A 117,016-nucleotide genomic window follows, 5' to 3' on the forward strand; every position below is an offset into this window, starting at 1 on the left:
CTCACATTTTGTTCACAAAAAGAAAGATGGACCATTAATGTTTGTTTGTTGTTTAACGCCGCACGTGTGTCGCTACAAGTGTAGCAATATCTTAAGAGGGGCGGTGTGGTAGTCTAGTGGTTAGCGCGATCGACATAATAGTAATTGAGTCTGGGACAAGCAGACCAGTGGTTGATAGCACGAACAGCAATCACGCACACTCAACTTGGTCGCACGTCGTTACCACTCGATTACTGGTATCATCGCCCTTAGTAATTATATATAGACGTTCCCAACAGTATGGTCGTATGGAAGGTCAGAGTTCGGGGTTTCCCAGTGTATTGGTACATACAAATATCTTGCATACATATTTGTATGTGGAAGAATGATATGTGTAATACATTTCTTAAAATGTCCAGGTTTCTCTATTGACTTCTAGATATCCATGAATGGTGATAGATACAGACATGAAGTGATAGGGTGAATTCCCGTCCACAGACGGAACACTGCGTTGAGTATTACAATACCATCACTAGGTGAGTGAGTGAGTTGGGTTTAACGCCGCTTTTAACAGTGGTACAATTATATCACGGCGTGTCAGCTTAATGTGGGAGGAAAGCCCGCAATGATGTAGGTTTCAGACGTTTACCACTTCGGTGAAACCCACGAGCACGGATATGGTGCTGACAAACCTAGAAACATAATCGGGGCGAATCGGGATTCGAAACCACAATCATAGGTTTCTGGTGTGCCCAAGGGACGCAACTCTGCACAGCGAATCGACTGGGCCACCCGTGCCCCCTATTCAAATAGAAGACTTAGTGTTAAGTCAGTCGGTAAACACATTCCACACGGGGACAAAACGAATTGTTGTGAGCATTTTACATTTCACGGATCGTCTTCTTACTTTATCACTAGGGACACGGAACTGCCATATCTGTAGCAGGAACTCAACAGTCCGATGGTCGCATTTCATTGTCTGTGGGGAGTAGCACAATGATGCAGTGTCCGTTAATATTGCTAGCAGACATTATTTGCATGCATTTATGACATAAATTTCCAGGAACCAATCTCTAGGACCTACTCTATAAATAACGTTGACTTGTTGGCATGCCTCCGAGATAACACACACAAACATGGGCCAAATTTCAGGTCATATAATTCAAACTGGTTAATTACTGGTTTTTACTGTGTACGTGTATTTATTTTGGTTCAGAGAGGTATGAATCGATAAATTGATGTTAGCGTCTATGGTGTCAAATACACTCACAAACTGAATCCTTAGATAAGTGCGATAAGCTAAAATTATGGATTGGAGAAAACACGCTCACGAGGTTTCGGTAGACAGAGCATGCCCTGGGGAGAGGGAAAAACCAAGGGGGCGAAGCCCCGCGGTTTTTCCCGACCCCCAGGGCATGCTATGTCTACCAAAACCGAGGGAAAGTGTTTTTCCATACTTATAAACCGTCTAAATTGATTAAATGTTATAACGAGCATCTATAAATGAGGCGATTCATTATAGCGCTTCCTTGAAGACGTGATATCATAACATGCTCGTGAAATTCGCTGACTTTCCAGGCGGTCAAGAGCCCTTGGATGTGTCAGCAACAAAACACAACTAAAATACTTACTTTTAAATGAAAGTGAAATCTTCGGTCTCTAAATGTTTGTGTTGCAATATTCCACTTCTTTTAAACTTTTCAAAACGAAAATTCGCAAATTTAAAAGGTGTCTTTTGCTTTACAAGATTTACGACTTTAAACAATCCAACTGTTACGCAGAGGTAGTTGTGACGTAACGGCTAGCAGTTACTTCACGTGCAAATTGTGGAGCATTGATAAGCACTTGTTTAAAAGCACGTGTTTTGAAACCTCGCTGTCCTTTCAGCAGAGACTCTGAAGTGGAAAGATGAGCGACGACGACTTTCATTTTGTTACCCAGTCTTCATTCACTGTACACATGACATTCAATTTTAATTGAATTAAAATTTTGAATTGCTACTTGTAGTCATTTTTTCAGTTACTTGGTTAAACCTGGGATTTGAGGTTTTACATTCAAAGTAAAACCTCCAGAACGAAAATAAAACCTCATAATAGGTTTTACTTTGAAAGTAAAACCTCTTAACAGGTTTTACTTTGAAAGTAAAACCTCACAATAGGTTTTAATGCCTATAGAAAGAACTCTCTTACTTAATAGAGATCCCAATGAATAGGTTTATAAATTTTGAGAATGCTAAGCTAAAATATTTTGAGGATGCTAAGCTAAAATTATGTTTGAGGATGCTAAGCTAAAATTATATTTTGAGGATGCCAAGCTAAAATTATGTTTTGAGAAAGCAAAAATACCAAGCTACAATTTTAAATCCAACTGTCCAGTGTCAGATCAAATTACACGTTATAATTGTTTTAAGTTGAAGAAACATCGACAATAGGCGATTAATGTGCTGGGACATTGTTCTTTATGCAGAAATATGCAGATACATGGCAGATAGAGAAAGTGTGTAGCACAGCTACTTCGTAAGCCAGAATGAAAAGGGTACCTTTTAAAAAGAGTACGCAAGCCTTGCAAGGTTTAGTTCTACACCGCGCGTATCTATGGTTATTAGATGGGGTCGACTGCCACATCTATTTGTCTTGTATCTATGATTTTGTATCAGCAGAGTTTCCCCCTATTTTATGTAGCGTTGTGAGCATTCACCTTGTGTATGGAGTTAAGCGCAAAACAAATGCTCTTCTTCTTCTTCTTATTATTATTATTATCATTATAGGGTCAAAAGACGCTAATTGTTCGTATACTTTGACCAATAGGAAAACCATGTAGGTTTTCGCGTAAGCATACTTGTTACGCGTATAACTCATGTTTTACCACAGACCTATAAGTGTACATATAATTATTTGAAAAAAGATACCGGCGAAAGAAAAAAAATACGTACTTTCCTCTTAATGTTTTATTCAGCTGTAATGCGGTCGTCAAAGCATCTGTTTCAGTCAGAGGTGGTTATTGGGATTTGACACCTCTGAATGACCAGTCAGCATCGAATATTTCCCATACTGTATACTGATTAATTATTTATTGTTAGCTATAGTTCATTGACTGGGACTTTTATTTCATTAAAGTTACTGTAACAAGGTCTCAATCTCAATGTGTTGTTCAATTCCTTCTGACGCCATCTTATTGAGGATCTTTCTTAAAAAATGGTTTATCATGAAGGACAATCTCGTTTTGGTTCTTTGAAAGGGGTGAACATTTAAATGTATATAACACGTAGAGTTAAACTCAGTTTGTATATAGAGCTATCATGCATAACTTGTCGACAATGTTGATGCTGAAGAACCACAAGACCTAGACGTCAAGCGAGCGGGGGACTTTGAGAAATGTGCCTTCAAAATGTTAGAAACAGAAAACACTGAAAGACTATTTTAAGTAGATGAAGCAAGTTGTCAAGACAGTAGCACTTGCATTTACAGGAGGAAACGTGTGTCGTTGATGTGATAAATTCAGTAAGTAATGTCTCTATTGTTATGTATATAAATGGAAAAAAAATATAAAATTTTGCACTGTCATTAATTATAAATTAAGGAATGAATGAATAAACAACATAACAATATAAATATTTCGTTTTTAATGATTTTATTACAAGGTACACACGGTTATTATCTATCGTGAAGACGTCCGATTTTCGATCACAAATCACTTAATTTCGTTAATCCGACATACTCGTTAATCCGACACAATCATGTGCAACCAACGATGTCGGATTAACGAGACTTGACTGTATATAGGTTACAGACGCTGATGTGTATATATATATATGATCAAAGCACACTTTGTTGCAGACTAAACAACACGTGGTACCAGCTGAAATCAGCTTTCTGGTTAAGACTACAATATAACGATAATATATTTGTATATATCAGCTATACACATATACATCTAGACAGGTATTCATTTGTTATAGGTACCGTTAACATATCTAGTATCTAGGCCAGTGCGCAGCTATGTCTATTTATAGACTAGCGTGGGCTTTGTGCGTCGTGTCTACTGAATTAATTGACCAAATTAACTCTACGTTTTTTGATATTTTCGTCAGTGCCATAGTTAAATATGCACTCTTGTGAACATCAATGGTTACTGCGCTTCACTTCCTTCTGGAAAACCAAGCTGATGATTGAGAGAAAAAACCAATCACATGGCGATGAATGAATTACACTCCATCATGTGATCCGTTTCCGACACTTACACATCACGGGGATAAAGTCATAGAATGGGTTTCCATGAGGTTATCAATGCGGAGTACACCCCCATCACCTAATTGTCCGGCTCAATTACCAGATCACCTAATCACCACGTAGCCTAGATCACCTTTTATCTGTGCAGAAACTCATTATGAGGTTTCTCGACACCACTTAAAGCTAATTGAACTAAGAATCTCCTTGTACTGTTACAAGCTGCACCTATCAACCCCATGCATGAGACAGCGCTAGCTGGAACTATATCTGGCAAAACGCATCTTTGTAAATAGTCAGTGCGTGAACACATTCCACGTGCACATGGGGACAAAACAAATTGTTGTGAGCATTTTACATTTCACGGATCGTCGTGTCTATTTACACAAGCACACAATTCTTAACAAAACCTGCTCAAAACTACCCTGCCTTATTGTTTAGTCCTCTTACTAAGTAAAAACACGGGTGACAATAGACGGTTATATTTTGGTCTTCTTGTTTTGACGTAATGAAAAAAACTTGATGAAGGTTGGCAATGTTACCTCATGATTATGGATAATTTATTTAAAGAACAATTAGTCATTAACTTTGCTGTTTGTAACTTGTAATGTGTAATAATAACGCGGTAATGTTATCATTGACATGAAAAAATATCTGATAACGGTATGTTTATTACACAGGTATATGCACAGGACGTATCGTCTCAGGATATGTACTCTGGTGAAATCAATAACAATAGGTTGTGGCACACCCGTACAAAAGAAGTGGCAGATAAATCACATACTTGTGCGAGACAGTAATTTTCTAATTATCCACCCGATATCGATAACTCTCTGTGGGGGTGGATGACAGTGTATTAAGTATATATGCCCCTCACTCCCATTGGCCAGAGAAGTAATCACTATATATAGACTGCATATATCGATGAAATGCTGTTTGTGTAACGCTGGTATGTATATAGAGATAACTTCACGGATATACTTATGTACATCTTAAGTATACCACATATCATTGCACACGGGGACATATGAGCAGAGTCAGGTACATAGGGTTAAGATCTATGACAATTCGAAGAGACGGCGACGGTGGATACATACTCCTCATAAGATGTAAATAAACATCCATTTTTTTCATATGATCATAGTTAATAAACCATAGACACCCGAGCACGGGTGTGGTGCAGACAAACCTAGAAACATAATCGGGGCGAACGGGATTCGAACCCACAAGGTTTCTGGCGCGTCCAAGGGACGCAACTCTGCACAGCGATTTGCTGCGGCCTAGACGACTTAGCGCCCCAATTTTACATAAGAGATATATAGGTATTTTTTTGAGAATCGTCGGAAAAGTAAAATAAATGTTCCGATATTATGAGGTAACGTTACCAATCTTCATCATTAAAGTTTTTCCATCAGAAAAGGAAGACCAAAATAAAATATTTTATTATCAACCGTATTTCTACTTAGTAAGAAGACTAAGCGGTTAGTTTTGAACAGTTTTTGCGAAGAAATGTATCCAAAGACATAAAGTAATACGACGATCCGTGAAATGTAAAATGCTCACAACAATTTGTTTTGTCCCCGTGTGGAATGTGTTTACCCACTGACTAGTTACACTTCTATTTGAATATATGTGTTGTGCAAATATAGTTCCAGCTGGTGCTGTGTCATCATGGGGTTGATAACACGAAACTCTTAGTTCAATTAGCTTTGGTTTTGAGAAATATTATAATATGTAACCACACCGAAGACCTGGGTTCGATTCGAAACATTGGTATACCCATTCTCGTTGTCACATGGCTGATATATTACTGAAGCGGGGTGACGTATAACAATTCTCTCTCACTTTTAAATAACTCATGATAGACGTAAAACCCACTTGAAGCATGATTCGTAAGAATAGGTGTAAACACATGATAATCCATACTTCAGTCACGACTAGCCTTTCTGACACATAAATTACTTCCATGCATATGGTCATATGCTATAGGTCTACATATTATTATTGAGTAACTAGTTATGAACTATTAAATAACACGAAAGATTTTTTTTTTTATTGACCTTTTAGAAATCCAAGAATTCAGCCTCATACTGTTTGTCAGTTATTTTATCTATACAACTTCCAATGAGATTTTGTATGGTTAAAACGTGCTTTATTACATGATTCTTGCCAACGGGAAAAGAACCAGATGGAAGTAGATATACACACATGACCCAAACAATGGTATTCCTTGTAATATTGTAAAACTCGCTGGTGCATTTGAATTAGAGCAACAGATGAAAGCGCCTGCAAGCGCTAGGAAGGTATAAGTTTGTGTATTTTTAGCTATGACATAAAATGTAAGTATACAGCCTACGTCTATAAATTGTGCTTTAGAAAGTCAGGTGCTGTGCACATATAAGTTCATGAATAAATTACATTGCACGTCTCGTTGATCTCGCGTATGAATGATTAATGTATATTACATTCACGTGCTGGGATAGTATCGAAAAAAATACATAGCTCAGAAAATGCTTGAAAGAATCATTTAAAAAAAATATGTTTGCCACAAACAAATACATTGTTGCAAGAAGCTTAATTGTTTTATTTAGGCTCATAGTTTAAAAATTATAATATATCTGGTTTGCAGTAGATGGCCCTTCAAAAGTCCGGTAAATGTACAGACAGGGGGACAACAACCGTTTTTTCCTGACCAGCTATTTTTAGCTCCATGACAAGTACAGCAGGTTCGGTGTCTGGATTGTCAATGTATTAGCATGATGTGTAATGAAAGTTCCGGATAATTCACTCAGGATATTTCCAAAGAGATGTATACTTTTTGTAAATATAATTGTATAATTTTAAACACACTTATGTATGTGTCATATTCTGTATGATAAAGATAAGATACAATATCTGAGACATTGCTTGTCAATTACCTTGGAAACAACACTCACCGTAGAACAATAAAAAATGTTTGAAATCTACACATAAAGGCGGACAGCATGAAGACGATTTGCAGCGGCACGGCATGCATTTGAACATATTATACTTTAACTGAGAGTTTTCCAGCATGTCTATAAAGCAGAAATTTAAGACGGCAACAATATACACACACAGTACAATATTTCTGCATATCAATAGAATATGCACACTGCAGGACCACAAACATGGACATGATCATAACTAAAAATATATTAAAATAAAACAAAGGTGCTGATGCGGTTTATAGAATCACAAAATAATTATGCGAAAAGAAATATAACAAAAGGCTAATACACATAAAAACATAAACGAAAGCTGTGCAGACAATTTACATACAAGGGTATAAACCCAAAATGATTTATCAAATTAGACGATCCATTTAAAGTGACACAAATACTGAAACTGAATAGAAAAGTACAGATTTTTGCGATAAGAAAAGATGAAAAACATCAACATAATATTCAAGAATTTTAGCGTGAGAAAGAAACCAGGTTATGAAAATAATCAAAATAGTATAGTAATATAAAATAACATGTTTAATCGATGAACTAACTATGTTCATCTTCAATCTCTATCGATATCCGGATTTGTTTTCTGAAGTCCCTAAATTTTCAGTATCAAAACATCCACACAGTCAACAAGGAATATAGAAAATGTTGTCACTGTATCATACATAAGTTGGGACTTCCCCTTCTATTTATACTCATTATTGGTTTTCCCCCGTTTATTTATACAATGCAATCACGTGTTTCCGGCGTTATGCGCATTGCTCCGACGCGAGTATATATTGAGGTTACTGGTGGTATCATTACTTGGGCGCTGTTTCACCGCAGTATATAACCCGGTTTTGTGGTTATGGGAGATTTGCGCGAAAGAGTAGAGGCTGATGGGGCACCAGCTATTCAACCTCAAGTTACCCAGACTGCTCGATATGAACCCACAATTGAACCAGCAAACGACGCGGACAAACTCCGACAAAGGCTGAACACGTATGCACGATGGACAAGTCAGAAGAGCGCATTGCAGCTGGCAACTTCAGGATTTATATACACAGGTATTATACACAACTATATGCAAATATATATACATACTACTTCCGACACAAATTATCTTTGCTGGACTTAATTTATTTTTTATATTAATAGTTGTTATGCTATCAGCAGCTGATCAGTTGTGATCTGGATTTTTTTATGATTATTATGCATTGCACTATTTGAGGATGCGTTGAGAATTTGGATATATCTTGACTAGGTATCACGGACAAGGTCGAGTGTCAGTCTTGTGGTATTCGGCTGTACAACTGGCAAGATGACGAGGATCCTCTCCAAGCACACAAGAAATATGCCCCGGATTGTGAATTCATGACCAAGAATTTCCCCCAGATAAAAGCACCCCCGAAACCAACGAAGATCCTCACAGTGAAGTACTCCCATTACTCTGATTATGAAACGCGCCTGAGGAGTTTCGACTCGTGGCCACTGAAGTGTGTCGCCCAAAAACCCGAGATGATGGCCAGGTCAGGGTTTTTCTACATAGGGTCAGCTGACCGGGCAAGGTGTTTTCACTGTGGTGTGACATTGAGAGACTGGGATACGGACGACTACCCACCATGTGCACACAAGCAGTGGTCTGAGAACTGCCCTTATGTTCAGCAACTTGATGTGGATGGAATGAAAAAAGAAATTGAAGAGTGGGAAAGGACTGACAAATTGAGAATTCAGTTTGAAAATTCAACTTTTATCGATGTTAATTCCAGCAAACTTAACAATGTGAATGTTGGTTGCTACGGTGCTGGTGACATCACAGTTGACGGTGTTACAAGTGGTGCAGCGGCCAATCCCCAAGTCCACTCCCAAGTTTCAGATCCTTCTAATGACGATTTCGGAAATAGCCCCGCGATCCAGGCGGTCGTGGAAATGGGTTATTCTCATGACATGATCAGGCAAGCCATAGCCATTAGAAGGAAAAATGGAAATGGGGATTTTCCCGATGCGGTTACACTCTTTCAAGCAATCATGGACGTTGAAGACGGAAGGTGAAATCTTCATGAAACACACCACGGTAAGCACCAATGATAGCAAGGCTAGTTTCCGCGTGACTAAATACATATCTAGGTGTCTGTCACCGCTATCGACTTCAGCAGGCAAGTGTGTCAGCGTATGCGATATCCGTTGTGACTCACACATTTTGAACTCATAATGTTATACCACGGTGGTAAAGGTTAGATAATGAAATTGCTTGTGCTCTATAAAATGTTTCACAGTCTTACGGAATATTAATGTGCTTGGTGTTTATGGAGGAAGTTAGATAGATCTATCTGTTCAACATATTAAGGTCACAAATTTTGTAATTGTTCAGACATCCTGATTTCAAGCAGATACATTCTCCTTACCTGTACAGTTTGTTGTAATCTACACTGACGAGAAGCAGGATATTGTCTTTGCTTTGGTTAATAAACATTTCGTAAATTAAATATCTTTTATTTACGCCAATTAAATTATTAGTGAAGCAAATAAACATAATATTGTCTTTTCTAATGTTTCAGTTCCCATTAACCAGGACCATTCCACAAACCCACGTGGACCGTGCGAGATGGTCCTCCCAGAGGTTGGTCCAGGTGGCTGAAGACAAAGGGCCACACACACACGGAATTTAAACTTGAACACTGTTCAATAACTGAAAACTTATTATATGTAGTTCAAGTTCACATTTGGTATCGTTCTTATGGCTGTGCATTGCACTGTTAATTATTATAGATTGGCGCTTACATTCGTCACATTTAATAGAAAACATCTAATGGGTTATCCCGAATAAACATTCAGTCATTGAATAGCTTTGTGGGAGGGAGTTAGAAAATAACTTGAGAGTTAAACAATACCAACAGTTCTATGACCAGTGTTAAATTGGTTGTTTGATAGAAGCTATTCATATGAGTTAACTGTTTGTTTAGTGACGCGGGTTTGTCATAGAGACAGTTTAACTGATCTCACAAACCAAGACCTGACTGACGACTTAGCTCAGTCGACCCACACATACAGTAAACTACGTTTATAACGAACACGCTTATAACGAACTGTTCTTTTGGTCCCATCCATTTGCTGTATATATGTTGTAAATATGCTTATAACGAACTAAATTTAGTGGTCCCTTTGAGTTCGTTATAACCGTAGTTTACTGTACTTGACTCCATGGACAGCTACACACATTTGTCCACAAAATGGTCATTTGGCCTCTGTACACCTTATCAGTATTGTTAACCACGGTGCTTTCACGCATAGCGATAAATACAACAAAGTTGCAGTCATCTGCATAACATGTACACATGTATATTTGTAGAATATCAAATATATACTGTGAAACCTCGTTAATCCGGATCGTACCGTCCCCAGTAAAATCATCACGATCAAAGACTCGTAAGTGGGTTGGAGCGTCCTACTGAACTAAATATAGACGTTTCCGACAGTCATCTCACGGAATAAATGGTTTCCAGATTAAAGGGTACGGTATCACAGTTCGCTTAATCTCCGTATAACTGGAGCTTAAACTAGTACACAAGAAAAAAGGTTATTATTTGTGTATAAAGTCTGTGTGTAATTTCATGAGGGTGGTTCGGGATTGGGGACAATTACAGGTAGATTCTGTGTAATTATACATTGAGGTCCGACGTTTGTGTTCTTTTGGGGTTTTTTTCTTACGGATTTGGGGCCCAAAATTCAGGGTGAAGTGTTTGTTTTTAAGATTATCTTGTCAACAGGCTTATATATATAGATGTTTAATAAATTTAAAACTACTTTCCAGAGTGACTTTGATGAAATCTATGATATAATCATGGGGGAAATCGTGTATGAAAGGAGTTTAACAGCTTTTTAGCAATACCGATGTGAAGAACGCCTAGCCATTGTTACACTTTTTTCGTTATATGAAAAATATGGATTAAGAATCCGGCTAAAGTGACCGACCATTTCGTACTCAGGGGGGCAGCTGAGATTTTGTATATTGCGTAAATTGAAAAAATATTAACCTAAATAATAAAGCGAAAAAACATTTTTTGTGGCCATCAATTTTTATTTTTTAAGTCTGAACCATAATCATTTTTTCAAGAATTTTCTGGGACAAATCAAATGGCCGGTCCTAAAATAAGTAACATTACAAACAACGGTATTCTCATCGTTGTTGAATTGCATCTATTGTTGATCAAGGGATTACTAAAGTATTACTATTTGTAAACTGGCTTCTCACCCCCGTGATGAATATCATAGATTTCACATTTCCCCGATGTGGATTTTTATTTTATCCTTAATTAGAAAACATGTTCAGTACACATTTTCATTTGTTGTAATTTATATTGATTGATATGTACAGCTTAAAATAAAAAATTCAAATTCTATGGTGTCATTATGTTGAGGACGGCGGTTTGGTAACTCGTCGCACGTTCTGATTTAGGTGATGCCGGTGATTGTCTTCAGCTGGATTCATCGTCAGCATTAGGGTGGTCGGGTAGCCTAGTGGTTAAAGCGTTCGCTCGTCACGCCGAAGACCCGGGTTCGATTCCCGACATGGGTACAATGTGTGAAGCCAATTTCTGGTGTACCCAGCCGTGATATTGCTGGATTATTGCTTAAAGCGGCGTAAAACTATACTCACTCACTCTTCAACATAACCGTAGGACAGTGTCACACGTTCAGTTTTGTCTCTTCAATGTCCAATGTTGACACGAAGGCAAACATCATTTCAGAGATGACATGCATCAACCTCGTCAGCGAGCCTGACCACCCGATCCCGTTAATCGCCTCTTGCGACAATCATGGGTTGCAGAAGCAAATTCCGACCCTGATTTTCACAGGTCTCCAACAACACAGGCGACTAGCGGGACCGGGTGGTCAGGCTCACTGACTTGGTTGATGCATGTCATTGCACCCAAACTGCATAGATCGATGCCGGTGATGTCATTCACTGGATTGTCTGGACCAAACTCTATTATTTACAGACCTAGCTGTAATATTACTGAGTGTGGCGTTACATTTTTTTTAAATAATGTAAGTGTTTATGCAGAGCAGTCTGATTTATATTTTACAACATTAGGTGATTAGGCGCAAAGTAAACATAATGTATTTATGTTTTTGCGGAAAAACAATGTGTTTCATTTCCGACAGAATTTGAGACGTGACGTTTCCAGTAGTAACACGAGAGTTTGATAATCGATATTTGGTTCAAAGGACATGTGGCAATAGATTCCCCGTATGATGATCTTAGCTCTAAGAGTGTCGGTACAATCTGTATTTTCACCGCCGTTCCACACAGCCATCTAAGCGATACGACCGTGGAAAGTCACTGTTGAAGTATCGTCTTAATGCTAATATCGTTTTGTTGAAGAATATCGTTTCTTCAAAGAAATTATTTCTTTCAGTGTTGGGCATGATTATACGTTTGACAAAAAGTCATTACTGGTTTCAACCTGTTTCTGTTGCGTTTTGGAATTACAAGTTTATTGTCTGTTTTTTTGCTATAAGTTTATGACTCAAATTTGGCTATTATGAGTCTGATGTAGACCTTTGTTTAAGGTAAAGGTGTATATCCCTAATGTTAATTTGTTACTGTTGCATAGTGAAAAAGATAGCTTCCCCTCATTTTGCGACCACCTAATGTCTAGAATAAGTAAAGCAACCATGCGTATCGATTGAGAGAACACAAGCAGACAACATGGGTCGTCTCAATTATATATTAACTTTAGACTTCCAAAGAACTATTATATCATATACAGCTACCATCTTATATACTGGAAAATGCCATTAAATATAATTTCAAATATTTGTGCTCATCATATTCATATCAATTCTATAATTTTACGATCATCGCATGGTTCGAAGAACGATTATGCGCAAGGTCGTGACTCGACATTCACAAGTGCATTTGACGTTTCAGTGTTTATATACATGTCAGTATTTATATAATATCAACGATTACTTAGTACGTGGCCACTGCCATTTTAAATTTAGTCCATTCATTCACATCTTCAGTAAGCCTGGGTTGAGTGTACCACTAACTGCTGTGAGCTTTTGACATGACCCACGTGCTTGTATAAACACAGTAACTAGTATCCCCTTGCAGTGTGGTGGCCAAGTTAGGATAAATCTGATTGGTTAAGCCCGTGCCCCGGTCTACAATTATTACATTCAATATTATAAGTAGCACGAAGTCTTCATGAATTCAAAGCATTCCTCGTGTCCATTAAGATACCTCGGATTGGATTCTCTCGGCGTTAGCTTTCCTCTATCTTCATCACGACGGGGCGGTCGGGTAGCCTAGCGGTTAACGCGTTCGCTCGTCAGGCCGGAGACCCGGGTTCGATTCCTCACATGGGTACAATGTGTGAAGCCCATTTCTGGTGCGTGATATTGCTGGAATATTGCTAAAAGCGGCGTAAAACTATACTCACTCATTCACTCTTCATCACGAATGGCTGTGGATATGAAAGTGGCTACAACTGTTAAATATTGTTGGGAGTTGAAATGTTTGGAATGAAGCCGGGTACAAGTTGACTCATTTCAGATGTTGGGCATTTAACTTGGACTTCTTCAATGTCTCCGGCTGACGGGTTGATGAAGGCTCAACGTTTCATTGACTTCACTCGACTCGGTAGAATTTTGTCAAGGTGTGATGCTGCCATTGTGCCATACTTCCTGTCAACGGAGATTTTATTCCGTGGTATTGATATTCCATCTGCAGAGGACTTGTATGACCAAAGGTAATATTGTGTCGTTCTTTATATGTATATGAGGCACGGGTGGCCCAGTCGTTTAAGGCGCTGCAATTCGCTGTGCAGAGTTGCGTCCCTTGGGCACGCCAGAAACCTGTAATTGTAGGTTCGAATCTCGGTTCGTTACTATTGTTTCTAGGTTTGTCAGCACCATACCCGTGTTTGTGGATTTTTCCCAGTGGTAAATGTCTGAAACCTGCATCACTTGGGGCTTACCGCCCACAATTAAGCTGATACGCCGTGATATAAATGGAATACTGTTCAAAGCGGCGTTAAACCTAACTCGCTCACATACATGAAAACCGCGAACCCAGTCGTCTGTTCGCTGTAACTCATGAACGTGTGTGGACCCATTTAACCTACAATGGGTTTAAGTGTACAGTAGACGTATGTGATCACATGACACTACCATTATGAAAACTGGTTTAAGGTCTCTATAAACGTGTGTTCGATTCCCCGATTCTACCTCATTATGAGTCTAGGATAATTGAAAACATTTTTCCTTGTGAAAGTTAACTTGAATAAGAAATGAATAATCATATTTGCCCCCCTCCCAATTGCGTGGATCGATGCTCATGTTGTCCGTCACTGGATTGTCTGGTCCAGACTCGATTATGTACAGACCGCCGTCATATAGCTGTAATATTGCGGCGTTAAACAACAAACAAACAAGCAAAAGAAGAAAACAATCATTCTAAGAACCAACTACGTCAGACTCAACCCCCAACTATTTTATATTGCTACAATCAATGGCCCCTCACTTGATGAACTTATGCGCATGACACGGCATCTGATGTGGATCTATTTTTAGAATTCTCGGCTTTTCCAGTCTGATCACGGAAAGTTACCGGTCACAGTGACCTGGCTTATATTACCAAGGGCGTTTTGTGACCTACTCAACCGGCTGTGCATTATATAAGAGACCTTATACCGACATACAGTATATGTTGCGGTATATGGTCCCTGGTTATATAAAATTGACCGTAGAAGATTGTTGTGAGACTGTCACGTCATTGTGTTAAATATATATACATTGATCCTAGGTGTGGTCACGTGTTAAGTCACAAAGATGGTATTGACATTTCACCCACCCTTTACGTTTCAACTACACGTTCAGTGGCCCATCCCACATCATTCATGGGCTTGGCTCAAACTGTAAACAACATGTTTTCGAATTACCGTCGGTATGCAAAGGTACACACATTACTAAAACTAACAAACTAACTTTTGTCCGAGAAATAAAGTTTTTTAAAATTTAAAATATGTATCTTTAAAATAAAAACTAAAATCCAAACTGAACTCAGCCTGAACATGCTTAATTTCAGAACTGAGGCAATCTAGACTTGCCAAATCATTCTTGACTGGATTCGCTTACAAATGTATTCTCTATAGGGCCAGGGGGACATACAACAGTAAACTACGTTTATAACGAACACGCTTATAACGAACTGACCGATATAACGAACTTATTTTTTAGTCCCGACTATTTGTTGTATAAATGTTGTTTATATGCTTATAACGAACTACGGTTATTACGAACTAAAAATAGTGGTCCCTTCGAGTTCGTTATATGGTACATATAGCTTGAAGCTTAACCGATGTCATGATTTGTTGTGGATATAAGTTTTGGTCTTATATGAGCGCATTTTAAAACCAAATAAAACACCGAGGACTTATTCATAATCGTTTCTCCTTTGTTTCTCCTGAGTGAGAATCGTGTAACGCCGCTTTGAACAATATTTCAGTTATATGACGGTACCTCAGCTTGATGTGGGAGGAAAGCCCGAAGTGATGCAAGTCTAAGAAAAATAATCAGGGCAAACTCAGGGAACTCGAACCCGCCAGCACAGTTTCTGTATGCCTCTGAGAGGCAACTCTGTACAGCGAAAAAAATCGGACGACTAACTAACCACATTTACTGGGAATATGGTACAAACCGGCAATATATAGGAACACGAATTTTTCAACCATCGATTAGGGGAAAACGTAAGAATGTAAGATTGAACATAGAGTATCTCAACTTGTTTACCGAACTGCTGGAGAGGGATTTCTTCGCCCAGACTTGTCAACTCTGTTCCATTACAGCTGAATGCACGTACCATTGACAAAAAACACATATATCGGCGTGAGGCGTTTATGGAGGATGGAGCACTACAAGCAACACCCACCCTGGAAGTACATGTACCGGCAACCATCGTCAGGAACAACAATCAACGCCACTAGCACCAACTCCAGTCAAGCTAAGTAATTTACCCCCGTATCTGCTACCATATTCCAGTGTAAATGTTTCCTGCATTAAATTTGTTTGATGGATTCCAATCTGGTTTTCGCCTAGTTTATCAGGGACTCCGCCTGTAGCGATCTGCGGGTCACTTGTCGGTGTGGGAACCTCAGTCACAATCCATAGCCGAGTCCAAGCTGGACAAAGAGACCTTGCATTCGTCACCGTTCGCCCCTTTCCGTAACCCGCAAGAAGACTCGTCCCCCTATCGATGAATGACAAACCAATCAGAATACGCGCACGATTTCAAGTTCTTCGTCAAAGAATCCCTCAGAAATAATTTTTGATTTTACATACATCTTGCATCTAAAGATATACCCAAGACACATTTACATGTGTTCAATCGTACTGTATAATTCCGCATGTCCCAATGTGCTTTAAATTGCATCTGAAATATATATAATATATGGGGAAATATATGTTAACCATTAGACAACGAGTTGACAATTGTTTTAGGTATTCCCGTTTGCGCTAAGACGGAACCCGTTTAGAAAAATTGCCATGAGAGGGGCACGAGTCGCTATTCGGCTTGTCCCGGAATAACACGAGTTGGTCACGAATGAGAGACCTTGTTAGGTGGGATTGCTCGGCCCTACTACGACCCACCCTTCGAATATTTGCAAGTGTCGCCGATTGGCTTGGTCCTAAAGAAGCAAAACATCACATCCGCCGATAGGCACCTTGTGGATAACTGTAGGTTAATCCACCATCTGCATTACGTTTCTGGGTCTCGAGATCGATACGATAGCTATGCAGGTCCGCTTATCACAAGAAATAAACGGCGACGTTACCATGGAACTCGGGGGCTTGACTGAAGCAGGTATAAATAAGTACACAAAGCACCAGTTGCAGTCAACGATGGGTAAATCCAACGTTACAAGCAGCGCTATACCGATGGGTCGTGCATTCTACCGCAGACCTATTGACGAGATGTGCAAGGTAAAATCGCTGCATCTTCGAATCCACGGTTGGTACAACAGGACCTATGTGGTTAACATTCCTGTCGGGTTTCAAAGGTATGTGACCGCCTCCGCGCTCTCGTGGTAGAGCGTCCGCCCGGAGAGCGGAAGGTCCGGGGTTCGATCCCCAGCCGCGTCATACCAAAAGACGTTAAAAGATGGTACTTGTTGTTACCCTGTCTGGCGCTCGGCATTAAGGGGCTAAAACAAGGACTGGTCGCTCGGAGTCAGCATGCTGTGTCTGAGTGGGGTATTCATGTTAAACTGCGGCATGGTATCTCAGTGTGCTAGCACTATATAAATCGGCATCAGTCCAGACTAGTACAAGCAGCCACACACACACACACGTGCATGCACGTCGCTATATAAGTGCAATAATCTTGGACGCGACGTTAAACCCCATTTCACCTCACCTCACCTCAAAGGTATGTCAGTGTTTCAGGAAAGTGAGTGGGACGACAATAAAACCCTGCAGCTATGCACGGATGCTGCTTGCAGTGCAGGCTTTGGTGCATATTTTCAAGGACACTGGGTCTCAGGCAAGTGGTCCCGTCATTGAGTTGAGGACGGTACCACTCGGGATATGACATTACTGGAGCTATTTCCAAATTGCGTTGTCTATTCGAATGTTGGGTAAGTCTTTGGCTAACATAAACGTCTTCATCTTCCCGAGGCAAGGGAGTTGTGCTGGCAATTCAAATTGCCCATTTAACTACCTTTGCTAAACTACCCACAAGTCCTGCCTCACCTAGACCTGAACCAAATATTTTCCCACCTATTTAGTTGTGTCCTTTCAGGCCGGTTCGAAGAGGGTGTGTTTCAAATAAAGCTGGAATATTGTTGACTGCCGCGTTAAACAACGAACAAACAAACACAAAATCTTCTGATGGCGTGAACTATATTTGATTGTGTGTCTGATCAGAATAGAAATGATAGATAAATCTAACGTGGATGTTACAACTGAATTATTTTCAATGTTTCAAACATCTATACGTTTTTTCATCTCATGACTCTCACAGGAAATATTATTTGTCTTCATTCTCACTTTTTATGCGAAAAGGTCGCGATATAATGTCCATACCGTTCACACCCAGGGCTCCGCTTCCAACCGGGAACACGTACACCCTGTCACCATTGGCACGACAGGTCGGGCGATTGGGTAGCCTAGCGGTTACAGCCTTCGCCCGTCACGCCGAAGACCCGGGTTTCGATTCCCAAAATGGGTACAATGGGTGAAGCAGTGATAATACTGAATAAAACTTTCATCTACGTAATAATACTTCATCTACGTAAAGGAAACTTTCATCTACGTAAATAATACTTTCATCAACGTAAATGAAACTTTCATCTACGTAAATGATACTTTCATCTGCGTAGAAGATGAAAAGTCAAACAAATCGGTCATTATTAATTAAGCCAGGGATTATATACTGACCCGGAACTAGTGTCGCTTACTTGAAAAAATAATGTAAAAGTACCTTCTATGTAGATGTGATTAGTGTCTTCTACGTAGATGAAATTATCCTCTACGTACATTATACTGTCATCTACGTAGACGATACCTTTTTAGACTGTGGCACTAATACGTATTCATAGATATTTCTAAAGTGGAACCGGCGAAGCTGTCTCCAATATAAATTGGCTCATTTTATTCTCAAAGTTCAGGAGTATTGGACACGCGAAACAAATGCTAAAAAGCATGAAAAGGTACACTCTTGTATTCTTGTATTTGTTATAATGTTCTCTAAATGTCGTTCACAGAGAGTAAAGGTGAATAGTATCAAGGAAGGACTTTCTTTATATTAACAGAAAGTATTTGAGACAAGTGGAATTAATTTCAAATTCTATGGTGTCATTATGTTGAGGACGGCGGTTTGGTAACTCGTCGCACGTTCTGATTTAGGTGATGCCGGTGATTGTCTTCAGCTGGATTCATCGTCAGCATTAGGGCGGTCGGGTAGCCTAGCGGTTACAGCCTTCGCCCGTCACGCCGAAGACCCGGGTTTCGATTCCCAAAATGGGTACAATGGGTGAAGCAGTGATAATACTGGACAATTGCTAAAAGCGGCGTAAAATCATACTCCCTCACTCACTGACACGACAGGTAAGTTATACGATAGCGGTTTCATCAATAGCTGCTGTTATCTATCAATCATTCCATATCATGATAACGGTGTGTATACGTGTACTGGTCGCAAAGGCTTGTTAAGTAGTAATCAATTGTTGGTTCGTCGAGATAAGCGTCGAATATGCATGGTACTTTAAATTTATATATATCTATGTCTTGTTTATCATATAATAGATAGGGTTTATCTTGCAATAGATAGTGTTACACGTGTAGTGAAATATTAATAAACATGACGTCCTGAGCCGATTAGAATGAAAATGGAGTCACCTGATAGGAACTACTTTTAGTAAACTTTTTACATCAGTGTATTGCATAAACTATTGCGTAACATTCACAAGAAGGTTTGGATAAGGGCTTTGCTTTATACTGTCCTGTCAACGCTCATGATTGAAAAAATCTTTGGTATAATAATTTTTCATTAATGGGTAGGTCACCTTTAGCAGTGTATTCATACACGGTTTCTCATGTACTTCAGTACATAACGCCATCTTAAACATTGATTATCATATAATAACGAGAGTATTACCCGCGTTTGTTCCTGCTTCATAAGTATTACATCAAGCAAATAACAAAATATGTAATATGCTCGCATACTTGTTCCTGATACGTATTCTTTATGCTACGGAAAGATTTAGTAAGTATTTTATATATGGTATGCAGTTCACGATTCTGGTGCGCCCTATGTATCAACGTATGATAATCACGTGTCATATGTCGACCCTTATCAGGCAGGTTATAGTTACAACTCAGTTTCATGTTTGTTCAAAGGGCAGGGGACACTATGTGGAGATATTTATAGAAGCGTATTAGTGCCACAGTCTAAATTATTTTTATCATCTACGTAAATGATACTTTCATCAACGTAAATGAAACTTTCATCTACGTTAATAATATTTTCATCGACGTAAATGAAACTTTCATCTACGTAAATAATACTTTCATCAACGTAAATGAAACTTTCTTCTACGTAAATAATACTTTCATCAACGTAAATGAAACTTTCATCTACGTAAATAATACTTTCGTCAACGTAAATGAAACTTTCATCTACGTAAATAATACTTTCATCAACGTAAATGAAACTTTCATCTACGTAAATAATACTTTCATCAACGTAAATGAAACTTTCATCTGCGTAGAAGATGAAAAGTCAAACAAATCGGTCATTATTAATTAAACCAGGGATTATATACTGACCCGGAACTATTTCGCTTACTTGAAAGAATAGTGTAAAAGTTCCTTCTATGTAGATGTGATTAGTGTCTTCTACGTAGATGAAATTATCCTCTACGTACATTATACTGTCATCTACGTAGACGATACTTTTTTTAGACTGTGGCACTAATACGTATTCATAGATATTTCTAAAGTGGAACCGGCGAAGCTGTCTTCGATATAAATTGGCTCATTTAATTCTCAAAGTTCAGGAGTATCCGTGACACGCGAAACAAATGCTAAAAAGCATGAAAAGGTACACTCTTGTATTCTTGTATTTGTTATAATGTTCTCTAAAGGTCGTTCACAGAGAGTAAAGGTGAATAGTATCAAGGAAGGACTTTCTTTATATTAACAGAAGGTATTTTAGACAAGTGGAATTAATACCATCTGGAGTCGCAAAACCTCAAAGTGAGTGAGTGAGTTGGGTGTAACGCCGCTTTTAACAATATTACAGTTATATCACGGCGTGTGGGCTTAATGTGGGAGGAAAGCCCGAAGTGATGCAGGTCTCAGACGTTTACCACTTCGGTGAAATCCACGAACACAGGTATGGTGCTGACAAACCTAGAAACCCACAATCATAGGTTTCTGGCGTGCCCAAGGGACGCAACTCTGCACAGCGAACCGCGACGCCTCAGACGACTGGGCCACCCGCGCTCTCCTTATAATGAAACAAGGAGACTTCAGTCCACCAGCGGAAATATCGACCAGTTCAAGTCAATGGATCGTTTAAGAAATACGATCGTGTGTGGGGGGTGCAGCATGAGTTGGAGATATAGGGCTTATTCAAAACTTAACGGTTGAGGGTCTACTTGTAACCACATGTCGCATTCAGTGGGTATTCCCACAAGCAATATGTGTCAAGGTCATGTTGTGTTGACGTGGAATAAGCAGTTGTCTGCACAGCGCATTGCGGCGCCTTAGACAACAGGGCCACCCGTGCCCCCTCAAAACCTCAAAGGATTTCCTTGAATTGCTGCAGTCTCAGAAAAGAACCAAGTTCAATTCTGTCAAAACGTTTGATCTTTCTACTTCCTAAACTTCTATCCCACAAAACAAACTTAAAGAAAAACTTTATTCCTTGATCCATGGGGCATTTATAACTAAAAAACGCGGTGACCATAGATAAAGTGACGTATCTATATTCAGAGGTTCAGGACAATTTGTGACAAATGAAAGCAAATGTCATCTGAAGGTAACTGAGAAAACAATATGTGAAATGCTGGACTGATAACATCTGTGTAAATTTTCGGGGTAAGACATTGAGGCAAGACGTAAGCATCCACATATGCACCAACTGTTCTCCCCTTCCTGCTGATATGTTTCTTTGTAGAGGGGAATGTCCGAGTAACTCTCCATTCCTTAAAAATAATGGATCAGAGGCCCATTATTTTTAAGGAATGGAGAGTTACGAGGATATTCCCCTACTTAAAACTCATCCCTACTTTAACACTTTGACAAAATATTCTGTAGTTGAAAATATTTGAAAAATTCAAATGCTGCTTCAAGATAATGTACAGTTGACAAGAAACTCTCCATTCCTGAAAAATAATGGAGCGTTCAAACAATAGAATGACGTCACAGATGTGTTTTAAATGCAATTGAGTACTAGAAAAAAATGAGTACTAGATAATGGAAGTAACTACTTTTTTCGTTTATTTTAGTTTCTTTTCAAACTTTCAAACACGATTTCAAACTTAGCCCTTACATGCCTACATGGTTAGAGGTTACTTGTGCTTTGTTCTGTTAGTAAAGTCCAGGTAAGGAAGTTACTCAACAAACTAAGTCACTTGCTTGATAACGGTGTTAGAACCTACACCGAAACGTCGCTTCTAATTGTAATAAAGAAGTTGTTCATCGATGAATCTTATCCTTACTTATCTTTTCAAAATTTGCTGCGAAAGCTAGATTATAAATATTAATGAAACGGGATGTTTACCATTGAATATTACACACAGACAGACAAAAAAAACATTCTACATATCTTACATATTATATTCAGTTATTAATTCCTTCAGCAAATAAAACGTACAGCGTACCTACGAAACCAATTTAATCTTGTAGTAACCAAATTTATAAGGACTACAAAAATCCGTCATTCATGATAGCAGTTTATATGTGGAGTCAACTTTAATCAGTTGTAAAAGGAGCATGTTGATGAGAAAGTAAATATTCTACATACAAGGCTCAACATGTGAAGATCTTAATTTACAGCAAGATCGGGTGGTCAGGATCGCTGCTTTGGTTGTTGCATGTCATCGTATCCCAATTGCGTGGATCGATGTTCATGATATCAATCACTGGATTGTCTGGTCCAGATTCGATTATTTACAGACCACCGTCATATAGCTGGAATATTGCTGAGTGTGACGTTAACTAACCCCCCCCCCCCCCAAAAAAAAAAGAAGTAAGAAAAGAAAAAAATACCTCGCCTGTATACATACTGGATGCTTGTCGTTTCTACTTTTACCAGGAGTGAGTGAGATGCTTTTAACGCCGCTTTGAACAATATCTCAGTTATATGACGGCATATCAGCTTGGTGATAAACACAGTTTCTGTATGCCTCCGAGGGGCAACTCTGTACAGCGACTCAATTTGACGACAAACAAACCCACCCCAACCACATGTACTGGGAATGTTGTATAAACCGGCAATAGAAACACGAATTTTCCAAAACGCGATGACCCTCGAATTACCGAAAGTATGTAAGACTGAACAAAGCGTATCATAACTTGAGATCGGGTGTTGAATTAGTTCTTTTCAAAACCAACCATGCACGCCAAGTCTGGCGCTTTTTGTGTACATAGATACTGGTCAGTCCTCTACAAGGAAGTAAATTTGAATTTCTTAACCCACTATAACGTAGTAAGGACCTACAAGACTCAACATGTCGACTTATTCAAATTCAAATTTTTCAGAAAATCATATATGCAATTCGACTCTGAAAGTGTTTTACGTCATTTCCTCAAATGTGATTACATTGATCTCGTCGATTTAATTGTTTTTAATTTGGCATACAATTTGATCTTAATAGTATTCTTTAAACTCAGACGAGAGTGTCATACACTTCCTTTTTGAAGCTGTACAAAATATATTCAGTCGACTAACGGATTTACAACTACTTCATGTCTTACTCAATATTTAAGTTTGATGTGAATAATACGGTTGATTGCATCTATTAACATGTTGATCATTCTGTACTTTTGTAAAGGAAGGGATCAAGTAAGGGCAATCATTCCACATCATGAATACGCTGTATATACGTGTACTGTTCGCAAAGGTTGTTAAGATAAGAGTAAAGTATGCATGCTACTTTGAATTAACACCTCTTATCTGAGGGACTTGAGGTGAACCGTATTTCTTTGCATGTGTTATCATTATAACCTTTAGATTGGCATATATTGTTTATCATCATGTAAATAGAGGTTATCACGCGAGTGTGTTTGGGGATGGTAAATATCCTGCATTAGGAATAAACATTGTATTTAGCGAGCCTTGGCGAGTGTTTATGTGTTTATGTCCCTAGTTGACTTACTTGACCTTCGATATATGCATCTCTATCCGAATATGACCCCAACGGATATCGTTTATATCCGTTGGCTTTATCCTGCCGAGAAACCTACCCATTATATGATAATAGATAGTATTAGCCATGTGATAAAACATGCCACAAACATCAGATAAATATGCTAACTGGTCTGCTAGCAGGAAAGTTTGCTTTTAGTAAACTCGTTTTTTCAACTTGGTCAAAAAACTAATGCGTTACGTTCAAAATAAGTATGGGTAAGGGATTTGTGGTGTGTGCTGTTCTGTCACGTGGATAAAACATCTTTACCACTCTAGGTTATCTTTTCAGGGGTTCGCTAGTATTGTATTCATACGCAAAAGAAGTAAGAAAAACTGATACCTTTCCTAAGAAATAATTATTATGGTTATATGTATAGTTCATATTTTAATCTATTGGAAAGATGTGAAGATTCTCAACACTGAAAACATGCACCTTATTACTGTTGTCCCCTGCTTCCGCGCATATGTCCCTAACATTGTCACGTATACGTAGATACTCGCCTGCATGTACACCCTTTGCATCAATATTATCCCATTGATATCCTTTGTTTGAGGCTTTTTTCCTTTGATGTTTTCGAGCAGTTATGTTATAAGTATTTAACTGTCTTTTTGGTGTATCCAAGTGCATTCTGCGCGCGTGAGGCTTCCGAATGGATTATCTATCGATCCGCAATGAAGTAACTGAGTAACGCACGGTGGGGAAAGCATTAGTTATCAAACTAACGGCTCAAGAAAATCAAAGGAAACGCCACTCGCAAAGTTTTGAATACACGCGGGGAAAAAGTACAGGATTGGTCAACGCCAAACTGGTTAAAAGTCCGGTTTGAACTCGCCTTACAACAGACCACTGCTTATTCCACGTCAACACAACATGACCTTGACACATATTGCTTGTGGGAATACCCACTGAATGCGACATGTGGTTACAAGTAGACCCTCAACCGTTAAGTTTTGAATAAGCCCTATATCTCCAACTCATCATCCACCTCCCAAACACGATCGTATTTCTTAAACGATGCATTGACTTGAACTGGTCGATATTTCTGCTGGTGGACTGAAGTCTCCTAGTTTCATTATAAGGAGAGCGCGGGTGGCCCAGTCGTCTGAGGCGTCGCGGTTCGCTGTGCAGAGTTGCGTCCCTTGGGTACGCCAGAAACCTATGATTGTGGGTTCGAATCCCGGTTCACCCAGATTATGTTTTTAGGTTGGACATTGTCAGCACCATACCTGTGCTCGTGAGTTTCACCGAAGTGGTAAACGTCTGAGACCTGCATCACTTCGAGCTTTCCTTCCACACCAACATGACACGCCGTGAAATAACTGTTCTTGTCTAATATCTGGCGTTTACCTTTATATTTGACGTTGTGTTAAGGATTATTGCACTTGTATAACGCTGCACGTGTGTGTGGCTGCTTGTGCTTGTCCGGACTAATACCGGTTTAATAGTGCTAGTCCTCACAGTATACTGACTCCAAGCTGAACAGTCCTTATTCATCCCATAATGCTAAGCGCCAGACAGGGTAACAACAAGTAGCATCTTTATCTTTTAACGTCTTTTGGTATGACGCGATCGGGGATCGAACTCACGACCTTCTACTCCACAAATGTGTTTTTTATTTTAACATGATACACACACGTAAAAACCACTTGTTGAAAACGCAACATTGTTCAATGGACTGACAAGATGAACATGTAGCAGCATGAATAAAAAAAAGTCACGTAAACTTTATTTTCCCCTCCATGTTACTGAACGTTAAATATGAATAAACCCATGGTGGGTTTGGTGAGTCTACCTATGGTACACATGTGGTGGACATTTCCAAATTTGACGCCTCAGTGACAAAAAATTATGTCCGATGCAATTCCCTATTTTGACTTGTACTATCTGTTCCCGTGTTTTTTTAGGTGAACAGTTGACATGCCTTTGCAGGTGTACTGTGACGGGTGCCACCGATGGGGCAGGATACGCTCACCTTGTCGCGAACACCTGGTATCATTACTATTTGATAGTGATTCATAGACACATGCTCACGATATAATCGGAATAGTACAATCGACTCTGCTTTCTGGAGAGATTTCTATTTGATATGGAAAGGGTTTTGGCACTTTATTTATTTGAATAGCTGGATCAGTGCTTACTACGCTCTACTAAATGGTTTTTGTTCAACTATACATCGTTTTCATTTAATAGAAATATTTTGCCATTTGGCCCATTGAAGATATGTTTGGCGTTCTTCCAGTGTTGGACATTAGTCCAGATGTAACAGTTATACCTGTATGTACTTTCAACGTCACCTAACGCAATCATTCTCAATCAACCACATACCTATTCAGCCATATGAATTACACATGCCCATTTGTCTGTACCAATATGTTCTATATAAAGCAGGTGTTCATGTGTATAGACAATGGAATAGGGTGTGAATTCTCATAGCATTCGATTAAACATTGATCATACGAGGGCGGTTCTTCCAATGGTACTCTTTGATTCACGGATCAGTTACATTTCAGAACGAAATGACTTGAATGCCCATTGGGGCAATGCATTGAATTTGTCTCTTTGCAGTCGTTGGGTATTGTAATGTGACATTCAAATGAAAACCATTCTAGCAGAAACTGACGCAATGTTCAAAAATAGTTTTCAATGCATAATGCTACAACAGGTGTTATATGGCAGTGTATTTTATTGTTTAACAATGTTTGTGTTGAGATTTGGTAGACGCTCATTGCATTGTGTTTGGACAGTGATTAGTCGTCAGGAGTGTAGTACTATTTAATGTAAGCAGTCGTCAGGAAGTTACTATATAGTGATGTGTCACGCGCTGGGAAGGAGCTTGGGTGGTGTGGTGTGTAGACTTCCGGTTCGGTATACCGCGGACGGTGATAGTATGTTATAGAAACATGCGGTATGTTCAAGTGCCTCTAGACTGGTGAGGGCACTATGTAGAGATGTCCAGTAGCTTATCTATCCTGTATATATAGTGGGACAAGAGCGTGTTTACGCATATCTCTATATCGCATCGGAACCAGCTTTCGTTTGTGGATCACTCATCTCCTCTGAATCCCTGCCAAGACCCGTCTCGGAAGCTTGACCGCTGTCGGAATATATATTATTATCACTGACATTTGCTATCACCACTGTATGTTTGTATTTGATACTGACCACTACCATCATATTATACTACATATTGCCATTGAATATTATTCCACCACTCTATAGTGTACTGCCTTTGTAATTGCTGTGCAGTAATTTGTGTTGATTTGTGAACCTTGTTAAATTTGTAATACATTTGTTGATTGTATACAACTTTTGGGTTTTACACTAAGTTCTTTTACGTACAAATTTCGTAACATGTTGTTTCAATTCGGTAATTACACGTTACACAGACATATGACTCGACTGAAAGACTTTGTTCATCCTTTTCTTCTTTGACAAGATTAATATAATTACATTCACAAATAGGTATTCTCTTTCAGGCAAATATTTGTACAAGTATTACTTGTCCCCAACAAGTGCAACTGCACCCACCCCCCACCCCGGCTGGCTACGGCACTGTTCTATATAGTAGGGTTTTTCATTAGATAGGCACAAGCCACGACAAACATATTGTACAATGGCAACCATCAGAGCGTGTGGAATCTGTTGGCTGAACATCGTCTGCCACTTGTTCACTATAACCGTCGGAGACTCCGTACTCACTACAATACCCTGCATACTCCTTCTTCAGGGATATGATGACCGTGTGTGTGTGTTTGCATGCATGTGTGTGTGTGTGTGCGTGTGTGCGTGTGTGTGTGGTATTATAGTGCGAGCTCACATGCCGCAGTATAACACGAATACCCCGCCCAGACACAGTATACTGACTCCAAGCCTACCAGTCCTTCTTTTATCCCTTTAATGCCGAGCGCCAGGCAGGGTAACAACAAGTTACGTCTTTTGGTATGACGCAAACAGTGATCAAAGCACCGACATTCCGCGATCTGGGCAGACGCTCTATCAAGTTGACAACGGAGGCGGTTTGATCCAGTTCTGACTATGGGCTAGGGTTTATGTGAGATCGAACAATATCTCCTTGGAGATATTGCTTTCCAGATCACTCTTTACACTTGGTAAAGTGTAAAATCAACTGAAAATAAAACATGTCATACAATCAACTTCATGAGTGGTATAGCTTCTTCTGTTCCTCTGTTTACTGTTGACTTGGTTGATGCATGTCATCGATCCCAATTGCGTGGATCGATGCTCATGATATCAATCACTGGATTGTCTGGTCCAGACTCGATTATTTACAGACCGCCGTCATATAGCTGGAATATTGCTGAGTGCGGCGTTAAACAACAAACCAACCAACCGTCGTATGGTTTTAGTGAGGCGTATTGTTGTGAGGTGTAAGGCAACGCTAACTATTCATGCAAATTGTGTGAGTGCCGGGTGCTACCGGTAGAGCAGGACAAGATTTGCCTTTTCGCGAAAACCCGGTGTCATCACTGATTTTTAGTGATCCATTCATACAAAGTTCCCCACTATTCTGCCTCTTGCTCCCAGTAGAGTCTGTTTCGTCGGATAATCGAGACGGTGTTGACGTTCATATATACTGTGTCTGTGTGAGGTATCGATGTTAAACTGCGGCATGGTATCTCAGGTGGCTGGCACTTTGAAACCGGCATTAGTCCGGATTAGCACGTGCCCGTCGCTATATAAATGAAATAATCTTGAACGCGATGTTGTGTTTGCTGTTCAACTACATACAACTACATTCGATTATTTATAGACCGCCGTCATATAGCTGGAATATTGCTGAGTGCAGCGTTAAACAACAAACCAACCAACTACCAACCTCGGCGGGATACGACCTTCACGCTGCGTCCTGTACTTGGAGATTGTGGACGTCACCTTTATTTGTACTTGGTTTATCTGTACATTATTATGATAAAATTGTACCAAGTTCGTTGTAGATCCTGGAGGTATGTGCGTTATGCATGTGCCTGATTTCAATATACATTATACATCTTTTCCATATTTGACTTAATGCCTAATTATATTTACTTTATTTAAATATGTTTAAATTCAAAATTGGGGATATACACAATGATATGCATTTTATCATAAACAAGTTTACATTCGAAACATGTTTAAAATCTAAATTCTAAACATGTTTTACTTCTAAGCATGGTTGGAATATGGGGATGTTTTAGATTTTTAGGTGGTGTTTAGGCTGTGAGACGATAGTTTGTTTTCATACGTTTAGACCCAAAACGTGTCCAGACAGAAGACACCAAATATGTATTCCGTTTAGGATTTAAATACATTCCTGCACATGCTTAGATCTAAACATGTCTTGTATGTGTTTACATTCTAAACAAATTTCGTGCAGTGTATGTTGACGAAACACATATTTATTAACTTCTTGATATATATCAGACGGAAAGGGATTTTCATGATGCAAAAAATAGCTGCTCCATGTGATGTGCGTGTGAAATGTTCGTGGATATATTTATAGCTTCATGATCCGCGTTATAAATGTCACGAGAGTTCTAATCAGAAATAGATTAGGTTGTCAAACCGGGTAACGAGGCCTTGGTGAAACCATGTTTTGCCTTATTGACTACCAACACGGACACTTTATCTAGAATACAGACGTAAACATTGCATGGTAACCAATATGCAACGAAAGTCTGTGTTGTGCAAGATAATATTTATACAAAGACAGTGCAGAGTAATTCATTAGCACGTTGCAGAGTGACAGTCTCTTCAATCTTCATTCTGCCTCTGAATCAGTTAACAATGTCATATCTTGAACATGTGTCGTTAACGTTTCAAATGTATAACGATCTGCGCAAACCTTTTAAAAGTATAACGATCTGCGCACGTTCAGCTTCCCAAATTCGGATGTTGGCTGCATAACTCTCCAACAAGGAACAATGCTATGTGACCAACATTAGGCGAGCTCCTGCCTTGTTTTCTCAAATAAATCAAATTATGATTCATAACAATATACCATGGAAAGTCCAAAGAGAATAATGTCAGGATAAATCCCTAAATATCGATATATTATTTGGTTTCGTGTTTTTATAGTATTACCGGATATACATTTACCCCGACGCGAAATAGATGTAGCCTAAATGCATGAAAATAGGTAACATGATCATTAACGTTCAAAACGATGGCTAATGCACAGGTACGTTTGATTTTCATCGACTCTGTTCGTGGCGGCAAGCATCTTTACTACAGTGGTCATAAGTATCGTATTAACAAGAAGACTGATGAGAAGACTTATTGGAAATACATGCATGATATATGATATGTTATACTATACTTGTTATATACTGACTTTGTTGCCCAGATTAAATAGTGTCCTCATTTCATTGGTGTTTTCTTTGTAATTAACAAGTACCGGGAAGGCGATCATCTGCCATAATAAGAATTTTTGTGATTACCGGGAAGGCGAACGTAATTTCTAACTCTGAGGGATTGATTTTCGCCTTCCCGGCCCATAACCAGTATGTCAATGGGTATTTTGCGACTGGCATCCGGAATATTTAACCATATAGCTTCGATTCTTACCCGGATTGTAACTACGTGGTTAAAACTCAATGATGACGTTTATCGCTAGAAAAATGAATATTTCTTAAAAAACGCACTTCGCAATTGTCTGAAAGTAATATTCCTTATCAGCTGAATGGCTTATTTTTACTCAATAAGTATTGATTGATCCTCGCGATATTACGTCATTCAGAGAGGGTGACGCATTGCACGGTTGTTTTCTTGTATGAAAAGGACATAAAACGCGACAGGGACATTAATGATGATACCATGAAAATAAGAATCGAAGACTTGATGACTAAGTTACGATTCTGGCCATTTACGACCACACGATGTAAGATATGAAAATATGTGACAAAACCCCGGAAAATTGATAAATATATGTCAGTAATCATTACAATGATCTCATGTTTATGTAATACCATACTCGTGCTTTGCTTTCACCACGTCATTAAACCCTCTCCTACACATGCTCTTCGTAAAAATAGACTTTGTAAAATACATAGATAGAGAATATGTACAGAGTATTAAAACAGTATTAACAGTCATCTTAGAATGTTGAATCATAAGTACGTGAATGAAACCGAAAGAAAGATTATGGCTTAAAGGAAGGTGTCACTATGTAAATCCATAGCCCTAAGCCGCCCCGTCTAACACCCGACTGTCTGACACCATACTCGTGTTCCGAGTCTGACACCCAGCATTCTGAGCCACGTGCATATAGATAGATAGATAGATAGATACGGTTGGGTCAACTAATGCCTACTGCGTTATACAAACCCATTTATGACTCAATGACTTGTCTTAGCAACTGCCTTCAACCTTGAAATAAAAGTGGTATAGCCCTTCATGTTATTGTAGACATATGCCTACATTTACACTTTTCATTTTTTGGTATTTCTGTCACCATTTCAGACACTCAGTATCAAATATAAGATTTCGCGAGAATTCAAATTTTTATTTTGTTTACTGTTAAGTTATCATCACAGGTTATAAATGTAGATACATGTATCTATATTGTGTAATATTTTATCAAATGTTTCTCATTGAGAAGAATGCGAAAACGTAGTATACATTTATTGTCCCTTTAATACATATCTTTATGTCATATGTCACTAAATTTATCACACATGCGACAGTTATAATCACTAGGATAACTTGACTAAATGTCCAGCAGAACTAAGGAATTCAAGAGGAGTCTTCAATCCCGCTGGTCCCTGGGTCTGGACAACCTCTGGTCAATCTCAGTGTAAATCCTCTTACCAATTTGTATATTGATCTAAGTTTTGGAAGTAGATTCTGTCAGATTGTAATTCTCGCCTCAGACTTGGTTGTAGCGATCATAGATATGAAAGACATATTTCTGACAATGCAGCATGTTCTTGTGGATACATATACGAAAATGTATGGCACTATTTCTTTTCCTGTCCCGGTTATAATGATGTAAAAAATGATTCATTCTTCTAATTTGAGGGAGTTGACCTCAATACTATTGAATGGTAATGCTAATTTTACAAAAACTGCAATCAGAACATTCATACATACTTTATTCCAAAAGGTTTAAGCTAACGTGAGACTATGAATCCCGCTTATATATTGATGTTTCTACTCAATACACCAAACTGTTGTCCCTGACCACTTGCTTTTGTTAATGTATTTAGTTCATCATCATGTACTATTTTGTACAATTCCTTAATGAATATAACTTGTACTGGAGAGGTATTAACATAAACCTTGGCTAGGTTACCGATCCAGATTCACTAAATAAGACTATGTTTAAATCAAGTCCTCTTACGGAGACCATAAGCCATCTGAGTTAACTTGTTCCTCTCCTTCTTTTCCAACCTCTGCAGTACACTGACCAGAGCAAATATGTTGCGGTGTGCCCTCTTGCACCATGTTCACCATGTTCGTCTTGTTGACGTCACGGTCTGGTTGACGTCACCGGCTTGTTGGCGTCACGGTCTTGTTGATAGGCTTCACTGATTTAAACTGATTTGAACCAAGAACTCCACGACAAGCATTTTATAACATATATTTACTTCTCCGCTTTAAGTAAAGAAACCAAAATTCTTATTTCTCCCAAAACTTCTCCCCCTCTCCCCCTGATGTTGCTAGAATATTGCTAAAAGCGGCGTAAAACCATACTCACTCACTTTATATAGATACCATAAAACAAAAACACCCGAGATGAAGCCCTAGCTCGGAAAAATCACTCAAAAATGCCATCTAGGATATTAATACGTCAACTCATCCGAAGTCACAATTGTGATGACACTAGGCCATCAGAAAATCACTACAAAGGTTTCCACCCTCCCTGGAATGATACTTGTTTTACCCTCCCTCGCGCTCGGCATTAAGGGTCTGAATCAAGGACTGGTCGGCTTGGAGTCGGCCATCTGTGTCTGAGCGGGGTATTCATGTTAAACAGCGGCATGGTATATCAGTGTGCTAGCACTATAAAATCAGTATTAGTCAGAACTAGTACAAGCAGCCACGACCCGTGAAGATCCGGGGTAAAATAGGTCTTCAGCAACATGCACGTCGCTGTATAAGTGCAATAATCTTGAACGTGACGTTAAACACCATTTCACAATCATCTTGTGTCAAACACGTTCTTCATCGTGGTGTGGCTGGAACGCGAGAATGTCCCTTACAGTATGCCATAATAAGCGGAGCAAATATCGTGCTCACTCACTATTTCCGTCTATCGCCCGTGTTTCTCCCAATTAAAAACCAAATAAAATGGCTTTACCTTCCCGATTTGCTTTGGAATAAAATGACTTTCGATTTCGATTTCTACAAAACATAGTCATAAATTGAACATAAAGCTATGTCACGTCATGTTAGCGTGAAACCGATCATGAAGGGACTTTCACTTGTTGTCCGCGGCTTAGCAAATGGGGAGTGTAGTTTCAACTCCATTCGTCACCACTCCCTCCTTTCCGTAACCTGCAAGAAGACTCGTCCCCCTATCGATGAATGTTATGTGCGAAAATACGACAAACCAATCAGAATGCGCGCACGATTTCAAGTTCTTCGTCAAAGAATCCCTCAGAAATAATTTTTGATTTTACATACATCTTGCATCTAAAGATATACCCAAGACGCAGTTACATGTGTTCAATCATACTGTATAATTCCGCATGTCCCAATGTGCTTTAAATTGCATCTGAAATATATATAATATATGGGGAAATATATGTTAACCATTAGGCAACGAGTTGACAATTGTTTTAGGTATGCCCGTTTGCGCTAAGACGGAACCCGATCAGAAAAATGGCCATGAGAGGGGCACGAGTCGCTATTTGGCTTGTCCCGGAATAACACGAGTTGGTCACGAATGGTTTCACCTCTTAATGTATGCCAGTAGTTTCACCTCTTTATGCACCGCCTCAGTGGTCTAGTGGTAGAGCGCACGGCCGGTGAGCGACAGGTTGTGGGTACGATCCCCGCCCGCAGTGCTGATTCTGTGTCGGTAGATATTCGAGACTGGTTGTTTCCTCCGGCGTTTCTGTTTAATATTTACAATTAGCATCTTTTTGAGAGTTAAATAGAGAATCTCACCCGAGTGTCTTTTGATATCAAATATATCAACACGAGTTGATAAAAGTGGAAAAATTCCGAGGCTTGCCGAGGATTTTGGCCACTTTTATCAACGAACCTGGGTAGGTCGATCCTCAGTGGGAACTGACTCTACATCACGTATCGACATGTCGTGTGGTTCGATGCTTACCCCAAAGCAGTTTTTCGTAACCAAATCGTTTTATAATGTTGCTTAACCAAATCACTACATGTATTGTCTTCAGCAGTAACAATAACTGTCTTATAGATGGCTGCTTTTAGAAATATGTCCATGGGGATGGGGGTAGGGTGGGGAAGAGTGGGGAAGGGGGTTGGGTTGGGTTGGGTTAGGTTGGGGTGGGGTGGGGTGGGGTGAGGTTGGTCTTTGGACTTTGTCTTGTCATATATGCCTAACCTCCACCCCCTCATTTTATGTAATATCTATTCATGACCCCACCCCAATACCTGTTTCAAGACCATCCACTCCATATATCTTAAATGAGTCCGAAAATATTTTTCAAATTCATAAATTTAATATTTCATAAAATAGAACTGTGTTATCTTCTCAATATTTGACTAATGTCAGTGGAAGGTATTCTATACATTAAACAAGACGTACGTTTGTATTGCTTTATGAATAAATACAGACACATTGTGTATTACTTGATGAATAAGTACATATACATTGTGTATTGCTTTATGAATAAATACAGACACATTGTGTATTACTTGATGAATAAGTACATATACATTGTGTATTGCTTTATGAATAAATACAGACACATTGTGTATTACTTGATGAATAAGTACATATACATTGTGTATTGCTTTATGAATAAATACAGACACATTGTGTATTACTTGATGAATAAGTACATATACATTGTGTATTGCTTTATGAATAAATACAGACACATTGTGTATTACTTGATGAATAAGTACATATACATTGTGTATTGCTTTATGAATAAATACAGACACATTGTGTATGACTTGATGAATAAGTACATATACATTGTGGATTACATTGATAAATAAATACAGACACATTGTGTATTGCTTGGTGAATAAGTACAGGCACTCAGCATGGTTTGTAAGGGGCGCTGGTTGATACGTCGCCATCTTTGTATTTGATGAATATGCATATAAATTTATATTCATATAATTTTGTGGGTGTTTCTACGCATACGGTTTAAATGCGGTGTACATGTACAAATGAATAGGTTTAATTCACTGCGGGTGCACTGAATCGTGGAACTCTGTCTCATCCGATATCGGCCAAATTCGACACTGAAGTGTCGGAATACACAGAGTCTCCTCTGAAAGCTGATAACTAACCATGCCCTCTATACAGACCAGATGACGCTATTTCAGGGGAATGTATTGCTCTTCTCCGTTATATAGTCGGGATCGTACAATGGACACTGATATAAGGAGACATTTCTCATGAATATGGAAATGGTTTTGTCGCTTTACATTTGACAGGAAGCACATTGAGGAATTTTCCTCAGGATAAGGACAAGATTTTGGCTATTTGTATTGCCACATCACCACTAGAATTGTATCTTTGTTATCATTATGTTATTGTGATTAATATATTATTTAAATATATTGCATTCATATAATTTCCACTACTATTATACCTGTTGAGCCCAATGAAATCTGTGTCGTTAGAAGATCGAGGCTAGTTATTCTCAAGCATTGACGTCGTTTTATATTATACATTCACCCTGAAATAGTGTCGACATTGTGTCGGACTTCGGATTTCGGATTTCGGATTACGGGAATTCCCCCTCACAGTCACAAGAGATGGAAGACACTCCAGTCAAAGCAGAAGCAACATTGGTTGACATACAATTCACCTAAAGTGATAGTTGTACGAACAAAAAATACATTTTATGACAATTTAAACTGGACCCATACTAGTCAGTATAGGACTGTTTTCGCGTCAAAATTACACAAGGAAACAAACAGTGAAAGTGAATATAGTCGGTCAAGCTTTAGCATTCATCGTACGCCCCAAATCAGATTAAACTATACCAAAGGGAAATCCTACTTTTCGAACATCCACACATGAACCAGATACCACCAAATCTAAATACAGATATGGGAAATGTACAGCTTTTATAAGCGTGATTATTCACAAAGCAGTCATCTTCACATCAAACAATGTAGTCCATCACATGGCACGAGTTGGTCATATTGTACGTCGGAAGGGGTTTTATTTTTAACCTCAACCCCTATGGAGTCACGAAGAACAGTAAACATCCTGTCCGGAAAACCTCTTGACATACATAGCACACTCATGCACACGAAGTATGTGAGTCAAATTCCCCTGGGATGGGAAACAAACGTCATCTATACAAATTCAAGGTGCATCTCAGTACTTAGTTGTATCCCCCCAACATACACGTGACGTGCGAGTCACAAGACACCACCAATACGCTTGGCTGATGCCATCTCAATGTGGAGATTACTGTCTTTGTCAATATAGTTTCTTCAGATGTACCTTGAAAATGTTTTATCTTAAGAGAATAACGCTGCTTCAGATGTATGTATGTATGTATGTATGTAGGTAGGTAGGTAGGTATGTATGTAGGTAGGTAGGTAGGTAGGTAGGTAGGTAGGTAGGTAGGTAGGTAGGTATATTTTAGATTACGAAAATAGTGTATTTTGTCTTATTAGACTAGCACTGCCCAAGATGTAATAGTATGAATGAACTATCTTATTTAAATAACACTGCGTCCGATATATTTTTATGAATGTTGTTTCTCAAGAAAATAACATTGCTTCAGATATAATTGTGTGAATAAACTTTGTATATGACCCATGAAGATCCGGGGCAGAGTAGGTCGTCAACGACCCACGCTTGCCGTAAAAGGCGACTAACATGTCATCGATCCCAATTGCGTGGATCGATGCTCATGATGTCAATCACTGGATTGTCTGGTCCAGACTCGATTATTTTTCAGACCGCCGTCATATAGCTGGAATATTGCTGAGTGCGGCGTTAAACAACAAACAAACAAAACATTCCTTGTAGTGGACATTCCTGACAATAAAAACCTCGGCGTGGAATGTTGTAATTGATAAATACCAGCAGTGGGTGACCGTGCGTAACAGCTAAGCCCCACATATTTAGTGAGGCATATTTTCTGATGAGTAACACAGAGGGAGATTGTCATGTCTTTTTTTAGACAAATGGTGTTTGGACCAGTGTACATCGTTTCTGTAATTTCTTAAATTGTAAAAGAAAACTTAGCAACGTATCTATCTGGCAGCCACCACTTCAAGGTGAGGTGAGGTGTAATTGGGTTTAACGTCGCGTCCAAGATTATTGCACTTATATAGCGACGTGCATGTACGTGTGTGTGTTTGTGTGGCTGCTTGTACTAGTCCGGAATGATGCCGATTTATAGTGCTAGCTCCCTGAGATACCATGCCGCAGTTTAACATGAATACCCCACTCAGACACAGTATACTAACGAGCCGACCAGTCCTTGTTTTAGCCCCTTAATGCCGAGCGCCAGACAGGGTAACAACAAATACCATCTTTAAACGTCTTTTGGTATGTCGCGGCCCGGGATCGAACCCCGGACCTTCCGCTCTCCGGGCAGACGCTCTACCACTAGACCACGGAGGCGGCCACTTCAATGTGGGGTGTACGCATGATGAACTGGGTTTCGTGTATTTTTATTTAGATTGTGCAGTGGCGTGTGAAACACAGGAAAACCTTTTATCCTTACACCAGAGTCTAAACAGTGTTGCAAATAAGATACACATAGCAACGTGGCTATTTCATTTAATTTAAAATCCATAGAGGAGAACATTTATCCTTCCTGAGGAAAGTTTTCCGCTATACCAACAAAATATGTACACATTCATGCGAATAGGAAGTGTTATCTTATAAACAACCGCTTGATCATACCAGTGAAAACTGATGAGGACTTTGTCACCTGTAACGAAATTTGGGACCTTCAACAGGTCAAATTCTGGCTGATGAAATGATTATATTTATATTTATTATGTCAATATTATTTCAGAGAATATGTTTCATTGTAGTCATAAAAAAATCCTCCGATATTGAAAAGCGTTGCTGCCAATCCAAATTCTGACATATAGGTTCATTTATGTAGAGAGAAGAAATAAAATCATGATAAAATGTCAAAACGGTTTTCATTGTACGTCCTATTATGTTATCAGAGAAAATGTAAAGTCTCTGAATAGTTCAGTGGTTATGTATATTCGCGGAGCGATTAAGTGAGTGAGTGAGCATGGTTTTACGCCGCTTTTAGCAATATTCCAGCAATATAACAGCGGGGGACACCAGAAATGGGCTTCACACATTCTATCCATGTTTGGAATCGAACCCGCCCTTTGGCGTCACGAGCCCACGCTTTAACCCCCGGTGAGGAATATACATATAATCCCGGAAATACTTCAGGGCTGATACATATTCATTGCAACATATCACGGCGTGTCAATTTAAGAAGGGAAAAGCCAGCATGCTGTAGGCGTTTACAGGTGCACGGGTGGGGCAGGACACGCTCACTTTCCCCGAACACCTGGTATCATCACTATTTGATAGTGATTTATAAAAACATGCTCATGATACAGTCGGAATCGCACAATCGACTCTGCTTTTGGCAGAGGTTTCTTATGAATAGAAAGGGCTTTATCTCTTTTATTTACAACTTTGTTGAAACCCACGATCAGGAATATGGTACTGCCTCCATCTGCGGATCCTGACAGCTAGGGGGCGCAACTCTGCAAGGAAATAGTTGCGCCTTATGCATCCCCCTTATCAGTCCAGAGACGTCTTCACTGACATTACTTAGACGGTAGAAAATCATGATCATTTTATCATTGTCAGTGTCAAACTGTTTCTTAATATTTGTGACATGCCTTTTTTGTTTGATTTATGTTTTTACAGCACAATAAGGGTCTTTGCAATGGAGATATTTAAAAAAGATCATATTTTAATAAGACACAGAGTTGTTACAGGAACTCAAATTTAAATGAGAGAATGGAATGTATATACCGTTCTACCCCTTAAAATATGTTCACTGATACATTATTTAGGCTAGGTCAGAGATTGTAATATGACATTTCAATTGCAATACAATGAAATTTTAAAACGTTGACCTTTGCAATAAATCGCCCTAAAGCATTTGCTTCATTTGAAAATTCAAATACTGATATAATCTCTGATGTAAAATTTAAAATTTAAAATTTTGTTGGATCTATTTATAGCAAACAAAAGCTGGTAACTTTATCAAGTTCCTTGAATAATAGCCATTGTTTGCAACAACAAAAACAGGGATTCATTGTCCTGGGAAGTAATTTGCCACAAAGACATGGTTTCCTGTGAGAGTATTAATGTTGAAGGCTAAATAATGTATGAATGGTGCACCCGATGCCATCATAAAGCATGCAGTGAAGAAATCTCTCATCTTCCTCCTTGTAATAGGAATACCGTCATGAAAAGCTGAAGTGTCCTTTGAATTTATGTAAAGAAGCACCAGTCATGGAATCACATTACGTTACGCCTCAGATGGTAAGATCTCAAGAGATATGTGAAAAACACGACGATGACAAACAACATGGCGATGTTTCATTGTTTGCCGATAAGTTCAAAATGGGATGAGCGCGCACCTGCTGAAACAGGTGGTAGAGATGAAGCATCGAGGTATCAATATGCAAATACATCGTTCGTAATGGTTCGAATTGTTGAAACATGGTGGATGAAATTACCCTTTCAATGACCGGCATTCAAATGATAGATGCAGTGAAATGTGTCATCTTAATGATCAATATTGTGTTACAAGTTCCTCTGCCTTAAGAAAAAGGTGGGGCGGTCGGGTAGCCTAGTGGTTAAAGCGTTCGCTCGTCACGCCGAGGACTCGGGTTCGATTCCCGACATGAGTACAATGTGTGAAGCCCATTTCTGGTGTCCCCCGCCGTGATATTGCTGGATTATTGCTAAAAGCGGCGTAAATCCAAACTCACTCACTGAGAAAAAAAAGTTTTTGAACATCTGTACAACATATAAGGCTAAAATGTTTGGTCTGTCGCAATAACGAATTTTAATGCATGTAGATTATTTTTATACGGCTTCTCCACAAAGTATGGCCACTATCTGTTATCGTCATCATCATCACGGATCCGCCTGCAGCTGACATCCGTGAAGTAGGACATTTGACTACACTTCACACATCCTGCTGCACGGGCGGTAGTAGCTTAGTGGTGAACGTGTTCGCTCGCCAACCCGAAGCCCCGGGTTCGACTCCCAACATGGGCACAATGTGTGAAGCCCATTTCCGGTGGCCCCCGCACTGATAATGCTACATGCGGTGTAAAACAATACTCACTTACTCCTTCTGAGCCCTTCTTAACACTACAGAAGCAGGAAAAGGCTAAACATGGAACGTAGTCTATTTTATTGTCTAGAAGTAGAAGTGAATAGTAAAGGGTCCATTGGGCCATGATTGGAATCACTGCACACAGACAGTTGATGAAATTAAGAAGATCTAAATATAATGATTCTCCTATATTAACTCTGTGGTCAGGCTTACTGAATGGTTGATGCATGTCACCGTATCCCAATCGATACTCATGATGTCAATCACTGGATTGTCTGGCCGGGACTCGATCATTTACAGACCGCCGTCATATGGCTGGACTATTGCTGAGTGCGGCGTAAAACAAACACATTTTGGAATGACTGCTTACTGGACACCTCTGGTTTCAGTAAGGCGACATAAAATGTTCAGAGCTACAAAAAAAGCTGCTTATTTGCGTAAAATACTCCCCAAAAATATTCAAAACCCAATTACTTTCAATTATCTTACGTGCAGAAATGCATGCATTAAATGAAAAACGCATATGAAGAACTAGAATGGTGTCGTGAGCTTCAATTTTATTTCAACATAGTACCCCTGACAGTTCAATACACTTGTTCCGTCTCTTCTCAAGGTCAGTTATTTCTGTGTTATAGAAGGTCATGTCCTGAGTTGTAGAAGGTCATGTCCTGTGTTGTTGAAGGTCATGTCCTGTGTTGTAGAAGGCCACGTCATGTGTTGTAGAAGGCCATGTCCTGTGTTGAAGGTCATGTCCTGTGTTGTAGCAGGCCATGTTATGTGTTGTAGAAGGTCACGTCATGAGTTGTAGAAGATGATGTCCTGTGTTGTAGAAGGCCATGTCATGTGTTGTAGAAGGTCATGGCCTGAGTTGTAGAAGGTCATGTCCTGTGTTGTAGAAGGCTATGTCATGTGTTGTAGAAGGTCATGTCATGAGTTGTAGAAGATGATGTCCTGTGTTGTAGAAGGCCATTTCATGTGTTGTAGAAGGTCATGTCCTGTTTTGTAGGAGGTCATGTCCTGTGTTGTAGAAGGTCATGTCCTGGTCTCACAACGAGCCCTCCACAGCATCAACGGATTTTTGGTCTTCGTCAAATCTGTGACCATGCAAGGTTTTTTCAAATATTAAAAAATGCAGATCACTAGGGTCCAGCTCTGGTGAATAAAGTAGATGTCGAAGAAGCTCGTATCCACATCCCCGTACAGCAGTCTTTGCAACATGAACAAGAGCAGTCCAAGTTTGACGCGATGCTTCTCCCTGGTAGGCTCTAGCAAGTGTTTTAAATACGTTGGCATAATATTCACCTTTCATGGTTGGCAAATAATGGATGCGTTTTATATGTTATAATACCCCAATAACTTTCTTAGTGGGTCTAGTTGCTTAACAACTCTTGGTTTTGAGGAGACCAGAATTGTTTCCACGCCATGGATTCCTGTTTCCTCTCGGGATCCTAGTGATGGGTCCTAGCCTCATCACTTGACACGAGCCATCGGACACAAACCTCTGACATGTTGCTGACATACATATGTTCATGAAGGATTGGTGCTATTGACTCAGACGAAAAGTCTGTCGCCTTATCTAGTTTGTTGGTGGTTGCTTGGTGGTGAACGTGTTACGCCGCACTCAGCAATATTCCAGCTATATGACGGCGGTTTGTAGATAATCGAGTCTGGACCAGACAATCCAGTGATTGACACCATGAGCATCGATCCAAGCAGTTGGGATACGATGACATGCATCAACCATGTCAGCGAGCCTGACCACACGATCCCGTTAGTCGACAAAAATAGTCGCCTTTTACGGCAAGCATGGGTTGTTGAAGACCTGTTCTACCCCGGATCTTCACGGGTTCTCGAACTCGTGGAGAGTAATGTATACCTGTTCAGTACCCGAATGTGGAAGGCATCACTGAATCCTTTGTGTGGAACTGGTGCTGGGTCGACCTGGGGTCCTATTCCAAACTAACTCTCCCATTCTCCCATGCTGGAATTCCTTCACCCCAAATTAAGATTTAACCCAAAAAAATTATTGATTTTTTTTGGGGGGGGTGGGGGAGGGGGTTGATTTTTACAACATATATTGGTGCTGATATTTTAGTTTAATTCTTTTAGTTTTATTTAATAAATAAAAACAACGAAGTGCATTCTTTGCATACATGTCTGCAAGTAAAGGGCACATTATTAAATTCCCTAGAATGCCCGACATATGTAGTTCTTATTGGAACTTGGTCTTGATTAATGGGGCCCCTGCCCCCGGAAATCAAATGTTTGCTCCCTAAAATATGTTGACATGATCCAAGAGATTTTCAGAAACACACAAATTATAGTACAATTGCATAAAGATGAAATAAAAACACAGCACAATAGAAGTTACATCAACACCAACAGCCAAACCAACACACCAAGGAAGGTTTCATATTTTGCACAATATTTCTTGCATTCATATTCATCTCGTTGACCCCTAACACTTCAAGTAACACTTCTTTATTGACTTCAGGGGGCACGGGTGGACCAGTCGTCTAAGGCGCCGCGCAGAGCAGTGCAGAGTTGCGTTCCTTGGGCACGCCTGAAACCTATGATTGTGGGTTCGAATCCCGGTTCGCCCCGATTATGTTTCTAGGTTTGTCAGCACCATACCGTCCTCGTGGGTTTCACCGAAGTGGTAACGGCTGAGACCTGCGTCACTTGAGGCTTACTGTTAAAAGCGGCGATAAACCCAACTCACTCACTCACTATTGACTTCAACTGTTAAAAACTGAACAGTTGATGACGTCGAACGGAAAACCCGAAGTTCTGATCACATGTCGTCTTGATGTGTTGATAAACTCATACAGACAGGTACTCTCGACACTTTCAAGATCAGTCTTATGCTGAAGTGAGATATCTGCTGATAACCGGTATTTCACTCAAGATACGAATATCACCTGCCATGAATCAACGGTTATTTATATATCTTTATCTTACTTTGTGTATTTCTGTTTAACGCCGCGGTAATATTCCACCAACATGACAAAAAAAAAACCTGTTAATAATCGAGTGATTGAAATCAAACAAATATTGATGTCAAACAAACTGATATATGCACCTCTTTTTCGTCTTTTTTTATATGAAAGGTTATCGAGGCATCAAGACGGAAGTGCCACACGTTTCTTTAACCGATCTTTATGAGCTTAGGCCATAATTACAAGCTCATGTATATTTACATATATATATATATATATATATGAATATTTACGCGATAAATCGCAAATGAACAATGAAGAACGAAGCATTGTTTATTTTATAATAAAACAATGTTCTATCATGACGTCATTTCAGGAGATTCGAACATGATGACGTCGTATATTGGACGACGTTATTTTGAGAGGGAGATGTCCCTTGAATTGTTCCCCATAGATGTAGTTGGGCAACATAGTAACGCGATGGCCGAACGCATCCAAAAGCAGGTGAGATATGACAATCGGTATTTGGAGAAAGGGAACAGGTTATCGACGTGATGATTGTCGGAATATGCGGAAAGTACCCACCTGTGCATAAAATGGACTTGTCCAACATTGCCGAGGTCGGATTCTATTGAGGGAGTCACCATTACATAAATACGGGTATATATTTTTAAAAGCTTGTACATTTTATCATCATCCTTAAGCGACTGTACTTAAGTTTGATGTCTCATGTAAGAAATATACAACTCGTGGTCGTTGTTTATCGTGCAATAAAACACTGCAGGGAGAATAAACAACTCAGGTGTGCCCCCTATGGTGTATTCTCCCTGCAGTGTTTTATTGTGATGAACAACTCCCAGTGGTCATAAATACGTGACAGCCGTGATCACTCATTCACCCTGTTACGCATGTGTGGACGGTTAAGTTTCGACCAGGAAGCAGATAAAATATTCGCATATTGGAATTGGTACAATACTTATTCACCTTAATGACCCCGGAAGTGTACTAGGCAATTGAAATGATGTCACCGAAATGGTGAGGGGAATTCCCTTGGATTTGGGGTTACTAGGGTGCACGTAGACGAACATCCGTATATATAGGTGCACGAGCTTCATGTCGCAAGATCAAACGTTATTTCAATATGGGCCAACAGTCGTGTGCCGTGTATTCCACACACGGATGTAATATAGCCTTAGGGGACTAGTACATACTCGCCTTATCCTACAGTATGAGAACAATAGGTACTTCCGGTAACTTAAAGGAGACTAGGCCCTGGCAAGTTTGAATCAAGTCAGGCAAGGTCAACTTTAACTGTTATTTAAAAGAATTACACCAGTCTAGCACTTTAACCCAAATAAAGCATATACGATGTCTCGGTTTTAAACAGGACATATCAAAACGTCTTGGGGGCGGTCGGGTAGCCTGGTGGTTAAAGTGTTCGCTCGTCACGCCGAAGACCCGGATTCGAATCCCGACAATGTGTGAAGCCCATTTCTAGTTTCCCCTGTCGTAATATTGCTGGAATATTGCTAAATGCGGCGTAAAACCATACACAACGACTTGACTAGAAATAGCCACCAGACCGTAGCCTTCGAACCCAGGGAACCCGGATGTTTTCACTTTACCTGGAATAGGAACATCCATTCATGGGAATCATTCATTAATGAACATCACTGAGTCATGAATGAAGACACGCGGCGCTATGATACACAATCAGCCAGTGAATAAATACTACAAATATATTTTGAATGTGTTTTAATCCACCAGACAGCATTCAACATAGTCCCAACACGTATGTCCCGAAAAACAATTGTATATCACCCCTGTCAAAAAGTTTTTATTATGTTTTATCGTTAGGCTCGTGACCTACAAAAATATATGTCATGACCATGTACCAATTTTTTTATGCATAATCGATGACGTTCTGCCATTCTGAAGATTCTAAATAGTCTTTTTTTTAAAAGTGCCGATGTCAGGCTCACGCGGAATAAAGGATTTAGGTGGCTTCATCTGTGTGAACGACACAATGGGGTGTTATCACGAGAACTTAATGCCAAGGCCAGCAATTCTTCACCTTCTAAATATATCAATAAACGTGTCTCGAGGAATATGTGTAATCATGTATTTTGAAGTAGATGGTGGGCAAATGAGTACCTTGGGGAAAAAAACATTACACTGATACGAGACTATTTGATGGCTGAGATGCCACTCATACTAATTTTGGTTTTAACTCACTCACTCACTCTGCAAATAGTGAGGGAGTTGGGTTTAACGCCGCTTTTAACAGTGTTCCAGTTATATCATGGCGTGTCAGCCTAATGTGGGAGAAAAGCTCGAAGTGATGCAGGTCTTAGACGTTTACCACTTCGGTGAAACCCACGAGCACGTGACACGAAGGACTATAACGGGCCTGCTGTATACTATACAACACAGCGTGACCAGCACAGTGGCCTGTATTTACTGTTATACAGTACTAGAATGTTTCACCCCGAGCACTTCCCAGTCCGGTCGTGACTGTCGTCAGAGACCAAATAATATAATCTATTATATCGTCTCTGCTGTCGTGAAGGGTGTGACATGTAAATTAACACTGCAGTCGCAATTGTTGGTGACAATATAGACTTTGAGGTGGATCTTTTTTTATATATATATTTATCGTACGAGTCAACGAGTCAAGACATGATATATAGTGTATTATCTCACGTAAGGGAGAGACACCCTCGTCTTTTATGCACGCGTTGCTATTGTTCTGGTATTTAGGTGATGGTGGCGTCGTTGGGAATTCGGAATGTCGTCACATCATTTGTTGTTTCCCTCGCAATCTTTGTATTTCAGTGTCAAAATTAGAAAAAAAATACAAGAATTATAATAATAGTTCAGAAATTATCTTTGGATCTGGATTAAGCCGTCATCTGCGTCGAAGTGAAACAAGAGGCCTTTTCTCTTAAGTAATCTTAGCTACGACCCTCGCGCGCACGCACACACACACGCACGCACGCACGCACGCCCACATACACACGTTATAACGAACTCAAAGGGACCACATATTTTAGTTCGTAATAACCGTGGTTCGTTATAAGCATATATACAGCATATAAACAACAAATGGCTGGAACTAAAAAATAAGTTCGTTATATCGGTCAGTTCGTTATAAACGTAGTTTACTGTATATATATCCGCGGCAATATTGTTGATACTAATATTAATTGTATATATTCTACATTGTCAGTGTCCTTGTTTTCGAATGAGACTGGAATTTACATTTCATATGCATCCTAAGTCCAACTGAGATGTGACATGCAATATATGATACATATGGAAGCGCAAGGGCAGTGACCCAGTCTCTAACCCGCCACAATTTGCTATGCACCGTTGCGTCCCTTACGTTTGCAAGTATCCTCTGGTCATTGGTTCGATTCCAGATGAGCTCCAATTATGATCCTTGGTTTGTCAGCACCACATCCGTGCTCGTGGCTTTCACCAAAGTGGGAAACGTCTACGGCTTGCGTCACTTCCGGCTTTTTCTCCCACGTGACGCTGATCTCATCTTAAAGTTTCTCAAATGCCCTTATGTTGGATCTATATATAACGTAGGATACAATCGCCTTTGTCACCATGTGTATTAGTCATATCGATATGACAACGTATTGATTAAGGAAGAGAATTTATGGATGTCAACTTCTTTATTATATTATGAGGAACACAACGTTTCGGATTAATGCTTACTCCTTCATCAGGTGAATGAATGATATGAGGCAGAGGCCATATATATGTACACGCCAGAACAGAGTGTGTTTTAATTGTAATGATCATCTTGAAGATGAAAAACATGTTTTATTCGAATGTCCACTATACGACGATCTGAGATCTACATTATTTACGGGTCTAACGGCTAAAATGTCCTAACGTTTTAAACCTGTCAAATAATGAGAAATTGTGTGCCCTTTTTACACATGAGGTATATGTCACTGCCAAAACCTGCTTTTTAATATTACAACGCAGAAGGCTATTGCTATATGGGTAAAACGTTTCCATCTGTATATATCATCGAGTTCTGTGTATCGCCTCTCATAACTTTGTACGAGTGGAGCTGTATTATTATTTTTATGTAAAAACGTCTATTTTATGCATTTTTTAGGATGTACAGCGGTGAGACGAAAATAAACATATCTGTCTGTCTGTCTGTCTGTCTTTGTTCCCTGGTCACGGTTCATGACTGGCCGGTGTCTCCTGATGTCAATGGCTTCTTGTAGTATTGAATGTGCTTTTTCAGGAGGCTCTGAACCGTGAATTTGTCATTTGTAAACAGCAATTGACGTCATATTTGAAATAATAGTAATTCGTAAAAAATGTAAAATCGTTCTGAGATACCAACGCATATATACTTATCACACAGATGTTTAACAGCTATCAATAACATTCGTTTTACAACGCCAGCACCATGATATAAACATACTAACCTCATTGGCGAAACAAAGACATGAAACTAGAAATAAGATTGTGAAATTTAAACTGGAATAATAATAAAAGCGACAAAACCCTTTCCATGGCCACTTGTTATTAATAATTGCTCTTTTCGCAATGTCACGCTTTGGCTACTTTTGACACTTATTGCTTGTTTTTGCAAGGGCGACAATGCGACAATGTCCCTTGTAGTATTCCATAGTTTATCCTGTACATACTGCATCACAACACTATTCCTCTCGCATCTGGAGGAGATTCTTGTGATGTTATGTATGCTGCACATACATAGTGCAGTCTTTTCAAAACAGGATCAGGAGCATTGCAATGGGCACAATGTAGCCATGAGGGTGACTGAATTCGTCAATGACATGTCGATGCTAGATAACTATATTCTCCCTGAAAGGAGTCTTGGATACTCGTGAAGACATCACGGTAGTGTTGAAAATGCTATAAGATGTATCGTGCATCCACACATCCATACAGCGTGCTGCCGCGGTAGAATAACACCTTACCTTGTAATAATTGTACGTGTTTTCTCAAAAGAACCATATTTCAAAGAACCAGACTTGGTTTAGTCTGGTCTAAATTTACCTAGGCTTTTAGTGAAAAATTCTGTGTTTTTTTATATATGTTTTTACTGAAAGCCTAGTCAAATCTGTGTTTGTGTGTGTGTGTGTGTGTGTGTGTGTGTGTGTGTGTGTGTGTGTGTGTGTATATATATATATATATATATATGTGTATATATATATATATATGTTCGTTACTATCGTTTAATCAATGATCTGTGAACAAGAAGGTTGAGGTTAAAAATAACGTAATCTGAATCAGTATCATACTGATCATGATTGTGGAAAGAGCCCTTCTGGTGATTAAAGTGGAAGAAATCAAAGCGACGGTCTTGCTCACAAAGTTTGACTTTTAATATTGATATGGATCTAAGTATAAATAAACGGTACATTAATAAGTCGTCATCATAGCTGAGACACGACGAAACCATGAATAAAATGCAAAACCATTTCCATAATCTTAATAAATATCTACTAAAGCAGAGTCCGCTCTACGATTCCGACCACGTCACAAGCGTGTGTCCACGAATCACTATGAATCACTATGAATGCGTCCATGAATCACCCTCATATGCGCTAATTTTTAAAATCCTTACAATTGTAACGTGGTTCTAAGAATATATTTTACAACAAAAAAATCATTATTGAATAAACTGTGCAGCTGTTGTTCTATTGAGTCTATTTATAGCAGTGCATTAACAGATGTGCTTTCATTTTACAGATGTCTTTATTTCAACATTTGATGCACAAAGCCGTTTTCGTTACCAGCGCAAAAGAGACGAATTTTATTTGTGTAATACATGCATACATTCCGACTGTTTTATAATTACAACATAAACGATATACTTGGTTACTTTGCCGTAGTCAGCATCCCATGCTTGCTGTAAAAGGCGACAATGCTTGTCGTAAGAGGCGACTAACGGGATCGGGTGGTCAGGCTCGCTGACTTGGTTGATGCCTGTCATCGATCCCAATTGCGTGGAACGATGCTCATGATATTAATCACTGGATTGTCTGGTCCAGACTCGATTATTTACATACAGACTATTGCTGAGTGCGGCGTTAAACAACAAACCAACCAACCAACCACACACATTGAAATCATTCTTACTTCACCAGATTATTTGTCAATCAGACCAACATTTGTATTTATCGCTTGTGTCACTATGATAAGGTCGAAAAACTCATCACATGCACTCATCACATGCACTCCACATGGCTTCATCTCAGGGTCGTCCTGTGTGATGGTCTACATCTCTTTTAATACTCTCATGCAAACTTTAAATGTTATTCTACAGTTCTTTGTAGACATAAACTGCCGAGAAAAAGAAAGTATACACTTGAAAATCGGATTTGACCAAAATATTACAGACAGATATTATTCAGTAAAAATGCCATAGACACATAATACATGCAATGTTCATACATACGCATGCCAATACACTTATCAATAAAGTTTCTTTTCGCCGTTTGACTTTATATGAATATAAACATGTGTTATATACAACATAAAGTTTTAAGATGAAATAATTTCAGTCAAAGATATTACAATTTGAGACTTGATATGCTGTTTAAGAGACACACATTTCGGAGCTGAATATAATGTTCACGTACAAGCAAAATACATGGAATTCATCTCAATAAAAGATCTAGGATTTTCTACATCCAAAACATTACAAACCTTATCAAAACGTTGCTAGTCCCCGAAACACTAAAAACATAAGGTTCACAGCATAACGAAATCTGTCTCAAATACATCACGACCCGTGAAGATCCGGGGTAGAATAGGTCTTCAGCAACCCATGCTTGCCGTATGGCGTTTATGCGTGTTGTAAGAGGCGACTAACGGGATCGGGCGGTCAGGCTCGCTGACTTGGTTTATGCATGTCATCGTATCCCAATTGCGTGGATCGATGCTCAAAGATGTCAATCACTGGATTGTCTTGTCCAGACAAACAAACAAACATCAAATATACCACTATCGAATAGCGATTTCTTGTTTGTTTTATTTTCAGCTACCATCAAACCTGGGTGAATACTCCTTGGTGAGTATTTGGCCTTGACATTGCGTCAAATGAGAACAAGATCGACCTATTTTGATAAGCACTGTTCATGGCATGGTTTTGCAAAATGTACCTATGATCCGATTTGAACATCTTGGCTCAAATACTATAAGCGCGAAATGTAAAATTATAAACAAATAGGTTCACATGATTTTATTTCATAAATTGTATTTCATTCTTAAAACCACAAGCGCATTTTATTAAACTGTCAAAAGCAGTGCATTGCTCTTTCTGGATAATATTCATTCATTTATCTATTTAGAATATGGGGCGGTCGGGTAGCCCAGTGGTTAAAGCGTTCGTTCGTCACGCCGAGCACGGGTTCGATTCCCGACATGGGTACAATGTGTGAATCCCATTTCTGGTGTCGCCCGCCGTGATATTGCTGGAATATTGCTAAAAGCGGCGTAAAACCATACACACTCACTCACAAGGCCAGTATTTTAACTGAGGAAGATATTTGCCCAAACCACGCATAAATACTATCAACATTTAACTTGACTCTAAAATCTGAAGACATGTCTATACTGTTTTTGTACTGGATTGCAAAGCTCCATAAACATAAACGAACACAGCGAGATAATTTATATAAAATTGCAAGGCTGATGTACCACCAAATCTCTGTCTCACAGTTAACCATAATACGAGAGAAGGACCTTCTGTATTTGACAGTCAACGTTAGAAACTGGCTCAAGTCCTATAGTCAAACTGCCCAATAGTTATTGTATCCTAAGGACTAGCAGAAATTTGCCATTTATAAGGGGTTTGCTATGTGGTATCATAATAAGGATTAGTGGACTGAAACTGGCAGTTTCTAACGCTGACAGTGTTTCATAAATACATGCCAAGGAAATAGTCGACAATTGACTCTGTCTTTGCAGAGATTTCTTATGGAGGTCGGAAGGGTTTTCTCGCTTATATTTATATTCACAGAAAGTATTTGAGACAAGTGGAATTAATATCAAGTTGCTTCTAAAAACACAAGGATTTACAATGATTATCATAGAATTTTTAATTTTGTCAAAACATTTGTTTTTTCAACTTTGTAACAACAATCACACCCGACAAACTTTAGGAAAAACGTCATTCTTATTACATGGGGCTTTTGTCCCTAAGCATCCTTATCATTGATATAGTTTCATTTCTATTTCAAAAGGTTCAGGACAATTTGTCAAAAATGAAACTAAATGTCATCTGAAGTTTACTGAGAACACAATATGTGAAATGCTGGACTTCCTCATAGATAACATTTAATGTGAAATTTGAGGAAATACATTTAGTCAAGAAGTAGGCATCCCCATGGGCACCAGTTGAGCTATTCTCGGATTGGCAAAATCAAAACAAGTCAATTTGGCCAAGATCTTTAAGGTGGGATTCCCTTCACCCTCGTGAACGACAAATAAACGAAGTAAGGACAGGATTTATGGATGAACAACTTCTTTATTACAATTAAGAGCGACGTTTCGGCGTAGATTCTTACACCGTTATCAAGTAAGTGCTTCTTAATGCCCATCAAAGAAGTTAAAAAATAAACGAGACCAGCAAAACAACCTCACTGTTTCATGTTCAGAGTGAGTGAGTGAGTGAGTATGGTTTTACGCCGCTTTTAGCAATATTCCAGCAATATCACGGCGGGGGACACCAGAAATGGGCTTCACACATTGTACCCATGTCGGGAATCGAACCCGGGTCTTCGGCGTGACGAGCGAACGCGTTAACCACTAGGCTACCCGACCGCCCCTCATGTTCAGATCTATGCAGAGTGACAAAAGAAAATGTATGACAAGAAGGATGAATTCAACTTTCCAAAAGTCAACTTACCGTTTATGCCAAGCATTATTCCAGCAGCTTCATGCAACTCTTGTTCAAAAGTTGTTTGATCAGGGCTACAATATTCAAGGCCTTGTAAAGTTTTCAAAAGCTGTCATGTTAGATATTTCCAAATTTGACGTATCAGTGGCCAAATAATGTCCGATCAAAGTCCCTATTTTGACCATATGTTCCCGTTTTTCTTCAGGTGAACAATTGACTTGCCTTTGCATGTGTTTGTGACGGGTGCCACCGGTGGGGCAGGATACGCTCACATTTTCGCGAACACCTGGTATCATTACTATTTGATAGTGGTTCATAAACATATGCTCGTGATATAGTCGGAATCGAACAATCGACTGTGCTTAATGCAGATATTTCTATTGGACATGGAAAGGGTTTTGTCGCTATATTATTATTATTACGATTATGGCAATGGTTTTGTTACTTTATTGGTTGCTGATGTACATGACGTATATTAAATGAGTGTTTTGCAAGTTCCTCATTATCTAACGGTATCATACACAAATGAATGATGTTTACACGTAGGCGATCGCCGTTTTGCTCCTGTCGAAAGATGTAATGTTTATGCTGTCTATTTATTAGCGACCTCCTCCGTGGTCTAATGGTAGAGCGTCCGCCCGGAGAGTGGAAGGTCCGGGCTACGATCCCCAGCCGCGTCATACCAGAAGACGTTAAAAGATGGTACTTGTTGTTACGCTGTCTGGCGCTCGGCATTAAGGGGCTAAAGCAAGGTCTGGTCGGCTCGGAGTCAGTATACTGTGTCTGAGTGGGGTATTCATGTTAAACTGCGGCATGGTATCTCAGTGTGCTAGTACTATAACTCGGCATCAGTCCGGACTAGTACAAGCAGCCACACACACGCATACACGTGCATGCACGTCGCTATATAAGTGCAATAGTCTTGGACGCGACGTTAAACCCCATTTCACCTCACCTCACCTATTTATTAGCTTATTTTACGCAGTGTAGTGTGTGAACTCGGGTTTATGTGTGTGTTGTTTTTTTTAAAAGCGCACTCGGCAATATTCCATATACTATCGAGTCTGGACCAGACAATCCAGTGATTCGATTCATCAGCATCGATCCACGCAATTGAGATACGATAACATGCATTAACCAAGTCAGCAAGCCTGACCACCCGATCCCGTTAGTCGCCTCTTACGACAAACACAATCACCTTTTACAGCAAGCATGGGTTGCTGAAGACCTATTCTAAACCAAATCGTTAGGGGAGTCTCGGGTGTATGAATACCATTATACCACGCTTATATTCGATCAAACAGTTCCATGAATCAGTCTTCAGAAACGATTACGTGGAGATTTATTGCTAATCTTAGGCATTACTATAAATTACATTTCTAGAATGTATGACAGGTGTCAATTGTCAATGATATTTCTTTCTTGCCAGATTGGCATTTTGCCTTTGATAAGGTAAGTAGACTGGTTGTAGGATTTAGATATCCTTATCGTAAGGACATACTTCAGGTGACATTTACAAGCGCAGTGGGGGACGTATGAGTGTCCTAATAATAAAGATTACGTGAACGTTTTGGAAGGAATACCTTCTACATGTTAAACCAAACGCTGTGAGCCCGATGTTGTCTCGAAATAGTTGTATTGAAACTCTATTCACACTTGAACTTTAGGGTTGTACCACTGCCGATGCGACTTTTGTATTTTGACTCTCCCACGGACGTACAGGGATACACAATGCGTTTCTCATAGACTGGGTTAAATGTCTCAAGAAGGGATATGTAAAATACAACCATTGCATAACAATGTGTTAGCTTTTAAGTAGAGTGGAGTATATATTCTATGAGTAGCTATTAACATGTATTTGCTTGAATCATTCAGATAACATATTCGTATCACTAACAAATTTAAGTACTTAAATAACAAATGAATCAAAAACAATATATACCCTGTAAAAAACGTAACGCAAAAGTAGTAAAATCGTTACAAATGTAATAATAAACAAATCCTGACGAGCTTCTTAGTCATGAATCTCAAAATTATGAATAACGTTCTTCGATTTTATGTTAAGGAAAACGCACAGGTAACTGTGCATTCGTTACAAATATGTATGAGTCAGCGACGCTAGCGAGAATCATCATTTGGAAGGAATATCACTAACAAAATAATTTCTGGTGTCCCGGCCGTGATATTGCTGGAATATTGTTAAAAACGGCGTAAAACCATACTCACTCACTCAGTAACCAAATACTGCTAAATAAGATTTAAAACACAACCTGAAAGTTAAAATATTTTATAAATATATATGAAGATAAATACAACACAATATCCTGCCCGGAAATGTCATGCAGTATATTCGTCATACATGTTAATCTTTAACTTCGTGCCTTGACATCCATGCTGCTAACCCTATATTCGCGCTCCACGCCTGCGTGCGTGCATTTTATTCGATTAGATCATGTAGCCAGTAAATTCGTGATCTATTGCATCAAATTAATGCATGAGCTTGCAATAAACTCTGAATTCGTTACAGATAATCTACAGTTGAAACAATAGAGTGACGTCATAGCTGTATTTTGACTAGCCTTGGTCCCTGCTAGACTTAGCCGATACTTAGGTTCATCACGATTTATCACGTGACTGCGTGTCCAAGTCGTTGTTGGAAATTTGCCAAGTTTCCGAAGATTGTGTATAGATTTTACCTACTGCTCACCCACTAACTGTTCAGTGTTGCACTCCTAAATATATTAGCATTGGATCTATTCAGGACAAACGACAGGGACCGTTGTCAGTTTCCTGCAATGGTCTCCGTTGGATGAACAGTGGGTATTAGAGTGCGTGAGTCAGTGAGTGAGTCAGTGAGTGAGTGAATTCGTATCGGCGAAATTCCTTCCATATACCGTGAGTGAGTGAGTGAGTATAGTTTTACGCAATATTCCAGCAATATCACGGCGGGGGACACAAGAAAAATGGGTTTCACACATTGTACCCATGTCGGGAATCGAACCCGGGTCTTCGGTGTGACGAGCGAAAGCTTTAACCACTAAACTACCCTCATAGTCGCCTTTTACGGCAAGCATGGTTGCTGAAGACCTATTCTATCCCGGATCTTCACGGGTTGACGGCGGCCGGTAAACAAGCGAGTCTTGACCACACAAACCAATTCTTGTCAGGCTGGTGAACCTTGTCAACTAATAACGGAAACTGTTGACATGTACACGATCCAGATTGAAACACAAACTAGTGAATTATTGTCTATTAATCATAAATCTTATTATGTAAAAACAATCAAGCCATGATATCACCCTAAACAACCCTAAGGGTTGACAACAATACACATTCGTTCCACGTGTTGTATACATATAAACTTTCCATACGTTTTCGTGTTTTTCAGGTGAACAATTGACTTGCCGTTGCATGTGTTTGTTACGGATGCCACCAGTGGAGTGGAGTTTTCGTATGATCATGAAAAGGATTATGTCGCTTTTACTTACGAAGATACCGTGGCACGGTGATGGCAACAATAATCCCTTTCAAGGACCTCCTCGGCTGGTCAGTTTATCAGTGCTAGTGTATGCCACGCTATCATCTTGTCTTACGAACCTATGAAGATCCGGGTTAGAAATGATCTTCAGCAACCCATGTTTGCCGTAAGACGCGACACACTGGTCCGGGTGGTCAGATTCGCATGTCATCGTATCCCAATTGCGTAGATCGATGCTCGTGATGTCAATCACTGGATTATCTGATCCAGACTCGATTATTTACAGACCGCCGTCATATAGCTGGACTAATGGAGTCCGGCGTTAAACAACAAAATATTTAGTTACTAGTATCTGAGGTATGTCTATGAAAATAAGTATGACAGTGATGACAGGTCGTGTCTACCTGTGTAGGCTGTTAACCTGTCTGACTAATAATAACGCTTACGTGTCTGTTTGAGATACGGGAATCAATGTGGGTAGGTAGGCTTTGACTGATTGTCTGTTTACAATTTGATACCCATTAGTGGAATAAATGTTCTTATAGCTATGACTGCATTGGAGTGAGTGAGTGAGTATGATTTTACGCCGCTTTTAGCAATATTCCAGCAATATCACGGCGGGGGACACCAGAAATGGGCTTCACACATTGTACCCATGTCGGGAATCGAACCCGGGTCTTCGGCGTGACGAGCGAACGCTTAAACCACTGGGCTACCCGACCGCCCCGACTGCATTGGAGATCTAGGTTACAGTTGGTCTTTATCACCCCATGATTGTCGTTAGAGACGACCAACGGGATCTGGTTATCTGGCTCACTGACCTGGTTGATAAGGAAGCATTCCTTTTGACTTTCCTAAAGGGCTACATGAGTGAGTGAGTGAGTGAGTGAGTGAGTGAGTGAGTATGATTTTACGCCGCTTTTAGCAATATTCCAGCAATATCACGGCGGGGGACACCAGAAATGGGCTTCACACATTGTACCCATGTCGGGAATCGAACCCGGGTCTTTGGCGTGACGAGCGAACGCTTTAACCACTAGGCTACCTGACCGCCCCCTAAAGGGCTACATGACAAAATGTACTTAGAAGACCAGATTCATGTTTTACTTGTACGTGATGCATAGACCTATATTAGAAAAAAGTATATTAGTAAATACATCAGAAATGACAGTGCAGTAAACATATTCATAAATATTATGAACACTCCAAATACACAAACAATAAGTGATCTCTGTTTATATGTGCAAAAAATAAGAAATATGTTCAATACTACTTAATATACCTATTTTCAAAGAATGCTACATACGATATGTGTGTCTGTGCTATATGTGTGTATATGTTTGTGTCTGTATTTGACATCCCACTACTAATTGCACCTCTATAGCAGTAGTATTACAGGATTTGGTATGAGGGTGTGTATATGTGTGTATGTATAGTAGCGCTAAGAAATGAAACCTTTATATGTCTGTACTTTGGGCCATTGGCCTCTATACTGAATAATTTGTCTTGTCTTGTAAGGGTGTGGGTTGGGGTGTTTCGTAATGTATGGGGGGTTGTGTGTGTTAGTTTGCCAAAAATATGCCCAAAATGAATAGTTTGTTGGCAGTGTTAGTAAAAATGAATAGTTTGTTGGCAGTGTTAGTAAAAATGAATAGTTTGTTGGCAGTGTTAGTAAAATGAATAGTTTGTTGGCAGTGTTAGTAAAATGAATAGTTTGTTGGCAGTGTTAGTTAAAATGAATAGTTTGTTGGCAGTGTTAGTAAAAATGAATAGTTTGTTGGCAGTGTTAGTAAAAAGAATAGTTTGTTGGCAGTGTTAGTAAAAATGAATTTTTGTTGGCAGTGTTAGTAAAAAGAATAGTTTGTTGGCAGTGTTAGTAAAAATGAATAGTTTATTTTGTGGAACATCCTCAAACGTCAAACATTTTGTGTTAATAGTAAAAATGAATAGATTGTTTGATGGCGCCCAGTGACTAAGTAGATTGTTGGATATAGTTGTGGGAAAATAGATTGTTCTCAACACTGTCACGCATATGCACGTCGCTATATCCATTGTGAGTGCAATAGTCAACGCAACGTTAGTCCCCATCTCACCTCCCTTGCATGCACCTATTTGTTAGTACTTTCTGCTGATCCGTGATGCCATTGTTAGCGGGTCACAGCTCAGTAACTTGTGTTCTTTATTTGCAAAAATCAAAATTTGAAACTTAACGTTCCTTCCGAACGCAACAGAAAGATACGGCCTGTCTTCAGACTAACATCTTGTCTCTGACATGAACATTATCTAAAAGAAAAGACAGTTGATAAATTATCTTTAAAAAATAAAATAAAAAGAGGCTCTCTTCATTTTCAAATACGGCAGTAATCTTGGCTTACCCACTTTTATAGACTTGCGTGGGCTTTGTTAGATATATTTGTTTCAGGATCCGTATGACAGACTAGCCTGACTTTTAAACGTCTCATGTTTGAATGAGATTAATTATGATTTGAAATCTCCCATCGACAATCAGATTCGGACTTTCCCCAAATTTATGGTAGAATGAATCATAATACTAATCTAAAATAGCATCACTATGTTTATATATCCTTTCAAATAAATATATAATATCCTTGTATATAGTCACCACAATGAGTTCATCGTTTTGTGTTATTATGAAACATGATTTTATGACTCATAATAACAAGTTTATCTACCCCAGCACAATATATGCAATTATAACATTTACAAATTATTGCTGCATTTTCATTGGTCGGGAAAGGGTCACCTGACCTTCCTTAGAATACGGCACTGCCCCGAGATCCACCCTGCCGCGCAGCGATCAAAAGTAGTTCTGACCTGCGTGATTAAGCCAACTAGAGCTGACGCATAGTGTATTATTTGAAAAATGATTTCATTTATAATATTCCATTGTATCGTATACACCAAATTCTATCCACAAATTGCGCCCACACTCAATACTATTCGCTGACGAGGCCTTTAGGGGAATCCCCTTGTAGCAATCTCATATTCTACCTCGTCGCTATCAGCTTCGGACGGACTGTTACACATGCTGCGATGTATTCAGTGTTACTGTGAACATATTATCTTAAACAATGTGATTCTCTACATATTTGTGTGTGTTAATACTCTGCTGGCAATGGCCAGAATGGACATGAAGTCGGAACGGTGTAGACTGGGGACGTTCTCAAGATGGGCGTATGGATCTATACAACGACCCGTCGACCTTGCGGCAAACGGACTGTTTCATACGGGCTATCTAGATAAGGTACAGTGTGCTTTCTGTCATGGTGTGTTGAAAAAATGGCAAAAGTCGGACATTCCATTCGATGAGCATACAAGACACTTTCCTCACTGCAGGTTCATTCGGGGACTTAATGTTGGTAATATTCCTATGGGTTGTGATGCACGTGTACTGTTATACGACACAAACCATCCTCATCATCAATGCAGAACTATATCACCTAATACCTCATCATTAAGTGCGCGATCATACGACAAACCCGTCGGTAACGCAGATTTAACAGTTGAAGATAATCGGCTAAGTACATTTATCAACTGGCCACTTCACTTACCCCAAACCCCTAAGACACTGTCAGAAGCTGGGTTCTTTCATACGCCATGCGTTGAGAAGCCTGACCGCGTCCAGTGTGCTTATTGTAAAGTAAAGTTGTACAATTGGTTAGACGACGATGACCCTTGGATGACCCATGCACAGAACTCTCCATCTTGTCTCTACATCAAACTGTGTATGGGTGCCGATGTTGTGAATGATTTGCTGAATCAAGGAACTATTAAAGCTTCAAACAGGTTTGTCATTAGTATATTCTTAACGAAAACAGTATCTGATTAACAGTCGGACTTATAGCACGGTTTCCATTAGATTCCGGGGGAGCATCGTCCCCATCATGCTTATCGTAAAGGCCAATTAAAGATGTGCAAGACATGCTTACCCTTTCGCGAACACCTGGTGTCATTACTGATTTTCAGTTATCCATTATATAATGTTAACCGCTATTTTGCCTTTAAGGCCCATGGAATCTATTTAGGCGGATAATCGAGACTGGTTACTCTCTGGCATTGTGTTCCATGATAATTTGGGTCGATGCTCACGCTGTCAACCACCGGTTTGTCTGACCTAAACTTGATAATGTGGGTATTGCTGACTGCTGTCTGCGGCGTAAACCAACATTAACTTAACTCACTCACTCTTTAGCACGGATGATAACTCATCTATCAAACGATAGCTTTAAAATGAAAGTTTATAATTGTTGATTAATGTTGCAAATTTGCAAGAAGGGGTAAGCGGGTTTACATCTCGTGTACCCTGTCTCAAGACTTTATTCCTCGTTGATCAAATTTGCAATGGAGGATATGACAGCTGAAGATTCGTGTACCCAAACTGTAGGCTATGTTGACGTCCCAAGGGATGGTAGATGTTCTATTAAACATTTGACATGTTCAGCAGAAAACTTTCCAGGCACAAAACATCAGTTTATAATATAACAAAACAGAGAACACGAAGGTAATAATAAGTGCACTGTAAAACATACATATAGCACTGCCGTAACCTACAATAACATGAAAAGATTAGTAATGCATATATTGATGCACTATCAAATAAGGCAACACATTATACAAGTCGGTTGAGATGACATAAAGCCTATTTTCACTTTGCATTCACCAATGCAACCAACGTGGCGCTATTTTGAGCCCTGTTCCTGGGGAGAGATTATGTGTCCTTGACTTCCCTGTAAATGCATAGCACAGTGGTTGAAGTTGAGTACAGGGTCTAAACTGATGGCTTGTCAAAGCCCCGGATTATATTCCCAAATTAGCAACTGAGTGCAACCCATTTTGGATCACCATGCTGTAATATAGCTCGAATTTCCACAATAATTACAAATCCCCATTGTCCATGTCATGGTTGTATGGATCTCACAACATCAATTGCATGTGGTTATTACCCAAAACTCAAGCAGTGGGCAAGGGCTCCATGCTTACAGTCATCAAGTTTCGGTGTTAGTTTGCTTTCCACCTCTTTTCCACTTCACATATTCTTGACATTCGCTAAAAGGTCTGGAAACCGGTTTCTTAGCCAATTACAATGTGTCCTCTGTGATGCAAGCATCAATCCTGCATTTCCTTTTGAATTGCATGAACGTCGCTATATAAGTGCAATAATCTTGGACGCGACGTTAAACCCAATTACACCTCATCTCAACTTGAATTGCATGAACAGTTGAGTGAGTGAGTGAGTGAGTGAGTTATGTTTAACGCCGCTATTAACATTATTTGGGTTATATCACGGCGTGACAGCTTAATGTAAGAGGAAAGCCAGAAGTGATGCAGGTCTTAGACGTTTACCGCTTCGGTGAAACTCACGAGCAGGGGTATGGTGCTGACAAACCTAGAAACATAATCGGGGCGAACCGGTCACTCATGGCAAATCTCAGTACCATACGTAACCTTCAATGAACCTGTTGAATGCTGTTGAAGTGTAAACCGTGAACCAGATAATGATGGACAGAAATATGAACAGACACTCCATAGCCATCAACGTGGCTTCTTGTTGATGTCAAACAGCATTGAACGTAACACCTCCATCCCTGAATATTGCAGATGCACATTAATGTTTCAGCTGTAACAAAGATGAGGATGACATCCAATCCAAGGTCCCTCCGAGTCCTCCTCCTTCACCAGCAAGGCGGACGATTCAGGATAATATCACTCATCATATGGAAAGTGAGTCGGTCCAGGCGGTACTAGAAATGGGCTTTAGCCAGGTTCTCGTCGCGCAAACTATAGAAACCTGCCTCGGGGAAGACGACGGTACCTTGCCCTCTGCCTCGGAACTGGCCTCAATGGTACTTGCCCTGGAGGAAGAACAAGCATCTCCAGGTCCTGCTCCTGCTCTACCTCAAACACCCTTACAGAGACTGGTGGCTTCTAGAATAGATGTACCTCAAACGACAACTCATCACGAAGTAATGGTAAATGGCATCAGACACATCGATCCTACTTATAATGCACTGACATCTCCCATCCAGACACCTAATTCCACACAAAGCGTTATGAACATCAATGGAACAACACCAAAAAATCAGATGTGGCAAAAATACAGAGATCCTGCTCAAAGACTACGCGAGGAAAACGTTCGTCTTAGTGATCGATATCTTTGTAAGATTTGTATGGAAAACCAGGTCAGGGTGACCTTCTTGCCCTGCGGCCATCTTGCCTGCTGTGGTTCCTGTTCATCATCTGTGTCCCTGTGTCCTATCTGTAGAATGAGTATCGACGATCATATCAATACGTATTACTGAAGGAAGACAAAGACAGAATCAGGCCAGGTAATGGACACCTAGAGAAAGATAGTGTTCAGCATCAACATTGACGCCCATGACAGCAAATCATTGGCGGTCCGATGCTTTGGGCTCTCCGGGTCATGGAAGAAACGAAGAGGGATGCAAGTGAATGCTTACTATGCTTGCTCCACTATCCGACCCCCAGACCTAAACTATCATATATGAAATATCCTTTAAAAAATTCATTGTTGGATTAAATCTATTTAATTGTCCCTCATATGCCTAATAAAACGTTTTACATCACACGCAGTTCTATTATTATTACGAGTTGACATGTTACTAAGAATTAGGTTTGGTGAAATATTTGTGACCTATTGTGTTTATCTTAAAGTCGCCATCGCTGTCACAATTCGGAGTACGAACAGGGTCAATCGTAACGTCAAAGCGAATACTCTGACGCCATGATTTCCGCACGGGCAGGACAACGCAACTTGCAAGTCAATCAGACAGATTGATTCTTTCACGAGAAATGCTACGTGCACTGACTTAAGTATAAAATAAATCACCTGACTCTGGATGAAGATGAAGAGATGTAGGATGTGACATCGTTTATGTTATGTGCAGTAGAGATTGCCATAAGTGGGGGGGGGGGGGGGGGGGGGGGGGGTCGTTAGTGGCGGCAAATGAGTGAAACGCTCTTAAAATACTGAGTGTTGTAACATGAAGTGTGATTTAGAGTTACCTCCCTTGGCTGTTGACAAACACAGGAAAGCTTGATCATTCGAGAAGTTTCGTAATGGGACAGTTACTAATAGGCTGGCTGTACGTGTACACGTGTTGCACGAGGGAGGACTAACTGAAAACACCTAAAAAAACAGCCAGCTTCCAACACCATTCCGACTGCCTCCATGAGAGCGGAAAGACGGTGGTTCGATCACCGGCCGAGTCATACCAAAAGACGTTTAAAGATGGTATTTGTTGTTACCCTGTCTGGCGCTCGGCATTAAGGGGATAAAACAAGGTCTGGTCGACTCGGAGTCAGTATACTGTGTCTGAGTGGGGTATTCATGTTAAATTGCGGCATGGTATCTCGGTGGCCAAGCACTATTAACTCGGCATTAGTCCGGACTAGTACAAGCAGACACACACACACACACACACACACACACACACACACACACACACATACAAGCAAGTCGCTATGTAAGTGCAATAAGTGGACGCGACGTTAAACCCCATTTCACCTCACCACACCTCACCTCTAAGACTTTTGTCCGGATTTAAGAACGTAGAGCGTGCCTTCTTCATGACAATCGACAGTGACACATTCTGCACATTCTGCACAGGTACGTGAGAGTGAGTGAGTGAGTTGTCTTTAACGCCGCTTTAACACTATTCCAGTTATATCACGGCGTGTCAGCTTAATGTGGGAGGAAAGCCCGAAGTGATGCAGGACTTTTACAACTTTGGTAAAACCCACGAGCACGGGTATGGTGCTGACAAACCTAGAAACAAAATCGGGGCGAACTTGGATGCGGACCCACAATCATATGTTTCTCGCGGACCCAAGGGACGCAACTCTGCGCAGCAAATTGCGGCGCCTTAGACGACTGAGCCACCCGTACCCTACAGCGCTAGGAGCATACTTCTGGTAATATTGGTTACGGTTCACCAAGAATAGACTGACTGACTGAGTATGGTTTTACGCCGATTTTAGCAATATTCCAGCAATATCACGGCGGGGGACACCAGAAATGGGCTTTACACATTGTACCCATGTGGGGAATCGAACCCGGGTCTTCGGCGTGACGAGCAAACGCTTTAACCACTAGGCTACCCGAATAGACATAACACACAACCAAAAGTGGATTCGAACCTTTCTCTAACGCTGTTAACACGGGGCGTTTTGTTTCTGAACGGCCTGTATGCAACATGCAAGGATTTGTCACAACTGAAAGAACATGTCCATAATTTGTATAAGTCGCAAAATTAGATAACATTGCAATCCCTAAAAATATCACTAGATATGAATTTGATAACACCTCAGTAATTATCACACAGAGTGATACATGTTTATTCGGCTTAAGGGTGATTTAGTGCTGCAAGAAGTCTTCCGTGCTGTTGACCCAGGAAGGTGATAGGTGACAGGCGTGGCGTCACGATACTGAATTCACCACGAACAAAAGCCATTGACAGATAGCAATGTTATTTTAATGCAAACATTCACGCACATGCGTCCCATACAACAGCAATCCCAGTATATAATACTGTTTATATGATTATATATAAGTCAGCATGCGTCAAACCTATAACCTATAACATGCAATAAGCCTCACCTGTAAACATTACATCTTTGATTGATCACAATGGCACACGCCCATTTCTGTAAACATACACACGCATAAACGCCGCACACTATGATTTGGACACGCCTTTGCTGAAATATATTTAAATTTACTTACAACATATATTAAATATTCTTTTTTTGCTAAACAGTGCATGTAAACACCTTACATTATCTTTAATGAGCTATACCTGTACATACCTTATAATTGCTTTGATAAGCTGCACCTATAAACACCTTACATTGTCTTTAATTAACTATACCTGTACACACCTTATACTGTCTTTGATCAGCTGCACCTATAAACACCTTACATTGTCTTTAATTAACTATACCTGTACACACCTTATAATGTCTTTGATAAGCTGCACCTATAAACACCTTACATTGTCTTTATTGAGCTATATCTGTACACACCTTAGAATGTCTTTGATAAGCTGCACCTATAAACACCTTACATTGTCTTTAATTAACTATATCTGTACACACCTTATACTGTGTTTGATCAGCTGCACCTATAAACACCTTACATTGTCTTTAATGAGCTATATCTGTACACACCTTAGAATGTCTTTGATAAGCTGCACCTATAAACACCTTACATTGTTTTTAATGAGCTATATCTGTACACACCTTATACTGTCTTTGATCAGCTGCACCTATAAACACCTTACATTGTCTTTAATGAGCTATACCTGTACACACCTTAGAATGTCTTTGATAAGCTGCACCTATAAACACCTTACATTGTCTTTATTGAGCTATACCTGTACACACCTTAGAATGTCTTTGATAAGCTGCACCTATAAACACCTTACATTGTCTTTAATGAGCTATATCTGTACACACCTTAGAATGTCTTTGATAAGCTGCACCTATAAACACCTTACATTGTCTTTAATGAGCTATATCTGTACATACCTTATAATGTCTTTGATAAGCTGCACCTATAAACACCTTACATTGTCTTTAATGAGCTATACCTATACATACCTTGCCCTGTCTTTAATGAGCTATACCTGTACATACCTTGCCCTGTCTTTAATGAGCTAGCAATACCACGGAGGGGGACACCAGAAATGGGCTTCACATATTGTACCCATGTCGGGAATCGAACCCGGATCTTCGGCGTCACGAGCGAACGCTTTAACCAATAGGCTACCCCAAAGCACAGAATCCACTTAAGTACATATATATGACAAATTATTATTAGTTCCAGAACATATATACTTCAACAAGTAATAATAAACTGTATATTAAAATATTACTTAGAACTCTGATGTTATTCCTTAATACATGTTTACTCACTGCGTAAACATAAAACGTCCTTACCAGACTACAACCCGTCTTAATCATCTCACGAGTGAGTGAGTGAGTGAGTGAGTGTGGTGTTACGCCGCTTTTAGCAATATTCCAGCAATATCACGGCAGGGGACACCAGACACCAGAAATGGGCTTCACACATTGTACCCATGTCGGGAATCGAACCCGGGTCTTCGGCGTGACGAGCGAACGCTTTAACCACTAGGCTACCCGACCGCCCCAATCATCTCATGAAACAGATTCAATTGGGCGTAGAAGTCAAACTGGCGGTGACAATGACATGAATGGATCACTGATAATCACTTCTACCCCGACACCCAGACGCCGAACCATGCTTTTAAAACTTCTTTCCGCACATACATGTCATTTGAAACATGTATTTTCGCAGTTTGGCACAGCGTTCGTAACAACACTTGGATTAAATGTGGATTTTACCGAAGCTTCCTTCAACTGAGGTCACATTCGCTTTCTCTGTTCAAAAAGAGTGTTACCTCTTGTTGCCCCAATAGATCCAAAATAATCTATCTTGTGTAGGCATTACCTTGGCTACCATTTCACTGTACTGTGAGATCGTAGTTCGGACAATGATAATCCGGACATTTACTGTTTGGGATGTCGACAGTCAATGGGACATTATCACTTACCGTTATCATGGGAACGGAATCAACCTGATTACCATGGTCACGTACACGCACGCACGCACGCGAAAAAAAAGACAATTGCAAAGAGACACATTTATTAACAAGATCAAAGAATCATGAACAGGATACTAAACAGAGATCAGGATGATAACTTTAAATATATCATGCAGACGCCGGCTCACGCGAGGATGCAGCTTTTCGGAGACGTGCAATCGTATAATAATGTTAAAATTGTATCACCAAATGAGTGAGTGAGTGAGTATGGCTTTACGCCGCTTTCAGCAATATTCCAGGAATATCACGACGGTGACACCAGAAATGATGCTTCACACATTGTACCCATGTGGGGACACACCCATGTGGGGAATCGAACCCAGGTCTTCGGCGTGACGAGTGAACGCTTTAACTACTAGGCTACTCCACCGCCCCTGTCACCAAATGAGATAGTCAAAGTTGTGTGCACTCGATCACCAATCCATTTCCGAACGTTTATTATGTTTAATGTTTAGTATCAAACGGGGGTGGGGTGAGGGGCGGGGGCTTTCTTGTTAGAGATCTCCAAACATTGCACCCGTGCCCTAGTATTCATACTTATTCATAAATTCACATCAATGTAACAATTTAAGTCAACATCTAAAATAATATGTTACATTTATTTACATAGAAGTAGAGTATAGAACAACATTTTAAATGTACATCATGAAGTCAGTTACCATAATATCAGTTAATATAATAAAAATCTTCTCGCATCATATTTTCCGATTAAGCTTATGCTGAACTTTTTGTTTTTGTTTGTTTGTATATATGGCTTAAGGCACTCCGCTTGTCCCGACCAACGGATAAGTCGATATGTTGGTTATGACTTCGAGTCGAGGTTTAACAGTATATTAAGCAGTTTATGTGTGAGTTTGATGCTCAGTCCAAGGCACAAATGTCTTCTCAGTCTGATCTGTGTCTTCACACCGCCGCCAGCAGCCACACCACTGTACAGGCGAAGGCAACTGCCACACAGATGTGTGCACACAGGATGAAAAGCATCAGCGTCGCATACTGAAAAACACATTCACATTATTAGGGTACAGCAACCTATTTATTTCATCATCATCATCTATTATTATTGTCGTCATCATCATTTATTATTGTGGTTATCATCATCATCGTCGTCGTCATCGTCATCTATTATTATTGTCGTCATCATCATTTATTATTGAGGTTGTTATCATCATCGTCGTCATCATCATCCTCATCTATTATTATTGTCGTCATCATCATTTATTATTGTGGTCGTCATCGTCATCTATTATTATTGTCGTCATCATCATTTATTATTGTGGTCGTCATCATCATCCTCATCTATTATTATTGTCGTCATCATCATTTATTATTGTGGTCGTCATCGTCATCTATTATTATTGTCGTCATCATCATTTATTATTGTGGTCGTCATCGTCATCTATTATTATTGTCGTCATCATCATTTATTATTGTGGTTATCATCATCATCATCATCGTCGTCGTCATCATCATATATTATTATTGTCGTCATCATCATTTCTTATTGTGGTTGTTATCATCTTCATCATCATCATCATTTCTTATTGTTATCATCATCATCATCATTATTATTATTATTATTATTATCATTAACACATCTCCGGGTGACATCAACAAGGCATAGACACAAGATAATATCAATAGCCTCAGATCACCTGTGGCTTTGAGCTGGCCTCCTGATCGATGTTGTTCACCCGTTGTTTTCCTGTCAAAGAAACATTCAGTATGTGTAATGCTGCGGGAGCCCACATTGTGGGGTGAAACATGCTTTTGGTCAAATATCTAAATGCTGGGAAAATCGTATAATCGATGTTGAATCTTACTTTCCCCATCTTACTTACAGGAGAGGTCGATATGTGACTCACTATATGGCAGCTTTTGAATGTATATACGAATAGTAAAACTTTGTTTGTATCGACTGTTAATGTTTCAGATATCAGGCCATTCGGTTTCCTAAAAGATGGAAGGTTAGTCCGACGGCATGCTAACTAAGCCCCATGGATCAACAAATATTCTGATCACACGGATCAGGTGGACAATTTGCCAGCAACTGGTAACCTGAAGACGACAAGCGATACATATCGACCCAAGATCAGATTCTACAGAAACCAAAACTGTCCCAAAACGGGCAACATCTACAGAAAGAAAACCATAGTGATTGGTTATAAGGAAAAGGAAGGTTCACTCGACAAAGAGGTAAGTTTATATCGTAGTATCCTCCATTGTATTATATCTCCAGTCTTTCGCGATACATGATTCATTAGTTTCGTTTGAGAGGCAATGTCACTTTCCCTTAACGCTTATCTCCACACAGAATGTCTGTCGCACCCGCGTGTCATGAATGGTCGGTTGCCACCCTCGTGTCATTCGAATCAGACTGAAAAAAGGTTGGCTGGTTGGTTGGCTGTTTAACGCCGCACTGAGCAAAATTCCAGCTATATGATTGCGGTCTGTAAATAATCGTGCTTGGACCAGACAATCCAGTGACTGACATCATGTTTGTTTGTTGTTTAACGCCGCACTCAGCAGTATTACAGCTCTATGATGGCGGTCTGTAAATAATCGAGTCTGGACAAGACAATCGAGTGATTGACACAATCAGCATCGATCCACGCAATTGGGATACAATGACATGCATCAACCAAGTCAGCGAGGCTGACCACCCGATCCCGTTAATCGCCTCTTTCGACAAGCATGGGTTTTTGAAGACCTATTCTACCCCGGATCTTCACGAGTCTCTGTGTTAGCGAACGGATCCAGGCATTGCCGTACTAGAATAGAAATATTATATGTTGGATAACTGAGGACACTGGACAGTCTAGGATGAAGGTGGTTCCTTAAGTGTAACCTTTAAATTACAATGTCAGATCTATGTTATACCTAAGTATTATCAGTATAATAAGTATTACAATTAGTAATAAGTGTTAAAAGTAATACAATGTTGTATTTTATTTACACCTGTCTTCTACGCTTGTCGTAAAAGGCGACTAACGGGATCGGTTGGTCAGGCTCGCTGACTTGGTTGATGCATGTCATCGATCCCAAATGCGTGTTTTGATGCTCATGATATCAATCACTGGATTGTCTGGTCCAGACTCGATTATTTACAGACCGCCGTCATATAGCTGGAATATGGCTGAGTGTGGCGTTAAACAACAAACCAACCAACCAACTACACCTGTCTTCGATTCTTCTTGAAGTACATATTAAACAAACTGACCCTTGTTTGTGGAAAGGCACCTGATGATCTCCAGACTTCCCTCGACGAGCAGATGCCAGCCGAGGTAGCCAGCGACGATGAAGGGCATGTAGAGGGGGGCACTGGCTTTCGGCATCCTCATACCAAACAATATCGCCACTCCTGAAGAAAAAAAGATGTTTGACAGTTTTGACGGCTCTGGGTTAGTTTTGCAAACTTGCAACGACTCGTACCTTTATGTGGTAAAAAAGAATTAAAGCGGCAAAATCCTTTTACATTCATCAGAAATTTCTGCTGAAAACAGTCGATTATGACTGTACCGTAAGCATGTGTTTATGAATCACAATCCAATAGCGGTGACGCCCGTTCGCGAAAAGGTGAGCGTACCCTGCCCGACCATTGTCTCCCGTCACAAACACATGCGAAGACAAGGCAATTGTTCATCTTAAAAAACACGGGAATGTATTGTACCATGCATTGAATGTTGTAACCTTGATCAAACAACTTAGGAGCTAGAGTCTTTGAAATCTTGGTAGAAAATGAATGCTCGATTGTACCCCAGAATTTGTGAAATGACACCAAGGCCTGGAGCTGCAGGAATATTTTTTCGGCATTAAGGGTAAGTTGACTATTGGAAGGTCGTGGAGAGTGTTTCGTGTTATTGTATAGATCTAAATGTGAAACAGATGAGGTCTCCTTTATTTCTAGTTCAGGTGGGTAAGGACATTCGGCTTGTACCGAGTGTTGCGTCAATTCGTTCCTTTCCGTAATCAGCTTCGGCTTTTCTCGAAAAGAAACGAGTGGTCACGGCTGGCTTTAACTTTTACCGCATTGTTGTTTCCATGACGACCAGTGAATGTTTATTCTAGTTTTAATTCAACGTAAGAGGTAAAAAGGTAGATATTCACGTTCAAATGTTTAGTTCTATTTAATTTCAAGGCATGGTATATATTAGCACATCTAGTGCAAAGATATCGGGCGTCATGAAAAACATCGAACCGGTCATCTACTCCCTTTAAGGGGACGCATTGGCCATACAGCCATGAACCGGTCTATTTCAGGAGGGCTTCAATACAGCGCGTGACTAATATCTTTGTATGAATCGCTTGCTAACGCCAAGTGATCTGGGCACATTGCACAATCTCATCACTCTCAGATCCTTTACTTCGATCCGAGTCCCGTGACGATCTGGGATAGAATAGGTCTTCAGCAACCCATGCTTGTCGTAAAAGGCGACTATGCTTGTCGTAAGAAGCTCAGGTGGTCAGGCTCATTGACTTGGTTGATGCATGTCATCGTATCCCAATTGCGTATATCGATGCTTATGATGTCAGTCACTGGATTGTCTGATCCAGACTTGATTATTTCAGACCGCCGTCATACAGCTGGAATATTGCTGAGTGCGGTATTAAACAACAAACAAACCTAATGCATGAAGATCTAAGTACTTCTGTGATTCACTAGGGCATGATGGCACATAGACCGGTTACACATTGTGACCACTGGATCCTACAACAAGCATGAGGCACTGGGGACCCATCCTTCCCCCGGAATCTCCACAAGGAGACAAACTTGAGATACTAGAGACCTATTATTCACGGAATACTTACAGAGAGACAACCAATGGATACTGGGGGCCTATTTTTCCCTGAATCCCCAGGAAATCCAGTTTATAGGTGGTTTATTAAACCTCATCATATATGGTTACTGTAAAAAGTTTCACAAACCTGCAACAAGGAACGCTCCTTTACCGACCAGGAAATGAGCCCAGTTGAAATAAACTCTTCTTTCTGATTTTGGTCCGGGTCTCAATAACGCCATAATGGGCTGAAAATATGTATTTATATTGTTATGCCTACCGTATTGTGCCAGGTTTGGTGACGAAATATTGTACAGTTTTCAATATCTGCTCCGGAAAGGAACACTACCGCCAGTTTCAGTCTAAGTCAAATTCGTTGCCATGGAAACTCGAAAAATATATTTTTCAAAAATCTATCAAAAGGCACCAGTTCACCACTAGACCTATCTGTGTGCCAAGTTTGATTAGGATATCTCCCACGGTTTTTATGTTCTGCTCCCGAAATAAAACGTGACGTGACAGCATCCCTTCCTATATCCCCTTCCACTTCGAGGATAGATCAAACCATGTCGCCCGGGATACCGGTGGACAACGAGTTTATCTTACCGTACAGGGGGCACGGGTGGCCCAGTCGTCTAAGGCGCCGCGATTCGCTGTGCAGAGTTGCGTCCCTTGGGCACGCCAGAAACCTATGATTGTGGGTTCGAATCCCGGTTCTCCCCAATTATGTTTCTAGGTTTGTCAGCACCATACCCGTGCTCGTGGGTTTCACCGAAGTGGTAAACGTCTGAGACCTGCATCACTTCGGGCTTTCCTCCCACATTAAGCTGACACGCCGCGATATAACTGGAATATTGTTAAAAGCGGCGTTAAACCAAACTCACTCACTCACTCACTCTTACCGTACACCTAATTATTTTGCAGGTATATTTTATGCATGCTTTGATCCGAATCGGAAAGAATACCAGAGTTAAGCATTTATAACAGACGACAGAAAACAATCTAGAGTTATTCCCCCTGGATCTATTTCATTCGGTACATATCCGGAGAAAACGGGGTCTCACATAAATAATTCGAGATACAAAGTTGCGGTTGGTATGTTGAAAATCTAATGCTAACAGGGAACATTAGAAATGTACCTTACAAGTTGAAAATAATGGAATGGGGCTTAGCCAATCAGAATCCGACATTCATGTGTAGGAACTCCTTAAAACGGGGCTGATCCACCCAGCCTGGTTCCCTGGGTATGCTGCGCAGGCGCTACACTGATCAGTGTAGCGCCAGCGCAGCATACCACGGGGACCTGGCTGTGATCCACCATGCTGAGATCTCGTAGATGTTTACCAGTTTTAGCAGAACAATTAAGGACCGTAAAGGATATAACTATGAAAACACAACCACAGTATCCCATCTTCCCGAGGCAAGGGAGTTGTTAACAAACTGCAAAAGTGGACTTTGATGGTCAGTTAACTCCCTTGCCTCGATAGGGAGGATCCTGGTAAGATTCTGATTCTGTGAAACTAAAGGTCGTATTCTGTTTGAATGTGGGCTTCCGACTCTGCTTAGCGAATTGTTTGACCACTTAGATCCCGTGTAATAACTTCATTAGTTAAGCTGTTAATCAGCCATATCACAGCTTATATTATCTTCATATCATCCTGTATTATCTCTTGTGAATATACTTACATTTAACACGACCAATATTGTGGCTACTATACCAAGTATAGGATGCGCTTTCTGTCCAGGTTCTTCAGCCTGTGAATAAAGCGGGTATATTGTATCGAACGATTAGGCGTTTGTTTTCTTATTACATAGTTAAGATTCCACAGAGATGGAACAAAAGATCGTTTTCTTCCCAAATTTCAGAGATAAGAAAACTTTAAACAATAGATCCATATGGGAAGGATTTTGTTTTATTATCCTTATTTCTACGACCATCGACCCTCGCAGCAACATGCGAAGCAAGTAGTAATACGGTCTCTGTGGTTTTAATTCCATATATTGCGCTTATATGTTATTGTTTATTAGTCAAAAGAAACAATATTGTGATTGTGCCGTTGACAGTACTTTACTGTTTATAATATAAACAAAATATGATATTGTTGGGAGAAGTATTGTACGGAAGCCTTTGAGGGCCATTTGTCTATTTTTTAATTATGCTAACATGAAATTTCAAGATGTCACGTTGAAATTTCAAGTTAATATCTTGAAATTTCAACCAATTATTTTGAAATTCCAAGATCATTATCTTAAAATTTCGACTTAGTTTCTTGAACTGTCAACATGACATCTTTAAATTTCATGTTAGCATAATTAAAAAAGACAAATGGCCCTCAAAGGCTTCCGTAGTATTGTCACACGGGTACCTTGGTGTAACCTTCCACCTCCACAAAGATCAGTATGAAAGCGATGACTGTAAACAGTAGGGTGCCGGTCATGCAAGCACGGTGAACCTGTGAAGAAATGGTGAATATCATCATCATCATCATCATCATCATCATCATCATCATTATCATCATCATCATCATCATCATCATCATCGTTATAACCGCAGCTAACCAAGGGGCATATTCAAACAAATCATGATTCGAATGCTCATCAGAGCAGTGAGGCCAATGACATTTCTTTATATGTCTCGGGCGTAGGCAAGCATCTACTTAAAGTGAGTGATTGAGTGAGTTTGGTTTTATGCCGCCTTTAGCGATAATCCAGCAATATCAGGGCGGGGGCCACCAGAAATGGGCTTCACACATTGTGTCCATGTGGGGTATCGAACCTGGCCATTGGGCGTCACGAGCGAACGCTTTAACCACTAGACTATTCCACCGCCCAGAGTTTCGTAAAGACGCGTTCATGTTAAAATATTAGAAAAAAACACTTCCAGAATACCTCTTAAACCAGTCATTAGCCCTACCCATGCATTTAAAGTTAGTCCAAAACATGAAAAGAACAAAAGTCTTATTCTCACTCATACGAACAGGTGAATTAACTTTCATAATGATAGGATTTCTTCATTTTTTAAATTATGCACATCTCGGGGCCAAAAAGGCCCTCATCATACCTTGTCTTTTAGGTCCCTACCCTTTCTATGCCTGTAATTCGTCCCGTGTGAATGCCAGATTATTACCTTAATGCTAATTGGTTAGACCTGTCCAATTACTTAATCGACACCACGGAAAACATCCCCCAGAATGGAAATTAGATGATACAGTTGCAGTCGATACTGATCTGATTCATTGACTATGCTATCACAACCTGCACATTTCTGCGTCGGCGTATAGAATCACCATGGCAACTTTGGGGCAACTAAGAACCGCCATGCGGGAGGTTGCCGTGAGTGCTGCAACAACTGTATCACACGAGAATCTCCTACTTGACAACGCGCAGCGCGTACGTGTGTGTATAGGGGAGGGTGGGGTGTGTGTGTGTGGGGTGTGTGTGTGTGTGGGGTGTGGATGCGAAGAAGAAAAGGTTAATATGTTCGTCAAGATTCTTGCATCAGTGAATTGTAGACTTACATCTAGTCTCTGAAATGAACATATTTTACAGAAAAAGAACAGTTGTTAAATTATAGTTATAAAATATAATAAAAAGGAATCCAGAGACCTTCTTCATTTTCAGATACTGTAGTAATCTAGACTTGCCAAACATTATAGACTTTCATGGGCTGTCTTGGACATATTTGTCTTAGGGTCTGTATGACAGACTAATTGTATATTTCTCCAGTCTTTTATGATGCCCATTCTCTGACATAACTTTTATTTGATTAGTAGTGAGTGAGTTCGGTTTAACGCTGCTTTTAAAAGTATTCCAGTTATATCGCGGCGTGCCCAAGGGACGCAACTCAGCACAGCGAATCGCGGCGCCTCAGACGACTGGGCCACCCGTGCCCCCTATTTGATTAGTAACACGAGCGTTTACGTCAATGATAGCACTGACAACGATATTTGCTAAGTCCTCATACAGTTGTCATGCGTATTTTCCTGTTCGTGCATCTTGCCTACAATAATCTTGGTTACTGGTTACACAGCCATGGAGTGTTTAATGGATAGGGACGAACTAGAGCCTTCCGTGCTTACGCATGTATAGGTTTACTATAGTTCCTTGACACGATTGTGTGAACTCTACATAATAAAATTACATGTTCGTAACAACCTTTAAAAAATTGAAACTTGATCAATCTGAACTAACTACTTGTTATTATCCTCTTTTTTGAGACAAAAAGTATGTTTTGAAGTACTGACCGAAATTATATGTAGTCTCAACAAAAATCCCAAATTGCATTAACGTACTCGTATTGCATTGAGTTGGTCGTATCAATATTTGAATTTAAAACAAATGGTTAAATGTCTGAAAACGGAAACAAAGCCAGGTTCTAAACAAGAAGTCCTGTGGGCATTTTACCTGAAACCATATGTTGGCTCCACCGACGGTCGTATCCGGCCACATGAGCTTGTAGAACCTTGCAATGACCATCCCTACACTGGCCAGAAGTAGCCAGGCGACGGACATCAGACTTCCTGTAAATATTACATCATTGAACATATTCATGCCGGTTTCTCTGTCACAGACAAAGAGACTCACAATCTTCATGAAAGATTCCGTTCCGTTGAAAAAAATGATTGCTTGAATTAATCTCAAATTTAAAAAGTTAAATTATGATATTTTCAGAAACCATGGTAACGGCAGTTTTTCTGGAGGTATAACTCACCATGAGCCTTGACTAGAACAAACTCAAGGGTTACCGCCCCACTGATAGAAGTCTCCTGAAGGTCAATCACAGCAGCCGATATCGTTGGAAGGGAACCATGTTTGCTTTTTGCAAAGCCTGGAAAGAAACATTTCTTGCAATATATATATCGGTATCACACCCGATGCACCTGTTCAACAAGGCTTATATCCTTTCATAGTAGTTAGATTGTTCGCACGTCTCTACGGAGGAGTGAGTGAGTGAGTGAGTGAGTGAGTGAGTTAGGTTCAACACCACTTTGAACAGTATTCCAGTTATATCACGGCGTGTCAGTTTAATGTGGGAGGAAAGTCAGAAGTGATGCAGGTCTCAGACGTTCACCACTTTGGTGACCCCAGCGAGCAGGGGTATGGTGCTGACAAACCTAGAAACATAATCTGGTGTATCGAAACCACAACCATACAGGCTTTTGACATGCCTGTTTAAGGGACGCAACTCTCCACAGCTAATTCCAGCGCCTTCAGTCGACTGGGCCACCAATGCCTCCAACTTATTTGAGAAAATATAGACAATCTATCCGTCTCGTGGTCACCATGCTAGCATTAAATCATGCCTGGTAGCCATTGTGTCCATTAGATCTACGTTGACTCAATACTGATGATTGTCATTGGTACTGCAGTTGTTACTCGGTGAAAGGAGTTGGTTGGTTGGTTGGTTGGTTGGTTGTTTAACGCCGCACTCAGCAATATTCCAGCTATATGACGGCGGTCTGTAAATAATAGAGTCTGGACCAGACAATCCAGTGATTGATATCATGAACATCGATCCACGCAACTGGGATACGATGACATGCATCAACCAGGTCAGCGAACCTGACCACCCGATCCCGTTAGTCGCCTCTTACGTCAAGCATAGTCGACCTTTATGACAAGCATGGGTTGCTGAAGACCTATTCTGAGGACAGGAGGGATAGGGGTGTGGTGACCTACCGGCACTGGCCACGCCTTGTGCTGCCAACAGGTAAAAATCCTGTGTCAGGTTGAAGGAGTTAGGGTCTGATGTACCCCCCGTCTCGCGAAGGAAGGTGCAGTCAAACACGCCGTTGTTGACGGAGCCAGAGACGCCGCTGATGCCATCCTCGGGCTGAAATATATACATCACTCTAGGCACGAAGGTGAGGTAAAATGGGGCTTAACGTCCCGTTCAAGATTTTTTCATTTACATAGTGACGTGCATGGATTCCCAACTCAGACACAGTATACTGACTCCGAGCAGACCAGTCGTTGTTTTATGCCTTAATGTCGAGCCCCAGACAGGGTAACAACAAGTACCATCTTTAACGTCTTTTGGTATGAAACACCGACCTTCCGCTCTGGGCAACCGCTCTATCCACAAGCCTATGGTGCGACAGTTCACGCGATACTTGAAAATATTGATGTTAGAAATATACCCATCATATATTTATAATGTTTACTTGGTTTTGAATCAATAGGGAAATCCTTACCTGTACTCTAATTATAATTATACGAGTGAGTGAGTTGGGTTTAACGCCGCTTTTAACACTATTCCAGTTATATCGCGGCGTGTTAGCTTAATGTGGGAGGAAAGTCCGAAGTGATGCAAGTCTCAGACGTTTACCACTTCGGTGAAACCCACGAGCACGGGTATGGTGCTGACAAACCTAGAAACAGAATTGGGGAGAACCAGGATTCGAACCCACAATCATAGGTTTCTGGTGTGCCCAAGGGACGCAACTCTGCACAGCGAATCGCGGCGCCTTAGACGACTGGGCCACCCGTGCCCCCTATAATTATACGAACCCTACAGACAGTTTAGATGCACGTTTTTATCTTTAAATACAAATCAGCCTCGCTCTTCAAGCAAATAGATCATCCAATATTCCAATCCGTGTTATATTATCGGATGTTTCTTTCATATTAATCTTTTTCAAATACGAAACTCTTTAATCAACGACATACATGTCTTTACCACACATCGGATAGGATATCTATAACAATCAGATCATAAATTTGCGTTTGGTCGTCTCTTAACTGACTTTGTTTATGTCCATGTACAAAAACATACACTGGCCAGTCTTGAATTTGAGTAGCCGGCGTTGAAAGACTGGAACGCCTTGACCACTCCGCCAAAGACGACGCACTCGGTGACGCTATCACCTCCCTGCGACATAAACAAATACTTAAATGAAAGCAAAGTACCACAGAAATATATTGAAATGTATGGGAAGCATGAACTTGTTCGTGGATTTTGTTAAAGTTGGGAAAACACAAGTTCACGATGTAGCGGGTGGGGTGAAATTGGGTTTAACGTCGCGGTCAAGATTATTGCACATATATAGCGACTTGCTTGTGCACGTGTGTGTGTGTGTGTGTGTGTGTGTGTGTGTGTGTGTGTGTGTGTTTGTGTGTGTTTGTGTGTGTGTGGAGTTTATATATAGTTCTAACTCACAAAGAAACCATGCCGCAATTTAACAGGAATACCCCACACAGAAAAGACCTTGTTTTAGTGCCTTGTTCCAGACAGGGTACGACAAGTACAAACTCTTAACGTATTTTGGTATGACGCGGCCGGGGATCGAACCCCCAACTTTCCGCTCTCCCGGCAGACGCTCTACCACTAGACCACGGAGGCGGTCTTTGTGATGGAAAAATACACTTAGGTGAAGTATGCATGCACACAAATCAGTGACGTCACGATCAGCGCATAAAAAAACAAGGGTTTTTTTAGGTGTTGATACTCTTTGCGGTCGTAAAAAATGTTTTGTACTGATATATAAAAACATAAGACAACAAAAATATATGTTTTCAAGTGCAAATCTGCCAAAGCGATCTTAACACTTTTATGACTGATGCACATTACGCAGAGAATAGGTCTTCAGCAACCCATGCTTGCTGTAAAAAGCCACTATACTTGTTGTAAGAGGCGATTAACGGGATCGGGTGGTCAGGCTCGCTGACTTGGTTGATGCACGTCATCGTATCCCCATTGCGTGGATCAATGCTCATGATGTCAATCACTGGATTGTCTGTTCCAGGCTTGATTATTTACAGACCACCGTCATACAGCAAACATACAAACATAATGCAGTACACGTACCATAGACGTGTCCCCGGAGAATCCAATAGCGAAGTACGAGTTCCCGGATGAGAGAGACTTGTACTGGAACCGGATGTTGCTCCCCTCCGTAGACCACGTGACCGAGAACGTGCAGCCAGTGTCGCAATTGTCGAAGCATCCTTTTGTCTTCCCACATTCGGGGTCACGTGAAATGCCCTGTAAGCAACAAGAGTGAGTGAGTGAGTATGGTTTTACGCCGCTTTTAGCAACAGACCAACAACATCACGACGGTGGCGCCAGGAAAGGGCTTCACACATTGTACCCATGTGGAAATCGAACCCGGGTCTGCGGCGTGACGCAGGAAAAAGCAACAAGAATGAAGATTAACGTTTTGACTTAAACGTAATCAATAGTTACCAGGCAGGGTGTATGTATTTTGTTAACTCATAAAACGTTAGGGAACGATAATAAAAAGGGCTCCACCATTTATTCGAAAATATAAGATAGCTGAACCATAAAGAATAGTGAAGAACGAAGCGTGATTTATTTCATTTCCCGAGGCAAGGGAATTAACTGACTCTAAAAGTCCAGTTTCCACCCTTGGAAATTCTGGTAGCGCTATCCGTGGGTATTATGGGTTATGTCCCTTTGCTTTAACTTCAAACAAAATGGCGGCGCCCAGTCAAGACGATCTGAACGATGAAGAAGATTTATATTGTAATAAAACGGGTCTTACATCGCGACATGACTCAAATCACGTTATTTACGACTTTGATTTACATGAAAATATTTGAAGAATCTGTCGACGCCCAGTTGACGGTGCACATCCTTTGCAAATCCTGCAGCCGACCGAAATCTGCACGTTGAAATCCATGTTGTTTACGAACCAGATATCGATTTCGATACGCGATTTTGATTGGACTATGCATAAACTCGTTAGTCCAGCCAGAATACAACTCCATAATTCCAGCCTAGTTCGGCTAGGATGGAAACTGGACTTTTACACTCAGTTAACCCCCTTGCCTAGGGAAGAGTGAGTTATTGAGTATTGCTTTACGCCGCTTTTAGCAATATTCCAGCAATATCACGGCGGGGGACACCAGAAATGGACTTCACACATTGTACCCATGTCAGGAATCGAACCCGGGTCTTCGGCGTGACGAGCGAACGCTTAAACCACTAACCTTGGGAGGATGAAGACTGTAATCATAATGTATACTTTGGACCACAACAGCGTGTGGAAATGAGATGATGAGCATTGAAAATCATCATTTGGGAAGGAGCAGTGCAAATCAACACAATTTGTGATACAGGTTTCTCACCACCGAAGGTACCGAAGGCGCCGTAGACACTGTTGTCCCTCCTGTTGTTGAAGTGCAAGGTGCCATTGTCGCCGTCATCAGCGACGCCTCGGTGACGCTGAGTGCACCAGCCGTGGCATCAGTCAGAACGGCGGAGGTCACGCCGACCCAGAAGACCGGTTCAGTCTTCACAAACGTCGTTCTGGAATAATCATTAACATCATACAACATGCTGCAATAAAAACAATCACTTTGACGGTTTGGTGACATGCACACAGATGTATGTGTGGCTGTTTGTGCTGGTGATGGTTTACCTGGTCCCGCCGTGATAAAGATGGCGTTAAACAGCATTCACTCACTCACTAACTATCTCTCACCTGAAGATGATGTGCCCTGTCGCCGGAGTAGGAGCCGTCCATTGCAAAGTCAATCTGGATTTGGGGCTGCTATTGATATGTGTCAGTCCACGTTCTGTCTGTAAAATAGAGGACCTCTATTTCATTGTTCATTCCGAAATAACGTGTATTTATTCCGAACTGTTGATTATTTGACCGTTTGTATGACGAATTGTTTGTCTGTTGTGGTGGCCGAGAGGGGATATTGTTTCTCGCCTTTCTCGCGAGAGGAGAAAGTATGGTGGCCGAGAGGGGATATTGCTTTCTCGCCTTTCTTTCGAGAGGAGAAAGTATGGTGGCCGAGAGGGGATATTGTTTCTCGCCTTTCTCGCGAGAGGAGAAAGTATGGTGGCCGAGAGGGGATATTGCTTTCTCGCCTTTCTCGCGAGAGGAGAAAGTATGGTGGCCGAGAGGGGATATTGCTTTCTCGCCTTTCTCGCGAGAGGACAAAGTATGGTGGCCGAGAGGGGATATTGTTTCTCGCCTTTCTCGCGAGAGGAGAAAGTATGGTGGCCGGGAGAGGACATATATCTCTCTCTCCATCCATCTCTATAATTCTCACAGCTGTTTTGCCTTTTAAACCTAGAATTTTTCAACATTTTGTTGTCGATAAATATGTTAGATATAGATACAGAATGCTATCTCGTTTAGTTTGTATACACGCATGTATTATTTTATTATAATCAATTACCAAGATGCACATACACTACAACAGAAAAATCCTTTACTTTTAATATATTTCGAAAAATCAAATGCCAAAAGCAATATTTATGGACGACAATATTACAGCATTCACACTGTAACATCATATACTACTCAAAACAAGTTAACGAATACCCACAATTATAAGATTGTGTTTTGCAATATAATCAGCCATGACTGATTACTTATAGTCATATGAACGAACTGGGTGTTCTTTAACTTCTTTTGAAAGGTATATATTTACATTTAACCTCATTTATTTAGAGCGTATTGCCATGACACCAATACGGAAAAAGAAAATCCGAATTAAAACAAGCCCGTCTAAATTCTTCCGTAACTTACAGCATCACCGTTGTTGCAGCGTTTCTGGGTGGTTGCAGCGTCAATGGATGTGAACTCTCCTATCAGCTCATCGTTGTCATTGTTGGGGTCCGCCCGACGAGCTTGAATCAGGAACCCTCCAAACTCCTCCCCGCATCGCCCCTCCAGCGTCACTGGGGGGAAATGATACCTCACCTTATTTTAAAGTTAATGGTCAGTCCGGTTTTACCGTGATTTTCTCTCTTTACCAGATAATGATACCACGAGGAAAAGAAGTGAAACTGGTAGTTACTATAGACACGCAGAGGGCCTGACACTGAACCAGTGCTTGAGTGAGTGAGGGATTTAGGTTCTACGCCATATTTCAGCTCCAGAAAACATGAATTGGTTTCACACGTTTTGTTCGTCTGTTGAATCGAACCACAAGGCTCTACCATGGTCCCTTGTGTAGTTGATGAGTTTTGTTTCAACCGCTCTGAAGAGCGAGTTACTAAACAACGGGGCCAACGGTTGCTCTCAAAAGGGCTATTAGCTATTGCTGAGCAACTATAAATGCCAGCAGAGTATGAGATCGTGGCATAAACATGGGATTTGTTTGATTGTTTGTGGTTAATCAACGCACCGTGACGGCGGTCTCTAAAAAGCCGAGTCTGACTCAGACAATCCAGTGATTGATATCATGCGAGTCGGGGCAAAATGGGACCCAGGCACCGATTCTGACAACCCCATCCATTAGGTCGCCTCTTACGACCAGTATAGTCTTCTGGGGACCTATTATAACCCGAAATTCCCATGGGGGGTGAAGGCGTTAGAGGGGACCTCCGAATCCATCTACCCATCTACCCCGGAGATATTTTAGATAATCTCTCAACTATGAGTAGATGAGTCACCCGGAAACCGAAAACTATTCAAACGAATTGACACACCGAATATCATTATTGTAAATCCTGAACACCGTACTGCCTGAACACCGTACACAAGGGACCAGTAACTACCTTCGATTGTCTCCCCTGCCGTGTACGTAGTCTTCGACGTCAGCACCACGAATGGCGAATCCGTTGTCTGTGCGGTAGTCGTGTGGCTGGGTGTAAGGCTCGCACAACCGGTAGTACCAGCGCCGCTGGTATATGCACGTGCTTCACGTGCAAACACCAGCACTAACAACAGGACGAAGCGAGGACATACGGAAAGCCTTAAGATTCTCATAGCTATCTGAAATAGAATTATATCCAGTAAATGATAAGAAGTATGAATCAATAAGGATTAATCCTATCTTATCTTTTCTTAAATCTGTCATACATCTAACGCAGAATATTGAAAAAGCATGATCAGTCAAGGCGGGAAATACCAATGCGAATTGTCTGCGCACTGTGGAAACAAATTCATCATCGCAATCCATATGCATATACATTCCATATGCCTCCACAAGTTAAAGAAAAGAAAGACCATTGAGCACGGACCTCCATAACTCGACAGTGGTTAATGAGTGAGTGAGTGAGTTTGGTTTAACGTCGTTTAACGGTATTCAAGTTATTTCACGCCGTGTCAGAATAAATGGGACACTTTATCGGTGTGTCCCCTTAGATTCGAACCCAAGACCAGATCATGGCGGCTAGTGGTGCAAGATGGTGGATATGTAGTGAAGCTGAGTATTTTGTGTAGATGGCCGCCGCATGGACTACAATTCTCGCCAACCAGTTCGTCCAGAAGAGATGACGAGATCTGCCTTGTTTATTTGTTTGATGTTTAACGTTGCACTCGGCAATATTCCAGCTGTATGACGGCGGTTGTAAATAATCAAATCTGGACCAGACAATCCAGTCATTGACATCATGAACATCGATCGACGCAATTGGGATACGATTACAAGTATCAACCAATCGCGTTAGTCGCCTCTTACAAGCATGGGTTACTGAAGGCCGATTCTAGTCCGATCTTCACGGTTGATACAAGAAAACCTTACGGTGAGGCATCTACGCGGCATGTTGTATCATTAGGTTGAAAAGACAATCTTTGTGATGCCAATGAAGAAATGTCGTTTAACATCGCAGAGCGAAAAACTGTTGCAATCACGTGCACCCATATGCAGTGTGTGATGTGCCTTCCCACATGATTTTAGGGTTGTCAGCACAATACCCGTGCATCACTTCGGGCTTTCCTCTCACGTTAAGCCGACACGCCGTGGTATAACAGGAATACTGTTCAAAGCGACGTTAAACCCAACTCACTCGCTCACTTGCCGAAGTGATGCGACTTACAGTGTGTGATGTGACTTGATGTGTGATATGACTTGCTGTGTGATGTGACTTGCTGTGTGAAGTAACTTGCTTTGTGATGTGACTTGCTGTGTGTGAAGTGACTTGCTGTGTGATGTGACTTACCGTGTGTGGTGTGACTTACCGTGTGTGATGTGACTTACCGTGTGTGATGTGACTTGCTGTGTGTGATGTGACTTGCCGTGTGTGATGTGACTTGCTGTGTGTGATGTGAATTGCTGTGTGTGATGTGAATTGCTGTGTGTGATGTGACTTGCCGTGTGTGATGTGAATTGCCGTGTGTGATCTGACTTACCGTGTGTGATGTGACTTGCCGTGTGAGATGTGACTTACTTGGTGTGATGTGACTTGCCGTGTGTGATGTGACTTACGTGTATGATCTGACTTGCCGTGTGTGATGTGACTTACCGTGTGTGATGTGAATTGCCGTGTGTGATGTGACTTACCGTGTATGATCTGACTTGCCGTGTGTGATGTGAATTGCTGTGTGTGATGTGAATTGCTGTGTGTGATGTGACTTGCCGTGTGATGTGAATTGCTGTGTGTGATGTGACTTGCCGTGTGTGATGTGACTTGCCGTGTGTGATGTGACTTGCCGTGTGTGATGTGAATTGCCGTGTGTGATGTGACTTGCCGTGTGTGATGTGACTTGCCGTGTGTGATGTGAATTGCTGTGTGTGATGTGACTTACCGTGTGTGATGTGACTTACCGTGTGTGATGTGACTTGCTGTGTGATGTGACTTGCCGTGTGTGATGTGACTTGCTGTGTGTGATGTGACTTGCCGTGTGATGTGACTTGCTGTGTGTGATGTGACTTGCCGTGTGATGTGACTTACCGTGTGTGATGTGACTTGCCGTGTGATGTGACTTGCTGTGTGTGATGTGACTTGCCGTGTGAAGTGACTTGCTGTGTGTGATGTGACTTGCCGTGTGATGTGACTTACCGTGTGTGATGTGACTTGCCGTGTGTGATGTGACTTACCGTGTGTGATGTGACTTGCTGTGTGTGATGTGACTTGCTGTGTGTGATGTGACTTGCCGTGTGTGAAGTGACTTGATGTGTGTGATGTGACTTGCCGTGTGTGATGTGACTTACCGTGTGTGATGTGACTTACCGTGTGTGATGTGACTTGCCGTGTGTGATGTGAATTGCCGTGTGTGATGTGACTTACCGTCTGTGATGTAAATTGCCGTGTGTGATGTGACTTGCCGTGTGTGATCTGACTTGCCGTGTGTGATGTGACTTACCGTGTGTGATCTGACTTACCGTGTGTGATGTGACTTACCGTGTGTGATGTGACTTGCTGTGTGTGATGTGACTTGCTGTGTGTGATGTGACTTGCCGTGTGTGATGTGACTTGCCGTGTGTGATGTGACTTACCGTGTGTGATGTGACTTACCGTGTGTGATGTGACTTGCTGTGTGTGATGTGACTTGCTGTGTGTGATGTGACTTGCCGTGTGTGAAGTGACTTGCTGTGTGTGATGTGACTTGCCGTGTGTGATGTGACTTACCGTGTGTGATGTGACTTACCGTCTGTGATGTGACTTGCCGTGTGTGATGTGACTTGCTGTGTGTGATGTGACTTACCGTGTGTGATGTGACTTACCGTGTGTGATGTGACTTACCGTGTGTGATGTGACTTACCGTGTGTGATGTGACTTACCGTCTGTGATGTAAATTGCTGTGTGTGATGTGACTTGCCGTGTGATGTGACTTACCGTGTGTGATGTGACTTACCGTCTGTGATGTAAATTGCCGTGTGTGATGTGACTTACCGTCTGTGATGTAAATTGCCGTGTGTGATGTGACTTACCGTGTGTGATGTGACTTGCTGTTTGTGAAGTGACTTGCTGTGTGATGTGAATTGCCGTGTGTGATCTGACTTGCCGTGTGATGTGACTTACCGTGTGTGATGTGACTTGCTGTGTGATGTGACTTGCTGTGTGTGATGTGACTTGCCGTGTGTGATGTGACTTGCTGTTTGTGAAGTGACTTGCTGTGTGATGTGAATTGCCGTGTGTGATCTGACTTGCCGTGTGATGTGACTTACCGTGTGTGATGTGACTTGCTGTGTGATGTGACTTACCGTGTGTGATGTGACTTACCGTGTGTGATGTGACTTGCCGTGTGTGATCTGACTTGCCGTGTGTGATGTGACTGCCCAGATAACTACGTACATCGCCGCTGAACGTCAACAAACTACCATGGGTCGAGACACCTGAAGACTGTCAACTAAAACAGTTAGTTCAAAATCATTCACGTGAAGCGTACCTCAATTATTTATTCGATCACCAGTAATCAATACCTATATTTCTGCCATGTCATTCTTTGAACTAAAGAATTAGTGCTGAGTCACTCTACAGCTGGCGGCGTTAACTTGATTTACTGAAAAGGACCAAGTATTGATTCCTCAGCACGTCATTGTGTAGTCTTAAATAGTCCGTAACATTTGCCTAGAGAGTGTCTTCCTTGGCTTTCTCCTTGATAATGTCTTAAACTTTCGGAATCGCTGTATGTTTCATTATATAATTTAAGATTATAATTGAAGTTTGAAGGCTTATAAGGACGAGCCATCCCCAAACCCCTTTCCTTTAGATGCACTATTAGTCAAGTAAGTCGATTTATCTTCCCAAAAATATATATCTACCTGCAAAAGAAAGTACACATTTATGTTTGATGGTAGCTAAAACAAAACAGGAAATAGTTATTCGATGGTGATGTATTTGATACGGGTATCATAGTTATGTTTTGGATCTTACTTTTGCGGTGTTTCGGCGACTGTTTTCGGCTTAATATATTTTTTGGCTCGCATCCAGTTTTCAGATGTATACTTCTTTTATCCGTTAAATTATAAACCACATGAAAAAAGCCGAAACAATTAAACAGAGCATTCAGATTCAATAAAAGTCACAGTTCACCACGTCTGAAGAGTTCTTCAGTCGTATCAGTCTGTATACCAACTGTGTGTTGATAAAAGCTCTAAGGGGGTCTGTTATTTTCCTTAGTGTAAATTAGTTTTTGCGTGTAAAAACAAGTCTCATTTCTATGTAGATTTTATAAAACATTTTATATGTAAATAAATACAAGTTTCCAAACAGTTTTTTTTCTGTCGTATTATTTCTGCCGGCTACAATGGCTCACATTCCATGACACTGTCAGGTAAGAGACGGTGTATTTTATGTTTATGTCACACGTATTATAGAAAGGAAGGTTAAAACGAATAAAATACAACATCCGTGTCCAAGGTGCACTAGCAACATAATGAACAATATAAAAGCACCAGCTATTTTTTTGTGTGTAAATATGATAAAAAAACATCATGCATATTTCGGGCAAAGGATTAAAAGCAAGTGTTATAGTATCAAAGCCATTCCTGGTCCGGATTTGTGATCCATTGCATGTTGACATAAGAAAACAATTTAGTAATAAATACTATATTCTTGATCCCCCAAGTCATAAATTTTAGACCCGTGAAGATCCGGGGTAGAATAGGTCTTCAGCAACCCATGCTTGCCGTAAAAGGCGACTATGCTTATAGTAAGAGGCGACTAACTGGATCGGGTGGTCAGGCTCGCTGACTTGGTTGATGCATGTCATCGTTTCCCAATTGCGTGGATCGATAATCATGATATCAATCACTGGAGTGTCTGGTCCAGTCTCGATTATTTAAAGACCGCCGTTATATAGCTGGAATATTGCTGAGTGCGGCGTTAAACAGCAAATAAACAAACAAACATAAACTGTGCTTATAAATCAAACTGACCACAGTGTATACACAAGAAATCAACTCATTCATTCCACGATTTTTTAGGAAATCATGCAGCCATGATATTGTGTCTACCTGTTGGTGTGTCAGTCAAATAGATACCTTCTACAACATATAACTAGTTATTACACTATCGATCTGTTGCCCCCTCTGCATCAGTGAATGAAGATCGATTGAACCGGCCCTCCTCACAAGTATAGACGTCATACTTACTGGCTGATATTCCGATAGAGGTTAAAGCGACCAGCAATTATACTGCATCGTTTAAGACATATATAGATTCCATCTAGGTGACAGTTTAATACATCAATGTGACCTCCCAGTGTGCATCACATTGAAACATGTCTGTCAGCTGATCATGGAGCAAGTCTATGAAACATGATAGCCGGGTATCTCACGACCTACAAATCGATGCCGTTGTCATGGTGATATAAACAACACGTGGTGTTTATTCGAATTGTTTGAAACACCTGACGAAATTGTGTTTCATAACGTATACTAAGTCCGTTTGATGCAAAATCGTACCGATGAAATGCAAAATAAATAAATACCCTAAAGCAACAATTCGTCTTAAATGTCATATAAAAGTTATTTTTTGTCAATACCAACTCGTCACCATATAATTTCAGACATTAACAAACTCTCATGTAATTGTTGGTGTTTTATGCCTGTTGTCTCAAGGGGGTCTGCAGTGTAAACTAAATAGCCCTATATTCGCACGTGCGATTCGCACGTGTTAGACCAACCCACTACACTGTACTGTCTTTTCTGTAATAAAATCCTGTCAATAAAAAGTCTAAATCAGAAGCGTTTCTTTCTGTAGTAGTTATTAAAATCAATATACAATGAGAATCTGTAAGATATTCTCAAGGCAAAATTAGATATGTTCTTGGTACTGTTATTCAGCTAATTTCAAATGCAAATAATATAATAAACAGAACGAGCTCAATATATCATAATAATACATGATGAAATTCACAAATTATTTGAAAACCTTGGTATTTCACGTTTATGACTATTTCAAGTTGGACGGGGTGCATTGACAAAGTTGAGACTAGATTTAAAGCTTTAAAATTATTATTTCAGTTGACAGTAACAGTGACAATTAAAATATCCCTATGTTTCGCGATGCCCTTAAGCTGTTATGTTTATTGCGCAGACCCCCTTGTAACAACAAGCATTTAAAAAACAACAATCACATGATAGTTTGTTAAACAACTCTTTCTCTACTTCATGACAATGTCTGAAATTATGGTGACGTTTGTTTGTTGGTTGTTTAACGCCGCACTCAGCAATATTCCAGCTATATAACGGCGGTCTGTAAATAATCGAATCTGGACCAGACAATCCAGTGATTGACATCATGATCATCGATCCACGCAATTGGGATACGATGACATGCATCAACCAAGTCAGCGAGTCTGACCACCCGATCCCGTTAGTCGCCTTTTACGGCAAGTATGGGTTGCTGAAGACCTATTCTACTCCGGATCTTCACAGGTCAATTATGGTGACGAGTTGGTATGGACAAATAAATAACTTTCTTGCAATTTAAGACGAATTGTTGCTTTCGGATTTATATCCTTTTTTGACATTTTATCCGTCCAATTTTGCAGCAAACAGATTGAATATATTAAGTATATTCGAAGATCATACAAATCCGGTTGATGGCATAAAACATTAACAGGCTCTCTCAAAGGAATATCCAACTCGAAGGCAGTGTTTTATGTCTGTATGTATCGGGTGGATGTCACGCCTGACCGAATGTGTATAAAATGCAAGACAAGGATCGACCCATGTTTTCTGCTGTGTCATGCTGCGGCCATTCTTTTACCTCGTAGCTAATACATACCTGACTAACACTTCCTTTTCTGAGACAATAAGAAATCAATAATGAATCAGTTGCAACTAGAGTAGTTTGTATCTTCTAGCTATTAAAAGGGAAGACTTTCAAATATTGATCCGCCATTGTATATGTGGGCTACTGGAGTGGACGAATGGATTGATTCAACCTTTTATGAGAGAATCATAAGATAATAAGTCTGTTTACTTCAGTCATAAGATCGTACTAAAGTGATGAGTCTTCGTCTGTGAATATAAAACGCCAACGCCAGAGAATAAACAGTATCGATTATCTGCCGAAACGATTCTGTTGGGTTTAAAAGGCAAAATAGCGGTGAAAAATGGGTCTATAAACATCAGTGATGACACAGGTGTCTGCGAAAGAATATTAAAGTAAATCTACTTCCATAGAGAAAGTGCCTGGATTTTTCAATCATATGAAATGGCATAATGACATAAATACTAGTGAGATGGGTTTTACGCCACTTGTATAACCAGAAATGAGCCTTCGGCGTGAAAAGCGACTGCTTTAACCTCTTGGCTACCCAACCGCCCCATCTCAGTAAACATTTACGGATAACATGCATAAATTTGTCTTTCGTATATATGCGTCAACAGTGTTAAAGGTATTTAATCCTTTTTGTTGACTTAACGGGAGGTTTTTGATCCTTTTCGTTGGCTAAACCGGAGGTATTTGATCCTTTTTGTTGGCTAAACGGAGGGTATTTGATCCTTTTTGTTGGCTTAACGGAATGTACACTCTCTCAAATAAGAAACGCAACCCCAGTCTGAAAATGTTAGAAAGCCCCCAAAAGAAAAATGTTGATTGTAAATACAGTTTTTCTGATATGCACGGATACCATGTACACTGTTTATTAACGTAAGCGCCCAAACACATTAATTTTCGTGCACAAGGGCATTTTATTGTTACTTTTATCATAGTGAGCAAAATTTTCACGTGGCCCATGCCAAAAGCCTCATGCACGTGCAATTCATGGAAAGAGCAGTAGAAGTATGGGTTTATAAAAGCACGTGTTGGTTAGTGATTCACTCTATCATTTTCACCGAAAGACAAGGTCGAATATGCCACGGTTGAGTGCTGCAGATCGAAATATCGCCATTGGTCGTATTGAGGCCGGACAAAGCTTTGGAAACGTTGCCTGGCACCTCAATATTCATAAAACAACGATTCCCTACTTTGGAGCCAATACACCCAGTTTCATGCAACTGAAGATCGCCCCAGAAGTGGTAGGCCAAGTGTTACCACACCACCTCAGGATCGATTCATCCGGGTCACCCACCTACGTAATCGGCTAGCCACACCTACCGTCACTGCAAGATAGGTGCCAGGTTTGAGAAGAGTGTCCGCACAAACAATTAGGAACCGTCTACGAGGGGCGGGTCTACGTGCAAGAAGATCACTTATTGGACCTGTTTTACGCCACGAACATCGACGCCAACGACTCAGGTGGTGCACCAACGTTCGGATATGGACCCTCAGAAACTGGAGGCGCGTCTGGTTTAGTGACGAATCACGTTTTCGCTTACAACGCCGTGACGGAAGACAGCGTGTCTATAGAAGAGGAAACTAACGTTTTGCCCCGAAATGTGTTCGGCAGGTCGACAGATTTGGTGAAGGGAGCGTCATGGTGTGGGGAGCCATGTCTTACAACCAAAGATCAGACTTGGTGATCATTTGTGGCAATTTGACAGCCAAGCGCTATATCAATGACGTTTTACAGCCTCATCTTCTGCCGATTATCGACCAACAGAGAGAGCTCTATCAACACGACAACGCCCAGCCGCACACTGTTCATGCAACAGTGAATTTTCTCCAGAATTCTAACGTCAACGTGTTACCATGGCCCTCCCGATCACCAGACATCAACCCAATCGAACATCTTTGGGATTATCTGGATCGACGAGTACGTGCACGTACACCGCCGCCGAGACGTTGGATGCACTAGCCGTTGCACTGCAGGAGGAGTGGAGAGCAATCCCTCAGGAAAGAATCCGGCGTCTAATCCGTTCTGTTCCAAGGAGGTGCAATGCTGTGATCGCAGCTCGTGGCGCTCATACGAGGTACTGAGAAAGACGCCCCCTTGCGTCAAGTCAATCTTAGTGAGAGAACTGTCGAAGCCTGGACTTAAACTTGCATAACTGTACTGCCACCATGCCAAATTTCATGTTGTTGTCTTCAATAATAAATGTGTTATAATAACTTGAATATTGAGATAAACATCTTGAAAATATAGGGGTTGCGTTTCTTTTTTGAGAGAGTGTATTTGATCCTTTTTGTTGACTGAACGGGAGGTTTTTGATCCTTTTCGTTGGCTAAACGGGAGGTATTTGATCTTTTTTGTTGGCTAAACGGAAGGTATTTGACCCTTTTTGTTGACTAAACGGGAGTTTTTTTACCCTTTTTGTTGACTTAACGGGAGGTATTTGACCCTTTTTGTTGACTTAACGGGAGGTATTTGATCCTTTTTGTTGACTTAACGGGAGGTATTTGATCCTTTTTGTTGGATAACGGAAGGTATTTGATCCTTTTTATTGACTTAACGGGAGGTATTTTATCTTTTTTGTTGGCTAAACGGGAGGTATTTGATCCTTTTTGTTAACTTAACGAGAGGTTTTTGATCCTTTTCGTTGGCTTAACGGGAGGTATTTGATCCTTTTCGTTGGCTAAACGGGAGGTATTTGATCCTTTTTGTTGACTTAACGGGAGGTTTTTTACCCTTTTTGTTGACTTAACGGAAGGTATTTGACCCTTTTTGTTGGCTTAACGGGAGGTTTTTGATCTTTTTTGTTGGCTAAACGGGAGGTATTTGATCCTTTTTGTTAACTTAACGAGAGGTTTATTATCCTTTTCGTTGGCTGAACGGGAGGTATTTGATCCTTTTTGTTGACTTAACGGGAGGTTTTTGATCCTTTTTGTTGACTAAACGGAAGGTATTTGACCCTTTTTGTTGACTAAACGGGAGTTTTTTTACCCTTTTTGTTGACTTAACGGGAGGTATTTGATCCTTTTTGTTGACTTAACGGAAGGTATTTGATCCTTTTTGTTGACTTAACGGGAGGTATTTGATCTTTTTTGTTGGCTGAACGGGAGGTATTTGATCCTTTTTGTTGGCTTAACGGGAGGTTTTTTATCCTTCTCGTTGGCTATACAGGAGGTATTTTATCCTTTGTGTTGGCTAAACGGAAGGTATTTGAGCCTTTTTGTTGACTTAACTGGAGGTATTTGATCCTTTTCGTTCGTTAAACGGGAGGTATTTGATCCTTTTTGTTGACTTAACGGGAGGTTTTTGATCCTTTTCGTTGGCTAAACGGGAGGTATTTGATTTTTTTTGTTGGCTAAACGGAAGGTATTTGACCCTTTTTGTTGACTAAACGGGAGTTTTTTTACCCTTTTTGTTGACTTAACGGGAGGTATTTGACCCTTTTTGTTGACTTAACGGGAGGTATTTGACCTTTTTTGTTGACTTAACGGGAGGTATTTGATCCTTTTTGTTGGATAACGGAAGGTATTTGATCCTTTTTGTTGACTTAACGGGAGGTATTTGATCTTTTTTGTTGGCTAAACGGGAGGTATTTGATCCTTTTTGTTGACTTAACGAGAGGTTTTTGATCCTTTTCGTTGGCTGAACGGGAGGTATTTGATCCTTTTTGTTGACTTAACGGGAGGTTTTTGATCCTTGTCGTTGGCTAAACGGGAGGTATTTGATCCTTTTTGTTGACTTAACGGGAGGTTTTTTACCCTTTTTGTTGACTTAACGGAAGGTATTTGACCCTTTTTGTTGGCTTAACGGGAGGTATTTTATCTTTTTTGTTGGCTAAACGGGAGGTATTTGATCCTTTTTGTTGACTTAACGAGAGGTTTTTTATCCTTTTCGTTGGCTGAACGGGAGGTATTTGATCCTTTTTGTTGACTTAACGGAAGAAATTTTATCATTTTTGTTGACTTCGCGGTGAACAAAACCAAAACGATTTAAGAGATAGTTCAACAGAATATCTATGATTAATGTCATGTTATTTTCCAAAGGATTTTCACTGCCTTTTAATCACCATGCATGGATTACTCCGATGGCGTAAGTCTGGCTTCGTCGCAGATAGCTACATGTAGTTTGGACTCAGGAAGACCTACAGTAGCACCTAGCGCTTAAAACGACACAGTAGAGATTCATTCGTCAGTAGAACAACATATTGATTGAACGTATCTCTCATGCTGGACAAATGGTTTGATGGTAGTATGGTAACATGGTAGTATCGTTTATATTTTTAGGTGAACAATTGCCTTGCCTTTGCATGCGTTTGTCCCGGGTGCCCCTAGTGGGACAGTACGCTCATCTTTTCGCGAACACCTGGTATCATCACTCTTTGATAGTGATACAAAAACACATGCTTATGATATAGTCGGAATCGTACAATGGACTGCTTTTGGCAGAGAATTCTTATGGTTTTGACTTTTAGCTACACTAAGTCTATATTCAAGTCACTTATGAAATGGTCACTCGTGAGCCACCTTTAAGCCCTGGAGTTGACAATAACTGGCCACGGCTATATAACATGCACCTGTTCTGGTGTTATTCTATATATAGTCACAACCAGAAATACCCATCGTAGTTAGACGCGATGACAGTCATGACCACCGAACGGTATATAAACAAAATTTTAAAAAAGTAGCTGGTGAAATATCTATGAGGATGAAGAGTTTCAAATAATGTAATTGAAGGCGTCATAATACTCACAAGATCTGCGAGACAGGATACCTCGGGCTGCCACCATGTGCATGTCAATACCGCTAGGACAACGGTTACGGTAGACTGGACGTGTGAGACACGAGATCCATGGCGGCGTGCGCTCATTACAGTCAGGCCATGCTTCTTTCAAATATGGTTTACGGATATTTTTATCACCTATTCATTGAAACACCTATTAAATTGAAATACGTTTAAAGTTGTGTCGCTCCATATTTTATTTGCCATAAATAAAGTAAACTGCCGGACAAGAGAAAATATACACCCGTGTTTGTTTGATGGAACAAACAAAATGGTTATTCGATGGTGATGTATTTGATATGGATACCATAGGCGATATAATAAGCATTATATCAATGAGTATCTTGCAACAGGCGACTGATTTCAGCCTAGTAACGTGTGCAATTGTTTGGTTAAATCCAATTTTCAAGTGTGTACTTGCTTTTGGCCGGCAGTTTAGTTTCTATCAGTGGGCTTAGTTTGTTGTGTTTAACGCCGCACTCAGCAATATTCCAGCTGTATGACGGCGGTCTGTAAATAATCGAGTCTGGGCCAGAAAATCCAGTGACTCGCATCATGAGCATCGATCCACAATTGGGATATGATGACATGCATCAACCAGGTCAGCGAGCCTGACCATCCGATCCCGTTAGTCGCCTCTTACAAGCATGGGTTGCTGAAGACCTATTCCTCCCCGGATCTTCACCAGTGGGCGTAGTGGGGAAACTATTGGATGTTTACTATTATTATATTTTGTGGAGCGAATTTTTTTCAAGTTTACTAATTCGATGTTTTCCGCTACACGAGAGGGACGTTTAGTATGACCTTCGTTGGAAATATTAAGAGTAACATTTGCTTTACTTGAATTTTTTTTGTCGGGAAAACAAAAATATGTTTTTAACTAGTTTCCATAGTACCATCAGCCCTTATAGATTTGAGGAAATTGTGACATGCAAATACAATTGTTTTACATTGTCTCCAATTTTCGAACGTTAAAATTAGTTATGGAATGGTGTTCCGTACGAGTTAATTCAGAATTCACTCTCAAATAAGAAAATAGAATAAGATACAAGCAATCAGTCCGATCAACCAAATGTTCTCGCTTACTTGCTGTGGAGGTTGTGAAACTCACCGAATATAACAATATAAATGTCGTGATAACAGAAAAGAGCATAAAAGACTGAAATGGTTAACAATGTGTCTACACGTCGTGTGAGGAATGTTGGGTCAATCTTGGGATGGTTCTACGTCAAGTTAATAATTCTATTTTTTGTTTGTGAAACTTCAAGGCTGCAGAAAATTACTCCCTGAAAATTACAATTCGATCTTGTTTGAAAAGGAACATAAGTTTGTTGTTTGTTGTTTAACGCACTCTGCAATATCCCTGCTATATGGTGGCGGCCTGAACATTTTCGAGTCAGACAAACCAGTCAGAAGCTGGGCGTAAGTAATTGGGAAATTCATGTAACTGATACGCCTTTGGGGGTATGTGCTCTCAGTACACAGAACTTACTAAGGTGATCCTGGTAAACCTGGAAGAATCGGAGAAACCAGGCTTAAGGACGACTGCATGCTGTAAGTAACCTGGTATCGTTGCTGTGATCTGTCGATGGTTCTCACACGTAATTACACTGGCAACCATTCGTGCGGTCTGGCCTGCATGCAGTCGTCATAAAGCCTGGTTTCTCTGATTCTTCGTAAGTCTTGGCATGGCGCTGGTGTCGTTACAAGAATGTTAGATCCACGTATCGGGGTGCCGTTCATCAGAAAAGGCACAAGGAAAAGCAAGTGAATTATGATCTCATTGAAAGCAGTTGGGACTTTGTACCATGGTCGTTTGTTAAGATGTGTTTTGGCGACCAATTATATCCATATTTGTGTCACTTTATGGCCGTTGACGTTAAATATGGATACAGACTAACATGAAAAACGAGATACCTCCAAACAAATGCATTTGTATTTGGAAAACTGACGGGTAAGTGACATTTTTTGCGGTACAGTAAGTATTTTTAACATTTTTTGCGGTACAGTATATATTTTTAACAAAAAAAATTGCGGTACAGTAAATATTTTTAAAACTCACTTTTCCTCTCACGCACGAAGTGAGCCACTGTGTCAGTCTCAGGGTGAGCTCGTGCAGTCCACGCACCTGCAACTGGTCCCAGGTACAGCTCCAGCCGCGTCGGAGATACGTGTTGACAATGAGACACCAATAGTTTTATAACCCCTCTTTCTATAAACTGTATACATAACTACCACATAACACACGTGGATATGTAGTTGAATCCAAAGTGTCACCCGGGAATATCAGATTATATATTATATAGACCCGAAAGTGAAGGCATGCTGATATACGGTTTATTGTCTTACATGCCACAGGATAATATTTCAATGTATCAGCACTCTGCTTAGTGATCCGGTATTCGGTCTAAGTGGTTAAAGTGAGTGACCTGGGTTTAGCCCTGCTATTTACATTATTGTGTTATATCAGGTCGTGCCATGTGTGAGAAAGACCGAAGTGATGTAGGTCACTGGAGTTTGCCACTTCTGTGAAACGGGTGTCCTAATCGAGGTTGGTGTGGTGCTGACAAACCAAGGATCATAATCAGGGTGAATCTGGGATTCGAACACAAGATAACAGGATTCCGGCACATCAAATTTATGCACAGCGAATTCGACAATTGGGACACACTTACCCCTGTGCATAATAATGAGTGTAGCCTATCAAAATTATAATTGTGCATTAAGACTAATGTATCATTTGGGTTTAATGTAGCCATTTTTAGTAAAGGGTTAATACAACCGGGTCCAGAACGGTAGTGAGAGCTTAGAGCTGATTTTAATTAGATTGTTTGGTCTAGTAGCTAAAGCATTGAATCGCATTGAAATACTAACAGTAGCAGAGTGTGTGAAGCCAAGTCATGGTGTCCCACGTAGAGGGGAATGTCCTCGTAACTCTCCATTCCTTAAAAATAATGGCCTCGGCTCCATTACTTTTAAGGAATGGAGAGTTACTCGGACATTCCCGTCTATATATTTAACAGTTAATTTCACGCTGTACTGTCATGCATCGCTGTAGCTGAGGTCAACAAAAAGACGTCCTCGTGTCACACTATGCGGGTTCGAACCTCGCTGGCGACATATATTTTCTGACAAAATTTGAAATCATACACTTGTCTGTATATAAGGAAATAGTTCCGTCTTTTCCAAGATTAAATTAATTGAAATAGTTCAAGAGAATACATTATTGACAAATAACTGTCCATTCCTGAAAAAAATAATGGAGCGTTTAAGCAATAGGATGACGTCATAGATGTTCTAATCTGTGATATTGATCGAATATTGTTAAAACCAGTTCAGTGGGATTGAGTGAGTTGGGTTAAAATGCTACACGAAGAATTCCAGATCACAGTGTATCAGCAAACTATTGGAGCGGAACCCAAGATACGCAAATACCTATTACTCTGTGTTATGGTGATGAGTCAATGATAACAATGACATCTTCCCTAGGCAAGGGCGTTAACTGACTATAAAAGTCCGGTTTCCACCCTTGCCGAACTAGGATGGAATTTCGGAATTACATTTTGGCTAGAGTCTATGCATTGTGTAATCAAAACCGCGTGACAAACAAGACATCCGGTTCGCAAACAACATGGATTTCAACATGCAGATTTCGGTCGACTGCAGGATTTTGCACTTTGCTAGGTACGACCCGTTTTATTAAAATACAGATCTTGATTATCGATCAGATCGTCTTAAGTGGGCGTCGCCATTTTGTTTGAAGCAAGTGCATGTTATATGAGAGGTGGAATCTGATTGGTCACTAGGAGGAACATAGAAGGGACATAAATCGTAACAGACACTGGTAGCGCTACGATTGAGCCTGGAAATTCAGCCATGTTCGGCAAGGGTGAACTGGACTTTTATAGTCAGTTAACTCCCTTGCCTCGGGATGATCACTAATGATCTTAAATGATCATCAACTAGGCGTGAACCAACGGCCATGGGTTCCTTGTACACTAAATTGCAGCACTATGACCAATACTAGAGGTACCACTAAGTTAAAAATGATATATATGTGTGTTTGTTGTTTAATGCCACACTCAGCAATATTCCAGCGGTCTTTAAAGAACCAGGTATGAACCAGACAATCCAGTGATGACATCACGAGCACTGACCCACGCAATTTGGATACCATTACAAGTAATCAACCAAGTCATCGAGTCTGGTCACCAAATCTGTTTAGTCACCCCTTATGACAAGCTCATGTAGCTGGGGGTGGTTGTCTCCCAAAACAACTACATGCAATAATCACCACATGCCAAAACCCCTACACTTAGTTGAAACAAAGTCATATCCCACTGATGTAGTGGAATAGTCCAGGAGTAGGAAGGTGGAGTGAGTGAGTTGTGTTTAACGCTGCTTATATCGCAGCGTGTCAGCTTAATGTGGGAGGAAAGCCCGAAGTGATGCAGGTCTCAGACGTTTATCACTTCGGTGAAACCACGGACCTATATAACCATACAAGTCCGTGGTGAAACCCACGAGCACGGGTATTGTGCTGACAAACCTAGAAACACAATCGGGCGAACCGGGATTCGAACCCACAATCATAGGTTTCTGGCGTGCCCAAAGGACGCAACTATGCACAGCGAATCGCGGCGCCTTAGACGACTGGGCCACCCGTGAATTTAACCTCAGTTAACCTTAACACATTTTCTGACAAATGAAACATTGTTCAGCGTTTTTGTATTTACATGTTGTAAGCCCACTTTGGCATAGAGGCAACAGGCATAGGATTAGCTGCCCACTGGACCATTAACTTTGTTGTTTTAGACTGTAGTGTTTTTGACATGTAGTTATTTTGGGGACCTAATCCCCACCCAGAATCAATGATAAATAACATCAACTAAAAAGCCAATACATTTAACAACAAAACACTCATCTCTTTAATAGAAATGTCATAGGAGAAACGCCATTCTCGTCATGACATTAATTTTTCAAAGAGACTTTTTGCCTAGACAAAACTGAAAATGACTTCACCAAATGCAATGTTTTTATTGGATACTGATATTGTAACATACCATGATAACATTGGCAAAATGATTAACACATCTTTGTATTGTTTGTTAAGTTTCTTAAACATTGTACCGTATTCGATATAATAAGCGCCCAGGGCGCTCTCAAAATTTGAAATAGGGGGCTCTTATTAGAACATTATTTTTGTGAAAAAGAACAGAGTTGAAAGATCGTAAATTTCGTGGTTCATGCTGACAGCCTGAAATGTGTTTATATACGACAGATATATTTTTCCAGAATTTAATTTCCCATAATTGAGGATGCATATAACACACATATTATACACAAATAAATAAGTCTTGTGTACATTGATTATTCGGAAGGGGTTGGGATTGTTCAATAGCCAATATATTAGCAAATATAGCCGTGGGCGCTTATTAGGTCGAATACGGTATTACTAAATAATGTTCATATAATGACATCTGCATGTTGATATAGACATACCTGCATGTTGATATAGAGATAAAAATGGTATATGATGTTTAGGCCTTTAGCACAGTGAAATACACAATGTCCTTTATCCTAAACTGTTCAATATAACGTTATGGATCGTTGTTGAGAACTGCTGCAAATATCAGAACATGAAAAGTAACCATGTTAAATGTCACAAATGATCCAAATAGGTAAAATATGACATTTGCCAATGACAATATACAGATGTTAATGTTTGAGAATCCACTTTGATTAAAATGACAGCTGAGGAAGTATTCGGACTGAAATATGAAACTGTGAAACACACGATAATCTGTCCACTCATCATGTCGATAAAAATATCATTTCATTACATTCTATAAATTATGTCATTTCCCCTCTTTGCATCGATGTACTCAGTGGAGATGATATTTTCTGGAAAAACACAATTTCAGGTAAAAAAGGTGGGTACCATGAACAAACTGGGTACCGTGAACAACTTAACAAAGATAACAACTGCAAAGTACATGTGATGTCTGACATGGCTTGCAGTGTTTGTCAACATTGTTGACTATGAAGCTAGTGATCAATGCATCATTGATACCACTCAAAGAAGCACAAAATGTCTGTTCATTACTTAGGCACGTTGGATGTTCACTGCATCCTCCCCACTTTCTATCAACTTGTTTTACACACTGTTTAGTCAAGTTATCCCTCAATGCACACACACGCCTCGCCCCATCCCAGACCCTCCGAATCAACGCCACCCTACCCCAGCCCGCCCCCTCCCACTCAATACCACCAAGCCCAGCCCCTCCCACTCAAAGCCCCCCTACCCCAGCTTGGCCCCTCCCACTCAACGCCACCCTACCCCAGCCCGGCCCCTCCCACTCAACGCCACCCTGCTCCAGCCCAGCCCCTCCCACTTAACGCCGCCCTATCCCAGCCTGGCCCCTCCCACTCAACGCCACCCTACCCCAGCCCACCCCCTCCCACTCTGTGCCACCCAGCCCAGCCCCTCCCACTCAACGCCACCCTACCCCACCCTTAAAAGTGAACATAACTTGCGACAATACCTGTATAAGATATCTGTTGGCTCCCAAAATCTTAAGTTTGGCTCCTAAAATATTCATGTTAGGAGCTGCTTGGCTCCCTAACAAATCAAACTTACAGGGCTGTACCCCTTACAACACTGTGTTCCCCTCAAACCCATATGTAATCTCCCCATCCCTCACACAGTGCCACCCCTTCCAATCATTGCAACCTCTACAACAGAGTGGTCGCATCGAACCACGCCATCCCTCACACTGTACCGCACAAAGTCATTGCCAACCCCCTATGACACCGTAGTCCCATAAACCTTATTTTAAGCACCCCATCCCTTACACAGCAGAGCCCCTTCCAATCTATCCATCAATGCCCGAGATACAAGATGAGTGTTATGACTTGGGCTTGGTCTCCTGGTCACTGACGTTGCGGATGTAGATGTCGTCCTCCTGTAGGGTATCAGGTTCGTCCTGCTCGTACATGTAGGAAGAAGCAATAGCCAGGACAGACCCATCACTGCTGAATGAAAGGGAGGCGATGCTGGTCGGGTATCTGGACAAAAATGGAGGACATAGTTACAAATGTGTGTTTCTTATTAAATACCACACTCGGCAATATTCCAGAGTATGGCTAAAAAATATAATAGTCTTTGTTCTCAGGAACCGCCCGCATCATCATAAAGTTTTTATTTCCATTTTCAAAACATATAAAATCCTGATACTTAAAAACAATAATGAGACCAAATATAGCACACAGTTACTTCCCTTTACATGCCCACTGCTTTACTGCACATCTCGTGTTATGGTCATGGCGGCAATAGGAGTTTGTATGCCTGTTTATGTAGGGAGGCCCTTTTCCCAGGTTGATGGTACACAACTGTTCATTGGTTACATATTAGGTTGAACAAGCAAAACAAACACACACAAAAACACCCACGCTATATTTTCAAAAGTCATTGCCTGTAAACCAATTCTTTCATTTTTTTAAGCCTATAACAGTGATCTGTATATAACTGAGTCTGGATCAGATAGTCCTGGGATTGACATCATGAGCATTGATCTACACAACTGGGATGCAGCAAGCAACCATTTCACCAAGCCTCACCCCAGTTCGTCTAAGGTGCCTTGATTTGCTGTGTAGAAACCTATGATTGTGGGTTCGAATCCCGGTTTGCCCCAATTATGTTTCTAGGTTTGTCAGCACCATACCCGTGCTCGTGGGTTTCACCGAAGTGGTAAACGTCTAAGACCTGCATCACTTCGGGCTTTCCTCCCACATTAAGCTGACATGCTGTGATATAACTGGAATACTGTTAAAAGAGGCGCTAAACCCAACTCACTCACTCACCATTAAGTCACGTCTAATGACCAGCGTAGGTTGCCGGGGACCTGTATACTTCCCCATAATCCCCATCGGGACAAGAGGTGTGACAAGGTGAAATATTTTAATCAACAGAAACAGTGGTAACTGGGAATCCTGGAGAGCTGGGAAGAAGAGCTGTCAGCAAGTCCTGACTCAGCACATAATTTATGGCTTAATCAAAACAATGAAACTGGTGTTCCAGTAGTTTCATTCCATGATGAAGGCAACAACTGATCCCTTTGTGAGTGATATAGGTGTGACATGTTTTCAGAAAATAATTATGATGATTGCAATGTCACACAAGCAGCACCAAGAAAGAGCTTGACAATGTTGGGAATCAAACTTGCATCTTGCACATCATAATGACCCCCCACAACCCTTATCTCCCCAAGCATTGGGTCTGACATTCCCACCCAACCATCCCCCAAGTGTTGGGTCTGACATTATCCCTTCACCCCCCAAGTGTGGGTGCTATTCACTGTTCACCAAAAGCTCATCTCATCTCACCTGTGGAACTGACACAGTCTCTTCTTGTTAAAACCATCCCAGATGTTGACATAGCCATCTGAGCCACCGGTGGCGAAGGTGTTGTAGACACTGTGGAAGGCGATGGCGTTGACAGGGTAGATGAGCTCAGCCCCACCCTCCTTAATACGGTGACACTTAAAGGCATACTTCTTTTTCTGAATCTCTGGGCTGGGGTCTAGGTACTCCACTGCTACTCGGCCTGGAATGAATGGTAAATTAGGTACTATAAATTTGTTTTTGTTTGTTGTTTAACGCCGCACTCAGAAATATTCCAGCTATATGACGGCGGTCCGTAAACAATTGAATCTGGAACAGACAATCCAGCGATCGATATCATGAGCATTGATCCGCGCAATTTAGATCGATGACATGCATCAACCAAGTCAGCGAGCCTGACCACCCGATCAAAAGTGTGGCCATTTGATGTTTGCAAATTTGCAATGAAAACAAAACACAAACACAAAAAACTAATGCTGTAATGATAAACATATACATTGTTTGTCCATGCACAGTGTAGTTTTGTACATGTTGAAGTTACACCAAATCCAACCTACCTTCAATGGAGCTGAGGACGTAGCCCTGTTTGTTTGGGAAGGTCCTGATACATCGAGTCTGGTACTTGAGACTGGACTCTCGTCGCTGCTGTACGTAGCCCATGTTACGTAGATCCCACACTAGGATCTTCCTTCCTGCTGTCCCCACAACCAGCCGATCTCCACACACAGACATCGTGTACACCTGCAGTGGAGGAGTTACACCATACTCAGATTTAGTAATTGTTAGAGAGTGCCAACAAACAGCCATTTCAGGCTTAAGTGTAGATCTTGGTGAGGTGAAATTGGGTCGTCGCGTCCACGATTATTGCACTTATATACCGACGTGCATGCACGTGTATGTGTGTGTGTGGCTGCTTGTACTAGTCCAGACTGATGCCGATTTATAGTGCTAGCACACTGAGATACCATGCCGCAGTTTAACATGATTACCCCACTCAGACACAGTATACTGACTCCGAGCCGACCAGTCCTTGTTTAAGCCTTTAATGCCAAGCGCCAGACAGGGTAACAACAAGTACAATCTTTTAACGTCTTTTGGTATGACGCGGCCGGGGATTGAACCCCGGACCTTCCGCTCTCCGGGCGGACGCTCTACCACTAGACCACGGAGGCGGTCTTTAGATCTTGAGTTACACACAGAACAGGGCACTATACAATGATTACTCTTTAAATTGTTTGTTTTGTGAGACATGTTTAACCAAGATGTTGCAGACAAACAGAAAAAGAACTCCATTGTGGTATATTTAGCCTATGTGTTGTCTAAGGTGTTCTAGTCTTTTAGTAAGACTTGATGACTTTTTTTTTTGTTTCTTTGTTTTTTAACGCCCCACTCATCAATATTCCAGCTGTATGATGGGGGGCTGTAAATAATCTAGCCTGGACGAGACAATACAGTGACTGATCTCAGCAATTGGGGTATGATGACATGCATCAACTAAGTCAGTGAGTCTTTCCACCTGATCCCACTATCGCCTCTAACAACAAGCATGGGTTGCTGAAGACCCATTCTAACCGGGATCTGCAAGGGTTGAACAGGCCATGTGTTACTTTGGGTCATACTTTTCCTTTTGAACCTGATCTGAAATATTTATTTATATCAAGTTCCCACCCGATGACGTAAATATGCATATCATGATATGTATCTTATCATTATCTTGCAGTATCATTTCACCCCTATAAGTCAACCATGTCTTCACTGATACTAGACCTTTAAAATGTCACGTTTAGATTTTTGTCTCTTTCAGAGTTATCTCCCTTTGTTATCTGTATCCTTTTGCTGTTCTGTCACTACAATGACAAAACTCAGGGCTTTATGACGATTATAGACAAGGCATTATAATGTCAAGGATAGTTTTCTTCATAACTCTAGAGGCATATTAACAGTTAAGACCTCCTGTCTCCATGGTAATGATCTCAAGTTACCTTGTCAGGCTGAGAGAAGGAACCAGCACAGCACGGCGTGCGAGGGTCCCACAGTTTGACGGTTGAGTCCCAGCTGCCGGTGATCACAACATTGACTTCATTGCAGAACTCCACACAGCGGATAGGAGCTTCATGGCTCCCGACGTTGGTCTCTGTCAAACATTTACAGCTTTTCACTACAAGATGATGACATTCAGAGTTTTTACTTTCTGAATATTCAAAACACTTTTTAACATATATAGTGAGAGTCCACAATCATTTTAAGCTTAACGCCTCTATAACAGTATTTGTCATATCGCAGTGTGACAGCTTAATGAGGGACAAAACCACTTTTGTAAAGCACAAGCAAGGTTGGTGGCAATGAAATGTGAATCATCTGGGATTCAAACCCAGAACCAGCTAACCCTGGCAGATAAGGGATGCAATTATGGACCACTGAGGTATGTGTGACTGTCTTATACCAGTGAGTGAGTTGGGTTTAAGGCCGCTTTTAACATTATTCCAGTTATATCACAGTGTGTCAGCTTAATGTGGGAGGAAAGCCCGAAGTGATGCAGGTCTCAGACGTTTACCACTTCCGTGAAACCCACGAGCACGGGTATGGTGCTGACAAACCTAGAAACATAATCGGGGCAAACCGGGATTCGAACCCACAATCATAGGTTTCTGGCGTTCCCAAGGGACGCAACTCTGCACAGCGAATCGCAGCGCCTTAGACGACTGGGCCACCCGTGCCCCCGTCTTATACCAGGACTTCAACAGTTAGTGTAAACAACTACCTCATGATTATACCAACATGATTATCATTCAATCAGACCAAGATAATCATTATAGGACCTAATTGTAGCAATTATCAGAAACTTTTGTTTGTTTGTTGCTTAACGCCACACTCAGCAATATTCCAGCTAAATGACGGTAGTCTGTAAATAATCGAGACTAGACCAAACAATCCAGTGATTAACATCTTAATTGATCTCAGCAAGTCTGACCACCCAATCCTGCTAGTCGTCTCGTACGACAATCATTGTCGCCTTTTACGGCAAGCATGGGTTGCTGAAGACCTATTCTAACCCCCACCTTCACAGGTATTATCAGGAGTTAAACTTATCATCTTTGTATGATGCTTGATGAGTATGATGAGGGGGCAACAATACTGCGAAATAGAAAACATAATTGGCTATACTCTTGGTGGCAATCATCATCAACCCGGTTGAACAGTATTCCAGTTATATCACAGCATGTCGGCTGGAGTGAGTGAGTGAGTGAGTGAGTGAGTGAGTGAGTGAGTGAGTGAGTGAGTGAGTGAGTGAGTGAGTGAGTGAGTGAGTGAGTGAGTGAGTGAGTGAGTGAGTGAGTGAGTGAGTGAGTGAGTGAGTGAGTGAGTGAGTGAGTGAGTGAGTGAGTGAGTGAGTGAGTGAGTGAGTGAGTGAGTGAGTGAGTGAGTGAGTGAGTGAGTGAGTGAGTGAGTGAGTGAGTGAGTGAGTGAGTGAGTGAGTGAGTGAGTGAGTGAGTGAGTGAGTGAGTGAGTGAGTGAGTGAGTGAGTGAGTGAGTGAGTGAGTGAGTGAGTGAGTGAGTGAGTGAGTGAGTGAGTGAGTGAGTGAGTGAGTGAGTGAGTGAGTGAGTGAGTGAGTGAGTGAGTGAGTGAGTGAGTGAGTGAGTGAGTGAGTGAGTGAGTGAGTGAGTGAGTGAGTGAGTGAGTGAGTGAGTGAGTGAGTGAGTGAGTGAGTGAGTGAGTGAGTGAGTGAGTGAGTGAGTGAGTTGGGTTTAACGCTGCTTTTAACAGTATTCCAGTTATATCGCGGTGTGTCAGCTTAATGTGGGAGGAAAGCCCGAAGTGATGCAGGTCTCAGACGTTTACCACTTCGGTGAAACCCACGAGCATGGGTATGGTGCTGACAAACCTAGAAACATAATCGGGACGAACCGGGATTCAAACCACAATCATAGGTTTCTGGCATGCCCCCCCGGCTGGAACGAAAGCTTGAACTGAAGTGATGCTGGTCTCAGACATTTACCACTGTGGTGAAACCCAGGAGCACGGCTATGGTGCTGACAAACCTAGAACCGGGATTCAAACCCATGTTCATAGGTTTCTGGCATACCCAAGGGACGCAACTCTGCACAGCAAATTGAGACACCTTCTGTGACTACATGCAGAAGGAAATACAGGAGATTTTCATTCTCTTGAAAGTCAGTAATAATGCTTACATCACTTGCGTATTTTGGACTGCACTGCACCAGGCTTAGTTCAAGTTAAACATCACTCCCCTTCTTCAAACATGTTCAATCTAAATATTGTCTTTTGTTCCTGTGAGACAGTGAGCAAGTTGGGCTTAGTGCAGCTTTGAACAGTATTTCAGTTATATCAAGAAAGCCTGAGGTGATGCAGGTCTGGGTCGTTTACCACTTTGGTAAATCACATGAGTACACAGGAGTGCTGACAAACCAAGGATCATAATCAAAGTTAATCTAGGCTCATGATCATAGAATCCTGGCAAGCTCAAGGGATGCAACTCTGCACAGGAAACTGCTTCCCCATAAGTGACTGGACCACCTATGCCCTCCTTTTTTAAGGTGATGGTGTTTGACTATTTTTGTATTACCTGTTGTGGCATTGAAGTCAAACATCTTGAGAGTCTTGTCCAGCCCTCCACTGTATGCATGAACGGTGTCCTACAAATGTAAAATGGAAGCACCGTGACAATACATCCATGTATGCTGCAGACATACTGACACATACTTCATACATAGTTTTGGTTTTGCTCCTTGTAAACCCTACACTCAAAAATATTCCAGCTATGTGACAGCGGACAGTAAATAATTGAGTTTTGAGCTGACAAACCAGTGATTGGTACAATGAGCAACACTCTATGCCATCAGGTTACAGTGACATGAATAAACTAAGTCACTAAGCCTGATCACATGACCTATGTTTTTGCCTCGTATGACAGCCATAGGTTACTTTTTTCACCAAAAATGCAGTACCAATACCCAGAATGATTAAGAATGGCCAGGTACAAAAGTCATTACTGTTTAGTTTCTCTTAATTTCATTCACCATAGCCATATCATCTGTGATTTACCTCGGTCCATATACTTGCGAGTCCTGGAGGCCATATGGGAATAAGTTTTGAGGGGTCCCAGGCTATAAATTGGGATGCCAGGGTGATTACAGTACCAAAAGCAGATTATGCATTCAGTACAAAGTATGTGTGATGCCTAATGCTTATTATTAGATGACATATGGATATTTCCTTGTGTGAATCGAAACAAAGTGATTGAGAGAAGAAAATCTGACATGGCTGTCCAAATATTGATAGTGTTTCATATCAGAACAAAAATATCAGGTAAATCTCAGGTACACATTTCAGTTTAAATCTTTCCAACATTCATACTCTTTTACATCCAGTGACGCACAGTGGATATTCTTTGTGGACCAGTCCTTGTTTTAGCCCCTAAACGTGGAGCGCCAAGCAGGGTAACAACATGTACCATCTTTTATTGTTTTTTGTTATGACGTGGCCAGGGATTAAACCCCAGACTTTCTGCTCTCCAGGCGGATGCTCTATCACTAATTTGGTCTTAATTTTATGAGCATAGGAAGCATTATTTGGCATTCGTTAAAACCCTGCATAATGACAGCACATATCAACTATAGCAGGGGTAACCAACAATAGTTAACTACCACCTCTCATGTCTATGCACATCCTGTAACCAAGGGCATGCTCGAGTTTCAGATGGTAGTCGGTCAACGGTAATAGACCGATTACATTTAAATGTGACTCATGATTTATATTGCAGTTGGACTTTCAACCGTTATAAATGCTGAGCAAAGTGTCACAGGTTTCATAATTCCATAAATGTAAAGTAAATTGTACGGATTAGTCCTACAATTGTACAGTGTTGATGTAATAAAATTACCATTCTTTAGTACATGTAGTATATTTATGTTTCTCATAATGAGTGTTCTTAAGTATTAAGGTCAGTACTCACTTGAAAACAACAGTCCAGTACTGGGGCAGTGTGACCATACTGTATTCTCATATTGTCAGTGACAATGTCATACAACCTAACACTGGTGTCCCATGATGACACCAGCAGAAACTGGTTTGTGTTGGGGCCGAACTTGACGGCAGAGATTCCATCTTCTGGAGAATTTTTCAACTTGAACTCATTTGGTGTCTCACCCATTGTTCACTTCCTACACTGAAAATGAAGCAAAAATGTTAATTCTGCAGGGCAAGACATAGTTTCATAACAAAAAGCAATGCCACAGGTCAGTCATTCTATAACTTTTTCCAACATATATATCCCCATGAAAACTATTTCAGAGCCTCGCCTGTTTCAGCACTAACGTAAAATGTTCTTTAATTCATCTTGAATGTAATACTAATCATCATGATCATGTTTACAATAGTGCTACATTATTTTCAAAATGAATGAACACAGACAATGTTTCATAAAGATGAACTTCATATTTTCCATCAAATCTATTCAGGTTTGACATACATTAAAGTAGTTTTAGAAAAATCACATCAGATCACAACATAGGGAGTTGAAAATAGGGAACACCCGGATAAGGTAACATTATCATGATTATTGAAGTGGGTGGTTAAAAAGCCATAAACCAATCACACATAAAGTTATATATTCATTGCCAATTCCGTTTTAATCCCCTGCATATATCTAGGCCATTGGTGTAACATATACATCTTAAGTAAGCGGGGAAACAAAATATTGGTAGTTAATCCCAAATGTGAGTGTAAAACATAGAGAAGATGAAAACGAAATCCCCAGTGCGCGAAAACTGTAAACATTATTCTAACACCATCGAAAAGGCGGAAAATCGTTTTAAATCGATTAAATTAACTGTTAGAACTCAAGGAATTGTGCAGAAAGCGGAATAGTTAAGCTGTATAGAATGAGTAGTACCCACCGACAAAAATATAGCGACAACACCGTTGATCAGCCTCTTTGCTAACGCTGCTCGCGGGTTTATTTTGCATTTGACCGGAAGTAGTCGTATAATAGGTACTCGTTGACAGACAAAGAAAACCTCTGATGACAAACGTTATGCGAACAAGGTCAGACATGGCAACCTAATGTATACGGGACATGTTATTTATTATGTCTAAACAATTAGAGATCATGAATGAGATTCACTAGTGCACAGTATCACATATGTAAAGAAATTCCCAAAATGATAACATGACATGGATTGTTCTTGGACAGAAAGACCACCAAAAAGAACTTCTCGGCCATCAAATTCAGTTTGATAAAGTCCGTCGTCACCAAACATTTGATTAACAGAGATCAAGGGTATTACATCTCGTCTGCCTATGAATAGCTAATCCTTGCAAGCAATATGCTTTAAGTATCCAATCAGCCTGTCACACCTCTTTACCTAGATCTATACCTAGATACCCGGCATGCATTTGTTTTACCTTTCAACAACCAACATGGCTGTACATTCTTCCACAAAAGGACATCTTGGGGCACAGACACATACCCCGTTTTCTTACGATAGTTTACGTTTTCTGGCTTTTAATGGTGATGGTGGTGTTCGAGATTTACGAGCGGTTCCGATGGCCCCGATCATGTGTAGGTTTGTGTGTCCGTGAGAAGCCTAGTTACAAACCTGTTGGTTAGTTTGTTTTAGTGCTAATTTAAGATGTATTAGTTTGTTTGTTGTTTAACGCCGCACTCAGCAATATTCCAGCTTTGTGGCGGCGGTCTGTAAATAATCAAGTCTGGACCAGACAATCCAGTGATTGACATCATGAGCATCGATCCACACAATTGGGATCGATGACATGCATCAACCAAGTCAGAGACCCTGACCACCCGATCCCGTTAGTCGCCTCTTACGACAAACATAGTCTTATTTTACTGCAGGAATGGGTTGCTAAAGACCTATTCTGAACCGGATCTTCGCGGGTTTGTTTAAGATGTAACCAGCTGTCCAACTTACGTAGGATAATTTATACCCAGGCGCTAAACACAACCGATGCTTACACAGTCAACCCAATGGGTATAATTTAGAGGAAGCAGGGGCAGCAAATGACTGAAGCGCTACTAAAATGTCGGGTGTTGTATTGTCCAAATTTTAACAAGAAGTGTGATTAGAGTTACCACCCCTTGTTGTTGGAAATACACATTTCAAGCTTGATCGTTCTTGAGGTTCCGTGACAGTTTCTAGAAGACTGGCTGTACCTTTATAAGAGCGAAATGAGGGCGATTCGATGCCTTTACGATTTGACTACGTCTTATCTACCTACAAGTTCGGAGAGGGTACCTATCTGAAAACTCCGAACATCCCGCCAGCTTCCAACACTATTACGGATTCAGCACGGACACATGTTACAAGACACTCGACGTGTTACTTACTGGTGCTGCCACTTATTTGGCCCATTATTTTGCATTTTGTGATTGTAAACTTATAAAACTACGTGTTTCAATTTAACTTGTTAATTCTGATCTTGTGATTTACTGATTTCACGATTTCTGGGTTTAATCCTTGCGTTTCAATTTGCAAATCACCTCGTAACATAGGTCACCTTGTCTTGATGCAGGAACCGAGTGCTGAAATTGCTGAAATCACTCATTAATCAGTCTCGTTAATCCGGCACAGTGATCAGCGTACTCCGCGGTCATCTGCCCGCGAGTACACAGGCCCGTGTTTTGATGCGAGACGGGTCGGCGAGTAGCTGCATATTTAAACGACTGCATAGATAAACTTGCTTAACAATAAACAATTACTGCTTTAGATAAACAAAACGGATTAATCACATGCCTAGATAACCTCAATCTCATTAAATTCGTATACCGCTTAGGACATCCCATTGTGCAGAGTTGAGGCCATTGGGTACGCCCAAACCAAAAATCTATGGTCGTGGGTTCGAATCCCGGTCCACCCTGATTATGTTTCTTGGTATGTCAGCACTAGACCCGTGGTAAGCATCTAAGACCAGCATCACATCGGGCCTTCCTCCAACATTAAGGTGACACGCCGGGATATAACTGGAATACTGTTCAACCCAAATCACTCCCTCACTCACTCGGTTATCTAATCTCTGGCGCGGGGCGGTCGGGTAGCCTAGTGGTTAAAGCGTTGGCCCGCAACGCCGAAGACCCGGGTTCGATTCCCGACATGGGTACAATGTGTGAAGCCCATTTCTGGTGTCCCCCGCCGTGATATTGCTGGAATATTGCTAAAAGCGGCGTAAAACCATACTCACTCACTCACTCACTCACTAATCTCTGGCGCTCAGCATTGAGGGGATAAAACAAGGACTGGTTGGCTTGGAGTGATTATATACTGACTGAGTGGGTTAACTTGCGGTAAGCACTGTAAAACCGGACACAAGCAGCCTCACACACACGTGCATGCACGTGGCTATAGAAAAGAAATAATCTGAACGCGACATTAAACCCTATTTCACCTCACCTAGGTTAGATAAGATTAATCAATCCAGGCTGTTTATCAAATACAATAGATAGATAATATATGGACAATCAGGGATGTATTCATGCTATTAGCCACTGATTTAACTGGCACAGGCTCGATTATTTATAGACCACCATCACAAAACTTCATTATATATAGTTAAAACAACATTCTTAAAGACTTTAGTGTCTCATAGGTCATACTGACCAAGTGTGGGTTCGAATCCCGAACGGGACTCAACCCAAAAAAGTACTAGAATCTGTACTTTACTCAGAAAGTGTTATCCCAAATATAACATCGGTTACATTTGACCACTTTCTAAATTGCATTGTGTATTCATGACCTGGCATTGTACCTAACTACTTGACAGATCAAGTATTTCATGTGCTGTAAAACGCGTGGCACTTAGATAATAATGATTTTTTTTGCTTCTTTTGTAATAAAACATCGAATTTGGTACTTAAATATTTACTCTTTGTAAAGGCGATGACCCCTCTCTTAATCCGGTATAAACAGGACATCTGCATGACTGATTTCGACAAACATTCGAACGACACATAAACTATCCGTGTGTACTAAAAGAGGCAAAGCACAACGAGGGTAAAGCTAACTTTTATTGAAGAAATACATTCTACTTTATCCGATTGAGAGAGTCTCGCAGTAAACCGGCACTTCACTCTGGTCGAGGAAGAAAGCGTTGCAACTGCAGTCGAAGCTGAAGACAATAACAGGTACAGTGTATGTACAACAATAAACATGTCTTTCAATAGACATTCGACAAGAGCGATGGGACAATACTCTATCGATTTGGAACATAACGTTCAATCCCTTCCATGCTGTACATTACCGTTATGGGTAGATGTTTATAAACTGAGGAGCAAAAGAAACTATACATCTCATTTAATTTGATGGTATGTTTGATTGTCAACTGAAAATATCTTAAGTCAGGGATATTATTTCCAAACAATGAACTGTACTGGCACTTTATCAGCATTGAATGAATATTTCTATATTGTTTTATTTAAAAAAAATGTAATTTGATTTTTTTAAAATTAAAATAAAAAACAACGTTGTTCGCATAATACACAACTCTTAGACATCTTATATTTGAAAATCAATAAATTTGCTTTTTTGGAACATTTCAAACATGGTAGGGACATGTAGCAGCAAATAAATTTCTTACTTCAGGCTTCATTGAACCAATTTATATTTACCCAACATTACCCAGACAGATTAATTTTCAGAAAATTGTTGTATGAATGAGTGATGGTTAAATGAATATAATCAAATTTAACAACAGTTCTTTCACTTTTCATTTACATAAAAAAAACAACCTCGGTATACTTTCTTTTGCCCCACAGTTTATATTCTTAATATAGGCGATGACACAGTTTCCCGACGATACAGCGTACAAACAAACAAAAGTAACATGATTAGTTTTGACATTCTTTAAGGTACGTTAGCAGTTTTGAAATATTCTTCGTAGTTTAAGGTACCAGTGGCACGTTGGGCTCAAGAGTCGCAAGTTGTTATGCAGAATTGCGCCCCTTAGCCGTGCCAGGATTTCGTTCCGATTATGAACCTTGGTAACTTGTACGACCTGCGTCATCATCATTACGTGTTGACACGCAGTGATATAACATATACATACTGGCACGTAGCTTCCGGGTGGGAGGGGCACTTGGAATAATTACACGGATCTTGGAAGCACGGGTTGTTCGTGCACTCTGAAACACAAGAGGTCAGAGACACTCAGTCTGGAGAGAGAGAGAGAGAGAGAGAGAGAGAGGCCACTACATGGATCCGTGGGGTCAGGCTCGGTGACTTGATTGATTGTGTGTCGTACCCCGACAGCGTGGACCGTTCCTCACAATACCAATTACTGGATCGTCTGGTCCAGGGCCCCGTTCCTCAAAGCGATCTTAGCGCTACGATGATCGTAGACCTATGTTAAAGTATGGGACTTACGATCACTTAAGATCGCTTTGTGGAACGGGGCCCAGACTCGATTATTTATAGGCTGGCGTCATACAGCTGTAATATTGCTGAGTGCGGCGTAAAGAACAAACTTTACGCATGTTATATATGATTACATCAGTGTATGTTTTCATACAGGAGAAGAATGTGTGACATCTGACGAGATAACATTGCATATATATATCAGTACTAGGCATACGTATCTCACACTTTCTGTATAAGATGTTATAAAAATGAATCATACGCTTGGGTCTGTATATTAATAGCATCCGCTTTTCCTGTTCGACTGGGGATCCTGAAAAATACGAAAGAAAAGTACCATTTCTGAATCAATGTAAGAAGTAGGCACTGTGATTTGGGCATTTCAGATTACACTGAAGCAAAGAACCGAATCAACAGACGTTTGCCAATTAATATATATATATATTATTAGGTATATTATCTTACAAAAAACTTAGAAACCTTCTTACCATTTATCACCAACAAGAGGGATAAGGTTAAGACGACGACATAAAGCTTGAACATAGTGCAAGGTCTTTCACCACGTTGTAGTAGATCTACAGATAACAGCTAACCCAGGACTAGATATGCGTGACAGGTTCTTCTGACCGGTGTTAGCTTGAATTGAGGCCAACCGATGAATAGTTTGTTTTTCTTCACACATTCACCTAATGTTTCTTTCCGATATATTTAGCACATTGAACATCCGGGTTACAATTGGTCTTCAGCAACCGGTGCTTGTAAGAGGTGACTTACGTATCCGGTGGTCAGACTTCCTGACTTGGTTGATGCATGACATCGTATCTCAATTGCGTAGGTCGATGCTCATGATGTCAAGCACTAGCTTGCCTGATCCAGACTCGATTATTTACAGATCGCTGTCATATAGCTGGAATATTGCTGAGTGGTGTTCAAAAAACAAACAAAAATAACACCCAGACTATGTCCCGTTCATGGTTTATTGGTGTGTATATATATATACTGCATATACACGTTGTATAGTGAGCGCTATCAACAAAAGACACGGGCTCCGGTTGAATCGTGCCATTCAGCTGTGCATCCACATCCTTGTCTGGAAGAAAAATGAGTGAGTGAAGATTTATGGTCGCATCAGGCATTATTTCTGAGAGAAAGAGAAATATAAGGATGTGTGTTGCAATCTATTGTTAACAAGTGCATGTTATTACAACATAATTAAATTTTGAACACCGTTTCGGCAAGGTAACATAGACACGCATTTGTCAGCATTTATTACAGTCAACCGGTGCTTTGATATATCGTTAGATACTTAATGACACGTTTCGTGTGAGCGAGTGAGCCTGGCTTAACACTGCAAAAAGTATATCATATCATGGAGTATCAAGTTTAAATATGATAGCAAACCCCAATCATACAGGCCGTTAGATGAAACCGTCAACCATGGGTAATATGCGCACAGAAACTGCCCGGGGGAGTATCTGGGATTCGAACCCACGATCATGTCACGGCTATGGGGCGCACCTCAGCGAATTGTGGCAGCCACGCCCCCTTGGTTGGTAGGTGTGTGAGTGAATGAGTTGGTAGTTGAGTAAGAGCGTGGGCGAACTTGCAGCAATGTCATTTTGGAGACACCACAATTGCACGGCGGGGTGGCCTATAGGTTAAAGGTTCCCTGGTAACGCCGAAGACGAGTTCGTTTGGTCAGGTAGGTACACAAAGTCTGAAGATATGGTTGAGTCATGACTACTGACAGTGGCATGAAGTGACATTCACTTACTCGCTGACTAATCTACAAAGAAGTTAAAGAGTTGATACAGCTGAACATATACCTGCATGTGGCACCGGGGTGACCAAGACACGTGGCCGTCATGCACGGGCTGACGAAGCAGGAGATTGGGATGCAGCCGATGAATCTAGCTACAAGTACAAGAACATCATGCTGAAATGAAAATTTGAAGTTTAGGATAAAATCACCTAGAGAAAATGAATTTTCGTAAATAGAAATATGTATCTTGAACTTACTGTGTGTAATAGCCTACAGTAAGTGGAGATCCGGTTAGAATAGGTCTTCAGCAACCCAAGTTTGTCGTAAGCGGCGACTACGCTTGTCATAAGAGGCGACTAGCGGGATCGGGTGGTCAGGCTCGCTGACTTGGTTGATGCATGTCATCATATCCCAGTTGTGTGGATCGATGCTCATTATATAAATTACTGGACTGTCTGGTCCAGACTCGATTCTTTACACACCGCTGTCATATAGCTGGAATATTGCTGAGTGTGGCGTTAAACAACAAACAACACACGTAAGCGTACAAGAGCTTTAAAGGGCGCATGTGCTTCTCACACCAAGCCACGCCCACCTTCTGCGTCAGGCAGTGGTGCTGAATGCTGGCTGTTGTGTATTGTATTCAAGAAAATCACGGAGTTCGTTCCACCGATTATGGAAGGTATGTTTTTATTCTTTATCAGTATTTATGCAGTTTGCGTTTCTAAGACAAGTGCATGTGGCCCTGGTTATGTTTCATAAAATAAAATTGAAAAGTATTCCTCGTGAATCAGTCTCATTAAAATCAGACCTTTTACCCCAACACGATACTCCCTGCTTCACGCAGCGATGACGTATTAATTTAATGAGACTGCTCATGATGAAGTTTCTTATAAAAGCAATAGAAACATACTATTTGCTATTTTATATCTTTTGTTTTCATTCGGTAAATTGTCAATTAGGTTGGAGTCGTTCCTAAAATCGAAATAAACA

General features: G+C 40.6%; 4 protein-coding genes and 1 long non-coding RNA gene across 14 annotated transcripts; 3 read left to right on the top strand and 2 right to left on the bottom strand.

Annotated features, from left to right (window-relative positions):
- Positions 1–7,958: 7,958 nt before the first annotated feature.
- On the top strand, positions 7,959–11,554 carry LOC124142039 (baculoviral IAP repeat-containing protein 2-like). The gene is made up of 3 exons (XM_046510285.2): positions 7,959–8,223; positions 8,421–9,230; positions 9,715–11,554. Exons 1-2 carry the CDS (start codon positions 8,025–8,027, stop codon positions 9,206–9,208), a joined length of 987 nt encoding a protein of 328 aa, XP_046366241.1. The 5' UTR covers positions 7,959–8,024; the 3' UTR covers positions 9,209–9,230; positions 9,715–11,554.
- Positions 11,555–17,467: 5,913 nt separating this feature from the next.
- LOC124142038 lies at positions 17,468–29,999 on the top strand. Its single transcript, XR_006862121.2, has 3 exons — positions 17,468–17,799; positions 19,070–19,270; positions 28,853–29,999. It is a non-coding gene; the product is annotated as an uncharacterized LOC124142038 (long non-coding RNA).
- A 25,108-nt stretch (positions 30,000–55,107) lies between these two features.
- On the top strand, positions 55,108–62,477 carry LOC124142035 (baculoviral IAP repeat-containing protein 7-B-like). 3 transcript variants are annotated; one of them, XM_048390078.1, is made up of 3 exons: positions 55,108–55,210; positions 55,783–55,940; positions 61,511–62,477. In XM_048390078.1, exons 2-3 carry the CDS (start codon positions 55,903–55,905, stop codon positions 62,190–62,192), a joined length of 720 nt encoding a protein of 239 aa, XP_048246035.1. In that variant the 5' UTR covers positions 55,108–55,210; positions 55,783–55,902; the 3' UTR covers positions 62,193–62,477. The 3 variants fall into 3 exon arrangements, 2 of the variants coding, with proteins under 2 accessions (XP_048246035.1, XP_046366238.2); XR_007219491.1 differs by lacking the exons at positions 55,108–55,210; positions 55,783–55,940 and adding an exon at positions 57,597–59,137 and having other exon boundaries at positions 61,511–61,646; XM_046510282.2 differs by lacking the exons at positions 55,108–55,210; positions 55,783–55,940 and adding an exon at positions 58,656–59,679.
- A 4,083-nt stretch (positions 62,478–66,560) lies between these two features.
- Positions 66,561–96,658, bottom strand: LOC124142034 (putative ferric-chelate reductase 1). 7 transcript variants are annotated; one of them, XM_048390085.1, is made up of 17 exons: positions 96,533–96,658; positions 86,187–86,306; positions 82,797–83,013; positions 81,823–81,974; positions 80,761–80,858; positions 80,405–80,585; positions 79,122–79,298; positions 78,090–78,185; positions 76,994–77,147; positions 76,026–76,142; positions 75,719–75,834; positions 73,681–73,767; positions 73,001–73,069; positions 71,463–71,562; positions 69,757–69,897; positions 68,192–68,241; positions 66,561–67,532 (listed from the first exon to the last, which is right to left on the bottom strand). In XM_048390085.1, the coding sequence occupies exons 3-17, from the start codon at positions 83,005–83,007 to the stop codon at positions 67,440–67,442; spliced, it is 1,842 nt and encodes a 613-aa protein (XP_048246042.1). In that variant the 5' UTR covers positions 83,008–83,013; positions 86,187–86,306; positions 96,533–96,658; the 3' UTR covers positions 66,561–67,439. The 7 variants fall into 7 exon arrangements, with proteins under 7 accessions (XP_048246042.1, XP_048246037.1, XP_048246040.1 ...); XM_048390080.1 differs by lacking the exon at positions 96,533–96,658 and adding an exon at positions 94,441–94,542; XM_048390083.1 differs by lacking the exon at positions 96,533–96,658 and adding an exon at positions 88,061–88,194.
- Positions 96,659–100,963: 4,305 nt separating this feature from the next.
- LOC124142032 (mitotic checkpoint protein BUB3-like) lies at positions 100,964–109,881 on the bottom strand. 2 transcript variants are annotated; one of them, XM_046510273.2, is made up of 7 exons: positions 109,792–109,881; positions 108,849–109,061; positions 107,460–107,529; positions 104,856–105,007; positions 103,431–103,614; positions 102,856–103,075; positions 100,964–101,538 (listed from the first exon to the last, which is right to left on the bottom strand). In XM_046510273.2, exons 2-7 carry the CDS (start codon positions 109,044–109,046, stop codon positions 101,379–101,381), a joined length of 984 nt encoding a protein of 327 aa, XP_046366229.1. In that variant the 5' UTR covers positions 109,047–109,061; positions 109,792–109,881; the 3' UTR covers positions 100,964–101,378. The 2 variants fall into 2 exon arrangements, with proteins under 2 accessions (XP_046366229.1, XP_046366230.1); XM_046510274.2 differs by having other exon boundaries at positions 108,849–109,056; positions 109,792–109,872.
- Between the last annotated feature and the right edge of the window lie 7,135 nt (positions 109,882–117,016).

Source organism: Haliotis rufescens, unplaced genomic scaffold, assembly GCF_023055435.1.
Source record: "Haliotis rufescens isolate VD_foot unplaced genomic scaffold, xgHalRufe1.0.p SCAF_81, whole genome shotgun sequence".
Taxonomy (NCBI): Eukaryota; Metazoa; Mollusca; class Gastropoda; order Lepetellida; family Haliotidae; genus Haliotis; species Haliotis rufescens.

Excerpts from the sequence above, each read along its gene's own strand:
- LOC124142039 (XM_046510285.2), top strand. The coding sequence starts at position 8,025 with ATGGGAGATTTGCGCGAAAGAGTAGAGGCTGATGGGGCACCAGCTATT. Across the intron at positions 8,224-8,420 it reads TTCAGGATTTATATACACAG|GTATCACGGACAAGGTCGAG; the intron begins GTATTATACACA and ends TATCTTGACTAG.
- LOC124142035 (XM_046510282.2), top strand. The coding sequence starts at position 58,919 with ATGCTGCGATGTATTCAGTGTTACTGTGAACATATTATCTTAAACAAT. Across the intron at positions 59,680-61,510 it reads ACTATTAAAGCTTCAAACAG|CTGTAACAAAGATGAGGATG; the intron begins GTTTGTCATTAG and ends TTAATGTTTCAG.
- LOC124142034 (XM_048390085.1), bottom strand. The coding sequence starts at position 83,007 with ATGAGAATCTTAAGGCTTTCCGTATGTCCTCGCTTCGTCCTGTTGTTA. Across the intron at positions 80,859-81,822 it reads GCTGCAACAACGGTGATGCT|ACAGAACGTGGACTGACACA; the intron begins GTAAGTTACGGA and ends TCTATTTTACAG. Across the intron at positions 78,186-79,121 it reads TCTCCGGGGACACGTCTATG|GGAGGTGATAGCGTCACCGA; the intron begins GTACGTGTACTG and ends TTTATGTCGCAG.
- LOC124142032 (XM_046510273.2), bottom strand. The coding sequence starts at position 109,046 with ATGGGTGAGACACCAAATGAGTTCAAGTTGAAAAATTCTCCAGAAGAT. Across the intron at positions 107,530-108,848 it reads TACTGGACTGTTGTTTTCAA|GACACCGTTCATGCATACAG; the intron begins GTGAGTACTGAC and ends TTACATTTGTAG. Across the intron at positions 103,615-104,855 it reads CCTTCTCTCAGCCTGACAAG|GTGTACACGATGTCTGTGTG; the intron begins GTAACTTGAGAT and ends CCTCCACTGCAG.